This window comes from Danio rerio, chromosome 7, assembly GCF_052040795.2.
Source record: "Danio rerio strain M-AB ecotype USA chromosome 7, GRCz13ab, whole genome shotgun sequence".
NCBI lineage: Eukaryota > Metazoa > Chordata > Actinopteri > Cypriniformes > Danionidae > Danio > Danio rerio.
The window spans coordinates 44,342,173-44,486,351 of record NC_141027.1 but is presented as its reverse complement, the minus strand read 5'-3'; the positions used below and the strand labels follow the sequence as shown (position 1 = coordinate 44,486,351).

The following is a 144,179-nucleotide window of genomic DNA, read 5'->3' as shown; positions in this document are numbered from 1 at the left end:
CATGATTCTAGCATGAATTAGCATGTGACTAGCATGATTCTAGCATGAATTAGCATGTGACTAGCATGATTCTAGCATGAATTAGCATGTTGTTAGCATGATTCTAGCATGAATTAGCATGTTGTTAGCATGATGGATAGATAGATAGATAGATAGATAGATAGATAGATAGATAGATAGATAGATAGATAGATAGATAGATAGATAGATAGATAGATAGAGGTAGATAGATAGGGTAGATAGATAGATAGATAGATAGATAGATAGATAGATAGATAGATAGATAGATAGATAGATAGATAGATAGATAGATAGATAGATAGATAGAGACAGACAGACAGACAGACAGACAGACAGACAGACAGACAGACAGACAGACAGACAGACAGACAGATAGATAGATAGATAGATAGATAGATAGATAGATAGATAGATAGATAGATAGGTAGAGGTAGATAGATAAAGGTAGATAGATAGATAGATAGATAGATAGATAGATAGATAGATAGATAGATAGATAGATAGATAGATAGATAGATAGATAGATAGATAGAGTGCGAGCATGAGTCAAACAAGCCAACCCCCGCCTCTCTACGATGTTCTGATGCTGAGATATAGCTGCTGTTATATCGTTGCTAGGTTAGTCTGTTTTGTTGCTATGGAGTTGATTGACAGCTTAGACTGATGATGTATCAAAGCTTCTTGCCCGTATGAACAGTTAAAAACAACCCCCATGTCTCTATCACACTGCAGCATGACAATATCAGTCTGAACCTCTTTAATGGCAGTCTATGGGACAGTTGCTAGGGTGCAGTATCTGGTTGTTAGGGTGTGGCTAAAAAGTTAAAAGGCCATCGGTGATTGGCTGCTGGCTAGACTGAGTTAAATGAGCTCAATCATTAGTCTGTAGGACAGTCTGATGCAGAGTTATGAGCTCACAAAGTTTGATCCCATGTAAAGTCAATGAGAGTCTTTTGCAATGGAAGTCTATGGGACGGTTTCTAGGGTCCAAAAGTGGTTGCTAGGGCGTGGCCAGAAAGTTTAAAGGTGATCAGTCATTGGCAGTTTGATAGTCTGAGTTAAATGAGCCCAGTTAGAAGTCTGTGTGACATTCTGATGCGGAGTTATTAGGTCACAAAGTTTGATCCAATGTTACGTCTATGGGATTTTTCCGACGGTCCCGGGACGTTTTTCGGGAAACCGAAAGTCGGATCAGTCGGAAAGGATATAGCAACTCGAGTCAGAATAGTTCGGAGGTCTGACCCGAGTTTGATGGTCATAGCTTGAAAGGCCTAGGACGAGATAGAGTTTAATTTTTAGTCTCAGAAGAAGAATAATAAATATAATAATAAGTTTAATAGGATAACAGTAGTCTGGCTTGCTACACAAGCCAGCCTAATAATAATAAGTTTAATAGGATAACAGTAGTCTGGCTTGCTACACAAGCCAGCCTAATAAGTTTAAGTGAGATAACAGTATGTTGGCTTTTCAAGCCACCATAACTAGACAGTAAAGTTCGTCGAGACAAACTTTGAGGCTGGCTTGACAAAGCCTGTTGGTAATAGTTTGTTTAGTTTAAAAACAGTTTGAAAAAGTATAAGTAGCATGTTATTAGCATGATTTTAGCATAGATTAGCAAGTTATTAGCATGAATTAGCATGTTATTAGTACGATTCTAGCATGGATTAGCATGTTATTAGCATGATTCTAGCACGATTTAGCATGTTACTAGCATAATTCTAGCATGAATTAGTGTGTTATTAGCATGATTGTAGTAAAATTATCATGTTACTAGTGTTTTTCTAGCATGAAGTAGCATGTTATTAGCATGATTCTAGTATGAATTAGCATGTCACCAGCATGAGTCTAGTATGAATTATCATGCTACTAGCATGATTCTAGTATAAATTAGCATGTTATTAGCATGATTCTAGCATGAATAAGCATGTTACTAGCATGATTCTAGCATGAATTAGTATGTTACTAGCATGATTCTAATATGAATTAGCAAGATTCTAGTATGAATTAGCATGTTATTAGCATGATTCTAGTATGAGTTAGCATGTTATTAGCATGATTCTAGCATGAGTTAGCATGTTACTAGCATGATTCTAGCATAAGTTAGCATGTTACTAGCATGATTCTAGGAAGAACTAGCATGTTACTAGCATGATTCCAGTATGAATTAGCATGTTATTAGCATGATTCTAGCATGAATTAGCATGTTACTAGCATGATTCCAGTATGAATTAGCATGTTACTAGCATGAGTCTAGTATGAATTAGCATGTCATTAGCATGATTCTAGTATGAATTAGCATGTTATTAGCATGATTCTAGCATGAATTAGCATGTTACTAGCAAGATTCCAGTATGAATTAGCATGTTATTAGCATGATTCTAGCATGAATTAGCATGTTACTAGCATGATTCCAGTATGAATTAGCATGTTACTAGCATGATTCTAGCATAAATTAGCATGTTACTAGCACGATTTTAGCATGAATTAGCATGATTCTAGCATGAAGTTAGCATGTTGTTAGCATGATTCTAGCATGAATTAGCATGTGCTAAGGTGTTGCTAGGTGGTTGCTAAGGTGTTGCTAGACGGTTGCTAGGGTGTCCTAAGTGGTTGTTAGGTGGTTGCTAAGGTGTTGCTAGGCGGTTGCTAGGGTGTTTTGAGTGGTTGCTAGGTGGTTGCTAAGGTGTTGCTAGGTGGTTGCTAAGGTGTCCTAAGTGGTTGCTAGATGGTTGCTAGGGTATTCTGAGTGGTTGCTAAGGCGTTGCTAGGTGGTTGCTATGGTGTCCTGAGTGGTTGCTAGGTGGTTGCTAAGGTGTTGCTAGGTGGTTGCTAGGGTGTCCTGAGTGGTTGCTATGTGGTTGCTAAGGTGTTGCTAGGCAGTTGCTAGGGTGTTATGAGTGGTTGCTAGGTGGTTGCTAAGGTGTTGCTAGGCGGTTGCTAAGGTGTCCCAAGTGGTTGCTAGGTGGTTGCTAAGGTGTTGCTAGGTGGTTGCTAAGGTATTCTGAGTGGTTGCTAAGGCGTTGCTAGGCGGTTGCTAGGGTGTCCTGAGTGGTCGCTAGGCCCTTACTAAGGCATTACTAGGCCGTTGCTAGGTGGTTGCTAGGCGGTTGCTAGGGTAATTTCGATGGTTGCTAGGCAGTTGCTAGGGTACCCTGGGTGGTTACTAGGCAAGCCTCACATACATGCTTGATAAAACATTTATACTTAGTAAGCATGTCTAGCAAGTTACAGTACTTGGCTAGTCAATATTAGCATGTAGCTAATCACTGCTAGCATGTGTAGCATATAGGAAGTTCCGTTTGCTAGCATGAGTCGAACGAGCCAATCTCCAAGTCTCTACGATGTTCTGATGCTGAGATATAGCTGTTGATGAATGGTTGCTAGGGTACTCTGTTTTGTTGCTATGGGCGAGTTTACAGAGTGCACTTGAATGTGGTTGGCCGTCTAAGTCAAATGAACCAACCCCCATGTCTCTATGACACTGCTATGCAAAGATATGCATCTTGGCCTATTTTAATGGAAGTCAATGGAATCAATTTGGGGGCGTGGCTTGTGAGCTTCATTATCATATTGAGATGCTCATTGGTTGTCTGAGTCAGATGAGCCATCCCCCAAGTCAATAGGACACTGCTAAGCAAAGATATGCATGTAGGCCAGTTATTAACATGAGTCTAGTATGAATTAGCATGTTACTAGCATGATTCTTGTACAAATTAGCATGTCATTAGCATGTTTCCAGTATGAGTTAGCATGTCATTAGCATGATTAGCATATGAGTAGCATGTTGCTAGCATGATTGGCATGTCATTAGCATGTTAGAATTATAAGCATTCGATAGCACACCTAATTACATTCTATAGGACAGTTGCTTGGGTGCAGTATGTGGTAGTTAGGGGTGTGGCTAGAAAGTTAAAAGGCCATCAGTCATTGGCTGCTGGCTAGACTGAGTTAAATGAGCTCAGCCATTAGTCTCTATGACAGTCTGATGCAGAGTTATGAGCTCACAAAGTTTGATCCCATGTAAAGTCAATGAGAGTCTTTTGTAATGGAAGTCTACGGGACAGTTGCTAGGGTGCAGTATGTGGTAGTTAGGGGTGTGGCTAGAAAGTTAAAAGCTCATCAGTTATTGGCAGTTTGGTAGTCTGAGTTAAATGAGCTCAGCCATTAGTCTGTAGGACAGTCTGATTCAGAGTTATGAGCTCACAAAGTTTGATCCCATGTTAAGTCAATGAGAGTCTTTTGAATGGAAGTCTATGGGACAGTTTCTAGGGTCCAAAAGTGGTTGCTAGGGCGTGGCTAGAAAGTTTAAAGGTGATCAGTCATTGGCAGTTTGATAGTCTGAGTTAAATGAGCCCAGTTAGAGTTCTGTGCGACAGTCTGACGCAGAGTTACGAGGTCACAAAGTTTGGTCCAATGTTAAGTCTATGGGATTTTTCCGACAGTCCCGGGACGTTTTTCGGAAAACCGAAAGTCCAATCAGTCTGAGGAGATATAGCATACCGAGTCAGAATAGTTTGGAGGTCTGGTGTGAGTTTGGTGGTAATAGTTCGAAAGTTCAAGGAGTAGATAGAGTTTGAATTTTAGTCTCAGAAGAAGAATAATAATAAAACTAGATTCTTAAAGTTTGAGAACAAACTTTGAGGCTGGCTTGTGAAAGCCTGACGGTAATAGTTAATTTAGTTTAAACAGTTTTTAAAAGTATGAAAAGATAGATAGATAGATAGATAGATAGATAGATAGATAGATTACCATGGTATTAGCATGATTCTAACGTGAATTAGCATGTTGTTAGCATGATTCTAGCGTGAATTACCATGTTGTTAGCATGTTTTTAGCATGAATTAGCATGTTGGTAGCATGATTCTAGCATAAATTAGCATGTTGCTAGCATAATTCTAGCATGAATTAGCATGTTACTAGCATGATTTTAGCATGAATTAGAATGTTGTTAGCATGATTTTAGCATGAATTAGCATGTTGTTAGCATGATTCTAGCATGAATTGGCATGTTACTAGCATGATTCTAGCATGAATTAGCATGTTACTAGCACGATTCTAGCATGAATTAGCATGTTGTTAGCACGATTCTAGCATGAATTAGCATGTTGTTAGCACGATTCTAGCATGAATTAGCATGTTGTTAGCACGATTCTAGCATGAATTAGCATGTGACTAGCACGATTCTAGCATGAATTAGCATGTTACTAGCATGATTCTAGCATGATATAGCATGTTGTTAGCACGATTCTAGCATGAATTAGTATGTTACTAGCATGATTCTAGCATGAATTAGCATGTTACTAGCATGATTCTAGCATGAATTAGCATGTTACAAGCATAATTTTAGCATTAATTAGCATGATTCTAGCATGAATTAGCATGTTGTTAGCATGATTCTAGCATGATTTAGCATGTTACTAGCATGATTCTAGCATGAATTAGCATGTTACTAGCATGATTCTAGCATGAATTAGCATGTAACTAGCATGATTCTAGCATAAATTAGCATGGTGTTAGCACGATTCTAGCATGAATTAGCATGTTACTAGCATGATTCTAGCATGAATTAGCATGTTACTAGCACGATTCTATCATGAATTAGCATGTTGTTAGCATGATTCTAGCATGAATTAGCATGTGAATAGCATGATTCTAGCATGAATTAGCATGTTGTTAGCATGATTCTAGCATGAATTAGCATGTGACTAGCATGATTCTAGCATGAATTAGCATGTGACTAGCATGATTCTAGCCTGAATTAGCATGTTGTTAGCATGATTCTAGTATAAATAGCATGTGACTAGCATGATTCTAGCATGAATTAGCATGTGACTAGCATGATTTTAGCATGAATTAGCATGTTACTAGCATGATTCTAGCATAAATTAGCATGTTTTTAGCATGATTCTAGCATGAATTAGCATGCTACTAGCATGATTCTAGCATAAATTAGCATGTTACTAGCATGATTCTAGCACAAATTAGCATGTTACTAGCATGATTCTAGCATGAATTAGCATGTTGTTAGCATGATTCTAGCATGAATTAGCATGTTACTAGCATGATTCTAGCATGAATTAGCATGTTGTTAGCATGATTCTAGCATGAATTAGCATGTTACTAGCATGATTCTAGCATGAATTAGCATGTTGTTAGCATGATTCTAACATCAATTAGCATGTTACTAGCATGATTCTAGCATGAATTAGCATGTGAATAGCATGATTCTAGCATGAATTAGCATGTTGTTAGCATGATTCTAGTATAAATTAGCATGTGACTAGCATGATTCTAGCATGAATTAGCATGTGACTAGCATGATTCTAGCCTGAATTAGCATGTTGTTAGCATGATTCTAGTATAAATTAGCATGTGACTAGCATGATTCTAGCATGAATTAGCATGTAACTAGCATGTTTCTAGCATGAATTAGCATATTGTTAGCATGATAGATAGATAGATAGATAGATAGATAGATAGATAGATAGATAGATAGATAGATAGATAGATAGATAGATAGATAGATAGATAGATAGATAGAGACAGACAGACAGACAGACAGACAGACAGACAGACAGACAGATAGATAGATAGATAGATAGATAGATAGATAGATAGAAAGATGTAGATAGATAGATAGATAGATAGATAGATAGATAGATAGATAGATAGATAGATAGATAGATAGATAGATAGATAGTGTGCGAGCATGAGTCAAACAAGCCAACCCCCGCCTCTCTACGATGTTCTGATGCTGAGATATAGCTGGTGCCATATCGTTGCTAGGTTAGTCTGTTTTGTTGCTATGGAGTTGATTGACAGCTTAGACTGATGATGTATACAAGCTTCTTGCCAGTATGAACAGTTAAAAACAATCCCCATGTCTCTATCACACTGCAGCATGACAATATCAGTCCGAACCTATTTAATGGCAGTCTATGGGACAGTTGCTAGGGTGCAGTATCTGGTTGTTAGGGTGTGGCTAGAAAGTTAAAAGGCCATCAGTGATTGGCTGCTGGCTAGACTGAGTTAAATGAGCTCAGCCATTAGTCTGTAGGACAGTCTGATGCAGAGTTATGAGCTCACAAAGTTTGATCCCATGTAAAGTCAATGAGAGTCTTTTGCAATGGAAGTCTATGGGACGGTTTCTAGGGTCCAAAAGTGGTTGCTAGGGCGTGGCCAGAAAGTTTAAAGGTGGTCAGTCATTGGCAGTTTGATAGTCTGAGTTAAATGAGCCCAGTTAGAAGTCTGTGTGACATTCTGATGCGGAGTTATGAGGTCACAAAGTTTGATCCAATGTTACGTCTATGGGATTTTTCCGACGGTCCCGGGACGTTTTTCGGAAAACCGAAAGTCGGATCAGTCGGAAAAGATATAGCAACTCGAGTCAGAATAGTTCGGAGGTCTGACCCGAGTTTGATGGTCATAGCTTGAAAGGCCTAGGACGAGATAGAGTTTAATTTTTAGTCTCAGAAGAAGAATAATAAAATTAACTAGATTCTTAAAGTTTGAGAACAAACTTTGAGGCTGGCTTGTGAAAGCCTGACGGTAATAGTTTATTTAAACAGTTTTAAAAAGTATGAAAAGATAGATAGATAGATAGATAGATAGATAGATAGATAGATAGATAGATAGATAGATAGATAGATGTTGTTAGCATGATTCTAGCATGAATTAGCATGTTGTTAGCATGATTCTAGCATGAATTAGCATGTTGTTAGCATGATTCTAGCATGAATTAGCATAATGTTAGCATGATTCTAGCATGAATTAGCATGTTGTTAGCATGATTCTAGCATGAATTAGCATGTTGTTAGCATGATTCTAGCATGATTTAGCATGTTGTTAGCATGATTTAGCATGTTGTTAGCATAATTCTAGCATGAATTAGCATGTTACTAGCATGATTCTAGTATGAATTAGCATGTTACTAGCATGATTCTAGCATGATATAGCATGTTACTAGCATGATTCTAGCATGAATTAGCATGTACCTAGCATGATTTTAACATGAATTAGCATGTTACTAGCATGATTTTAGCATAAATTAGCATGATTCTAGCATGAATTAGCAGGTTGTTAGCATGATTCTAGCATGAATTAGCATGTTACTAGCATGATTCTAGCATGAATTATCATGTTGTTACCATGATTCTAGCATGAATTAGTATGTTACTAGCATGATTCTAGCATGAATTAGCATGTTACTGACATGATTCTAGCATAAATTAGCATGTTGTTAGCACGATTTTAGCATGAATTAGCATTTGACTAGCATGATTCTAGCATGAATTAGCGTGTGACTAGCATGATTCTAGCATGAATTAGCATGTTGTTAGCATGATTCTAGCATGAATTAGCATGTTACTAGCATGATTCTAGCATGAATTAGCATGTTGTTAGCATGATTCTAACATGAATTAGCATGCTACTAGCATGATTCTAACATGAATTAGCATGTTGTTAGCATGATTCTAGCATGAATTAGCATGTGACTAGCATGATTCTAGCATGAATTAGCATGTTGTTAGCATGATTCTAGTATGAATTAGCATGTGACTGGCATGATTCTAGCATGAATTAGCATGTGACTAGCATGATTCTAGCATAAATTAGCATGTAACTAGCATGATTCTAGCATGAATTAGCATGTGACTAGCATGATTCTAGCATGAATTAGCATGTAACTAGCATGATTCTAGCATGAATTAGCATGTTGTTAGCATGATGGATAGATAGATAGAGGTAGATAGATAGATAGATAGATAGATAGATAGATAGATAGATAGATAGATAGATAGATAGATAGTTAGAGATAGATAGATAGATAGATAGATAGATAGATAGATAGATAGATAGATAGATAGATAGATAGATAGATAGATAGATAGATAGATAGTTAGAGATAGATAGATAGATAGATAGATAGATAGATAGTTAGAGATAGATAAATAGATAGATAGATAGATAGATAGATAGATAGATAGATAGATAGGTAGAGGTAGATAGATAGATAGATAGATAGATAGATAGATAGATAGATAGATAGATAGATAGATAGATAGATAGATAGATAGATAGATAGATAGATAGATAGATGGTGTGCGAGCCTGATTCAAACAAGCCAACCCCCGCCTCTCTACGATGTTCTGATGCTGAGATATAGCTGCTATTATATCGTTGCTAGGTTAGTCTGTTTTGTTGCTATGGAGTTGACTGACAGCTTAGACTGATGATGTATCAAAGCTTCTTGCCCGTATGAACAGTTAAACACAACCCCCATGTCTCTATCACACTGCAGCATGACAATATCAGTCTGAACCTCTTTAATGGCAGTCTATGGGACAGTTGCTAGGGTGCAGTATCTGGTTGTTAGGGTGTGGCTAGAAAGTTAAAAGGCCATCAGTGATTGGCTGCTGGCTAGACTGAGTTAAATGAGCTCAATCATTAGTCTGTAGGACAGTCTGATGCAGAGTTATGGGTTCACAAAGTTTGATCCCATGTAAAGTCAATGAGAGTATTTTGCAATGGAAGTCTATGGGACGGTTTCTAGGGTCCAAAAGTGGTTGCTAGGGCGTGGCCAGAAAGTTTAAAGGTGGTCAGTCATTGGCAGTTTGATAGTCTGAGTTAAATGAGCCCAGTTAGAAGTCTGTGTGACATTCTGATGCGGAGTTATGAGGTCACAAAGTTTGATCCAATGTTAAGTCAATGGGATTTTTCCGACGGTCCCGGGACGTTTTTCGGAAAACCGAAAGTCGGATCAGTCGGAAAGGATATAGCAACTCGAGTCAGAATAGTTCGGAGGTCTGACCCGAGTTTGATGGTCATAGCTTGAAAGGCCTAGGACGAGATAGAGTTTAATTTTTAGTCTCAGAAGAAGAATAATAATATTAATAATAACTAGATTCTTAAAGTTTGAGAACAAACTTTGAGGCTGGCTTGTGAAAGCCTGACGGTAATAGTTTATTTAGTTTAAACAGTTTTTAAAACTATGAAAAGATAGATAGATAGATAGATAGATAGATAGATAGATAGATAGATAGATAGATAGATAGATAGATGATAGATAGATAGATAGATAGATAGATAGATAGATAGATAGATAGATAGATAGATAGATAGATAGATCGATAGATCGATAGATAGATAGATAGATAGATAGATAGATAGATAGATTAGCATGTTATTAGCATGATTCTAGTGTGAAATAGCTTGTTATTAGCATGATTCTAGCATGAATTAGCATGTTACTAGCATGATTCTAGCATGAATTAGCATGTTGTTAGCACGATTCTAGCATGAATTATCATGTTACTAGCATGATTCTAGCATGAATTAGCATGTTGTTAGCACGATTCTAGCATGAATTAGCATGTTGTTAGCACGATTCTAGCATGAATTAGCATGTTACTAGCATGATTCTAGCATGAATTAGCATGTTACTAGCAAGATTCTAGCATGAATTAGCATGTTACTAGCATGATTCTAGCATAAATTAGCATGTTGTTAGCATGATTCTAGCATGAATTAGCATGTTACAAGCATGTTTCTAGCATGAATTAGCATGTTGTTAGCACGATTCTAGCATGAATTAGCATGTTACTAGCATGATTCTAGCATGAATTAGCATGATTCTAGCATAAATTAGCATGTAACTAGCATGATTCTAGCATGAATTAGCATGTGACTAGCATGATTCTAGCATGAATTAGCATGTAACTAGCATGATTCTAGCATGAATTAGCATGTTAGCATGATGGATAGATAGATAGAGGTAGATAGATAGATAGATAGATAGATAGATAGATAGATAGATAGATAGATAGATAGATAGATAGATAGATAGATAGATAGATAGATAGATATTTAGTGATAGATAGATAGATAGATAGATAGATAGATAGATAGATAGATAGATAGATAGATAGATATTTAGTGATAGATAGATAGATAGATAGATAGATAGATATTTAGTGATAGATAGATAGATAGATAGATAGATAGATAGATAGATAGATAGATAGATAGATAGATTAGATAGATAGATAGAGGATGATAGATAGATAGATAGATAGATAGATAGATAGATAGATAGAGATAGATAGATAGATAGATAGATAGATAGATAGATAGATAGATAGATAGAGGTAGATAGATAGATAGATGGTGTAAGAGCATGAGTCAAACAAGCCAACCCCCGCCTCTCTACGATGTTCTGATGCTGAGATATAGCTGCTGTTATATCGTTGCTAGGTTAGTCTGTTTTGTTGCTATGGAGTTGATTGACAGCTTAGACTGATGATGTATCAAAGCTTCTTGCCAGTATGAACAGTTAAAAACAACCCCCATGTCTCTATCACACTGCATCATGACAATATCAGTCTGAACCTCTTTAATGGCAGTCTATGGGACAGTTGCTAGGGTGCAGTATCTGGTTGTTAGGGTGTGGCTAGAAAGTTAAAAGGCCATCAGTGATTGGCTGCTGGCTAGACTGAGTTAAATGAGCTCAGCCATTAGTCTGTAGGACAGTTTGATGCAGAGTTATGAGCTCACAAAGTTTGATCCCATGTAAAGTCAATGAGAGTCTTTTGCAATGGAAGTCTATGGGACGGTTTCTAGGGTCCAAAAGTGGTTGCTAGGGCGTGGCCTGAAAGTTTAAAGGTGATCAGTCATTGGCAGTTTGATAGTCTGAGTTAAATGAGCCCAGTTAGAAGTCTGTGTGACATTCTGATGCGGAGTTATGAAGTCCCAAAGTTTGATCCAATGTTACGTCTATGGGATTTTTCCGACGGTCCCGGGACGTTTTTCGGGAAACCGAAAGTCGGATCAGTCGGAAAGGATATAGCAACTCGAGTCAGAATAGTTCGGAGGTCTGACCCGAGTTTGATGGTCATAGCTTGAAAGGTCTAGGTGGAGATAGAGTTTAATTTTTAGTCTCAGAAGAAGAATAATAATATAAATAATAATAATAATAATAATAAGTTTAATAGGATAACAGTAGTCTGGCTTGCTACACAAGCCAGCCTAATAATAAGTTTAATAGGATAACAGTAGTCTGGCTTGCTACACAAGCCAGCCTAATAATAAGTTTAATAGGATAACAGTAGTCTGGCTTGCTACACAAGCCAGCCTAATTAATAATAATAAGTTTAAATAGTAGAACAGTAGTCTGGCTTTGACAAGCCAGCCTAATAAGTTTAGAAAGGATAACAGTAGTCTGGCTTTGACAAGCCAGCCTAATAACTTGAATCAAATTAAATGAAATAACCAGGCAGTGGTCGTGACGTGTCAAGATGGCGCTAGGATGTTTGCCGGCTGCTCGGCGTGATGCGTCTTTTTATCTGTTTTACGGTTAGTTTTAAGTTGTTTTTTATTTTTTGTTTTAACGTGTCCAGTTTCCTCTGTACTGGACTATGACCGCCAGACTCTTTTAAACATTCGTTCTGAAGTGACGAATTATATGACCCGCAATCCAGAACTTTCACTCAGCTGTGCCAACCAAACTGACGAGAGTATGCCATCTGGTTGTTTATGTCTTTTAAGTAAACGACGAAGAAAGCATGGGAAGCGGGCAGGACGCTTAGTGAAACTGAAAAAGTTTAGGAAAGGCAATGTTAATAATCTCTTCTATACCTGCGCTGGATAGTGTGGATCTGCTAGCTCTCCTAAATTGCTCCTACCTGACGTCAGCCGGCCGCTTTCACACGGATTTCGGCGAAGACCGGGGTTGGATGATGGCGATTTTCACTCCCAAGCGAGCTGCTCGCATCTGGTGCTAGTCGTCCCGTCTTTCACTGGTTTGGTGCGGCGGCATTCACGGAATGTTCACTCGAAGCGGCAACCGCCGACGCGGTGTCAACCTACAAAACCTACGTCTCTTGGGTAGCGGTAAGCTGCATAAAACTGCCGATTTATCGACTTCATTTTCTGGCTGTGCTCCAATATCAATGGCGTTGATCAATGCAAGATCTCTCTCAAACAAAACCTTTATTTTGAATGACTTCTTCCTCTCACACAACCTGGATTTGGGACCAATTGGCTAAACATTGGTGACATGGCTCCTTTTTCTGAACTTTCTCCACCGGACTGTTCTTCAAGGTCTGTTGATCGTGTTGGGAACCTTGCTGCTGTTTTTAAAAATAAGTTTAAATGCAGATTACTACCTACTGAATCTTATTCCTCCTTTGAGGTTCAGTTATTTATGTTAAATTCTTTTAAGTCTGTTTTATGTGCCCTTATTTACAGACCTCCCTCATATCATAAAGATTTTATTGGTGGTTTTTTCGGACCTTTTATCTTCTATTTTTCCCTGTGCTGACAATATTTTAATTTTGGGAGAATTTAATATTCACAAGCTGTCCGAACAGACCTTTTGTTAAATGATAATTTATTAGACTCTTTCGGTCTATCAATGTATTGTGGGCCCAACACATGAGCATGGTCATACTCTTGACTTAGTGCTAGCTTCTGGTTTCTCTGTCTGTAATTTGCAAATTGCTGACACAGTTTTTTCTGACCACAAGGCTTTTCTATTTAATTCGTATTTTACTTTTAATTGTCAAGCTGTCTGTTGCTGTTGAGACTCGTGTCCTCTCCGCCTCCACTGCTAGTAATTTTACATCTGCTTTAGATATTGGCTCATCAAGATCACTTATTGTGTTTCCGTCTTCTGATATGGGACCTGAGGAGTTAGTTATCCAGTTTAACTCTATATGCTCTAATATTCTGAATTCTGTAGCTCCATTTAAAATTAAGAAAAAGAAAGTTAAGCCCCAGCCTTGGGTGAACAGCAATATTAGGGCCCTTAGGCAGGAGTGTATAAGAGCAGAGCATAAATGGCTTAAAGACAAACTACAAGTTTCATATTAGTCATCGGGAGATTGCTTGACAACATTTCAAAGGGCAGTCAAAGCAGCTAGATAAAATTATTTATCTGACATAATTTAAAAGAACTGTCATATTTCAAAAGTACTGTTCTCGACTATTTATACCATACTTCAGCCTTCAGCCATCAATTTCTTCATCTGTTGACACCTTTGAAAAATTTCTTCATTTTTTTGTTGATAAGATTGTTGGAATTCGTTCACAGATTTCACCTGTAGTCAATGTTTCCGCAATTTCTGTTGCCCCTTAAAAAATCCAGCCAGCTTTATTCCTGTGTCTCTGTCATAACTTAATGACATTGTTGCACATATGAAGCCTTCAGGTTCGTCTTGTGATGTCATTCCTGCCACCTTATTTAAGAAGGCGATGCACTCAATTGGTCCAAGTGTGCTTTCAATTTTAAATATAAGTCTCTCTACTGGTATCGTTCCTATTAGTTTTAAACACGCTGTTATTCAGCCCCTGCTAAAGAAAGCGAATCTTGATGTCTCAGACATGAAGAATTTTCGCCCTATTTCTAAATTGCCTTTTATCTCAAATATTTTAGAGAAGATTGTGTCTGTACAACTGAATGAGTTTCTGGCTAATAATAATATTTTTGATAAGTTTCAGTATGGTTTTAGAGCTTGGCATTGCACAGAGTCCGCTCTATTGAGGCTTTCAAATGATTTTATTGGAGGTTGATTCAGGTAGCCCTGTTGTTCTTCTACTGTTGGATTTAACTGCTGCTTTTGATACAGTGGATCATGACATTCCCTGGTATCCAGGGTCTGGCCTTAGATTGGTTCTCCTCATATCTGAAGGATAAGCACTATATCAGTCAGTTTGGGCAACTCCTCTTCACCTGTCGTTCAATTAATGTGTGAAGTTCTGCAGGGCTCAGCACTGGGTCCTGCTTTGTTCTCCCTTTACTTCCATTTTGAAAATTTTTGGAAAGCATGGCATAAATTACCATCTATATGCTGATGACTCTCAAATTTATTTACCTATAAAATCTACAGATCAATCCTCCCTTCAGGCTTTGCTTAATTGTTTGGCTGATTTAAAGTGTTGGTTAGCAAATAACTTTCTCCAACTGAATGAATACAAGTGCAAATTCATTGTTTTTGTCCAAAAAGGTTCGAATTTTAATGGCAATTTGTCATTGATTCCCGGGAAAATACATTCCTCTTAAAAGAGTCTTGGTATCATCTTTGAGCTAAAATTTAATCGGCAAATTAATGCAGTTGTCAAAAATTGTTTTTTCTATTTTAGATATATTGCCAAGCTGAAGTCTGTCCTCCATTCAGTGATTTTGGAGAAGGTTGTTCATGCTTTGATCTCTTCTCGTCTGGACGATTGTAACGCATTGTTTCTGGGTGTGAGTTAGGCCTCTCTCTCGTGACTGCAGCTAGTCCAGAACGCAGCTGCTAGGCTCTTAACAGGCACAAAAAAATGAGAACAAATTTCACCTGTACTTGTTTCTCTACACTGGCTGCCAATCCAGTTTAGAATTCAGTACAAAGTTCTGTTGTATGTTTATAAATCCCTCCATGGTCTGGCCCCTGAGTATATTTCTAAGCTAACTATTATGCACCAACCAATGAGATCTCTTCGCTCTATGGATTGTTTCTATTTACAAGTTCCTAGATCACACTTAAAATGTTGAGGTGATAGAGCTTTCTTGGTAGCAGCTCTGAGACTTTAGAAGGATCTTCCACTCTCTTTAAGAACAGCTCAAACTTTTAAGTCTTTTCAGAGGTCACTGAAAACACTTATTTTCATTAGCTTTTAATCATGTGATGCGAGTTTATGTATTTTGGTTTTATGAATTTTTACGTGCGTTTTATGTACAGCACTTTGGTAATCATTGTGGTTTGTGAAAGTGCTATAGAAATAAAGTGAGTTGAGTAGGTTCAATAGCATATTCTACCAACCCTTACTTAACAGTCTAATGTTTTTTTTTCAGTCACTAACAAGCGTTTGTCCAACTATAGTTGTCACATTTTCAAAACTCTAAACATAATTAGCACAGCATCAGTCTTTTGTGGCCATACCATTCACAAATGTCATGTTGTTTTCACCCAATATACAGTCAGTAAACACATTTTCACATTGCTTACATTTTTTTAACAGACAAGCTATACCTCCCAACACATACAGTATAAAAACCTCTGCTTCTGCAATCATATCAGTTCAAGAACAATATCAATATCAAAAATAGATCTCAGCTGATAATAAACAAACAATTGAATAGTTGACACATCTATTTATGTTTATGACACCGATACATGTTGGGTAAACTGGGCTAACCACAGCAGATTCTAGTCTGGCTTAGACTACATTTACACTTATACAGTAAAAGGAGGACTTTGAGGGGTGCTGTTGTTGTATTTATTTATTTATTTATTTAATTATTTATTTATTATTATTATTTTATACATGTGGACATACAGTTCCCAACCAAGAAATGTAGTGTTAAAATGGTGGATTGCGTTGACGCCAATAGCCTAGTGGTTAAGTGTACCATGGTGCTCACTGTGATCTGAGTTTGATTCCTGGCTTGAGGTCCATTGCCAACCCTTCCACTCTCTTTGCTCCCAATACTTTCCTGTTTGTAATCTCTAGTGTCCTATCACAATTAAAGGTGAAAAACCCCTAGAAAATGGTGGATTGCATGTTTTCCATGAAAATACCTGTAAAACTGAAACATAAATGTCCCTGCAGTTTTTGTTATGTCAACAATAGCCAGTATTTTGAAATCTGGTGTACGTTGATTGACTGCATGTAGCTTGTGAAGTGAAAACAAGAGCTATACTTTGACAGAATCAGAAATACTGACAGAAACACTTTCAGAGTTCTGGAAAAATTAGCGTGTGCAGTGAAAAATGTGCTCTATTTTGAAATAGTTGGTATATATTAATTCATTAATTTTTTTGTCGGCCTAGTCCCTATATCCAGCACGTTTTTACGCAGCGGATGCCCTTCCAGCCTCAACCCATGTCTAGGAAACATCCACCCACCCACCCACCCACCCACCCACACACACACACACACACACACACACACACACACACACACACACACACTACGGACAATTTAGCCTACCCAATTCACCTGTACCGTATGTCTTTGGACTGTAGGGGAAACTGTAGCACCCGGAGGTGACTCCGACTGCGTCGCCAGTAAATATTCAATCAAATGTATTTTTGAGAAAAAAAAAAAAAAGTAATAATAAATATATATATATATATATATATATATATATATATATATATATATATATATATATATATCCATTTGGCCACTTGTGTTTTGTAATTGTGAGTCTTTGTTAAGAGATTAGAAAAAGTATCTGAAGTATGGGTAAGCACTTGTTAGCGACTGAAAAAATAAGTAATATTTAACTTATTTTGTAATGCTTTTTTAACATTTTTATGGAGTAAATTTGTATTTTTATGACAGCATTAGTAGATTATTACTTTTTACAGTGTATCATATTGAAACAAATTTTACAATATTATCAGAATTTCTTTAAATTTAGATTTAGGTAACACATATTTGCATGCTTACCATGATTAAGTTTGGCTTTGAGAATGTTTCGCTGTAGATGGCAACATGTAACATGATTCTAATTGTAGCAGCACTAACCAGCAGATGAATTTCACAGGTCTTATGTCTTTGGCTCGACGGTGGGTCGTGTCTCTGATCAGATTGATGGATGATTTGGAATGAAGGGGCAATAGGTTGTGACAGCGTGGCTCGATTGAGTGTCCCCCACAGGGTGAGGGGAAACTTTAGTGAAAAAAACAAGGCAACTGAGTGACAGGTATGGCCCAGACGCTGTCTGAGAGGTGACTCTGGGATTGTGCTTGAAAGGAAGTGCAAATCTCATCCACCTTGTTTAAGACAGTGACAGCTGTTAACTCGCTCAGCTCAGACTTGCAGCAAAGAAGGATTTTGTTCAAGAAACTGGAGACATGAAAAAGCAAAACAGAACATATACATATATTATATACATATAAACTTTCACTTTGATTGGAAGTGCTTAAATATTAATGGCAATCTATGGAAAACAAGCATATGTACAGTTGAAGTCAGAATTATTAGCCCCAGTTCTAAACATAATAGTTTTATTAACTCATCTCTAATAACTGATTTATTTTATCTTTGCCATGATGTAAATAATATTTTACAAGATATTTTTCGAGACACTTCTATACAGCTTAAAGTGACAATCAAAGGTTTAACTAGGTTAACTAGGCAGGTTAGGGTAATTAGGCAAGTTAATGTATAACGATGGTTTGTTCTGTAGACTATCGGAAAAATATATAGTTTAAAGGGGCTAATAATTTTGACCTTAAAATGGCTTTTAAAAAAATTTAAAACTGCTTTTATTCTAGCCAAAATAAAACAAATAAGACTTTCTCCAAAAGAAAAAAAAAATCAGACATAATGTGAAAATGTCCTTGCTCTGTTAAACATCATTTAGGAAATGTTTAAAAAAGAAAAAAAAATCAAAGGGGAGGTAATAATTCTGACTTTAACTGTATGTATTTCTTTGGCCTTACTGGGAATTTCCACTTGTTATGGTTTAAAGACCCAGGTACAGTAAAGCTGTAATAAATACTGTCTGTAAAAATGCATGACGTTAGATAGAGTGAAAAAGACAGCAAGAAACAATTAGTGGACGTATTATATCAATATTTCCTAGCCAACTTTATGTGCGGGTCTTTCAGGTTTGACTTTATATGTCTGTAAAATTAGATTCCTGTAAGAATGTTCAGGAACATTGATACGAGAGAAATCCTAAGAATATTCCCACCATATTTGTGAATCTATTCTTTATAAGACCAGATAAAAGTGTTGAACACCAGTATTGTACAAAGAGATCAGTAGCTAAGATTTGATAGAAACTTGGTTAATGTTAAATACAGAACAGAAGATGGTGTCTCAAAAACCTACTGTAGGATCAAAATAGACACGAACCTTTTCCAACAGGGTGTAAAATAGGAAAAAGCTGCAATGCACTTGGTAAAGTTAAAAAAGAAAGACCTTGATTTGTGATGGACAGTGCTGGATAAACTAATTTTTACTAAATGCTTGCCTGGGGCCAAGGCCTAGTTTTCATCAGAGTATAATCAACATCACCTAGAGCTTACAGGAACCAGTTTATTCTTTAAATCATTTCAGGGTTATGTTCATAAGACTCAAATATTTGCTGGAAACAATAAAAGAAGACTATCCAGGGGCTATAAGTCATGTATGTCTGCTGGTTTGTGTCAAAGTCAACGCAATGCCAACTTGATAATTAAAAAAGAAAGAAAGAAAGAAAGAAAGAACAAAAAAAGACTGATGCTATTATGTTTTCCATATTCATATAACCCTAAACCACAACTCTGGAGAATATGCTGATATATCTCCTAGAAATTTCTAATTTGCGAGGGGGGAAAAAAATGAAAGGAAAATATTGAAATAAGAATTAATGATGTTCTTCCGTTTTTGCATTGCCTGGTTGATCCGTTTGTTGGAGCTTGTTATCATTTTCCTTGTATGCCCTCAGAAGTGGTCTCGGGGTATCATGCTTCTTGTGATCTGATTAGTGGGTGACACATGGCCGTGGGGTTGGGGAGACTCCATGGCATCCAGTAGACGAAACCCCATTGGGCTCAATCCTATTTACTGGATATCACCAGAGCAGCAGGAGCCCTCCGTATGGTGGCAAAGATTCCCATTTGAGCTCAGCAGCCTGTTTCCTTTCCATTAGCTGCTGCAGCACAGCCCCATTCAATTATATCCGCTATACCTGCCAATGTCATGCACTCATTGCCAACTGTCCAAAGCAGATCTTACTTTTACTCGTTTACTTTTATTAAAATGCAGGGACTGTACTCAGAACATACAGTAAACAGTCGAGTGGAAGTGCTTAGCTTGACTGGCAAAGTTAAACTAGATTAAAGGGATCAAGCCGTGAATTAAAACGTTGTCATTATTTACTCACACTCATGTCGCTCCAACCTGAATGACTTTCTCTTTTTTTCTGTGGAAAGAAAAGGAAGATGTTTCTAAAGGATTTTTTTTTTTTTTTTACACAAACAGTCATGGCCGGATTAACTCAAGTGCTAGGTGGAGCTGAAGCAGCAGAGTCTGTGAGAGGAGGGAGCATGTGATTGGCTGATTAATTAATTTGCATCATGATGCGGAAAACACCTCTTTATGTTTTTGCATGTTGATAATGTGAAGCATTACTTTTGGCTCGCTGCTGCTCAAAAACAGTGATGCTGCCAAACTATGGCTCGGAGTGGCTGTAGCTCAATCAAGCCTCATTTACACTATGAGCGACTCACAGCAGCAAAGCAACAAGCGATTGTTCATTTCAATGGAGAGTGAGCGACTTGAGAATCAACTTTATGCAAATAAAAAACACCTTTCTTGAGTGACAGCCAATAGAAGCACAGGTAGACCTACGTTTGCAGCAGGTTGCCACCCAGAGCGATAGGCAGCTACAAAGTCAGATTTTTGCTTTTTAACAATTTTAAAATAAAGAAAGCAAAATTGATACAAAAAAAAAAAAAAGAAAAATTAGTGTGGGAGATGACCTAGCAACTTTCTATTTGTGTATGTGAAATTTTGCCAATAAAATAAAGAAATTAACAATATATTCAAGAATTTTGTTGCATTTGTTTTTATAATATTTTTATGTAAAAAAAACTGTACAAAAGCACGCACATCTCTCTTAATTGGGTGCTCAGCCAAAACCGCAAAAAGTGCAAATTAAATGTAAATCAAAGGCGGCAACACCAAGGCTCCAAAAATACAAATTTATTAAATTAAAAAGGCTGACACAGAGCGTGTAAAGTTTCGAGCCGCCGGCTCTTCATCAGACTGATGTAGTCTGATGAAGAGCCGCCGGCTCGAAACGTTACACGTATAATACATGTTTACACGTATAATTTACATATAATATTTTTGTGTAAAATAATAACTATGTTTTGTCATTTTAAAAATAAATTTAGCTAGATCCTTTCAGAAACTGTTTACACCGTTACATTTCAATGGACATACATAACTGAAGCAATGTCTTGGCCGCACAACCTAGTTCTCTCATAGCCTAGAAAGTGTGACCAAATCAAATGGCCTACACAAACTGTTATCAAAACGGCTATCGCTGTGGAGAATCTATCTCAAGAACATACATGGTTTAAGTTTAACTGAAACAGAAAGCAAACTTTCAAATGAGTTAATTTCGCCTTTTTAAAAAAAACGATAAGTAATAATCTGGAGCAATGAAATATTGGTGCTGGATTTCATCAGCATATCTGAGGAAAAAAAAGAAAAGAAAAAAAAACTGAACTGCTAACCTTCATGGGAAATTAGAAGAATGGATATTTTAGAGATTTCTAGATAACCCTATTTAAAGTATTTAATATAAAGCACTCAGGTATTGCAAATGTGTGTTATTTGTTTTTTTTTTTCTGATTTTAGCAGCCTTTTTAACATTTAAAAAATTTAATTTAATTTTGTATACTTGTATGTTTACTTTGGTAAAAAAAATATAAAAAAATGATAAAAATCTGATATAAATCCAGTGGAAAGTTAGATTATATAATAATATAAATTAGCAAATTAACAATATTACTAATAATAATAGCAAAACAAAGCTGCTTTTGTGAGGTGATAAAATAAATTGGGCCTTTGGGTTTGCTATAGCCTCAGGGCCCAAAATGTTCTTGATTCAGCCCTGCATACAGTAAAAGTGAATGGGTTCTTAAACAATGTTCAGTTGGATGCTTTGACTTTCATTGTGTTAGTCTGCTTCTTCTGTTGAGGTTTTAAACATCATAAGGTTGAGTAAGGTCCTGTTTACATCTAATATTAAGAAGAAATTTGTCAATAAAATCACATAGAGGTGTGAATTGGGTCTGAACACTTTGAGCTTGTCAGTTTTGACACTTCCAGCAGCAACTGAAAACACTTCAGACAGCATAACTCATCATGTAAACACTCATGTGCCAAGTAATGTCAAGCTGTTTTTTATTGTTATCACAAATTACATAGTAAAACTGCTACAATTGCACTAGGGTAATATACAGAACAACATATAATAAAAATATCTACAGTGCTCAGCATATACACCCCATTTTGAAAATAAATATTTGTATCCATTTGTCAGTGAATATAACATATACAGATTTATTAAACAGATATACTTAATAAAATAATATTTTTAGTCACATTTACATTTAAATTAATGCAAAATATTGCGAAAAAATACAACATATTAACAAAATTGTATATATTTTTGTTTCACTTGATTTTTGCTATTTTTGAAAAATGTTATTTCACATTTTTTCTGAACATAAATTAGGGATACTGGTTTTTAAAGGATTATTGTAAGTTATTTTATTAGATTAGCTCCAGATTTGGCTTCAGTACTGACTAAGCTAATGTATATGCACAAATAATAATATTGTCAAGCATCCTATAGAAAATATTCATTTTAATGAAGGATTTGTTGGGGATATCCTTCTATATGCTGAGCACAGCAGGGGCCTGTTTCAGAAAGGAGGTTAATTGAAAACTCAGAGTATTTTAACCCTGAAATGAGAGAAACTCTGGGTTTTCCGTTTCAAAATGGCAGGTTTGTTAAACTCCAGAAATCAGGGTAAGTCAAGCCTGTTTCTGAAAGAGAGTTAACTTTAACTCAGAGTCAGTTACTGTGGTAACTTACTCTGTGAATCTAACCTGGTCAGAAGCAGGTTTTATTCTCTAAACTCAGAGTTTCTGTCGGTCTCCTCCCCTTTTTTAAAGATAAAGCGTATTTCTCGCCTTAGCCTTACGTTTCCACACACCTATTTTAATGCTCATTTTGGATACGTGCATAAAAACGATTTATAGAAACGTCATGATGCACATAACTTTTTAAAATATGCATAAAAAACGCACATAACTGAGTAGGATAAACTTTTATTCGATAGAAAATGTGCGCATAAACTACGATGGAAACACTTTTACTGAACAAATTACAGTATGTACATTAAAAAAAAGATCATGATCATATGATAATGAAAATGTGTGTAAATGAACAAACCAGCAGGCTGGGCACACTGTAACACGTCTTAAATATTGTTTTAGTCATTCTAAAATGCCTTAACTGTTTCAGTATTAGTGTATATTAATTACCTCCGAACGTCCGGTGCGTGTCAAGAGTCTCCGCGTCTCATGGCTTCAGACGCCCCCACGTGTTCATTGTGTTTCAGCATTGTCTTCTGACATCGAGGCACAAGTACATTAATTAGGCTAAATAAAGAATTAATTGACGCAGCTTCTTCTACCACAGTAAATTCTGTTTTTACTGTTGATATTTGGTGCCAGTTAAATCAGGAAGTGACAATTTTTTTCTCTTTGACTGGTTGGATGGAATTTTATTCGCATCTTTTATGCAATATTCCAGTTTTCCACATAAATTTATGTAATATATTTGGATGGAAACATAGCTATTGCCTACATTTTAGTCACACACAGAAGAACTGTACTAGAATGGCTTATGCTTTTTTAATAAATAATTAAATTGAATTCACCTTCGATATGCACTGTAACTAGATTAATGGGATTATTATTCTTTCTAAAAATTATTTTTAGTACTGCTTACCTTCTAAATGTTATATTAACCTCTATCACTTGATCAATAAAAAGGCAGACACACAAGTGCACTGTTAAATCATTTAAAACTAATAAATGTATAAAAGAAAGTTTAGAAAAAATATATAAACGTCACAAATTACATTACTTATTTTATTATACTTAAATATTTAAATACTTAAAAAGTTAAATTAGGCATTATCTTGAGCAGCTGTTTTCCCACACTAACTGGTTGATGGCTGCTTCTTTTCAAATATATACGCTCATATTTGCTATAACTTTGCATGAGAACATCAAGTTCAGCTGGAGAAAGAAATGGTGATCTCTTTTATAAGATATTGCCATAGTCACTCGTAATGTCTGCGCTCCACTGATAATGCCTTTTTATAGTCACGGTGCGCGCGCTTAACTCTGAGTTGGTCTACTTGAAGTTGATTGACCCAACTCAGATCAGCTGTTCTGAAACCGAAAACTCTGAGTTTTTAATCTCTCGGTAAATCAACTCAGAGTTCAAGTTTAAACTCTGAGTTGTTTGAACCTCCTTACTGAAACAGGCCCCAGGTATCAAGAGAAATAACAACAAAACAAACTGAATATCAATACAAAGCATAAATATTCCTATAGTTCTAGGACAAAATATGTAGTCTTTGATTATTGGCAGGCAGCCAGTGGTTGGCTCTTGTGATCAGTTTTTCCCTCTAAAGAAATATTAGTGCTTAAAAACAAGTGTTGCGTGATTATTATTATTATTATTATTATTATTATTATTATTACTATTATTTATTGTTATTTTTTATTATTTTTATTATTATTATTATTATAGGCATTTCATGAACCAAATAAACATGCTCTGTTATTTATGTCTTATTTCAGTGAAATCATGTTTGTACAATCATAAAAGACCTTTTATATCTCACAATGTAAGCCTGGTTTAATGAAGTAGATGTGAAACTGCATATAAACTGAACATTTAATAATAAACCCAACAGTGGCTGGGTAGCACTAATAAATAGCACACTATTTGTCATTTGTAAAAATGAGAACAGAGTTGTATTTTTTGTATTTATGTGTGTTGGTCCAGTCCTGTTGTATTGGGGATTCAAATGGCGTGTAGAAAGAAACTATTATAGAATCCGGCTGTGCAGAAACAAATCCATTGTTGCAGGAGAGTAAAGACATGTGTGTGTGCACGAGTGTGTGCATTTGGTCACAATACTTGTTGCTCTGTGGATGCAGTGTGTTGTGAAACTGTCTATGGTAGACTGAAGGAAGACCTTGATGATCTTCTCAGCTGTTCTCACTATTCCCAGAAGAGTCTCAAACAGACTGCCTTTGCCTACTGACCCCATTTTTTTAACATTAAGGGATATGTTACTGAATCTTGCAAGCCAGAAAGGATTTTAACTTTGCTAGCTGAAATTGTAAGTTTTGTTTAAAAAGTGAAAAAGCACAGTGTTCTCTTATGGGTCACAAGACCACACTGTTTGGTGTACTTTTGAGTTAATCAAAGCAGAAAATAAAGCTGCTCTCAATATTACTTTCCGAATTCCTGTTCTCTGTGGTAATTTGTAAATTGTATAAGCTTACTTTGCAATATAACAATGAGAGATCAGAAACGATCCCATGCATACACTTACTCCCTCTTTTCAGAAATCAAAAGTGAAAATAACATTATACAGGAGGTATAAATAGAAACTTGTCTCCCTATGTTTCAATTGACCAAAACATTGGTTTGAAACAGTGGTTCCTCGCTATAGTGGTTCACTTTTTGTGGCCTTGCAGTTTTGCTGATTATTTTTTTGCATTTTTTTTTTTCAAAATAATTTTCTACGTCCTGATTAGTGCATTGTGTTCTGTATCCTGATTTGCTGTAGACCAGTATCAATAAATCCCCTCTATGCTGTGTCTCCCATACAGTATAGAATGCGTTCAGCCAAATGTACATATATCTTCGAACACTAGCAGTGTGACATGAAGTGTTGTACTGTGTTTGCAAGTTTTGTCCCCACAATGTCAACTAAACCTTCTGCACCAACAAAAGCATCTGCGGTCTCACCCAAAAGGCATAAGAAGATGCTAACCATCGCACAAAAAGTTGAACTTCTGAACATGCTAAAGGAAGGTAGTTTTCCAGCTGTAGGGCGACATTATAGAGTATATAAATGAAGATCAAATGGTTTTGATCTTTGGTTTCATTCTATAATACTGAATGATTTTTTTTTTTTTCTTTGAAGGTTTGAACTTTGAGAGTGTTTAAACGAGAGAAAGGTGTGAAAGTGTTAATGCCTGTCTGAGAAAAGTGTATAAAGTGCATAGTGAGGGGTTTTACAGCCTTAAAACATCTATCACAATTATAAAAAATAAAGCTAACAACTTCGCAGATTGTATTGCTGGTTATTTTTAGAATGTAACTCCTGCGGATAATGAGGGACTACTGTATTTTATTTGTCCTAGATGTCTATAATACGACAGGCAAACTACTTTTGGCTTAAAAGTATTCCATATTCAAAATTTGCCACAGGTTTCTTCTGAGTTTAGGGGTAGGGTTAGGTGACATAATAAGCGTTTTTAAACTTTAAAATACAGTATGCCAATAGAGAGTCCTCATAAACCACCCAAACAAATATACAGTTGGAGTCAGAATTATTAGCCTATTTTCTTTTTCAAATATTTCCCAAATGATTTTTAGCAGAGCAAGAAATTTTTCACAGTATGTCTGATAATATTTTTTTCTTTCAGAGAAGGTCTTATTTGTTTTATTTTGGCTAGAATAAAAGCAACTTTATTTTTTTAGAAACCATTTTAAGGTCAATGTTATACTTTTAGATTATACTTTTTACTCTACAGAACAAACCATCCTTATATAATAACTTGCCTAATTACCCTCACCTGTTTAGTTAACCTAATTAACCTACTTAAACCTTTAATCGTCACTTTAAGCTGTATAGAAGTGTCTTGAAAAATATCTAGTAAAATATAATTTACCACATCATGGCAAAGATAAAATAAATCGGTTCTTAGAAATGAGTTATTAAAACTATTATGTTTAAAAATGTGTTGAAAAAAATCGTCTCTCAGTTAAAAAGGAATTGGGGAAAAAATAAACAGTGGGAGCTGTTAATTCTGACTTCAACTGTATATGTGTTTTGGTGTATGCTGTCATTTGAGAGACAAAGGCAGTTCTTTGTGTTCTTTCATAGAATTCTCCATTGCTTAAATGACACCGCTGAAATGGTTCCTTATTAGCATATATGCCTGAGAGTGAAACTGTCATCCAGCAGCACCAGCAATTAGCCAGTTTCATCATAAAGACCCGTATCAGCAGAAAAAAGTAATCATTTGCAGTAATGTGAAAGGCTTTCCTCATGATTTCCTCATTAAATTATTCATAGGCCTTCCTCTTGCTTGTATATTTTCCATTTAGAATGACAAGGTTCATTATGAAGATGAAACTCTTGGCATTTTTTTAGGGTAACACTTCTTACAGGGGACTTTTTTTAGATTTTCTGGAACAAAAATGACGCACTCTAGTCATGGACCACAAGTGAGAAAAAGTGAGTATCATAGATGGAGGAACTTTCTTAAAAAAAAAAAAAAAGCACGATTAAGAGGCAAGAGTGAGAAAAACAAGACTGTTTGTTTGCTTTGTTCACAGTGGATCCGTGACTCGTCTGATGTGACATGACCTGATAAAGAGCAAGGACCCTGTGTTTCCAGAATCACCTAAAGTAGAAAGGCGGCACCCCACTCGCAAGCATATCTGTGGAGAATCTCTTAAAGAAAATAAAGCAAGTTCTCTCTGATGAGCACCTCCAGCTGATAAGGTGTCAGATGTACCACTCCATTACTGTGACTGAGGTTGTTCTGTTTTTCTTTCATTTGAACTCCCGCCGCAAAAGAGTGAGTAATCAGCGCCTCTCCGTGCTCTGAGCCGAGACCCCTGCCAGGTCTCTGATCCACCAACAGATATCAGTGTCTCGTAATGGATTAAAATAGGGTTAGACAAAATGGATATTATATCAAAGAGCGCATGTGTCTGGCTGCTTCCTCTGTTTCTGCAACGAATACATGATCAAAACAACAGACACCGAGTAATAATAGTTCTGAAGTGTGTCGAAATCCAAAGCCTGGTGGAACGTGTTTGAATCGGCTGCGCATTGGCATGGGTGTCTGGTTTTGTTTACCCAACTGTGCCCTTGTAAGACCATGCAATTGATATTGGCAGTCATTTGTTTGCTGCGAATGAATGGCGAAACAACAAAAGACATGTTCGTCTTTGGCTTTTTAGCATATTAAATGGTGGCTTCAGTCTAGCAGTTTCTAATGTGTTGCTACTGTCGTATAATCTCCGGCGGAAAGTTAATAAGACAAACTGTATAAATCCTGCCATGGAATCCTTCCAAGAAGCCTCGACAGGCTCTCTTTAGATGTAAAAATTTGAGTTGATACTTGCAATACAGAAAGGCAAAGAAAGACGTTTTCCTTATGTGACGGCTAATTTGTGCCTCCAAGAAAGCTGATTAAAAACTGACATGGATCTGATTGCTCTGCCATCCTGAGGTATCACTGCCAACGCCATCGTTCTCCTTCTTTTGCTTTTTTCTTCTTTTTTTCATTCACACCCCCACCCCCTCATTCGTTACATCTCTCTCTCTCGCTCGCACACTCTTCTTTAAACCAGCCTTGGCTGAAGCCACCGTGTGAGCAGTGAATCCATTACCCAAGCGACAGCTCAATTCAATTATTAGACGGGCTAATAATCTGACTGAATTGATTGTTCACTATATCCCCAGCCAAACGGCTGATGGAGAGAGGATCATGTTTGAGATTTCTTGCCGTAAAGACAGGAGTAGATAGAGTGCATGCAGAATATGACCAGGAGCTGCTTTTAATGAACACAATCTACACTTCCTCAATCTGAGAGTGTGGAACACCAATTCATAAATATGCCTAAGGAAATCAATTTTTTTTTGCGAACAATCAGTATTGTCTTCCTTTATTATAACGCTGCTGCAAAAAAACAACATCGAACAGAGGCAAGGAAATTATTTTCATCTCATTAAACTCTCAATCTAAACTGAGTGTTTTGCATCTCTCTTGATAGATTTCAAATGGGATTCTGAACAGTGATATTAACATGGTTTTATTTTCTTTTTGCATGATCCAAACTCATAGGAAAATAAACTTTTCTGTTTCAACCCCAAGTCATAAATGGAAAAGAAGTGGGTCAAACTGCAGTTTTGGTAGACTACCAATTTCAATCAACAAAGCACAATGGTAAGAATAGACATTCCAATTAGCAGGACAGTAATGGATACCATAATTATAGACCTAACCTACAATTAGGCTCTGACATGATGACCAGAGTAATGGTCTTACAGCATAATGACCTATTTCCAAAATGAGCTTTGTTGAGGGTTGCGCTGTTCTGCATTGTGATTTGTTTCTGTGCAACACCACAGTCACTATTGAAAAATGGCATATTGCTTTGAAACTGGAGAGGGCTGCAGAAAGGGTAAGAAATTAGGTTTTTCATTAAGGAGTAATATTTGCCCCCTGGTACTGAATTACACAGATGTGTTTTTTCTTCCTGTGTGTAAGGTCAAGTTCTTAAATCCAAAATTACCTCAATCAATTAGAATGCTTAAAACTTTTTAATATTGAATAATTAAAATAATTTTTACCCTGATTTTTTTTTTAACTCAGGGTTTCAAAATAATGACATTATATTTCCTTATTATTATTATTATTGCTATTATGTTTAAAAAATATTCATGTTGAATATATAAATTTGTATGTGCATGTGAAATTAAATTAAATTAAATTAAATAAATCATACAATGTAGAAAAGAAATGTTATGCAAAATGCCTGAACATAAATGCAATGCTGCAAATTTTAAATTTCATTTTTGTTTTTGTATTTCATATTACTCTTATCTTATACGTTTTGTGGCACAAATTTGCACATTTTCCACAACTTTCAGGAAAGAAAGAAAGAAAGAAAGAAAGAAAGAAAGAAAGAAAGAAAGAAAGAAAGAAAGAAAGAAAGAAAGAAAGAAAGAAAGAAAGATTGTTTGTTCATGCAAATGGTTAATAACTGTCTGCATTATTGACCTGTATAACAAACAAACAAATAAAAAAACAGACAAACAAACAAATAATCAAACAAATACATAAACAAACAAACAAACAAACAAATGAATAAACAAATTAATGGTTATTTAATTTAAATGAATGAATGAATAAATAAATTATTATTATTATTATTTATTTATTTATTTGTTTTATTAAAGTCAATGACATGATTATGGTTCACTGCTGGAAACCTGCTGCCAGTATTTTACCGTTAAATCACGAGAGAAAAAAATTACAGTATTGTTAATAAAATTTATGAACACAATAAATTAATCTATCATTGTTTAAAAATAATAAAATAATAACATAATATAATAACATAATCACAATAACATACAGTTTTTGAAGTTATCATAAAACAGAGTAGATATTATATCAGGTCTGTAGGGGATGGGGGGTGCTTCGAAAGACTCACCCCTCACCGACAAAGGTCCAAAATTGGTCACCTATATGAGCTCATTTATTCCATGTTTGACTTCTGTGCTATCATAAATTTTGAAACTTCTGACTTAAATGAAACTAAATGTACTGGCCATGTTGTAATTTGCATATAGGCTTCAGTTTTTAATTTAAAACAAGTTTTAACAGATCCTTAAAAAATAATTTAATGATAAATGGTAATAAAATTATATTTAAAAATATGTATTCTTTCATATTTATTTTCTATTTTTTTATTTACAATCCTAATCTCAATATTATTTATAAAACTGTAATATAAAAATTACAATTTAAACGCACATTTGTAAATAAACACCTAAAATAGTAAAATAGCATATTTGCCAAATTTGTAGGAAATATTATGATACATCAAGCAAATCCCGAAATAAAGTGCTTAAAATGTCACTAAAATGCAGTATTTAAATCTCATAATTAAATAGAAAATGAGGCAAATAACAAAAGGTCCAAAACTATTTTAATAAGCTGGCTACAGGTCTGTTTACGAAAACAAAATTATATAATATATACTACGTTACAGACGATATTAGAGCACTTCCCAGTTTTCACAAGTGCAGCTAGATACAACAAAGTTCAGATGGGAGAACGAGATTAAAATTAATGTTATAGATTCTTTTAAAGTACCTCATTCGCTTTAAAGCTGAATTTCTGTGTGATAACTTTGTTGCTTTTTATTTCTATACTATTTTCTTTGATTGAGACGAGTGTTTTTCATTCCCCAGCGGGGGCTCAGCTTTCATCCGCCTGTTTTGATTGGAGGAGGATTTTAGAGGCCGGTTTAACAGTTGCGTTGGCCGCTCGCTTCAGATGGGACCGCACGACAGGACAGATGAGAAACTGCTTCCATCTGGAAAGGCAGGGATAGAAGGAGGGTTGACTCGACACAGTCACCGGCGGTAAGACACACACACGCGCGCACACACATCCAGCTTGCGTTACAACGCACCGGGCATCATCATTCCCGCTGCTGGAGAAGCGGAGCGAACGTGCGCGCAAAAGCAGCAGCTGCACCTGACTGATCGTGGACATACCTCAGTTTTATATCATCAGTCTCCATTTAACAGTTGCCTTCGCTTCTTACTTAAACGAGGAATAGAGAGAAAATAATTTCAGTGGGCTTTTTCTATTTCCTTCAATTTTCGGAAAGGACTTTGGCAAGGAGCACCGTGCGTCTGGAGTGCTAATACACTGACTGCTCTTGTTGGATGTTGATTGTTGGTCAGAAAGAAGAAGTGGCTGCCTTTTAGCCGCCTTTGGGACCATCACTGGACAGCCGGTGTCGTGTCTGAAAGTGACCAAAGGTAGGAAGTGATGATGCTGTTTACGACTCAAATGCGCATTATATATGAAGGATGAAATGCAAAGAGCTGTCTTCAGATGAATGAAAGGACAGGTCAGCCGTTCTCACCTAAGCTTTTATTCATTTCTCAGCAGACAGATCATTTGCAGTGGATGCACACCTATTGGGAGGTACGCAATTTTTTTAGTCTGTGGTAAATTTGAGCGCTATTCGGTTGGCATTAAGAGGAGCGATTTGCTTTCGTGGACAGTTTGCTGGACCGTTGAGCTCTTGCTCATGGCTCAGTGAGTAGCTCAACTTTTAGTTTGGAGCTGCTCTCTTCACGATTATGAGCACGACGTTGTGGAGATGCAATGAGTCTGAGAAAAAAAAATGTTATGAAATATATTTTGTAGTGCATATCGCAGTGAAGAAATACCATCATTTTTAATTTTTTTTTAACGTTATTAGTTTTCTACTGGATTACGTGGCTTGTTTTTTTTTTTTTTTTTTTTTTTAGAATATTTTGGTCGATTATTGAGATTGTTGGGCACAACTTTGCATTCAGCTGCAATAGCCTAAAATCCATAATAACGATTCCATCTGGTGCACTGTGCAGGCATTGGGTCTCTTGTTTGTTTACATATGTCTTAATATATTAACGTGATTTTTAAAGTACCATTTTACCACAAGTAATGGAGCTTTTTCTTCCATCACGAGTTTTGGAGTGAATAGGGGAATGCGCGTCGCCTGTCGCTGAAATGTATCCACAAACGCTTCAGCATTCACGGTGGGGAATGGAGGAGTCGTGCGGGTGGTGAGAGAGCACAACCCCGGGCATAAAAACAGTCATATACCCCCCACTGTGAGATTCACACCGTGAATCATTACACAAACCCTTTATGAACAATATCAGCTCCGTGTTTCCTCTGTAGGATTTGAAGAACTAGTCAAGACAGAGAGTGATTTAGTAATGAGATGATGAGTGTGTTTGGGTTAAACTGTTGACGTTGGACATTTTGTGGCTTCTACAAAATGATCATAAATGAATTCATATTTTGCTAAGCATTGCAAATTTGACAATAATTGTACTTAGTATGTGCTGTTTATCAGACTTTATGATCATTGATGACTTTGACTTTGTGGCAGTTTTTAGATATAGGCCTAGCAACAACTATTAATCAATTTATAAATTAAGTGTTCCTTATCTCAACAACCATATGTTAATGCATAAAAAAGGTTTAATAAATAAATATACAAGCTAATAATAATAATAATAATAATAATAATAATAATGATAATAAGAGAACAGTGTACCATCGCATGCGTTCAATAGAGGGTGCTGTTGTTCTTTTCAGCCCTGGCCCAGTTTGCTTACCACAGTTTTGTCTCCGAGGGCCACTCAAAAAGATTGAGCGCCACCGTCTGTGTTGCTCATGCTCCCCAGGGATGCAGAATTCAATCTAGCAGAGGCTCTGGCTAATGCTGTGGCACTTTGTCAGGATTAACATCTTTCTAGTCAGTGGCTTCTGTTACCTTTGGTGTCACATTACCACCTTGGAGTTGTGTGCAGGGAGAAAAAATGAAGCCCCGGTATCTTGCTCTCGCATTGTGTTGGGTGCCGCGCTGCTCCAGTCCCACATCACTGCGGGTCGATAGAGGAAGAGACTCAGTCATTTTCAACAAATAAAATCATTTGTTATGGTGACTGGTGAAGCTTTTCAGGGAGCCTTTTTTTCAGCACCAGCCACATCTAAACAAGGCAGCATGATGTCTGTGCTGAGTTTAATGTTCAACTAAAGGAAAAGAACAGATTGTGTAAGGTCATCTGATTAGTCCATATTATGCGAGGGAGCATTTCAGTTCAGGTGTCATTAAAGCAAGTGTTTGGAATGCAAAATTAAGTTGTGATCATACAAACAGAGCTTTGATTTAGTTGGAATATAGCTAAATTAATCATCAAAACTGGATATATTCAGTCACGTTAATCCATGAAAAAATGTCTTTCTAAATTCTGCTGGCAGCCACCTCGGTATTATGGTCTCATTGAGATGGTTTCTACTCAGGCGCAGAATAATGATGATTATACCGGTACTTGGACAGGGCCAAGTTGTTCGTGCCAACTGTTTCCAGTGCAGGAATTTTGTGCCATCTGTTAGTGACCTTGCAACACATTAATAACATTTTCCAACTGGTGGCGCTAAATGAGAACCCTAGACTATTCTAGTGATTAGATTGGGAATCCCTCATGCAGATTGATAAAAATGCTTCATTTGATTTGTCTTTTAACATTTAGTCATTTGGCAGATGCTTTTTGTGAGTTTTTTGATAGTTGTGGACTCATAAGGGACACATCTTCCACTGTAAAGTGGCTTTTTCAGAGAGTTATGAAGAGAGTGCAATTAAAATATGGCAACAGGAGGATAAATTGGATGCATTCGTTTTTAAAAATTCCCCTCAAAGAATTATTAATAGAGTATTTGACACAGAGCAGAATTATAGCTTCATTTATACAAAGCAGCCTTCATGCTGAACGTGGTTGTACTAATCACTGCGTGGGTGCGTGGAATACATCCATTCACCCTTATGAGGAGCAATTAGCAAAGCATAAAATCATACACCCTTTTATATGCTAACTTTTAGAGCAGGGGGTGATTCTCTTTTATTCCTTCTTGTAATGCCACGCTTTACAAGGCGGTGCAGTGACAAACACCACTCATCTTTCCAAATCTCAGGAAAGATGTCTAATGAATGATAGCTACCTGAGAGGATCATAGAGATATATGAGGATGAACTGATATGCGTAAGATGATCAACCACAATGTGTCAGTTGCAGTTTGGTGTTTGATGGGATTTGGCATGATATGTGATCTCACGTTAAATATTGGTCAGTTAAAAGTGATGCTCTGCAAAATGAATTGGACTATGAATGAAAACACTGGAATATTTTGTGAATTTGCCTGTCAAGAGTATGGCATGCTGGTTTTTACTAGGCTTCACTGTTAATATTCCTTATTTGCTCTGTATGGCCTGGAGTGTGACAGGCCAAGTAGATTTATGTCAAAGTAGTTTGGAAATCCTTTTTTTTCCTGATGTCAGGACCACTCTTTGATCTAGCACTATATCATCATACTCCTTAAAAAACTTTAGCCTTTGAAGACCATGATGTAACTTATCCTTTTTTGACGGTTGTACTCTGTATTCTTTTATGAATGACTTTACATAGATAATGTACACCACATATTTGCAAATGATTCAACTGCATTGGTGCAGTCCAGCTAGCTTTTTTTTGGGTGAAATTTTGTAGAAAAAAGGAATTATATATATTTTTTTATTGTTTCTGTTGTCTCTTTTACTTTTCATTAAATATTTGCATTGCGTAATGTGATATATTACACTCAAAAAACCTTTTTTTTTCTTGTTCATACTACTTATTTATAATAAGCTGAAATAACAGTTCTTGAGATTTCATTGGGACAACATATTTTTTTATGTTTAATCCACATGAATTTGTTAAAATTGTTAAAAGTTAATTGATTTATGTTGGAAAAACATGAATGAGTTATGTGGAACCCTGTAGTTTTTACAGTGTAACCAAACTTCTCTGAGTGTGAAATGCCTTGCATACTAATGAACCATTTTTTGCAGAAGTAGATTAAGCTGATAGAAATGCAAAGGTCTAATAGTCTAAAACTTCCTGTGAGCAGAGATGGGTTGAAACTGAACACAGAATATTTGCAGTTGAGAAGTCTAATGCTTTTAATGTTGTGCAGAGAATTTATAGAAAAAGAGGAAGTATGTATGGGTGCGACTGAATGAGGACTGGAGAATGATTGACAAGTGACAAATTCCACTTAACTCCACCTGTTTATATCAGTTGTGGATAAATGCTGGAGTCAGGAAATTTAAATTGTTACACACCTCCTGATTGCATTGAGTATACCTGAATTCTGTTTATCGAATCATTCATTTGTATATAATAAATTACTAACATTTTTAAAATTGAAGAAACCCACTCCCGACCTTTTTTTATTGAATTTGAATTATATTGGATTCATTAAATATTACAACACTTTATTAAATGAATTATTTTAAATACAAAGAGATAATTTCTTCATAAATTTGTCTATTGCATTTAGAACTGGTATTACCTGTCAGGTATGAATATTCATATATATTCATAATTAGCTCTGTTTTTGTTATACAACCAAGTTTTATATAGGAATTCTATGTATATGTATATATCCTTTCTTTTTACATTCTTTTGCATTTTTCCGCTAAAATTAATCCAATAGCTGTGTTTTCATAGAGCTGACCTTTAGAAAGAAAGCACTGCTCATAAGTGATATGGCTAAGGTGTATGGCCAGTAATGGGCCTGATTCTTCTCTCAGGCTTGCTCAGCCGCAAAACAGCAGATAGCATTATGCTGAACCCATTTCCACACAGCACAATTAGACATGAGACATGTAACCTTTTCTTTTATAATATATCCTGTGACAGAAGTGCTTCAGTACTTCCTCCCTCTCTCTCGCTCTCTTTTTTTAATCCTCTCAATTTGAATTCCAGACGTAATACCACTGATAATACAGATGTGATGGGTCAGATATACCGGAAGCACAGGAATCTCATATTCCCCACGTACCTCACACATGGATGAAAACATGAATATGGTTTTTATGCATTAGTTGTTCCTGTCGCTCCATGAATTCCTGTAAGGAAACAAGCACGTTATTTGTGAGCCCAGATACCATCCACCTGGTTAGTGTTGCTATGCACAGGTTTGCAACTTTTCCTTTTGGAGTGGGAAAGGGGTGGGAGGATGAACTGATCTGCAATGACACGCTCCATTACTCCTTCTTTGCATCTGCAATAAAGCTAATTGTTGGGTTCCCTCTGTTTAAGCCCAGCGTAGTCACAATGCACACTAATATTCGAGGCAGTGAAGAAAACGAGCGCGAGATGAGTTCCTCGCAGACCAATCAGAAAGAGCACACTGGCACAAATGGATCACAAATACCCCCTCCTGCTCCTTCTGAAAGTGAACTAACATCTTTTAATTTACAGATCACCCATAGCCCGCAATCAGAGCGTTAAGTGCTCTGGGTTCATTATCTGGTGGCATATGGTGATGCATTTGCATAATACACTAATACTAACTCCAACTCTCTCTCTCTCTTTTCTCCTTCACTGTGCTATTGGCAATGCACAATTTGATGCAATTAAACTTTTCCCTGCTATGTATACTCATTGTTCTTTTGTCTAATTAAGTCTCGGAATGTAATGAAATGATAGCGAACACACCTTGACTCTCAAGAATCTGATCGTTGCAATTTCGCTCAACATGTAATAGGGTTGTCACAGAAATTCTGTTTTTAAATATGCATTTGTCGCCTCACTATCCCAGAACAATTGGAAAAGAACATAGAATGTCACTCATGATGACAATGGCTAATACCTGGTATTTGTATCCGGAGCTACTTGTCTCTTATGCTTTGCAATCGCTACCCTATCACACTAGTTTTGGTAGCACCGTTCAAGTGGCTTATTGTTTCCTACTTAATGGTAATGAATATGGCTGCAGATTGTTGATACGCAGAAACAAAAAATAGTGAAAGGAAATCTCTTAAAATTAGCTCACTTTAAGACATGAGGCATGAAATTGGATTTTAAGTTTGCTGTAGAGAGGGAAAGAGAGAGAGGGAAAGTGCATTGCTGTTCTCACAGTTCAATGCATCTCTTATTGCTCGCTGTCCTTTTGGTCTGTTGTATTTCCTTAGAGCTGCTGCCTCACCTATTCTCAATATTTAATGTGGTGGAGGGTCTTTTGGGCTTGTAATGAAGTGGAGGTCAAGAGCTTCCTCCAGCTTCTTTCCTTCAAACCGGCCCTGTAAATGTCAGACGAGCTGTGTGAGAAAAGAGACTGAACTTTCCCCCGTCTATCTCAGTCAGTCATCTCTTATTTCTCTTCATCACTGCCCACTCTTTTGCTCCCTCTATCTCCGCCAGAATTCATCTCAGAGCCTTGGCCTCTACTCATCCATAGCCTGAGCTTTTTCCATGTTATATTACCACCTCATCAGCCTTTTTTCTGTCACTCAACCCCTCCTCCTGTTGCTTTTTTTTTTTCTTCTTATCTGATGAAAGACACCGAAAATCTTTCAAAACAAAATGAATCTGACACGTGTGATGTGTATGGTTTTGGATGGCCGCACAGGATGTTTTTCTTTCAGCAGAGCTTTTTGTTTGCTTTGTAATTCTTTTTGTTCCTTTCTTGGCCTCAAAGGACATGGTCATTTCTTTTGGCAGATATGAAGAGAGACATAACTCATCACCTTCTGGACTTAGCGCTTGGGTTTTGTGAGATCCTGGCCATTTTGGTGGCCTCGCTTAAATATTCATCCCTTTAATCCCTAAGCTGACACAATGATGTGTGAAGAATCAGGCTATGTTCCATCCCACTGACCATCTGATGGGCAGCCTTCTCTAAAGACCTGGCCACAATGCTAGCGTTTGGCTGGTTCACTCAGAGAAAACAAGGGGGTCCAAATCTAGCAGCACTGGGGCTTTGTCAACAGTGAATAACAAGCAGGCCAATTACAACTCAGTTACCAAAAGAGCACGGGGGAAAGGCTGCAACTCCCAAATGGTGAAAGAAAACTAGGTTTATGGAGCAGATGATGTGGAAGATAAAAGAATTTGTTGAATAACCTGGTGGGCCAACATTTCAGATGAGAGATACGGATAAAGGCTTCCAATTTTTGTGTTTATACGTAATAAGTAGAATAAATTGAGCTTGCACTGTCGGGACTTTAACAAGTACGCCACTGATAACCTTCTGCGGTCCTTGGCATTCGTAGCCATGTATCCGTGATCTTCAAGGTCTCATATTAACTTTTGGATGGCAATCTGTCTCGAATGAATTATGCTGCAAAAATAATCCCACGGGTTTGTAATCAGTAATTTTGTTTACTTTAAGCCAATCGCAGAGCTCCAGATTCAGGCTGTGATGCGGCCTTTTCTCTGCCAGCATCTGAGGTCTTGAAAAGATATGTAAATGATATTATTCTCTCTATTATACCTCTTGGTTTTTCAGGGAATTATAATAGGACAAGATGGATGATTGATTACATGCATTTATCTAAATTTAACTATCTGAAGAGCTCGTTTCCTCCAAGGGAAATTGCAACTAAATCAATAAGGATGGATAATTATTATTATTATTTATTATTTTAATAGAAGAAAGAAAGAAAGAAAGAAAGAAAGAAAGAAAGAAAGAAAGAAAGAAAGAAAGAAAGAAAGAAAGAAAAAAAGAAAGAAAGAAAGAAAGAAAGAAAGAAATAAAGAAAGAAAGAAAGAAAGAAAATATGTATGAATTCAAATGGATTGGAACATCTGGTGCTCTGTACAGTATAATGCATAATCTCTGATATGCTAATCAAATTTTTAAGGCTTATAAAGGGAAAAGCGCTCAATAGTAGTGGGACAGTCTCAGCATATGTTCCCGGATGCTGATTTTTTTCCTTTCCTTTTCACATTTTTAAAGAGAAAGGCATTCAGTCGGTCCATCTTACTAAACGTTATTTGTGTCATTTTCTTTTTTAACCCTGAGATCAACAAAAATAGCATGGAACGAGTGAATAATTTATTTAGTTCTGCTTCTAGTGGCTGGGTTAATGGGAAGCGGTTTGGTCACAAAGGCATAGATTTGTAAATGAGGCAGATAAACCTTTGGGTAGACAAGGAGCGTTTTGTTTGACACAGGAATTCTGTTGTTGGCTGTTTTGGTTGTCAAGTACTCTGGGAAGGCAGGATGTGTACTGGGCCTACAATGGGCCTTTCAGCTAAGCATCTCAGATGCACGGCGATGCTGTCCCGCCTCCTTTCACAGTGCCCTAATCTCTTTATCAGGCAGCCACAATGGCGGATTCAGTCTCAGGCTTGCCGGCAAGATCTTAGAGACCAGCAGGCAGACGCTTCTTACTGACCAGCGTCTAACCTCAACCAGCTTCAAAGCACAAAGTTTTAACAAGTGGTCAAAGTTTATAGACATGTTTATAAAAAGATTTCCAAAGATATATTGATTTATTTGATTTAATTAAAGCATAGAAATGTGCTTCTGCAGCAGTTACATTTTAACTTGTTTCGGTCTATTTTGAAATTAATATAAATACATACTAAATTTATGAAAACAACTGGTTTCTGGTATTTTAGAAGTAAATTTTCTTTGAGTAAATTTTATACAATGTATCCTTTATCCCTTTAACTTTCCCACCAAGAAGAAAAAAAAAATATTGCATTTCTTAACTCCTAATGTCACTATTTAACGCACTTAATGCATAACACACTCAACATCACATCCCATTATTTCTAAAATATCAACCTCTACCAAATGGTTGATATGTTGGTTTATGGAAATAAAAATATATATATATAACATGTTTTCTTTTTTTTTTCTTTACAATAAAACCAAAATCAAACCAATGTGTAGTAGTCCAACAGGATTATGTTTGCTTGATTTTTCGTAAACAGACAATACTGTGTTTATACCATTATTTAAATGTAGTGCAGGCACTCAAAGAGTTAAATATGGTTCTGTTTAAGTTTATATATAATTTAGAAAATATTTAGACCAGGGATGTCCAAACTCAGTCCTGGAGGGCCGGTGTCCTGCATAGTTTAGCTCCAACTTGCTTCAACACACCTGCCAGGAAGTTTCTAGCATACCTAGCAAGAGCTTTATTATCTGGTTCTGGTGTTTTTGATTAGGGTAGGAGCTAAACTCTTTAGGATACCCAGCTCTCCTGGACCAAATATACCAAGAATTTGACTGGCATTTGTTTGGGTAACACTTCATCTGTTTATTTCTGGTTAATTTATTTACAAATATCAGTTATCAATGAGCAATATGTTTGTTGTTCTAAAATGATTTAGCAATGTTCATTACTCATTATGATTTGGTGATGTTCATTCGCATTACACTTAACTAAACTAAACTAAACTGAACTTTGACAATTGAACCGAAGCAGTTTTAAATGACTAGAACTTCATCTATGTTTAGCTGCTTTGACACAATCTATATTGTAATAATTGCTAAAGTAATAAAGATGAAATTGAATTTACTGAACTCCATTAAATGACATCAAGTATTAGATACAGTATAGCTAGGCTCACATGGAATCTGTGCACAGAAATCAACCGATCATTGCAGATTTTTAGCCCATCATTAAGTGTATGTATTTACATGTCTAAATGGGTATTAATTTATGTTTATGCAGTTTTTTAATAAATTTTGCTAAATTTATTGGTGATTTAATTATAGTATTATTAAATGTATAATAACAATTAAATTATTAAGTATTAAATGTTCATATGATTCATTTACAATACAGTTTGTAAAGTAATATGTCCTGTCTTTTAGTAGAGATATTATATGAGAGACTTACTTTGTTTACCAATTAAGTGGATATAATTGGATTTGCATTGTAAACACTAATTAAATGTTAAAAATGTATGTTATTTTTTATTTCATATGTTAAGTTTTTAGTTACGACACTCCCAAAATGATCCTGCATAAATGCACGGAATTTTTACAATTTTTTCCGCAGAAATACAAAAAATGTCTTCAGATTCTGTCTTGCCCTAGATATAGCTGATAAAACAGAAACAAAAAGATTTTTAATAATGCATTAGTAAATGCTGGAATTAACATTAACTAAAAATAATACATGCCTCACAATTCCATGTATTCATTTGGTTGGTTGTTAGTTTGCAATGACTGATATTGAAATAATGCTAACAAATTGAATCATGCTGTAAAGTGTTACTATTAATAGCATTATTTCTGTGAAAACTGTGTAAATATATAGTAAATATTTTAGATGATAAATATTGTAGGGGTGGCGCAGTGGGTAGCACGTTCGCCCCACAGCAGGAAGGTCGCTGGTTCGTGCCTCGGCTCAGTTGGCGTTTCTGTGTGGAGTTTGTATGTTCTCCCTGCTTTCCCGTGGGTTTCCTCCGGGTGCTCCGGTTTCCCCCACAGTCCAAAGACAAGCGGTACAGGTGAATTGAGTAGGCTAAACTGTCCGTAGTGTATGAGTGTGTGTGTGTGAATGAGTGTATGTGAATGTTTCCCAGAGATGGGTTGCGCTGGAAGGGGATCCGCTGTGTAAAAACTTGCTGGATAAGTTGGCGGTTCATTCCGCTGTGGCGACCCCAGATTAATAAAGGGACTAGGCCGACAAGAAAATGAAGGAAATTAAATGATAAATACTGTAATAAAAACAATAGATGGAAAGAAATGCATGAAAAACTTGAGTGTTTGTCTCTCCATCTAGTAGGACGTTTTAGTTTAGTGCTTGTCAATGTAAGTTTGCTTCAGTAAACTCATTCACACCCCTATATCCAGCAGCCTCAGCAATCTGCAGCGTTGCAGTGCTACCTCTAAAGCACAGATATTGTCATACCAGTGTTAGGCCTGTTTGTCTTTAAAGCAGCATCTCTCCATTGCCGTATAACCTCTCCGTATTAGTCCTCACTCACACATTGTGCATTAGGAAAACACATTAAGGTGTTTTAGGTGTGCCTGGATCACTGCAATGCCTAAATCGCAGTTAATTTCACACCTCTGTAAATTCCGTTATGTCAGGAAGGCTCTTTTTAGACCTCTTTCTGTCACGGACAAGCTCTGTAGTAAATAGTTCGGGACCTCAGGGACTCATCCAGCCTGAGGTTTTAATTGTTATAATTTAACGCAGGGGTGTCCGCATCCTGTTGACCCCTGTTTGCCGGGCTTTGTAGGTTACAGTAAGGCAGAAATTATTTCCAGCTGCCTGACATTGTGGGTGGCCCATGGGTGGACAGTCCTTAAAGAAAAGCCTCCGCTTCCCTTTCTAATTAGGCTGTTAAACATTAGCACTACAACTGTTGGAGGAGAAGAGATGTAATGGCCTTTTCAGTGAGAACGGTAAAGGGCTGTGCACTGCTTGTCACTTCCACAAGGACACAGGGCTCGTGAAGGCCAGCAAGGCGTTCATTAACATGACAGTTAGCCTGGCGTCGTAAAACCAAACCGGCTTGTAATGGAGGAGCCCGGCCCCTGCTGAGCAACCCGGACAGTGTGCTGTACAGGGGGCCCTAAGACCACCCTCCATACAAATCAGCCCACCACTCACAAGAAGAGCAAACACGCTGTACTTCCTTCAACTGTCATGTAAAACACTCCCTTTCAGTTTATGCTGGGAAGACCTGTTCCCATGTGCACAATCCCTTTTTTCTTCGCCCATTCACCTTCCGTGTGCTCCTCTTACCCCAGAGCAAACCATCTTTTCTTTGATGCCCACTCGCGTGATTGTTGACCTGACAGATGTCTGTTTGAATGGCTCAGGAAGGAGTGTATGGAAGTGATAAAGCACTGACTGAGCTGCCTACAGAGTGTAAAAACCATTGCTTATGAATTGCATCATTCTTTCCTTCACGTTATGCGACTTGTTACATACCGTGCATATATGTACTGAAGTAATTTGACTCTGAGTTACTTTATTTCATGCGCTCTTTCTCAAATCTCTGGCAAATAGTTTGTTTTGCTTAAAGTGTTTATTACAGACAATTCCGGCTGGCTGAGTGTGATTTTGCAAAGTAAGATGCAATTCTGGATTAACATCTACTGTACATTGATCCTGGAACACCATTGCTGTTTATGAAAATGTAATCCATACCTAATCCCTACCCCTAAACCCAACCCTAATTGTAAATTATTCCTCAAATCAGAGGAGATTAATAGTTGCAGACGCACATACCGTAAGCCCAACCTTAACATAAACTGTAAACTTATCCCTTAAATCTAAATGGCTGATTGAAATGTTGTTCCAGGATCAACGTAATGTAGATGTTTATCCAGGAACATGTCCTTCTTTGTGAAATCATGCAGAGTAAGCCAATGTGCATTGTTTCTGAGAAGTGTCTTAATGCAGAATAGAGGCATGTGCGTCACTACTTGCACACTAATAGAGGATTTCAAAAGCCCTGCTTCGAAATGGGAGATTTTAAATGGCGTGAAAGCTGCCATTTCTATAACTTCTTAACTCTTGCGGTGTTTCTCTGCTTTTGAGGGCTATATTTGGGGCACAGTGTACTGTCAGTGGAAGTGGGGGATGGAAGAGAAGGCAGTAACTCTTGGTTGCAGACGTCTGGCATGATTTTAAGGTCAAGTCAAGCATTATGTTTGCAGCATTTTCCACATTGTGTGGGCTTTCAAAGCAGCTTGACTGGAAAAAAAAGGGTTGTAGCTGGAATTAAGATCAGTCTGAAATGATCAGAAGTGGTGATGTGTAAATGATGAACGATGTCCGAAACATTGTGTGATCCGATCACTCTGTTCAGAGGTGCATGTGACCACATGCTATTTGTAATGTAAATGCTAATCTGTCCTGATGCGAGCAGATGGTAAAACACTAAAAGAAGGGTTTTAAATGCTGCCATGTTTATCATGTATCTTAAAATGTCTTATTTTTAGGATGTGCTTAATTCTCTTGTTTATTATTGATCATTTTTATTTGTTCTCTTGGTAAGTGCTTGTAGAAGTACACTTTAATGATGCAATAATAATGATAATAATAATAATAATAATAATAATAATACAAAATTATATATATATATATATATATATATATATATATATATATATATATATATATATATATATATATATATATATATATATATATATATATATATATATACATACACATACATACTTATTTATTTATTTATTTTTCTAGTAATTGCTGGTCTTTTTATCTTTCCATTCATCAACTACTACTATGAAATGAGTTAACATTATGCATTTAAGTTAACATTAACTTTTTTTTTTTTTTCTGGAGTAGTAAATCCTTATATTAGAATGATTTCTAAATGTTCATGTGACAACAGAACAAGTAATCAAAAAGGAATAATTTGCATCAGAAATATGTTTTAAAATATATTTAAAAAAATCACAATTACACAATAATAATTTTACTGCATTTCCTAACCAAATATATTTTGCCTTACTGAGCTTAAGAAGTCTTCCCCTTTTCAAAATATCATCAATGAGCTTTTTTTCCGGTCTATTGTGGGAAATGGACATCACTTTCTAGCTTTTTCATCATACATCATTGTGTCCACAGCTTTATAGAAGAATGGGCTGAGGCAATACTCAAACAAGCAGTTTTTTTTATTCTTATGGTTCATTTGAATAAATGAATCACTTATCAAAAAACTGATTAATTTCAACTTTAGTCACTTCGTATTTTAGTAAAATATTTAGTTATAGGTGCATTTGTGTCATTGAGGTGTAAATTGTAATATTAGAATGTTTTCTGAATGATCCCAGCTGGCACACAACATCATAAAACTTTTTAATATTAGGTTGGATTAAGGTCATGACGTCAAGTGACCAAAATTCAACGTCCAGCCAGCGTCTAAGGATGTTATTTTTGTCGTCCAACAATGACATAAAATTACGTTAATATTTGGTTGATTATAAGTTGTCTTGGAAAGTGACCCAAATCCAACATCTGATAGATGTCACAGTGATAACGTCCACACAACATCTACGTGTAACATAATTAGATAATGATATTTGGTTGATTTTAGGTTGGACATTGAACATGAGCCTGACGTTTGGGTTCTGACGTAAACCCGATCTTTGTTTCCAAACAAAATCCAACATCTCCATGACATTGGGGTACACTGTCAATATGGCATCCTGTGCCTGCAGGGCGTGACAAGAGAATAAGTAATCAAAAAGGAATAAACTGCATTAGAAATATGTTTTAAAGTATAAAACAATCACAGTTTCACAATAATACTTTTACTGCTTTTCTTAATCAAATAAATTCAGCCTTACTGAGTTTAAGAAATCTTGCTAACATATACAGATAGTGCAGCATACTCTCAAAAGCAAGTGTTTGTCATGCAAGCGATTGCAATTTAAAGTTAAGTTCATAATTAAAAGTACAATCTATCTGTCTCAGCCTACTGTTTGTAACCGGGTCACCCAAACCTCTATACAAAAACATAATTGTAATTACCCCCATTTCATTTTATTAGATTTTTTTTTTCCCCATATGCAGTGTGCACAGCACACCCACCCTCTTCCCATTGAGCACCTTTATAAAGAATATCTAAATGCAGGTGGTGAAGAAGGCAGGCAGATGCTACCATTTATCACAACCCTCTGTATGCAAGCAAAGCAAATCCTTAGGCTAAGAACAGAGAAAGAGGAACAAAAAAAAAGAGATTTCCATGCCCGTTGAGGCCACGCTGACAGAAATAGTTGCCTCTGAGATTAAATCAAATTCACAATGAACACATCTGATACTAACACAAAGCTCAGCGAGAGATTCGTTATTAACACTGTTATTCATGCCGCCATTCAGTTATCCCACCTCCCGTCCGGCCTGAACAGAAAACATTATTGCGTGGATGGAGGGAGTCCGGTGGGTCATTATGGGTCAGTGCAGGTGTCCCTGGAAATCCTGTTGAGTGGCTATTCACACTGAGGTGGTAAAACCCAGTCGGACCATTTTCCCCCTCAGTCTCTGTCGTCTGTATGCAGCAAACACAGTCGCTCAGTCCCTCCGTTGGAGGTGGCTTTTCAATTACTGAGTGAGGCTGCGGGGGAAAGGCGCTTGACAAAAGCCATGACATAAACCATTTATAGTGCGGCTCCATCATGGCCCCAATGCCAAACCAGGCTGGACGGTTCATTTAAAAAAGAAATTAATCACAGTAGTCTTATAATACACACAGTGTCAAGATGATTTATTGCCTTATGTCAATAATTTATGAGTATGTTTTGGACGGTATGGTAATAATTTATGGTATGGTTTGTCCAATGTGTTTCATGAATGTAAGACTGGTGACCAATGACAGGCAGCTTTCCCCAGGTCACAGACTTAGGGTCCCTGCTTAGTGGTAGAATTTATGACGGTTTGTCCCAAATTGACAGTTGAACCAAGTGTCGGGCTGATTTTGGCAAAGATTTACAGTATAGTTAGATTTGTGGCAATGTGTATGGTTTGTCATTTTTACAACCTATGCCGCTCTTCTGGCATTCCTGCTCCTTCCAATCTGTGAGTGTAAGCAGTGGGGTTTCAGGTTGGGGGTGTAATGGGTAAGCAAATTTAGAATGAAAAAATGGCAGTAAATAGTTTTTTGTAATTTGGTCCATACACATGCAAAGCTGGCTATCCGGTGTGTTTGCGATGTTTTTACATTTTTTTTTTTCATTTCCTAAAAAGTCGTTTGACTTTTTTTTTTTTGTTTTGTTTAACCATGATTCTCAAGCCTCTGTCCTATCTGTGGCCATTTTCTGTGGGGGAGAAGAAAAGGTGTCATGTTTTGTGTGCCCTTCTCAGAACATCAGCATGTGTTTATCTCAGTACTATCAGTACAACACGATCTAGAGGCTAATGTAAAAACTAAAACATTAAGCAGAAACAAAAAGTATTCAAACAAGTATTTCCATTGTTGCCTTGTCCAACCTCAGTGTGTTTGAGCCACATTTTTGTAGATGTACATCAAGACCTTTTAACCAATTCTTTGAGTTCACATATACATTTAGCATGTCAATGTACTGAAAGTATGTTGTGTTTACATTTTTATTTATTTTTTTGCTGTTTAACAAATGTTTTGGGTATCTGCTTTAGGAGTCAGATTTAATATGCTTGTTCCAAAACTGACAGTTGAACCGGGTCTCAGTCGGATTTGGGCTAGATAAACTTCTAGTTAGAATTGTGGCAATGTATGGTTTGATGTTGCATCTCATTCTTTTTTTTATGACGGTGCTCCTTTCCTGACTATCTGGATTCTTCCAGTCTGTGAGTGTAAGCAATAGGGATGCTGGTTGGGGGTGTAATGGGTAAGCAAATTTGTAATGAAAGAATGCCAGTAAATAGTTTTTTGTTTCTTTTTTTTTTTTTTGTAAACAGGCCTATACACATGCAAAGCCGGCTATCCAGCGTGTCTGCAATATTCTTAATTTTTTTCTTAAAAAAAGATAGTTTGATTTTAAAACATTTAGGGTTAAACGCTGTTACCCAGGGCCTCATCTATCCTATCTGCCATCCTACTGTGCCTGGATGGTGACTATGAGTCCAAATTCTGTGGGAGAGAAGAAAAAGTGTCATGTTTTGTGTGTTTTTTCTCAAAACCTTCAGCAGTTTTTATCCCTGTACTATCAGTACAACACACAATAGAGGCTATGTATAAACAAGAAAACGACAACAATAACAACAAAAACAACAACAAAAAAAAGTCAAAAGTATTCAAACAAGTATATCGCTCTTACATATATTGTCTTTTTACATGGGGATCATGTGAAATTAGCAGTGTGGTAGTATTAATGATTTTTACGATGGCAATTTTGTGTATATGTGCATCAACACTTTATTACCAATACTTTGAGTTAACATACAACGTAGAGCAAACTGAACTACTAAAAACAAGTTGTGTGTACATTTGTGTTATTGTTTAACAAATGCTTTCATTCTGATCTGGCCCCACAGATAGTTCGTAAATTAAAAAAAGGAACAAACATAAACCGCATTTCGCTATGTCAGAATATAAATATAAAAGGAAACTGTGATTTTTAAGCATACCTCAACATATCGCACGTCACTATATTAAGGTGCTTTTGTCAATCCGCTTCAAAAAAACTGTTTTACTTTAGATTGTTGTTCAAAACGAAATTCAGCACCATTTTCTTCAAGTGCTTTTCTCACTTCAGTAGAAACATCATGCCCAGTTTTTATGACAAACTTTAATTTCAGGAAAAAATCTATTAATTTATTACTGAACATTTTCTTCAAAAATGTGTTAAAAATGCTTTATGCGTCACGATCAACTGAACTGTAGGTAATTGGTACAACAGTGTTAGGTTTTTTCACCTACTTCTGTATGCGTAAATATTTGGGCTAAAAACCTCACATGGGATTTTACATGCCTACAAATATATGCCACACCCATGTTCTATACACACTTAAACCCATATCTAACGGCGATATTCTTGTCCACAAAACACTGATGTAAATTGTAAAGATGTGTAATTTACAGTAAAAATCTTTTTGTATTCATTTGAAAATACTTTTGTAAAATCTTAATTTTAGAAACTATGTTTACAGCACTAGATTAATTCTAGATTTGTATCAAGATCATGGACAACACTGTGCACATTTTGTTTGACAGTGTTTTTAGGTGAAGACTCGTTTCTGATAGCTGTCAGCATTGTATTTACAGAAAAGATACAAGAATAATTTCAATATATTTATGAAAAATTAACAAGTTTTATCATGAAAATTTTTTTTTTTTTTTTTTTTTTTAAACATGTATGAACGGAATGCTTATTTTAGAGTAACATGTTTCAAATTATTTACTTGCATTTTTGTTTTAGAATTAAACAGGTATAGCTCATGCGACCACGGCACAATCATGGTGTACTATTACATTTCTGAGGGTACACTCAGAACATCAAAGTTTTGTTTGAGGAATTTTGAAAAAAATTGTTCACACCAAAACATAGAAAAGAACAGCTGTAAGATATGTCTGTTTCGAACAGTGAGCACACTTCAACATACGCTATACAAAACCTTTAATCAAGAACTAATCTTTTCAACATCTACCATAAAGTGAAAGAGCTGATAAAAGACGTTTTATCTTTACTACCAAATTCTAGAGTGAACGACCACAAAACATTTTTTTTTTTCCCAATTGAACGCAGCACAAATAAATGTGTTACATTTTTAATGTCTTACCACCTCTAACTAGTATTGTTTGTGATGCGAAAATCCATGTGTGGTTTTTTAAACTGCAAACAAATTTATGCTATGCCTTAGTAAAACATTTTCATTCTAAAATCTCCCATGTTATGTATAAAACATACATATCTAACTAAAATAAAGTCATGCACAAAATCACTTATGTAAATTAGAAAAATGTGCAATTTACTATGAAAAAAAAACCCCCCAAAAAACATTTGTAATTATTTTACAATGTGCTGATTTGTAAATGATGTTTTCTTCTCTTAAGATACAATCTTGATATCCATCAAGATCATGGACAACATTGCACACATGGTTTTGTTGGGCGATATGTTCGTAGGTGAGGACAATGAAACGAAACGAAACACAACTAAATTCTAAATCCAACTAAATTTAGAATGTTTTCATTATCGAAAAAACTTTTCAATGTGTAACATTATTCTTTAGAGTAACATGTTTCAATAATTTACCTGCAGGGACTACATTTTGTTTTATACGTAAGCAACAGGTGTACACACGACTACGACTATAGTACGACGCTATGATACGATTATTGTGTTTCTAAGGGATCACTCAGAAAACAAAACATTTGTTTTAGGAATCCGGATACGCCAAACATGCATCTATCATGCTAAACAAGAAAGAAATACATAAATGTATGTGAATATTCACAGAACAAACTGATTATACTTTAAAATGTATTATAAAAAATCATTAACCAGCATATAATTTTTCAACAACTAGCACAAATTAAAAGAGCCGGGGGATGACTCAACTACTTTTCTGCAAACATCTACACTGTAAGAAATGCAGGGTTCCACACAATTCATACATGTTGTCCCAACAAAAATTGATTAAGTTAACTTAACACTCTCAACAAAATTTATGTGCGTTGAACATAAAAAATTAAGGTTGTCCCAATGAAATCTCAAGAATTGTTTTTGAGTGTAAAGTGAAAGTCCAACAAACAGTTAACAGATTTTAGCATATGAAAGGGGTAGTGCTAAAAAAAAATAAAAAATGTTTATCTCTTACCATCTTGTTAGCAGTGTTAAAGCACACCATTACAATACAAGCAGATTCAACAACTATGATGTTAGAAGGGCTTGCAAAAGTGTGCACAAAACCGTGTGAAACTCAGGAGGCCGAATCTGAGATTCTAAAACAGGAAAAATAAAGTAATGTTTAGGATGCAAGTACAGGTCCTAAATGGTCTAGTGTTTGACTCCCGGTATGGGAAGCCCACCCCTTATTGCCCTCCTGAACAATAACTTGGTAGGACAAGACACTATTAATCCTAAAATAAAAAAATTAAAAAAAACAAACAAACATTTTTCACCACTAGAATAGTTATCTGCATCAGAGAATAATTCACAGTTGTTATTGTTTGGCTTCATATGTTTTTAACAGTGTTGACATTGTCAACAAAACCATGTTAAAACCAAAAGTGTACAATGAACACCTTTAAGAAATTCAACTTTAGACTTTTTTTAAAAACATGTATTTCAAATCATTCAGCATCAGGTGTTTAACAAAATTTTCTTTCTTTTTTTTCACCCTCAAATCCATATTCTCCATCTCAAATAAAGCAAAAGCTCTGGTGCACATAAGGTTCTACAACTCGTGTCAAAGTCTTTTTTACCACTGTCAGTGTGATTATGTTATACTACTGATGCAAACACGTTTGGAAAAACTACATGGGTCAATGCTTTTTTAAAGCAAAAATGTTAACAATTATGCATGAGTAAGTAGTAAAAAAAAAAAGTTATTTCACAAAGATGTATTTTTTAATAAAGGTGTGTGCTGTGTATTAGAAAAGAATATAATTAACATGTCTTTTTTGAAAATCCACTCTTCTGAACTGTAATGGTAGGTTGGATTGCAAAACACCATGTTTGGTGAACGGTATTGCAGTCAAACAAGAAGTGTGTGTTCAAAGAAATTTCTACAAATTAAAACCCACCTAGATAAGATTCTTTAAAACTAAAAGTTTCATTTTTCTTTTTTTTCTTTTTAGTTTATCTTTTTGGCCCGTCTACTCTATGGTTACAAGACATAGGATGAAAAGTAGTCAACATGAAAAGTAAATCTCACTGTTTCTCATGCATAACATAAACTTTTACACTTAAACCATATCTATATACTACACTTACAGCTACACATTTATGTCTTAGTCAAAAAATGTCATACATTTATTTTTCTATAGTAAAAAAGCAGTCAATTAATTGAAAAAGTATATATTTTCATCCAGACCCAACACATTAAAACATAATAAAGACATCGTTCTGACCTACATGTCTGATCCAGGAAAAGGGTATAACCGCTCGCTGTAGTGCTTTTGTCTACTTGAATAAAATAAAAATCATGTAGTCGATCATTTTAAGGCATGTAGTTAACAGAACAATAACATGTTGTAACATATCTACATTGTTCTACTTTTTATTTTGCATAAATATTGGTTTTACCAAGTTGTCATACAGCAATGTGCTTTAAAGAAGTGTGATTTTTTTTTTTTTTTTGACATTTCACCATGATTAAAGGACATTTGACTATGCCTAAAAGAGGTAACACATTAGAAAAAGCTATTAGAATTCTCTTAGATGGTCTATGCCATATGCTATAATCTATATACCAAACAATATTGGTTACTGTTTATCACAGTGAGCACACACCATTGTGGATGTATGTATAAAGCATTTCATAGTTGCAGATTTGATCCTTTGCTCTTCTTTTGCACAGCAGTGTTTTAATATTTCTGTAATTTTGGTCACACTGTTCTGACACGGCATACCCCATTTACTTTTTTATCTTTACTTTTTCAGAAAATATCTCAGACGTACGACAGTATTCCTTTAAATGTACTCGTTTTAACTACGTATTCAATTAAATATTTTAGGTAATACATGTCAAAACATAACGCAGCAAATGGATCTTCGAAATATTTAGTACCGTTTAGACATTGACGTATGTGATGGTATCATCAGTTTTATAGGTAGTTGTGCTTTAAAAAATACAATTAATAAATAAATAAAACATAAAAAAAGAACAGTAAGCACTTGTTAGTTTTACCTATCTCTGTAATTAATTTTGTTCTTAGATTAGATTTGCTTTTAATTTTGTTTTGAACCATTTATCACAAAAGAATAATGTGTGTTTAAAAGTTTTATTTTAAAACACAAATATTGTAGAATGTACATTTATACATTAAAATAGTGAAGAAAAAATGGATTACATCAGAACGATAATCATAATTTTTTATGTCAAACACATATTTGAATACACATTGAAATAATGACTAAAAGATGAAAAAGAAAATAATCGCAAATTAACAGCATTCCATTAATAATGATATAACAGTCTAAAGAATATAAAAACTATACACAAAACAATGATTATATGTTCTGATGTAATCCATTTTTTCTTCACTATTTTAATGTATAAATGTACATTCTACAATATTTGTGTTTTAAAATAAAACTTTTAAACACACATTATTCTTTTGTGATAAATGGTTCAAAACAAAATTAAAAGCAAATCTAATCTAAGAACAAAATTAATTACAGAGATAGGTAAAACTAACAAGTGCTTACTGTTCTTTTTTTATGTTTTATTTATTTATTAATTGTATTTTTTAAAGCACAACTACCTATAAAACTGATGATACCATCACATACGTCAATGTCTAAACGGTACTAAATATTTCGAAGATCCATTTGCTGCGTTATGTTTTGACATGTATTACCTAAAATATTTAATTGAATACGTAGTTAAAACGAGTACATTTAAAGGAATACTGTCGTACGTCTGAGATATTTTCTGAAAAAGTAAAGATAAAAAAGTAAATGGGGTATGCCGTGTCAGAACAGTGTGACCAAAATTACAGAAATATTAAAACACTGCTGTGCAAAAGAAGAGCAAAGGATCAAATCTGCAACTATGAAATGCTTTATACATACATCCACAATGGTGTGTGCTCACTGTGATAAACAGTAACCAATATTGTTTGGTATATAGATTATAGCATATGGCATAGACCATCTAAGAGAATTCTAATAGCTTTTTCTAATGTGTTACCTCTTTTAGGCATAGTCAAATGTCCTTTAATCATGGTGAAATGTCAAAAAAAAAAAAAAAATCACACTTCTTTAAAGCACATTGCTGTATGACAACTTGGTAAAACCAATATTTATGCAAAATAAAAAGTAGAACAATGTAGATATGTTACAACATGTTATTGTTCTGTTAACTACATGCCTTAAAATGATCGACTACATGATTTTTATTTTATTCAAGTAGACAAAAGCACTACAGCGAGCGGTTATACCCTTTTCCTGGATCAGACATGTAGGTCAGAACGATGTCTTTATTATGTTTTAATGTGTTGGGTCTGGATGAAAATATATACTTTTTCAATTAATTGACTGCTTTTTTACTATAGAAAAATAAATGTATGACATTTTTTGACTAAGACATAAATGTGTAGCTGTAAGTGTAGTATATAGATATGGTTTAAGTGTAAAAGTTTATGTTATGCATGAGAAACAGTGAGATTTACTTTTCATGTTGACTACTTTTCATCCTATGTCTTGTAACCATAGAGTAGACGGGCCAAAAAGATAAACTAAAAAGAAAAAAAAGAAAAATGAAACTTTTAGTTTTAAAGAATCTTATCTAGGTGGGTTTTAATTTGTAGAAATTTCTTTGAACACACACTTCTTGTTTGACTGCAATACCGTTCACCAAACATGGTGTTTTGCAATCCAACCTACCATTACAGTTCAGAAGAGTGGATTTTCAAAAAAGACATGTTAATTATATTCTTTTCTAATACACAGCACACACCTTTATTAAAAAATACATCTTTGTGAAATAACTTTTTTTTTTTACTACTTACTCATGCATAATTGTTAACATTTTTGCTTTAAAAAAGCATTGACCCATGTAGTTTTTCCAAACGTGTTTGCATCAGTAGTATAACATAATCACACTGACAGTGGTAAAAAAGACTTTGACACGAGTTGTAGAACCTTATGTGCACCAGAGCTTTTGCTTTATTTGAGATGGAGAATATGGATTTGAGGGTGAAAAAAAAGAAAGAAAATTTTGTTAAACACCTGATGCTGAATGATTTGAAATACATGTTTTTAAAAAAAGTCTAAAGTTGAATTTCTTAAAGGTGTTCATTGTACACTTTTGGTTTTAACATGGTTTTGTTGACAATGTCAACACTGTTAAAAACATATGAAGCCAAACAATAACAACTGTGAATTATTCTCTGATGCAGATAACTATTCTAGTGGTGAAAAATGTTTGTTTGTTTTTTTTAATTTTTTTATTTTAGGATTAATAGTGTCTTGTCCTACCAAGTTATTGTTCAGGAGGGCAATAAGGGGTGGGCTTCCCATACCGGGAGTCAAACACTAGACCATTTAGGACCTGTACTTGCATCCTAAACATTACTTTATTTTTCCTGTTTTAGAATCTCAGATTCGGCCTCCTGAGTTTCACACGGTTTTGTGCACACTTTTGCAAGCCCTTCTAACATCATAGTTGTTGAATCTGCTTGTATTGTAATGGTGTGCTTTAACACTGCTAACAAGATGGTAAGAGATAAACATTTTTTATTTTTTTTTAGCACTACCCCTTTCATATGCTAAAATCTGTTAACTGTTTGTTGGACTTTCACTTTACACTCAAAAACAATTCTTGAGATTTCATTGGGACAACCTTAATTTTTTATGTTCAACGCACATAAATTTTGTTGAGAGTGTTAAGTTAACTTAATCAATTTTTGTTGGGACAACATGTATGAATTGTGTGGAACCCTGCATTTCTTACAGTGTAGATGTTTGCAGAAAAGTAGTTGAGTCATCCCCCGGCTCTTTTAATTTGTGCTAGTTGTTGAAAAATTATATGCTGGTTAATGATTTTTTATAATACATTTTAAAGTATAATCAGTTTGTTCTGTGAATATTCACATACATTTATGTATTTCTTTCTTGTTTAGCATGATAGATGCATGTTTGGCGTATCCGGATTCCTAAAACAAATGTTTTGTTTTCTGAGTGATCCCTTAGAAACACAATAATCGTATCATAGCGTCGTACTATAGTCGTAGTCGTGTGTACACCTGTTGCTTACGTATAAAACAAAATGTAGTCCCTGCAGGTAAATTATTGAAACATGTTACTCTAAAGAATAATGTTACACATTGAAAAGTTTTTTCGATAATGAAAACATTCTAAATTTAGTTGGATTTAGAATTTAGTTGTGTTTCGTTTCGTTTCATTGTCCTCACCTACGAACATATCGCCCAACAAAACCATGTGTGCAATGTTGTCCATGATCTTGATGGATATCAAGATTGTATCTTAAGAGAAGAAAACATCATTTACAAATCAGCACATTGTAAAATAATTACAAATGTTTTTTGGGGGTTTTTTTTTTCATAGTAAATTGCACATTTTTCTAATTTACATAAGTGATTTTGTGCATGACTTTATTTTAGTTAGATATGTATGTTTTATACATAACATGGGAGATTTTAGAATGAAAATGTTTTACTAAGGCATAGCATAAATTTGTTTGCAGTTTAAAAAACCACACATGGATTTTCGCATCACAAACAATACTAGTTAGAGGTGGTAAGACATTAAAAATGTAACACATTTATTTGTGCTGCGTTCAATTGGGAAAAAAAAAAATGTTTTGTGGTCGTTCACTCTAGAATTTGGTAGTAAAGATAAAACGTCTTTTATCAGCTCTTTCACTTTATGGTAGATGTTGAAAAGATTAGTTCTTGATTAAAGGTTTTGTATAGCGTATGTTGAAGTGTGCTCACTGTTCGAAACAGACATATCTTACAGCTGTTCTTTTCTATGTTTTGGTGTGAACAATTTTTTTCAAAATTCCTCAAACAAAACTTTGATGTTCTGAGTGTACCCTCAGAAATGTAATAGTACACCATGATTGTGCCGTGGTCGCATGAGCTATACCTGTTTAATTCTAAAACAAAAATGCAAGTAAATAATTTGAAACATGTTACTCTAAAATAAGCATTCCGTTCATACATGTTTAAAAAAAAAAAAAAAAAAAAAAATTTTCATGATAAAACTTGTTAATTTTTCATAAATATATTGAAATTATTCTTGTATCTTTTCTGTAAATACAATGCTGACAGCTATCAGAAACGAGTCTTCACCTAAAAACACTGTCAAACAAAATGTGCACAGTGTTGTCCATGATCTTGATACAAATCTAGAATTAATCTAGTGCTGTAAACATAGTTTCTAAAATTAAGATTTTACAAAAGTATTTTCAAATGAATACAAAAAGATTTTTACTGTAAATTACACATCTTTACAATTTACATCAGTGTTTTGTGGACAAGAATATCGCCGTTAGATATGGGTTTAAGTGTGTATAGAACATGGGTGTGGCATATATTTGTAGGCATGTAAAATCCCATGTGAGGTTTTTAGCCCAAATATTTACGCATACAGAAGTAGGTGAAAAAACCTAACACTGTTGTACCAATTACCTACAGTTCAGTTGATCGTGACGCATAAAGCATTTTTAACACATTTTTGAAGAAAATGTTCAGTAATAAATTAATAGATTTTTTCCTGAAATTAAAGTTTGTCATAAAAACTGGGCATGATGTTTCTACTGAAGTGAGAAAAGCACTTGAAGAAAATGGTGCTGAATTTCGTTTTGAACAACAATCTAAAGTAAAACAGTTTTTTTGAAGCGGATTGACAAAAGCACCTTAATATAGTGACGTGCGATATGTTGAGGTATGCTTAAAAATCACAGTTTCCTTTTATATTTATATTCTGACATAGCGAAATGCGGTTTATGTTTGTTCCTTTTTTTAATTTACGAACTATCTGTGGGGCCAGATCAGAATGAAAGCATTTGTTAAACAATAACACAAATGTACACACAACTTGTTTTTAGTAGTTCAGTTTGCTCTACGTTGTATGTTAACTCAAAGTATTGGTAATAAAGTGTTGATGCACATATACACAAAATTGCCATCGTAAAAATCATTAATACTACCACACTGCTAATTTCACATGATCCCCATGTAAAAAGACAATATATGTAAGAGCGATATACTTGTTTGAATACTTTTGACTTTTTTTTGTTGTTGTTTTTGTTGTTATTGTTGTCGTTTTCTTGTTTATACATAGCCTCTATTGTGTGTTGTACTGATAGTACAGGGATAAAAACTGCTGAAGGTTTTGAGAAAAAACACACAAAACATGACACTTTTTCTTCTCTCCCACAGAATTTGGACTCATAGTCACCATCCAGGCACAGTAGGATGGCAGATAGGATAGATGAGGCCCTGGGTAACAGCGTTTAACCCTAAATGTTTTAAAATCAAACTATCTTTTTTTAAGAAAAAAATTAAGAATATTGCAGACACGCTGGATAGCCGGCTTTGCATGTGTATAGGCCTGTTTACAAAAAAAAAAAAAAGAAACAAAAAACTATTTACTGGCATTCTTTCATTACAAATTTGCTTACCCATTACACCCCCAACCAGCATCCCTATTGCTTACACTCACAGACTGGAAGAATCCAGATAGTCAGGAAAGGAGCACCGTCATAAAAAAAAGAATGAGATGCAACATCAAACCATACATTGCCACAATTCTAACTAGAAGTTTATCTAGCCCAAATCCGACTGAGACCCGGTTCAACTGTCAGTTTTGGAACAAGCATATTAAATCTGACTCCTAAAGCAGATACCCAAAACATTTGTTAAACAGCAAAAAAATAAATAAAAATGTAAACACAACATACTTTCAGTACATTGACATGCTAAATGTATATGTGAACTCAAAGAATTGGTTAAAAGGTCTTGATGTACATCTACAAAAATGTGGCTCAAACACACTGAGGTTGGACAAGGCAACAATGGAAATACTTGTTTGAATACTTTTTGTTTCTGCTTAATGTTTTAGTTTTTACATTAGCCTCTAGATCGTGTTGTACTGATAGTACTGAGATAAACACATGCTGATGTTCTGAGAAGGGCACACAAAACATGACACCTTTTCTTCTCCCCCACAGAAAATGGCCACAGATAGGACAGAGGCTTGAGAATCATGGTTAAACAAAACAAAAAAAAAAAAGTCAAACGACTTTTTAGGAAATGAAAAAAAAAAATGTAAAAACATCGCAAACACACCGGATAGCCAGCTTTGCATGTGTATGGACCAAATTACAAAAAACTATTTACTGCCATTTTTTCATTCTAAATTTGCTTACCCATTACACCCCCAACCTGAAACCCCACTGCTTACACTCACAGATTGGAAGGAGCAGGAATGCCAGAAGAGCGGCATAGGTTGTAAAAATGACAAACCATACACATTGCCACAAATCTAACTATACTGTAAATCTTTGCCAAAATCAGCCCGACACTTGGTTCAACTGTCAATTTGGGACAAACCGTCATAAATTCTACCACTAAGCAGGGACCCTAAGTCTGTGACCTGGGGAAAGCTGCCTGTCATTGGTCACCAGTCTTACATTCATGAAACACATTGGACAAACCATACCATAAATTATTACCATACCGTCCAAAACATACTCATAAATTATTGACATAAGGCAATAAATCATCTTGACACTGTGTGTATTATAAGACTACTAATCACACATGGTTTCAGGCACACAATAACAGATTATGACTGGCTAGTGGCACCTCAGTGAGTCGAGGGATAAAAATTTAAAAAAGACACTTAAATCTGTGGAGAAATGCATGAGATTTGCACACCCCCAAATCATTTATAAAGCAAAGAAAAAAGAAGAACAGATGTATGATTTAAGCTTATTTCAGAGTTGATTGTGAACACATACTTCATCAGAATGAGGGAGAAAGGGGATAAAACTGCACAAATGCATATTCAGTGACACTACACAAGCTAAGTAATGTGACAGTCCCTTAGCTCTTTTCAAAACACTATCAATGAGCTTTTTTTCCAGTTTAGTGTGGGAAATGGACATCACTTTCTTGCTTTTTCATCATATCTCATTGTGTCCACAGCTTTATAGAAGAATGGGCTGAGGCAATACTCAAACAAGCTCTGTCCTTTATTTTTTATGGTTCATTTAAACGGATCACTTACCCCAAAAAAAAAAAAACTGATTTATTTTATCTTCAGTCTTTGCTTATTTAAATAAAATATTTTTAGTTACAGATGTATTTCTGTCGGTTTTTGAATAGTTATGTTAAAATAATGTAATATATAGTAAATAAACATATTTGTTTACTGTTTATTTTAGTTCATTGCTGTCGCTATAATGGAATAGTTATAAGTATTAATATAAAGAACATTCAATTATTTTCCTTTGACTTGGCCTCTTGGTCTCCGTAGCCGGCAGCTAGCTCTCTGTAACTCTAACATGGTTGCCCACTGAAGCTAAGCAGGGCTGTGCCTGGTCACTATCTGGATGGGAGACCTCTTGGGAAAGCTTGGTTGCTGCTGGAAGTGGTGTTAGTGAGGCTAGCAGGGGGTGCTCAACCTGCTGTCTGTGTGGGTCCTAATGCCCCAGTATATTAATGATCTTTCGGATGATCTGTTAAACAGGGGTTGTTAAAAATTCCAGGATGTCCTACAAAAAAGTGTTTTTTGCCCACTGGTCCATCATGGTCTCCTCCCCAGCTCCATATCATAATTGGCTTCATCACTCTGTCTCCTATCCACCAATCAGCTGTGTGGTGTGCAGTCTGGCACAATATGGCTGCCATCACGTTATCTCTGTGGATGCTGCACACTGGTGGTGGATGAGGAGATTCCTTCCAAAAAATGTGTAAAGTGCTTTGAGTGTCCAGGAATTTGCTAATAAATGTAAGGAATTATTATTATTATTATTTCAGAGGTTGCCACATCGAATAAACCACCAACTATTCCGGCACATGTTTTACGCAGTGGATGCCCTTCCAGCTGCAATCCAGTACTGGGAAACACCCATTCACATTCACACTCATAAACTATGGACAATTAAGCTTATTTAATTTACCTATAGCGCATGTGTTTGAACTGTAGGGGAAATGTGTATATATTATAGATGTCTTTGTCTGGTTTCCAACATCCTTATTTTGTGTTCAACTAATAAATGAAATCCATTTGGCACAAGTGGATAAACGATGACTGTTCCTTTAAACACTAACACATCCTTTTTTTTAACGTTTTATCTCGTTTAAAAACACATAACATTTATTCTTCTAATATAGTCTGACACACATGTGTTGGGAATTATAAATATTTTGCAATGGTTTAAGTTTAGCTTAATACAATTAGAAACTGAGTTCACTTCGGTTAAGTACAAAGAGTGAGTTTCAGTGAAATTAACTCTTTTGATTTAATTACTGTACTTTAAGCTGTTCAGTTTTAGATTGGTCCTTTGAACATCATTAATGTAGCTTTTTTGTTAGTAAATTAAAGCCTTTTCAAATGAAAATGGTTGAGTCTCTCTACTAATTATAGCTGTTCAGTCTACATGTTCAAAGTAGCTTCCCCAATAGTGTGTTATATTTTAAGTTACACACAAGGAGTGTTCAGTGTAATATATTCTGTCATTATTACCCGTTTCTTACTGTAACTAAGGAAGATTACTGTGTCTATACAGTCAGCGAGTCTCTGCTCGCTTTCATTAAACCACTAGAATAATTAATTTTCATGAATTATTCCATATTGTAGTCTGCTTAATAATTGGGCAAATGATTGTGGAAAGAAAGAGACGTGAGGAAAGAATGTCAGCGAGAGCCATTAAAAGACCAAACTAAATATGAGAGAGGGAGTGAGAGAAAGAATGAAAGATGCTGGGCAAAGACGCCATTGAACCTTGCATACCACATCTAATCAAGCATGATAAAGATTGTACGCATAAATAACAGAAACCTTTATATCTGTGAAAGTGACAGATTTAGTCATTAGCCACAGTATGAAGCCCACATCGGGAGTTACGTCTGCATCTCCCCCGTGAGTGAGGGGTGTGAGTGGGATTTGAAAGCCCCTGCCTTGATGAATGAGGCTCAACCACAGCCGATTAACAGGGCATCCATGAGTGGCTAAAATACAGCAAGCAGATCGTCCTCTAAAACTCTCCCTCACATCAGCCACGTTCAGTGACTCTTTATGCTTTAAAACGCCGTTTATTGATAATTCAAGAGTATTGATTTCTATCTCGTGTTTTTGTTTTCACACTAACAGAAGGTTGAGCAGGGATGCCATCCTGCTAAGGCCGTCCGGGTGAATGAATCAGACTCACATTAGGCATTCTAGGAAACGTTTAGTATTCACGAACACAGGCCAAAGCCTCTTTTAATTTGGCGGGCGACAGTGGGTGTATGTCAGCGCCACTACCTCACCTTTGGCTACTGCGTCCCGAGGTAATGGCTGTTTAAAAGGAGGCAGCGATTATAATGGAAGGGTTTTTTTATCCCCTCCGGAATGGCTGCAGACTCTGGCTCACGTCACTTGATATTCATTGGAGGCTGTCACAACGCATGCAGCTCAGGGCCTACTCTTATCAAGATAACCATTCAGCTGCTCACAGCTTTTGAGCGCTGCAAGAAATAGAGCGAAATAAATAAATAAGTCTGCAAATAAATAAAAAAAGTGCATTCTGTAGGTCACTTTCCAATGACAATGGCCAAGGAATAAAGAAAAACGGTACGCTTTTATCATGAGGAAAGGTGTCTTATTTATGAGAGATGACATTTCTGTTCAATTTAGCTCTTGGCATCTGTAATGCACCATAAGTTCAAGTGCTAATTAATCACACTTTTTTATTGACTACTAAATTGTCAACCCGAAAAGTGTGGGAATTCAAAACGTTGTGGTCTACCTTCAGGCTTATCTCAGTACTAATTCTTGAAGATCGTTTTTCAAGCGTCCTTTACTTATCTTTCTGCCTATCTAAATATTGGCTTATCTCTCGTGTATCATCGGGCTTGTTGCACAGCCGTCTTTTTTTTTTTTTTTTCTATTAATGATGATTTTATCAGAACGCACCTCAGCTATGCAAACAGGGCATCAATGACGTACAGGCACAAAGCCCCATTTAATAGCAATTTACGATATTCACAGCTTGTTCTCCAGCTCTCTTCATTTCTAAAGATTTCTGTAAATAGATTACTACAATCAAATATGCTGCTGCACAAATCCTATTAGAAAGCACCAGAGTGGAGAAAATCATTTGCAGTTTGATGTGGAGAACTATAGACAAATAATAAAAACCTAATGATTTACAAAATTAGGGTCAGATAGGTGGAACTGCAATAATTCGATGAGCATACTGGGAGAAACATTGGCTTTTTTTTATCAGATAAACACAATAGCAAATCTGACACCAGTCCCGCAGAGGCTAAATGCATGTTGAAAGCATATTGAATTCCCCTCAATTGCGGGTTTTCGTGCAGGTAATACGATGCACTAGTAGCCTCTTCTTCAAAATAAATGACAGTCAAGGAGGAAAAGTGGAGTGATTTAATTTGGCTTTGAGTCAGGTGATCTCCCGCAACGGAAGGTCACTGACCTTTTTTTTTTTTTTCTGAGAAAATAAAGGACAGTCATTCTGAGGCACATCTCATAATCTGTGGAATACATATTCAAGAGCTTATCCATAAACATCACCCTCGAGAGAGAAGTGGTGCCAGGAATATCAGCGTTCCATTGACCCGTGCTTTCCTTAAGCTTCTGAGGCTCTCCACTTTTACATATATTACCAATGCAATCGCAGTTTCTGACCTCATGTTGTTGCTCTCGCACACACACACACACAGACGTATAAATCCTAACTCGCATGCTTGTGCCATCCTGTAATCGCCTCCTCGCCGAGAGGAAAATGACGGGTGGTTTTGATGCTGCTTGTGAAGATGCTTCGTATTGGAGGCATCAGGGACAAAGTCATTACTTGGACTGCACCTTCACTTGAGGTTCCTCTTGGGGATGGGAAAAAATGGCCTGGAAAAGAAATGAAAAACCAGAATAGATGACTAGCTGTGAAAACAGGATAGACATTCATCAGCCAGTCATCTCACACCATTGTTGTCTTCCATTCCAAAAGCAGAAAAGCCGACTGTCTAGAATGTGGCTTGACTTTGAACACGTCTGCTTATCAACGGCTCATTGAATATGTATAGTTAGAGGTGAGTCAGATGGTTAGACAAGGTGACCTTGCTGTCTGATATTTCTTTTTTCTCGCTCTTTCTCTGCTGTTTTACTTTCTGAGGAAATAACTGTGTATTGGGGTAGACTTTTTGTGTTTTTTTTTGTAAAGTGAAGACAATTCCTGGCATAATTCTAGCAGGGAAGTACGCATTTTCAAACTTTGGACATAATATGTTATTATTTGCACAGATATGTCAAAAATGTAAAGTGTTGCTGTTCTCATTACATTCAGATAGAAATTACATAGATCATGTAAATGATCCAAAGAGTTTCCATTATTTTAAAGTACTGTTGGCTTTAATGTAAAACAATTAAACAATACAGTAAAGGTTCCAGAAGAGAGTTGTTTTGTTGAAGAATCTTTCAATCAATGTGTGTGTAGAAATGATTTATATCATGTATATCTATTAGGTTTGTATTCAGTGAGCAAATCTGTAATGTATTGAGGTCCTAGGCCATTTAGTGATTTATAGACAAGTAATACTTTAAAATCTATTCTGAAAGGACTTGTCTGGTGTGCTCTGATTTTCTGGTTCTGGTCAGAATCCTGGACGCAGCATTCTGGATGAGCTGCAACTGTCTGACTATCTCTTTGGAAAGTCCAGTGAGGAGGCTGTTACAGTAATCCACCCTACTGCTGATGAAAGCTTGAACGAGTTTCTCTAATTTTATCTTAAATAACACTATATGGTCTTCATTGTATTAATAATTCAGTAAAATTATTCTTCATTAATGTCACAAATGTTGTACTTTGTCGTGCCTGGATGCTTTAAACACTCTTGAAAAGCCTTTAAAACACATGTAAATTATAAAGTTTCACTCTGTTTTAGTTATACTTTGCATTGAATCTAACTATAATCCTAACTCAACATTTCATATCTTGTGATGTGACTAGTCTAGTTCTAGTTATGACTAGACTGGGTCTAGTTATGTCTCTTATTTGAGATTTTAAATAAAATAATATGTTTGATTAGTAATTGAAATGAGTTGTGTCCAGCTAAAAAGAGTTAAGCAGTCTGCATATTTTTGTTCCCTCTTTTCCCCTCACAATTGCATGTAAACAGCCAATCAGAAGTGCCTGCCATGCTTGTGTCTAAGAAGCTTTTGATTGTTCTTCACGGCTGCGGGAGATTGGATGGCGGTTATTGGTTTTTGTGCTCAGAGTTGGATGCCATGCATGGTGTTTGAGGATGCTTATTTATGCAGTTTGTTCCCTCTGTCTGGTTTGAAGTGCTGGAAATCAAGCCCAGACGGTGCTGTTAGGATGCATAGATTTAGACGAGTGCTCTGTCTCTTGACAAATCCTTTAAGGTTGCTTTTTTTATTGCAGCACTTTGATCGCAATTTTATTTTCTCATACGCTGCCATACACGATGTCCACTTGTTGTGTTTTTAGTCCCAGTGAGATTTCTGGTCATTGCTATTCAGAACAGACAGTTTTCAAACGGTTGTAATTAGACAGCAATAATAAATTATGAAACAAAAAAAAACATGTATAATTCACAAAGACCGAGAAAATTCAAAGCGAGAAGAGGGAGGGTGATTAACAAGGGGTCTATCTCGAATCTATTCAACATTTCCTCATGATTCCTGAAAACACACAGCTTTAAGCATGAGTCATTTAGTTCCGTCTGACACCGTTGCCACAGAAAAAGAAAAAAAAAAAAACAGTAGTGTCTGCCAGGAGACTTTGTCATGTGTTATACAAAGATGAAGACTGTGGCACCAGCTCCACACAGCTGTGACCTGCATATTTACCCCGTAAACAAGTCTAATCTGTCTACCGGTGAAGCATGTTTGCCCAAACCCAATTTCATCCTTTGTCCTGATTCGCTGAAGTTGGATTGCACCATGCAAGATATTTTACAGAAAATGCAGCACGTTCATACAGGACACAACAGATACAAACACATACACAATGTCTGTAGTTAAAGAGGTAATTTTACTTGAAATGTGGACCGCAGTTATTCTTTGGCAGATCTTCATGTTTATTTGAAGGAGAGCTGGAGAATTTTTTTTTTTTTTTTTTTTTTCAAGCTGACGGCTGATCGGAGGTCCTATTCGCTGTAATTACGAGGATAACTTGCTCTGCCAGGCTTCACGACTAGGCTGTTAATTACCCTTCTCATGCCTTAAGATTTGCAGTCTTGCAGCTGGGGAACAGCAAAACTCAATGGGCTGTGATTGGATATATGTGCTGGCAGATTACTTTCTACTTTTGCAAGTCTAGACAAACATCTTTATCAAAGCTTTGGAGACATGAGTCCAATTTTAACTTGATTTAATTTATTTTAATTATTTATTTGTTTTTAATTAAATTCCAAAGCATGTTTAAGTACTTTGAGCTGGACATGTGGTCACGTGAAGACATTTTAAATCACGAATAATAGTTTAGTGTGGGACTGTGTGATTTCCAGTGGGTAATTTCCAGAGATGGGTTGCAGCTGGAAGGGCGTCCGCTGCATAAAACATATGCTGGATACAAGGGCGTAGATTTGCCTTTGATATTGGTGGGGACCTAATTTGACACAAATCCCCCAAATGTAAAATTTAAATGGAGCTTCACATTTAAAATGTAAACTTAAAAGAATGTCTGACAAAAAAAGTTAGTTTTAAGAGTTCCCACTTAGATATGCTTAGCATTAATAGCAGGTTTGGCATGTTGTCCCCGGAGAGCACCCTGAGTGATAAATAAATAAATAATAAATAAATAAAGTTCAATTAGTAATAAAAACAACATTAAATCAAGCATGTTTTATGGTGCAAAAAGGTTTTACTTTGATAAAAGCCAAGTAAAAGTAATAGGGGAGACATTCGACACAATAACCATTTTATTTCGGTGGTTGTTGTTTTTTCATAATCGTCATGGAGGACAAAATCGAATAAAATTTTTAATTAATTGCACATCCATGGTTACTATTATGGTAGACTTGTAACGAACTTGACTTCAGGTGACTGACACTGAAATATAGCTTCTTAAGTCTCACCTGAGTCTTGCACAGCCGGTCCTGAATGGACATTTTTAACAAAGCATTATTTTAGATGTGATTCAATTATTGGTGGGGACATTTTAATAATCTGTGGATATTGGTGGAGACTCATCCTCCGTCCATGGTAATTCTACACCCCTGGCTGGATAAGTTCATTCCACTGTTGCAAACCCTTGATTAATAAAGGGACTAAGCTAGAATAAAAATGAATGAATAAATAAATGAATGAATGGTTTAGGGAAATTGTCACATTGTTAAGGAAGATATTAAACTAAATACATTATTGTGTCACCAATTTCAGAATGAAATGTGATATATAATCACTTGGGAGAAAATAACATTGATTTTACATTAATTTTCTATTAGGTAATGTTTGTTAGTGCATTTACTAGGCATGGGACAATAACCGGTTTCAGGGTTTATTGTGGTTTGGAAAAGTCAAGGTTTTAAAACCGCAAACATTTTCTGTTATAGCGTTCCTAATGTATATGTAAGTGTTTTTTAAATGTTATTTTATGTATTGTAACTAAATCTGTGTTGTTGAAACTATTGAAGACAGCAGAAGTGATTTGAGTTATTTAACCTGACATGTTTACTGTTCCAAAATAGCATAAAAGTTTCCTGAAATTAAACATATTGTGTTCAATGAGGAAAAATGTTGTTGTTATTTACACAGACATAAAAAAGTAATCACAATACTGTCATACCCTGATATTTTAATTCAAGGTTATCATACCGTCAGAGATTTATACCAGCCCATGCCTAGTATTTACTAACTTGAACAATGCATTTATTACAGCATTTATTTTAATGATGCATTAGGAGATAATAAACTATAGTTAATGAACACTGGACAAGACTTGTTGATTCTTAGTTCATTTCAGTAAATACATTAACTAATAAACCTTGCTGTAAAGTGTGTCCCATGAAAATGCCTGAAATGTCATGGACAAAATGATTATTGCAGCTGAATTTAGTGCATGCATATAATTTATTTCTGTGCATTTGAATAAGCTTCCCTTTCAGATGCAGTTTGTGTCGATTTCATTTGTTCTGGTTTGCATGCTGTGTTGGCCATTGTAGAAATAAGCTGCTGTCTGTTTGCTTATTTTACCTATCGTCAGTAAATAAATTGCAAAAATTATCAGCAAACTACAAATCAAGATAAATAAATCAATACCATTAATAATAATAATAATAATAATAATAATAATAATAATAATAATAATAATCATAAAAATAATATTAATATATATTATATTATTATTATTTTTATTATTATTATTATTATTATTATTATTATTATTATTATTATTATTATTATTATTACTATTATTATTGTTGTTGTGTGGAGGAGTATTTGTATTATTAATTTGTTAATACATTTTATTTATTTATTTATTTATTTATTTATTTATTTGTGTATTTTGACAGAATTGTGCTTGCATGTGATCTAAATGGCTTGTTATTTATTCTCCTAACTTTTCCTAATAGTCGTCTAATTCTTCAACCACTGTCCATACAATTTCAGACAGCATGTCAATTATATACATCTAACACTTAATAACACATTCAGTCTGCCACACTCCATCTAGCTGTTTTTAAATGCATCTTATGTAAAAGAAAAGAATTTCAGTGCCAAGCAAACATGAAATCAGACTAATTATATAGTCAATTAGTCATATAGTCAATCATGCACTGTTGCACATCCCCAGCTTCAATTTGATTCTACAGACCACGCATCTGCTTGCAGAACAGCTATACAAGTCATAGTTCTTGACAATTGCTGATATGTCTGTTAATTCAAGCTCCCTTGTGCCCTTCCTCCAAGACTTGCCACTGAGAGACACTTTCTCATGCTCTCTCATTACTGTACAGAATCAGCGGCCATCATTGATATTCAGCGAGTTCAGTGAAGTGACTGTGAGTCTGCCTTCTGGTTCCAAAAGTTGATTTGATGCTAGCGTAGCACTAAATGAAATTCAATATGTCACCAGAAGTCATTTGCAGGCCCAGAGCATACAGCATTTAATAGTTTAACCTTTTTCCGTCTTCAGATGCCGTTCTAGCATGTAAGGATGAAGGCTATAGCGAGTTTCTCTCAGAGCTTCTCTGTCTCTAATTGGCTGAAAGACTGAGGTTTCCGCACTTTGTCATAACAAGCACTTAGCTTGTGATGTATTTGTCAGAATGGTTTTCTTGAACACATTTCAGTATAATAGTAGCTCTAGCACCTGAATGCACAGCTCTAGTGAGAGTGATATAAATAAATAAATAAATAAATAAATAAATAAATAAATAAATAAATAAATAAATAAATAAAAAACACAAGGTTGTAAAAAACACGACCTTACAATTGGTAAGAGTCTGAACGTGACAGGAAATATCTTAACATGAGACCACAGGAATACGATCCCGCATGACACATATTTAGCATCATGGCCCGACCATAATAATCCCTCTTGCCCTGTAAGACACTGCACTTAACGTATGGACGACTTCCATCTTTATAGGCTTGAAGGCAAACCCGTCCATTTAACTAAATAATTTTTCCACTTGAGTTTGCAGGATATATATATATATATATATATATATATATATATATATATATATATATATTTATTCTCCACAGCATGACCTTTGTGAATCAAGCATCCTCTGTGGAACTCTTTACCAAAAAAAAAAAAAAAGGGTTTGCCAAAAGGATTCACACAAATTCATGGGAGAACTGCTGCCATTACGTGACTGACATTTTTCTCAGTCTGGTCTCGCTCTCATATTGTGTTCTTTTCATAGACTGGATTTTTTTTTTTTAATGGCATTTTGTGAGTGTGAAGATGACTAATCTAACTTGGGGAATAAGCAAAGAAGAATTGCATGCTTTGGTTGGCTTTGGATGCTTTTTCTACATGGCTTTACATTGCATGGCTTTTAATGTATTTATGTACTTATTTAAGATTAGGTATAAATGGAACTGACTTTTACATTTACATACATATACATATATAATCATTTGGCAGACGCTTTTATTCAAAATGACTTAAAGATTGTGCAACAGAGGTAATCAAAAAAAAAAAAAAAAGCTGAAGAATAACATTTGAACATGTATTTTATAGAAAATAGAAGACAAATTGTAGTTTTACATTTGGAAACAGAATATAAAGTTAGACTTCTTATCTATGTGTTTATATATGTGGGACATTCTACCAGAAATGTGCATTTTCACTTATAAAAAAATGTGACAGGGCCTGACTTAAGCTTGTCGGCCTAAAAAAAACATACAAAAACAAGCATAAAATCATACAATTCAATGAAAGAACGCATCCTTGAACACTGTCAGCTTCTTCTCCATCAAATGATGTCACTTCTGAGTCATAGATTTAAATGAGTATTGCACACATTGGATGTTAAATTTAGTGCAAATGTGACAGGACCGACTGAAACATGGGGACAGTTGTACATTTATTTGTATTATACATTTGTAGTATTTAGTTATAAAAATATATAATCACACTTTATTCTTATGGTTCATTTGCTGAATTTAAGTTACATTGCATCTACATGCCAACTAATTTTCCTTAGATTATTAGTAGACTGGTAGGTTGGGGTTAGGGTTAGTGTCAGTGGACATGTACTTACAAAGTTTCTTATAGTCAGTTAAGTGTCAGTTGAAGGAACAGTATTAACAGATGTTAAGCAGACTGTCTACTAATACTAAATGGACCATCAAAATAAAGTGTTACCAAAATTATTTCCAATTTCATGTTTTTAAATCAATTGATGTGAACGATAACATCTTCAACTTTCTATTTCTGAAGTATTTTCTTTGTAAATAACAGTTTTAGCGTGACAAAACTATTTAGGCTGTAGGTTTAATTGGGCTGTGGACAAGGACAATGACAGGCAGGTGCAGACTGTGATTTTTTTTTTTTTTTTTCTGTAGAATTTAATTTAATTTTTTTAAAATAAACTCCATGTTAAATGTATATTTTTAGTGGAAGCTTTATCTTCTTAATGTAAAATCAAATACAACAAATTCACAAGTAAAAAAAGTTCACAAACTAACTATATGTACAGTAAAAGCCATATTTATGATTTTAATATTTGCATGTTCAGTACATGAGGAACATTCCATTAATTATGTTGGCCGCCGGTTTTGAAAAGAAGTAACAACATTAAAATCTTAACAGTTACAGACAGATTTTACAACAATTTTACAGTTTTTAAATGAACTATATGATTAATTTAGGCAATTCTTGACATTGGTCGGGGCCCCCTAATTTCCCAGGGCTCTCAGTGTATACTCACCTTGCTTATTGGTTAAGCTCTCCACTGATGACAGGGTTTTTAAATTTATAATTTATATATATATATATATATATATATATATATATATATATATATATATATATATATATATATATATATATATATATATATATCAAGAATCTGAGAACCAAATAAACTCATTTCATTTGAGTGAGTGAGTGAGTGAGTGAGTGAGTGAGTGAGTGAGTGAGTGAGTGAGTGAGTGAGTGAGTGAGTGAGTGAGTGAGTAAGTAAACATTCATTCACTTTCCTTTAGCTTTGTCCCTTTATTAATCAGGGGTCACCACAGTGCAATGGACTACCAACTTATTGTTTGTAAAAGCTTAGCCAGCATATGTTTTACACAGCAGATGCCCTTTCAGCTGCAACCCAGTCACACTCATTCACACTCATACAGTACAGACAATTTAGTTTATTAAATGTAACTATACCGCATGTGTTTGGACTGTGGGGGAAACCGCAGCACCCGGAGGAAACCCCCACAGAAATGCCAACTGACTCGGCCGTTATTCGAACCAGTGACCTTCTTGCTTTGAGACGACAGTGCTAACCACCGAGCCACCGTGCCATCCGCATAAATGAATAATTAAATCTAATAACAAAGCTAATTATATTGACCATAAAAATAAATTTGAAGAAATTAATCTCAAATTGAAAACGAGACAAACAAAACAACAGGAAATACTGAGAAAAATGTCCTTGCTCTGATAAACACAATTGTAAGTATGTTTATGTATGTATGCATGCATGCATGTATTTATGTATGTATGTATAAGCCAGATTAGATTGAAAAAAAAGCCACACAACAACATATTGCCAGGCGTTTGATGTCAGCACGGCCTACATTTCGCTTCAGTTTTCCCCATGCATCTTGTAGTAGCTGTTGATTGAATTATTTGGACTGATTGATGTGTGATGCATGTAAATGTCAGGTGGTTAAAGAATGCACGTCCTCCGACAAGCCTTCAGAAAACGACTCCTGTGGGTAAGCAAGCGTTCGCCTCCCATTATTTCATTGCGTCAAGACATGACAGCTCTCATCACAGTTGAGATATGCACGCTCACAAAGCAAGCAACATGTGCGCCGACTTGCTAAAACCGCACTTTCTTTATATATATGAAATGCATTTTGCTAGAGCATGAACTAGGAATAATTTGTGGTGTGATTTTGATCGTCGCTTGTAACCTAGCTTTGCCATATGTCATGATTGTCAGCAGACACTAATCCTGCCCCGTCTACAATGTGAGAAAAAAGAGAAAAGTGAGATGCCAGATTTAAGCAAATGCCCTGGGAGTTGGATGCTAATGTCAACATTTGCAGCAGTTAGCCTCCCCCTGAGCCTTAACCTCTAACCCCGGCCTCGGTGTCGGATAAATCAGTGTGCCAGTGACATTTATGGAGGAGTGTGTCTCTTCATGTGCAGACGATAATGATTCTGTTGTCTTTAACCATTGACCGCAGGATTAGGCGTTAGACTGACACACATAGTAGGCACTGGAACAAAACACTTAGCCTTCTGGATTTTTAAAGAGGGATTGTAAGTTTAATTCTAGCCGGGCAGGTTAAACGACTGGATTGTCTTGTTGCCATGACGGAAGATACTTTATTCCTATAAATAGATAAGCAGACCCGTCAAATTCAAATCTTTGAGCCTCCCCTCCCTTGAAAGATTTTCTTGGATTCTTGCTGTGCCACGAGGGGTTTTCAGACTCACTGGAACTATTGATTGCAAGCAGGCGTTTTGATTAAACTGAGATACAAAAAAATGACAAATCAATAGGAGTGCTGCAGTTCAACGTAATTGCTGATATTTTTGCCACTTTGATCAAATTTGTACACTTACATTTGAAATGTAATAGTTAGCTTACAAGCACTAGATCGCCCTGACAGCATGTAGTCTATAATGTTCACTTCGGCACTTATTGAAAAGCGGATCAATCATTTTATAAAAAACAAACAAACAAACAAACAACAACAAAAAATGAACCAGTACAAGCCTTAAAGTAGCCTAAAGGTTGTTTACATGCCACAATTTAGATTCATTTAAGAACTAAGTCTTATGTCTCATTCACACTAGCAACAACTCTGTAGCTGACTGTCACTCTGGGTGGTGATCTACTGCAAACGTAGTAGCTCTACAGCAAGGAGAATACAACTGGCCTCAGAGCGAGCAGAGAGATCATGTGAGCTCTGCTGGTGCTCCTATTGGCTGTCACTCAAGAAAGTCGCTCTTTATTTGCATAAAGTTGAAGGATTCTCAACTTGGTCGCATCGCTCTACACACCCAGGTCAAGTCTAGATTGGATACACGGCCAGCCGGAAGTGCCATATACACATCAATATAGCAGCATTTTTTATGACACTATATAACAATAATTAATGTTTTTAGAGTAATATGACGGTTGGGTTTAGGGTTGGTAGGCGTCAAAAAATACAATTTGTTGAGTAATTTGATAGATAGCATGAATAATAATCGGTACAACTACTGTATTTACATTACTGTAATGGTTTGTTTTAGGGTTGGTGCGGGGTAGGTGTTAAAAATACAATTTAATGGGTAATTTGATAGATAGCATAAATAATAATACTCGGTACAGCTACTGTTTTTATGTTACTGTGATGCTTGTGTTTGGTGTTGGGGTGGGGGTAGACATTAATAAAATACAATAAATGGGAAATTTAATAAATTATATAAATAATTCTTGTTAACTTCCAGATGCAAATGTATCTGATCTAGCAATAACCACACGTCCACACCAACAGTAGTCGCTAACGGTCGTCGCTCACATAGACGGAGATCGCCGGAATAGCTCGTTCTTATTTGAAATGAATGGTCACTTGTCACTTTGCCTCTGCAAGTCACTCGAATGAGTTTTTCAGTTTATGATGTATAGTATTTCTTAGTATTTGAGTAGTTAGACACGTTCTAATAAATAGAAATAAATGTTAGTATAAGATCATAGTCATAAAAATTAGCTACTGATTTGAAAAAATGTTTATTATTATTATGATTATTATTATTTGTAGTAATAGTTAGCTAGTACTAAATCTTCACAATATTTTATATTGTTTTTTCTATTATTATAATTAATTTCTTTTTTTATATCTGCTCATAGGATTCAATTGTTTCATCCTGCCGTAAAGATCTCTTTCATTTAAAGTAGCAACATTATAATATATGGAATATTATTGTCTTTTAGCACAAACATTGGTTATTATTAGCTTTATATTTATCATTGTTGGTGTAAAATGAGAGTTTTTAAAAAAAGATGAGTTCAGTCCACTTTGGAATTATAAACTTCTTTTCGCACCCTGAGTAGTTTTGAGGGGATATTAAAGATTTATTGCATTATACACTGTAAATGTAAATCTTTAAATTAACAGTTTTTTGTATTTTGAATTGCATTATGCAACTTTGAGCTTTCTTCCAACGATTTCTAACCTTGAAAAGTGACTTTTATGAACATTTTTATTAAAAATTTAAAGTGATATATTATATTGGGTTGGTGTTGTATATTATGGTGCAACTCACAACCATAAAACAATCGATTATGGATACTGTTAATTAACAAATATTCTTACAGTGTATGTAGCAAAACGGCACTCCTAAAATGTACTCTGTATGAACAAAAGGTTATGAAATAGCACAAACTAAAGTTACCAACATTAACAAAGATGAAAAATCATCACCTTAGAATTACAAGGTTCTATCAGACATTTTTGTTAAAATTGAGTGATTCACATATTCTTATTAATTGTAAATTGTAAATTGTAAGAAATTAATTATAACTTATTTACAGTATGCAATGTTTTTATAAGTTGTTTACATTGTAAGACTTTTTATTTATTTAAAAAACAAACAAAAAAGGTTTGAGAGCCAATCAGCATTTCAAATGCATGCACGAGGACCAATCAGGATCAGCTTTTTTTGTCATTCCACCGTCCTGCTCTCTTGTTAAAATTGTAATATATTAAATGTAATATTGCTTTTATAGTAAACTTGTTCATTGTCTGTTTTCTTTCAAAGTCTTTAAGTTTGATAATAAGACAAATAAATTAATTCGTGGAATCTTAATTACAACAATAAATAGTATCACATTAATTACATAAAATTGACTTCTGCACTGGATAAAATATAAAGCACAACCTTGTATGCTTAATTTGTACAAGAAAACATATTTATCCTGAAAAATAAAATAAATGTTAAAGAAAACTAAAATTTAACTTTCTTAAGCATCAACATATTGCTACAACACCATTTTTTTATTAAATTAAGAAGCAGACTAATTGTATTTCTGGAAAAGTAATGCTTTAAATAATGATCTGCCAGAAAGAACCTTATAATTCCAAGCAGAAAATGACTTTTGAGAACTCGAAAAAAAAGAAGAAAAAAGAAAAATAAATTTTTGATCATTTACATTTAGAGTACATTTAGGGTCTCTTTCATGTTAATGTGTGAAAGAGAAATGTTACACGCATATTGTTTGTTATATGGAATTCAAGAACTTTGAAGTACAAAATCTCAAAATTATTTAGAACACAGAGAGGAGCTTATAATTCAAAGGCAACAAAATGTTTACAAATGCATATTTATGATTGTTTGTTAATTTTAGCTAATACATTTACTAATGTAAAAAAAAAAACCTGTATGACATGAACTAAACTAGATGATAAATACAAGACCCAGATAAATACATGCAGTAGAACTCCCTTGTCACAGGCTTATAATCCCAGAGGAATCAAATATAGAGACACAGAAAAAGAATGCAATCCCCAGCAGATTAACAATCTCATTTTCTAACTTGCTGGAATAAAGAGAGGATTGTCCTGCTTCCTTTGATACCTGGCAAAGGACTATCTTCTTAATTTGGCGAGCTGCGCAGTAAAGCGTGACGGTGAGCACTGGGGTCTGGGAGCTCCGGTCAGACTCAAGCAGGCAGACGAGCCGCTCTTTTGTGCCGCTCTTCAAATGCTGGATTGTGTCAACTGCCATTGAAAGCCCCGTGAGGCACATTCACGTGCGCGCCTGGATGTGTGTGCGAGTGTGTGAAAAGGTCATTATGTAAAGGTGAAAAAGCACTGGGTGAGATTTACAGGCAGTAATGCTCAATTCAGTGAAGGATTGGTTGAGGAAGATACTTCTCCTCTGAAGAGACCTGATGATAAGGTGATGTCCCCTGCCTTGCAGTGAACCAAAGATTATTCTGCTAGTACAGCGGATATATCACATGAATTATGCTTGATGTGGATATCATATTGTTGTGACTGTGTTAGGATTGATTATATAGTGATATCACTCAACAGTCTTTCTTTTGCATTTCCATCACAATACTTACAAATGTTTATATCTTTTACTTCATAGTACTAACAATAAGCTGTCAAATCACAGATACAGTGAATTGTCTGTGAGTATACACACACTTATATATACACTCACCGGCCACTTTATTAGGTACACCTTATTAGTACCGGGTTGGACCCCCTTTTGCGTCCTCTCCTCTGACCTCTGGCATCAACAAGGCATTTGCACCCACAGAACTGCCTCTCGCTTAATATTTCCCTTTTTTTAGACCATTCTCTGTAAATCCTAGAGATGGTTGTGTGGGAAAATGCCAGTAGATCAGCAGTTTCTGAAATACTCAGACTAGCCCGTCTGGCCCAACAACCATGCCACCTTTAAAGTTACCCAAATCACCTTTCTTCCACATTCTGATGCTCAGTTTGAACTGCAGCAGATCGTCTTGACCATGTCTACATGCTTAAATGCTTTGAGTTGCTGCCATGTAATTGGCTGATTAGGAATTTATAGTTAATGAGCATTTGGACAGGTGTACCTAATAAAGTGGCCGGTGAGTGTATATACATTTAATGATTTCATCTTTATGTTTAATAAGGATTTAAATTACTGAAACTATTTTACATATTCACACATTTTGATTTGAGATGGCTTTTAAAGCATGTCTCCAGTTTATTTCAAATTATAAATACACCACAGTTCCTAATATTAAATACCTTTGAGAATTTCTGCAAAAAGCTATGAAGTGACAGAGAAGCAAATCGTTGCCAGGGCAGCAGAGCCACAGTTTAAAGATCTAATTAGTTTTGTAATTAATTTTTAAGATTTCTACATAATTATATGAGAATAGGTTTATGATTCATCACTGAACCGGTCAGTACCAGAGCATTTTAATTTAGAAAAATAATAATTTCTTTTTACGTTTAAGTTCAGAGTTATTTAACCCCTAGACAAGTATTTATAGTCTACTAAAACATTCAAAACTGTCACATCATCCTCCTTGAAGAAAGTTTCGGTGGTGGGACTCAATAAATTAAACTAATTACAAAGTGCCTTGGTAGTGATGATGGCTAATTTCTTGAATGGTGGCCCTGACAGACAGACAGACGCACTGGAATATGAATCATTAACCCAAAGATATGCAGTTTCAGAAATGTGAGAGGACATTATTCAATAATAGACAATCAGTTGCAGTTGGTAATGTTAGTGCTCATAAATAACAAGCCGATTTCAGCTGTAAATGCCCTGAGAAGATTGATAGCGATTAAGAGTGTGTTCCCCTGACTACATTTTCCTTTGTTTACTCCCAGCTGATCTAAAGGTCCAAGGTTTGTGTTATTATATCACTGCCTTTACCCATTTTAAATCATTTACACCTAATCTGTGGCTTGAGGTCGTCTCAAAGGAGCCCTGCTGGTAGGTAGTTGTCACCAGATGTTTTAAGGGAGACAGAGTATCTTTGTTGAGTCAGCGGTGCGTGACAGGGCCGGATTGGGTCTGAGGATTGAGGACAGGCATCTCCTTGTTTTAACCACCTCTCAAGGTCTCTAAGCCATTGTAAGAGGGAAGCTTGAGCTTCAAATTGCTTGTGTTGAGAGACAGATGTATCCTCTCTAATGGCCTTAGAAATGGTACGAAAGCAGCTCTTTTTTATTTATTTATTATTGTATTTATTTATTTATTTCAAGGAGAAAATTCTGACTCTGCAGTTTCTGCTGTCGAATGGTTCTTTAGTTGTTGATTGCTTGTTTTGTTTTTCCTTGAATGTCAGGACTTTAAATATATGTAAGCTAAAATGTAAATAGTGTACCCACTATTTATTCCAAACTTTTATCAATAAAAATTGTTATTGGTTGGTTGGTTGGTTGGTTGGTTGGTTGGTTGGTTGGTTGGTTGGTTGGTTGGTTGGTTGGTTGGTTGGTTGGTTGGTTGGTTGGTTGGTTGGGTGGTTGGTTGGTTGGTTGGTTGGCTGGCTGGTTGTCTGGCTGGCAAGCTGGTATTTTTATTTATTTATTTTATTTATTTTTTTTTAGTTGGTTGGTTGATTCATTCATTCATTCATTGAGGACAAAAGAAGATCATTTAAAGGACATTTAAATGTTCCTTCTAAAAAAATTATAATAATAAAATAAAAAAATACCATCCAATTGGTAAGTGTGGCATCACACATCACAGTTTCAGGGTTTCAATTATTTATCAGATGCCTAAAGTGAACAACGGATAGCAAATAATGAACAGCACTATTACAGTGTACACTAATACTATTAGAAATCATGTAAATGAAAATCATGTTTATATCCATGTCTAAACTTAGATGGTCATCAGTGATTTATCTCCTCTTAATCAGTAAAGTATTGGTGTCTGGGATGTAGCAGAGACTGTAGTTTACATCATGAATTTGATTTAAAGTGTGATATGACTTAACAGAGAAGATTTCTGAATAATAATACAAAAAAGAAGAATGACTTTGACTGATAAACAGTATTCCAAATGTTGTAGCTTAAGCAGATGGCAATTGTTTTTTTAACATTCTTCACAATATCTTATTTTGTATTCAACAGAATAAAGAAACTAGGTGGTGAACATTGAGGAAGGCTTTGAGCTAAAAGTCTATGTCGTTGTCTTGTGATGAATGTAAAATAAAATAGAAAGTTAAAATGAGAATAGTCGTATAAGTGTGGATCACCACTTTTTTAATAAATTATGACAAAAACAATTGTTCTGTTTGAATTTTCTTAACCCTTTAACTGCCCCACCAAGAAAACATGGCCAACAACTCTAAAATATCCACCTCTAGCAAATGGTTGATATGTCGGTTTATGGTAAAGTACTTGAATTAATACAAATAATATGAAGTGTAAGACCAGTTTATTTAAAAAACATAATCAAAATAAATCATTTTTGAATACTAAATCGTCTTTATTTTTTGAACTGTGCTATAAAATATTTTAGATGATCATTTACCATGTTTTCTTGTTTGTTTATTTTTTTTACCATAAAACCAAAATCTAACCAAAGTGTAATAGTGCAACAGGATTGTGTTTGTTTGATTTTTTTTTTGTAAACCAACAATGCTGTGTGTGTAAAACATTATTTAAAACAGTCAAAATATGGTCAACAATTTGATAGAGCAGGCAGTTAAAGAGTTAAGCTCATTGCACATTTGGCACTGTAGAGTTTTGTTAAATATAAAATGTTAGTTAAACATTACTGATACATTAAATTGTGTAAAATTAATGCTTGATCTGGAAACAGACAGAAGATTTTTTTTTCTTTTTTTAAGTCACAGTGCCCTACAATGCACCTCTGTGTTGGGGGATTAGGGATATAGGTTCAATGTCACAGCCTTCGGTTCAAATGAGTCTAAGTCTTCATCACTGATAAGAGGAAATTGGATGCAGTGAAGTGCTCTCTGACAGTGCTTTTTATTCTCTGCTTTTGATTTTCCTTTGCTGCCGTTGTTTACCCTCATCCCTCTCTTCCTCTTTGCATCATCTTGCTCATCACCTTGACGTTGTCTGTTTGTTTAACAACCATACAGACAGTTTCAGTTCTGCTGTCCGCATCCATGAATGAGACCTGTTCACTGGCTATGAAATTGTGAGCTTAGCATGTTGTTTTCTATCTTTTCTGTATTGGATGTGATTCATATTGATTCCTGAAGTCACAATTCTTCATTTGAAATCAACTTTTAGTTCTGTGTATGTCTAATTTGATCCATGTTTCCTTGTTTTGATTTGTTTGAGCCTCTTTTACTTGTGCTTTCTGTTTGACTGCAATAAGCAGAATGGAAAAGTCTGTAAAAATACCGCAACAAACCTTGAAATTTAATAATTTTTTTTTCTAGTTTAGTAAATCAATTACTATAAAACAAATGGCAATTATGATAAATTGAACTATGAAAACAAATGACAATCTTATATAATTAAGGCAACTATAATTTGTACAAAATTAAAATCCCCTAATGCAACAATAAAACTAAATTGTAAAGATGAAATAATGAACATCTTCTGTTGATGAATATCAGGCTTGTATACAAAAAGAAAAAAAGAAAATGAATGAATTTTTCAACCACATAATTTAAGTTTATGTAGATACATTCTTGCATAAATAAGTAAGTAAATATTAGGTAAGACTTTAGTTTAGGTCACAATTCATGCTATGAACTACTGGCTTATTACCTGCCTGTTATTAAGATATTAACTAGTATGCTGTATTCTGTATAATCCTACCCAATCCCTAAACCAAACTTGAACAGCTAATTGGTAGATGATTGATTGATTGATTTTATTTGACAATTTTAGAAAAAAAAAAATGTACAAACAAGTCTAGTTAGATTAATTCATACATATTTTAAAAACTGTTGAGGATAAAATACACAAAAAAGCCACAGGCTTATTTCCATTGTGGTCCTCGATATTCTTAAAAAATGAACGAGTAAATCATAAATGGAGTTCAAACATCATCAGCTCAGCAACTCGGCAGAACAAAATACTCAACTTCAACTGTAAAACAACCACTTTTTCACCCTAACTCCTAACCCTAACCCTTTCCCTTTTAAAAACACTCTTAATTTGAATATCTTTAAAAATTCCAAGCAGAAGAGCTAGCACACAAAAAAAGAATTTCTACCTGATTCCCTCCTCAATGTATATAGGTAAATATCCCTGCTACGCTCTGTTGTAGAATGACAGTGTACCTCACCAACTTAAACATAATAATTAAGAAAATAGTTTGGGACCATTTTCTTTAAAATCTTTAAAAAAAACATGACTAATTTAAAAAATTGTACCCTTTTCTCAACTTTTAAAAAATTACTTTGACTATAATGGTCATTATTTAAATGTGTCAGTGGAGGTACTTTCATAACAATTCTACTTGGGCTAATCTTATCCTGGGCCGTCTGCAATTTACTTTTATTTTTTATTTTATTTTTTTTCGCTGTACCAAAAAGCTGCAGCATAAGTATGGCTGCACTAATGCACAAGCTAAAATCTTTAAAGTTTGGGTATCTGGGAGCTCTGCCTGTCTTGCTAAAAACTTAATTTTAGAAAAAAAATTTGAACGAACTATAACAGCCATCTTTTCGCCTTTCAAATCACTATTTAAAATGCAACCTAAATATTTCACTTCCTGTTTTGGGGTAATAATTTGTTCCCCTACTTTTATCTCTGACCCTACACATTTTCTTAGTTTCGCAGCTGAACCAAATAAAACAAATTCAGTTTTGACCAAATGTAAGGACAACTTATTAGGGCAAAACCATTAAGAGACTTCCTCAATTTGTTTATTAAGCTAGTAGTGTTAGTTAATGGCTTGTCAGTACAGTAAAATGTGACCTAAAGTGCTACCAAATATTTTTTATAGTACATTCTGTGACACAACAACTGTAATATTTTAGTATTTACAAAATTATAATAGATTTGATCCACTGCCATGAAAATCACTGTGAGAAATGCTGCAAGTGGAGCGATACAAATGGTGAAATGGTTCCTGTGGTGATGCTGGTAGTATATGGCACAGCTGGAAAGACCAGATAGTTTTTTTTTTAACCTAGCATTTTAGTTTTTGACTTAATGTGACACACATGCCTCAATTCCTTTCTCAGTTTTATACAGTTGTGTGCCAGAGCAGCTGGATAATCATTTTCAGTCTCTCTCCTTTTCACTCGCGCACACTATTGAAATGGCTCTGAGGTTTAATTTCTCTGTTTACCAATTCAATGAATTAACCTCTCCTCAGAGGAGATGCTTGGTGAATAGGTATTAAAAATCGAGTGATGTTTATCAATGCACCATTTGCTTTTCAATCATCTCTGAAGAAGTCAAACAATAAAGCTGTCAGTCAAGTAGCTTCAGCATTGGAAATGTTAGAGGTTTTGAAAGACGAAATAAATAAATAAACAGAAACTCTGAAGAAAAAGCGGTATTGAAATAGGCCTCAAATATCGAAGAGGCGAAAGATCCGTTAAGTTGTCTGGGCTCCGGCACTTAAAATGGCTCTGTCGAAATAGCATAATAGTCTCATTTCTCACTCTCTCCAGTGTCTCCCCACAAAGCGCTGGTAGGATCCATGACTTTTTGCCTGCTGTCCCCCAAACCTCAGGAATCCCAAGTATTTTATTTTCCTTTTGCCTCAAATCAATTCCAGACACCGCAGTTTCCTGCTCCCCGGATCCTCCGGGACGGGGCTGTCTGAAAACCCTGACTAGTCCTCTATTTTCCAGGAAATGAAAAGGTTCGGGAATGAGAGGCTTTGGCAGGGCCTCTCCATTCACCTCTTTGTAAAAGGGAAAATTCAAGCACATCTTCTACAGTGACAGAAATATTCCGCAGCCTTCTGCATCAGACAAAAGAGAAGACACGGGGTCTTTATTAGTCTTGTACGTTTTAATAATGGATGAAGTGTCTTGCGGGTGATTGAAGCTCTGAGGAGATGCAGCTGTCTTTAGTCAGTGTTTTTATAACCTTGTCATTAGTATTCTTGAATATACAGTCAAGCTATGAAGTGCTTATTGGAACAGCGTAATAACCCAAGCCATAATTAGGATGTTATTGATGTGTAAAGGGGGGGGGGGGGGAATAAAGGAACAATTATCTTAAATAATTAGAAACCATGTTAAATGACATCCAAGAAGTCAAGTGAGAGGCTATAGAAGTCGGGAATCATCATTCACGCTGGATATTTTAAAGTCAGCCATGCGCGAGGTTTTTTCCATAGACTTCAGTGATTCCATTTAATGCTGTCATGTACGTCTCCCTGAACTGATTAGCTGTCATCTTTTTGTTTATTTGTTCTCTCCTCTTTTTTTTTTCTTCTTGATAATTGCTCAAATGTGAATCCAGCATTGCTTTCAGCCTCTGTGTAATCATCTACAATATATGCAGCAGGAAATGAATCATTTTCCGGTATATTTAAACACGTATTAATGAAAATCAAGTCTTATTGCTGATTTTATTTATTTATTTATACATTTCTGTTGTAGTCGGGGGGTGTCAGGAAAGGCACAGACTGGCTGGGAGGATTTACAGATTGTTATTAATATGCTCATATTTGCGCTTGCATGAATAAACAGGAGGATAATGCGTTAGTGGAGATGAATAATGAGAGGAATTATCATTACCAGGCATGTGCAAAATCTGATTCTTGCAGTTAATAATTATGGCGAACGCTGTAATGGGTTTTAATAGACGCACGTCTGCACCAAATGTCCTTGTCCACCTGCGTATGTGTACAAAGCTGTGACACTCACACTGAAAACATTTTCAGGGATTATTAGCAGGACATTCTGCTGGGTTTCGTCCGTCTGACGGAAGTTGATGTTCTATCAGAAATGAATACGCCTGGACGAGTGGATAATCGAGGCATGTGGGGAATACAAGGTGCACACTGTTGCCTTTAGGCGTCTAACCTTCATGTTGTTCTAGGTAATATAAGGAGAGTGCTGAGCCTTGTTTGCCCTAGTAAGGTGATACTCGGTTCTCTTCTCCAAGGGCACGTGCTGCAGAACAGACAGTGGCCGAGCCTTGGGCGCTTCTGAAATAACATCACGAGAAAGTGTTAGGGCGTTTATCTCTGAAGACTCCAGCGGTTGTAAGCAACTGTGGATTTTTCGAGCAACATCAACGACAACAGCAGCAGCAGCATCAACGTTTCAATTCGTTCGGGCGCCTTCGCTCACCTCCACGACCAAGAACCTAGACCACGATTGTTAGCATATTCATAACCCGTAGCTCTCAGAGGAAGTGCGGGAGGCAGGAAAGGAGAAAGAAGCCACGAGCATTAGTCACCTTTTTAGAATACAAATCAGCTCTTTAGCCGTGCACTGCAGTGAGCCAGGCTGAGGGATTTTTGTTTGCGAAACACCTCCACCGATTAGTCTCTGTAATTGAACGGCAATTAAGAGTCAGGTTTCGCCCTGTGAGCACAATCGCTGACCAGGGGAAGTACTGCTGGGTAATGAGAAACCAAAAAGCTCTTTTCTCCGTGACAGCATCGGGAAAGGCTTTGATGGCAGAACTTTGAAGTGAATAGATACGCATCTCAATTCCCAGGTCCATCACAAGCACGTGTAGTGTTTAGAGGTTATGACTTCCTGTTACATTGCCACTTTTTAAAAGCCTGCTCGTATCTGTGCCTCAAATAGCAATTAGCCAAGTGGAAAAAAAAGAAAATCTTAGGATTTTGATGGAAATCTTTTGGCTTTTGTCACTTTTTTGATTAGTGTGAATACGCTATTGTGATAAAGGATGATTGAATGACATTTAGAGATTTTTAAAACTGTGTGTTGCTGGTTTGTTTTTATATTATCGTTTTTTTAAGATGTGATGGCTTTCTGTCTTGAGAGTAGATCTCTGAGTGCCTGAGGTGAAAGTAAAGATTGAGTAGATGAATCAGAGAGAAGAACCTTCATGAAAGTTCAAACCTCACATTGGCTTTGAAAACGCAAAGCTAGAAGACAACTCTCACTGTCTGTGGTGAAGCACACCTACTTAAAGATGAAGCGTGTTTATACAATATTATTTTCGTTCATTGACAGCTAGTATTCAGAGACAGCTTTAAAGGTGCAGTCACATTAGCATTTTTGTGAGTAAAAAATAGGGTCTCTAGAGTGATGTTTGAAGCACACATAAAAGTTATTTTCAAACAACACTGCTTTTTATTGGTCAATGCATTCAGTTTTTAGAGACTAGCCTAAAATAGTTTTGAAATCTGTGTGGAGAAACTTTTCACAATAATACATTATTTGATTTAAAATTAATTTCATTCAATAACTGAATGAATGAACGCATGAATGAATTATTAACCTTGTTAAATTTTAATTACAGTCACTAAATTAAATACAGTGCTCAACATAACTGAGTACACCCCATTTTGAAATAGAATTTTTATTCTTTTATTCTTTATTTTTTTATCCATTTCAGTGTGAATATACTGTAGGTAATATATTTTGGTTCATTTGACCAAAACAGATTCATTAAAATAATATTTTAGTCACATAACACTGAATATCTTTAGAAACAGAAATATTATTCATGCAAAATATTGGAAAAAAAAATACAAACTACAAAATTTTATACATTTTTTATAATTTTTTTTGTTTCTCTTGAATTTTGGTCTTTATATATATTTTTTTTTATTTAATAATTTTCCCTTAAAATATAAATGTATGTGTACTTACTTTGGACTGTTATCATAGGTTATTTATTAATTTGAACATTATATTACAATATAATGTTGTAAAGCTTTCTATAGAAAATATTACTTTAAATGAGAGATTTGTGAGGGGTGTACTCATTTATGTTGAGCAATGTGTATATCAAATATATCTCAGATATTTAACAGAGCAATGAAATTTGTACAGTATTTCCTATTATAGATATTTTCTGGAGAAATCTTCTTATTATTGTCTCTATTATTTTAGTTTGAATGGAATAAATTAAGCTTTAAAATAGCTATATAAATTAAATAGCAACAAACAAAATGAAAAATAATTAAATGACAATAAAAATAATTAAAAATACTAAGAAAATAACAATAAAAATAATAAATAATAAATTATCACAATTTAAGTTTTGTATTAATAGTATTTATATAAACATATTACTATAATATTTATAATATCATTTTAGATTACTTTTTATTTAGGTTTTACTTTTTTTTCCCAAAAACTAACACTATGAACTGTCATCAAGGCAAAGAAAAAAATAAATAAATCTGATCCTTAAAATTGTCTCTTCATTAAACACACTCATACACAGTCTGTAGTGTATGAGTGTAATATTTGAAAAATCACAGCAGGGCAAATAATTTTGCCTGACGCACACACTTGTGTGTTTCTATATGTGTGCATGCATGTATCCATTGGGGCACTTGGATGATGATATAGAAAAAAAAAAATGTGCTGCTTTTTGTAGATGCTGTTGAAATGTCTCCTCTTAATATACATCAGGGTGTCAGGCACCAAAGTCTCTTCAGCGCATATAACAGCTTCAAAGCCACCCACCAAACAGGCAAGCAGTGCTTGAGATCTTATTCAGGAAGCTCTTGGAAATATAGATAGGGAGGATATGCTCAAATGTATAGTCAAACATGCCATAAAAATCCTTGCACATCACTGAAAGGCAGTGACAAAAAATTAGATTGTGTAGTTCCTACAAATGCATTGCTGCAGATGATTTGCATCCAACAAAACATTTAGTTTAGTTAGTTAACCTCCAAATAGCTACTGACTGTAAATAGTGAACAGTTTATGTTATTAGAAGTAATGTGTTTTCAAAACATAACTACAAAATTAATTGTAAGCTCTACAAATCAGTAAGGTTTAAAAGTTAAAATATATCTATTTGATAATCTAACTCGCATACTTGACAGAAAAAAATCGCTACACAGCATATTGGTCATCTTTATTTCACTTTGCCAGCTAAATCGCTATCCTCTATGCAGGTAATGGTAAAACAACACCTCACGGAAATGCCATGGAAAGGAAATCCATGAATGTTTAGCTCAAAAGTCACTTTAGTTTGATATCTAAAGTGTAAGTGTGCACACACAGATACAAATACAATCTCGCAGACTCATATGAAAACACTGAGTATACAGTAGCTGCTGAGGATCGCCTACTGTATATTAAATATAAACTGAGATGAATCATCTTTATTGCTTAACAGCACTTCTACCCAGGTGTGCTTTTTCTCTAGTCCTGCAACCGTGGACGTTAATGAAAGTTAAAGAAAAAAATAAAACGCAAGACAGATAGATGAGTGAAAAATTGAGTATGGCTGACCACACCATTTTCACATTAGTGTTTGCTCTCAAGCCACTTTTCATTAGATACTAACTTTGTGCTTGAAGATCCAGAGAAGCGGAGTGTGCTCGAAGCTGAATTGCTGTAATTTTCTGCTTTCGTTTAGTGATAGCTTCTAAAATTCAGAAACCAACAGGGTAAGTGGTTGTTAACTGAAAATACTGGGCAAAGAACAGAATAACTCAGGTCTCAGTCTTCCACAGAAATAACTTCACTTCTGTTTGATTTTGTGTGTCATTCTGTAACCCTTCCTCCATTTCTCTCTCTCTCTGTTTCCTTTTCTCCGTCTTTCCGCTCTCAGAAAATATGATAGGAAATTAGATTCTTCTCAGACTTCTGAATGCTTGCAATAGGTCACGACGGAGCTTCTGGATCTGGTTCGGGATTTATCCTGAGGATTGTGAAATCTGTTCATCCGTCCGTTCAGCTGTTTATTTATTTGTTTTATATCTTTATACTTGTTTGAGATCAGTTCTTAAGTTGCTTTGTTTCATCCCAAGGCCCTTGCAGTGGCAACCGAGTCTATAACTCCGCATTATGATTAAGGTCTTGGCATTTTCTAGAGCAAAATTAAATATTTAGTTCAAGGCATGCGTAATGTATTCCACTGAATACATCCCACTAAACTAGTAATTATAGGCTGTGAGGCAGGGTGATCATTTGTGGTTGCAAAACACTGAGGCATTTTCTTCCCTTGCCCTCCATTAAGCGTAACAGTACACGCTTGCAGTTCCTTAGTCTTCTAGAGACAAACTAAAATTGCTGCTCTTAAAATACAATAGCTGCATTTTATTTCCTTCATCAAATATGTTTTTGAATGCTAGAGCTGAAATTCTCTCAGCGGAGACGTGCTTAGATGTCTGACCGATACAAGTATTTGATAAATAACAGTATCACTTTTACAGATGTTGCAGGGTTGGTGAATCACTTACCGTCATTGAGTGACTCCGCAATTGTTTCGTTATACAAATGTTTCAGTCAGAACTTGAATGACCGCCTCTGTGGTTAGACCATTTACTGAAATTTCTCAATGTTTTTATAAATCATCAAGTGCTTTGGTGTTTTTGCTCTGAGAAGAGGGTTGGAGGTTGGAGGACATGCAGCAGAGAAAGACAAGGCTGGGAAATCGTGTTGTATTGCATTATGCTTACTTTGCAAAGGCATTCAAAAGTCCACAAATATGCTTAGAATATATAGTCAACATAGGCGTCATGGTGGCTTAGTGGTTAGCACTGTCGCCTCACATCAAGAAGGTCACTGGTTCAAGTCCCGGCTAGCCCAGAGGAGTTAGCAATGTGGAGTTAGCATGTTTTCTCCCTTTTGCGTGAGTTTCCTCCAGGTGATTCAGTTTCCCACACAGTCCAAAGACATGCGCTATAGGTGAATTGGATAAACTAAATTGGCTGTAGTGTATGAGTGTGTGTGTGTGAATAGGTGTGTATCGGTCTTTCCCAGAACTGGGTCGTGGCTGAAAGAGCGTCTGCTGTGAAACGAAAAAAAAAAAAAGTGCTGGAATAGTTGGCGGCCCAGCCTCACCCAGACTTTGCCTCCTGCAGCCCCCAGGTAAATTGAGTTTGAGACCCCTGATCTAATGTAAGGATGTCAGTCAAACTTTTGAGTTGAGGAAGATCTTGATGTTGATTTGTTTTGAACTTTATATTCAAAATTGTAAAACATTTCCTAAGAAACTTTCTTTAGAATCACGTGACATTGAAGCCTGAAGTTATGGCTGACATGTCATTTCATTTTATTATTAATAGCATGCATTTACTTTAATACTGTATATTGAAATGTAAATGTAAAATGTTTTGCTATTGTTAACACTAAACACTTTTTAAAAGAGTCACTATAAGCTAAAGAAGTCTACACTGACAATGGTAATTAGAAGTAAATTCATCTTTGGATGTTATAACATTATAATAAAATGTTGTTAATCATATGTTAAAATTACCCATGATATTTAAATGTGTAAAGTAGTACAGACAAAAATGAACAATAATAATTGACCTGACTACATATGATTTATGATTAAATGATAAATGCAAGCAAGCAAACAGCACCTACTGTAACTGATTATTCACTTGTTAAAGTTTATAATTTAAATACGAGAAAAATACCAACAAAATCTGTTATCGTTTTTTTTTTTTATTATTAATTATTACATCTGAGATAAAGTTTAAAAAATAAAAATAATAATAAAAAAAACATTTGCAAAGCCACCTTTTGCAGTAAAAACTGTGGGAAATGACAAATGAAAATGATTTTACATGCAAAGTTTGTTTGTGCTTGAAATTGTTTATTTGTTTGTTAATGGTATCCACTAATTCAGTGAGCAAATGGCAATGCCAGTGTTAAGACATACAGGGTTAAATACAGGCATTGTGTAGGTGCATTTGACCTGCTGGCACTTGTAGGTATAAATACCTATTTTAAAATTTTATTTATCTATTTTTTATGGTTTTACCTAAACATTTTTAACACTGTGTAAAATTACCCCATGGCAATATTTGCATACTTTGATCTAATTAATGCAGAAAATTAATACAAAGGGACATCTTTAAAAAAGCCAGTCAGTACTCTTTAAAATCAAATCACTGTTCTTCTCTGAGAGAACCAAGGCATTGCAGACAGAGGGGGGGCATATGTTTAGCACAATCACTCATATATTTGATCATTAATGCACTGGGGGCGACGCGGTGGTAGGTAGTGCTGTCGCCTCACAGCAAGAAGGTCGCTGATTCCAGGCTCAGCTGGGTCAGTTGGCGTTTCTGTATCGAGTTTGCATGCTCTCTCTGTGTTTGCGTGGGTTGCCTCCGGGTGCTCTGGTTTTCCTCATGTCCCAAGACATGTGCTATGGGTGAATTGGGTAAGCTAAAATGTCCGTAGTGTATGAGTGTGTATGAATGTTTCCCAGGGATGGGTTGCAGCTGGAAGGTCATCCGCAGGGTAAAACATATGCTGGATAAGTTGGCGGTTCGTTCCACTGTGGCGACCCTAGGTTAATAAAGGGACTGGATTAATGAATGAATGAATGAATGCACTGGTCACTTGTCAATGTAAGCATTTGTTAAATTATTTAATTTTATCAAATGTTGCATCTGAAATGTAAATCATTATAAAATAAAAAAAGCTTGCAATGATTGCCCTTCCTATGAGTTTTACTACTTTGCAACTGACATAGGTGAGCACTTGAGTGTAAAAGTGGGTGACTAAAAATCTCATGTGTTTTTAAATGCTGCATTGCAGCATTTAAAGAAAAATCGCATGCACTTAAATTGAGCAGATTACATGTTTATAATTAAAAACAATAGAAAAATAGCACATTGGTATAAAAAAAGGGCGACACGGTGGCTCAGTGGTTAGCACTCACAGCAAGAGGACCACTGGTTCGAGTTCCAGCCGGATCAGTTGGCATTTTTGTGTTGAGTTTGCATGCTCTCCCCTTGTTGGCGTGGGTTTCCTTCAGGTGCTTCAGTTTCCCCCACAGTCTAAAAATGTGGTCTAGTTGAATTTAATAAACTAAATTGGCTGTGGTGTATGTGTGTGAATGAGACTGTATAGATGTTTCCCATACTGGGATACAGCTGGAAGGGCATCCGCTATGTAAAACATATGCTGGATAAGTTGGCGATTCATTCTGCTGTGGTGACTCCTGATGAATAAATGGACTAAGCCAAAGGAAAATTAATGAATAAATGGTATAAAAAACATGTCTTGCATGAATGAACCCTTTTGGCAGTAAAAAGAGGCTTTCAGCTCTGTCACTGCATAACCAGTGAGATTTTGAATGACAGGAGGTGAATCAACACAAAAGCAATATATCGCCTTAATATTTTCAAAGGCATACTCTGATAATTATTTCAACAGTACTCAGAATCATTACATATTTATTTCAGAAATTAAAACTAAACAAAATAAGACAAAAATACATTTTAAAACTGCACCACTGACAAAATTTGGAACGGTGTAAATGCTCTGGACTCCTAAGGTTCAAAAGATGCACCTATGAGTGGGAGTAGAAATAGGCTGTAAAACCACTCCAACTAACAGAACATCCAGAAATTTTGGTGGCCGGTCAATAATGAAAGGAGCAGATAGAATGTCTTCCTTCTCTTGCGCTGCTGCCAATTTACAGCCAAGACTGAGGAGAGCAAGAAACGATATAATGTAGTCGTTATAGGGCCTGACAGTTCAGTGGACTGCCTGAGTTAGGGGACCCGCTTTCCTTGTTCTGCGCTGTATGCACTTTATTTGAGAAATATTTACAGGCTTTGCTTTGCACACCGGCAATCGGTAGGTTTAGTTTTCTGTCTCGCTTATCCACCCCACTGGTGGCTTTCATACTCTCGCAAACCCTTCCTCTGTGTGTGTATGAAGTGAGGATTTGACTTGCTGTGATTAGGGTAAGGATGGGGGAACGTGTGTGTGTGTGTGTTTGTGTGTTTGTAGGTGGGTGGATGCAGCGGGCCACCATGGCTGTTGTTGTCAAAGCTGAAGGTTGTTAGCAGCTCAGTGGATGAGAAAATACCCAGCGGGGCTCACTCCCATACCACATGCAGTACTAGAGAGCCATGAATGCAGTTTATGGGATTTCACCCATCCCCTCAAGTGGTTACTTTGGGATATGTATGGTGTTTACAATGAATACAGATCTGGCAAGGAATTATCAGTTTATTATCTTAAACCTTTTTTAGAATTAGTGTGATCAGTCTAATGTGCCCATGTTGATGCATGTTTCATCTCTTACATTTTTGTAAAACATGAAATGTATGAAATACAGACCTGGTTTTAATAAAAATGGACAGTTAAGATTGTTGAAATGTCAATAATTAAAGGGTAAATAAAATTTTTAAAAGTCCTCCAATATATATTTAAAAAAATTACTGTAAAATCAAAGGCAAGCATTTTGCCAAGTAAGGTTCTAAATTTTAAGTTGATACCGTTTTACAAAAAGAAAATAATGTTTCTTTACTTTAAATGTTTTTTATTAAGAAAAAAAAAAAAGTTTAAAAAAAAAAAAAAATTCTTGTTTACAAACCTTAATCATAAATCAGAGCCTAAAAATTGAACCACGTTTTTCAAGTATTTTTTGACAAATGCGATTTGTCACATTTAGATAACCCAAAACAAAACAACAAAAACACAAAATTGTATGCACTGTAAAAAAAAATCAGTAATTTTCCTCTTTTTTTTTTTCTGGCAGCTGAAATAACGGCCATTAAATTACAGAAATTTAACATAAAATAATGGACGTTAAATTACAGAAATGTATTTTACAGTAAATTTCTGTAATTTAAGGTCTGTTATTGCACAGTAAATTTCTGTCATTTAAAATCTGTTGTTTTACAGTAAATTTCTGTCATTTAATATCTGTTATTTTATAGTAAATCGGTACCTAAATTGTCTGTAGTGTGTGTGTGGATGTTTCCCAGAGACGGGTTGCAGCTGGAAGGGCATCCGCTGTGTAAAATCTTGCTGGATAAGTTGGCGGTTCATTCCGCTGTGGTGACCCCAGATTAATAAAGAGGCTAAACCGACAAGAAAATGAATGAATGAATTTCTGTCATTTAACGACTGTTATTTCATGGTAGCTGTTATTTAATTTTTTTTTTTCCCCAACATCCCAGCTTTTTTTTTCAAAGTAAAGATTTTTTTTACAGTTTAGCATTTTCATATCAAGTATCATAAAAACGTTCTAATCCCAAATCATTCATTGTTTTTATTAGCATCAGTTTCAATTTTAGTTTATTCATCCTTTAAGATATTTGATTTTCACAGGTGTCACATATTACATTTACACCATCTCACAAATAATTATTCAAAGACGAAAAAAAAAAAAAAATATATATATATATATATATATATATATATATATATATATATATATATATAAATATAAATATAAAGCTGATATGCTGGAATCATACAGAAAGTTCTCTCACATGCAATTTCAAATAAGGGTCATGAGACCTGCTAGAACCTTGGGGTTCGTATTCTGCAACATAGAGAATGGGTTACTGCAACAATGGTTTGCTGTTAGACCACTGACTGTGTAATGTCTAATTGAATTAATTGAATAGGCACAAATGGGCTTATAACCTCTGATGTTTAATTAGTTTGGAGTACACTGTTACAAAATGAATTAATACATTTTACCACACTCAATTTAATGTGATTCCAGTGTGGTCTGGCAAAAAATTGTCTTGTTTGTGTATATCCAAGCAGTGCTAAGTGCTGTCTGAACATGACATTTTTTCAGCCTCGATGTAGCCTCAACCTTTTATACACAAACACACACATACACATGCACACAATGGGGAGCAAAATAGTTCACACCACCATATGTTTAATTTAATTGATTTCTTTCATTACAAAATATACATTTTAAACATAACACTTTGAGCAAAAATGTGAACTTCAGAATGTTTTTGTATTTCATTAGTCCCAGTTTTGCATTAATTGAGTTTTACTCCGTATTCAGTTATATAAACTCCATAAGGTTGGTGATCATGTTTTTCTTAAACGTGGGTTGATCCTAAGCAGATCACTGAAACTTTACCTTTACAGTCTGACCTTTACAAAAGATTTTATATGATCAGCGACACACAATTTATTATTTTACTAATAGTCAAGAGCAGTTGTCCTCCACCACCGATCGGCAGACTGGTACCGCTCCGTAGATCAATTGGTTCTAGACCGCACACAAAATCATTAATTATTTACGGTTTATATATTATCTTAGTTCAAGCAATCTTTTATAAAAATAAATAAATAAATAAATGACTATACTCTTTCGCTTACATCTTGGTAATTTGAGCACCAAAGTTTAACCCACAAGCAGCAAAATGAGCAAGAAACAGAAGTCTTTTTAAAGTTTCTTTGCTATAGGCAAAAAGACCCAGTAAAGGACCCGTGAACTGCCAAGAAATAGATCCAAAACCCATTTTTTAAAAGATCAGGTGAATCCACCATGTCTGTGCAAGAAGATCAACTGCTGGAGATCGCAAATGACAGCAGCCTTTTAGGGGCCATTGGCATTATCATTTGTTGCTTTTTTAGAGTTTGCGCAAGTTCATTTTTTCCAATGGAGGTGCTCGCACCTTCTAGACGGACCCAGCTGAATGAATGCCATGAGCGTGACAAAAACTAACCAATCAGCTTCATACTTTGTATGGAATATACACATTTTGGTAGACAAATTATCTCAGATAAACACAAAGCACCCAAACATTGCAGTGCTTTGTAATTTTCTGCATAAATAAATAAAACTTGCATCAGAGTGACAGCATGGTTTTGGTAGTGTGTTATCCGATTAATGGTTATTCAGCAACCTATAAATCACAACCCCCCTTTCCCATCCTTCACCCCCTACCCATCAAGCGTTGACCAGTCCGTGGTGATAAAAAGGTTGGGGACCACTGGTTTAGAAGAAGTGAAGTACGGTTTACATCAAAATGTCATTTTACACCTGAGGTGGGGAAAGTTGATCCAAGAGGGCCACTGCACTGTAAAGATTATCTCCAAACGTGTGAAAAGAATAAGTAAAAGACATAATCCTTATCTTGATTAACTCATTCAGGTGTGTTTGATTAGAGTGGAAGCTCAAACAGGCACACCGGCTCTTCGATATCAATGTTCCCCAACCCTGATTTACATCTTTGGACCCTACCTATACTCCCTCACCTGATCAATCATGTCTTTTTGTTTGTTTGTTTCAGAATCAGAGAGGGAGAAAGAGAAGAAAAGAATGACTTTGTGATGAATCTAAACGTGGGAAATCAAATCCAGTGAGGTCTCATCTTGTCCCCATTGACCTCTTTAGAGACCGAACCATTCAGAGGACGCCCTTTGAAGGATTCCTCCTGGACCTTGATACTCACCGGAGGGGTGTGAACAGGAAGGTCCAGAGGAAGTGGACAGTTTGGCAGGATGTGGGAGGGACTGAGATTGCAGGTGTTCTTCTTGTGTTTGGGGGCTGCACTATGGAGTGCTGCAGCGGCAGCAACACACAGAGGCTCAGGTCCACGGGAGCGTGGCCACCGGCGACATCTTTCTTTGCACAGACACAGAGAGAGAGGCAAAGAGGGCCAGGTGCTTCACCGCTCCAAAAGAGGATGGGTCTGGAACCAGTTCTTTGTCATTGAGGAGTACACAGGCCCAGATCCCGTCTTAGTAGGTCGAGTAAGTAGAATCAAGCTGCTTTTCTCCATCCGTTTCTTGTTGTCCCAGCTCCTTGTTCTCCATTTCCCTCCCTCTATTTTTTTACTCTTAAGGTTATGCTGTGAATGAAAGTCATTGGGGTTTTCATTACAGACAGAGTCCTTGCGATATCCTCCATTTGTTCCACAAAAGCAATCAGTGGCCCACTTGATTAAAGGTTATAAATTGGATTTCCTTTTTAATAACGGTGCGGTCCCCTATGGTTCTTGCATAGGGGAAATGGACGATTTATGGGCCTGCCGGATACTTACATGGCGAACCTGCAAGCACGTTGGCCTTTAAATTCCCACCTGAACCTAACTGGAGGTTTAGACTTATTGAGTGGGGATATTCCGTGTCATGAGTTTAATTTCATTTTAACCAGCATAATCAACATCCCTTAATTCACATCAGCCTTATACAGTATTTGTGTGACATATAAACATTCATACATAGTGAACATGGAGTTTGTTCTTATATTAATATAAAATGTTGAAGTTAATTCAAAAGCAATGCAGGGCTGCACAATTGCTGTGGGAACATATTTTATCAGGGGGGTGTTGATGGGTGGGTATTCCCATTTGAATATTCCCATTTTAGCAGAGTCACGTCACTTCCCCCAGATTAATGTTGAAAATTAGAAAAAAAATAGTTAAAAAATAAAAATTTAGGCATATCATCTTAAATGCCGTAGATATAGGCAGCACCCACAGTTCTCACAGCTATGGCCTGCACTTATGAGAGAGATCTTACATTGCTGAATTGGCTGTCAAAGCAGCCAAGCATCAAAGTGCCTATTACTGTAAGATATTAGTGTGCTAATGTGATACTTTTGAGAAGATTCTATCATCGGTCGCTCAAGACCAGCCAAAAAGCTTTCTGTGTCGAGTCAGCATTTCTGTTTGACCTGCTTGCTGTTGTTGGAAACCTCTCACTCACACTCTCTTTCTCTCCCTTCAGCTTCATTCGGATGTGGATTCAGGAGATGGAAACATTAAATACATCCTTTCAGGGGAAGGAGCAGGTACTATATTTGTCATCGATGACAAAACAGGCAACATTCATGCCACAAAGACTCTGGACAGAGAAGAGCAGGCACAGTACACGCTGACCGCCCAGGCTGTGGCTCGAGACACCAACAAACCCCTAGAGCCTCCCTCAGAGTTCATTGTCAAGGTGCAGGACATCAACGACAATCCTCCAGAGTTCCTTCACGGCCCTTACTATGCGCGAGTGGCTGAGATGTCCAATGTTGGTGAGTTGCGAACCTCTGGAAAAGCATATTTGTCAGCCTCTTCTCTTTCTCTATGAGCCCACGCTTGACAGCTTGTTCCTCATGCATTATTCAAAAGAGCTGAAATCTGACTCTCAGAAAGTGAGTCTGTACTCTTGTTGCAACTGTTGTTTTGCGACTGCTGACTTGTCTGGGTGTGTGTGTGTGTGTGTGTGTGTGTGTGCATGCGTGCCTGCATTTGTTTGTGTGCATATGTTTGTGTTTACTGCCTTTTCACTGGGCCATACATCATCAGTAATGCTCTCCTGTCACAGGGTAACGATCTGTTACCCCGATACCCCACATTTGCAGCTCGCCTAATTCTACTGGGAACCTCGAAAGGGTAGTTTTGTCTGAGTCAATTCCTTATACTTTTAGACAGGTTGGTAAACATGCTGAGTAAATTGATTTTAGTGTGTAAACAGAATCAAATTTCATGGAAATTAGTCTGGCTTGAAGGCAAAGCTTTGCATGTACAAACAAGGCAATAGCTTGTATCGTCTAGCTTTAGACTTTGAAATACTCTTGTTGCCTTTAAAAAAAAATAAAAAATCTTTCAAGCTCAACTTTAAAGTCTGAGAAATAGCCAAGTTGCAGAATCTCTTTTATCCGTGCTGCCTCAATGGGAGTTGTATATCAGACCAAGATATCTGGGCACATCCAGATGTGCTGGTTCTTTCTCATGGCTGATGGGTGGTGTTCTTCCTTTTTAAGGTACTTCAGTGATAAAGGTCACAGCTACAGACGCAGATGACCCCACATATGGTAACAGCGCCAGACTGGTCTACAGCATCCTGCAGGGCCAGCCTTATTTTTCTGTGGAGCCGCAAACAGGTACAGTCGCCAGTAATGATATTTTCACTGCTTCAGTGTTAGTTCAGTGGAGTTAGCCATGCATTCAAAAATGCATCATGTGCAATTTCAAGTCATGTTTAGCTTCAATTCAATTACTACGGAACGAGAATTGGGAACGAAGAGGGTAGTCCTTTCACGCTTCAGAAGAGCACCTTGCTTTCTCAGAGCTAAATTAACCCATGGCCACATAATCCTACAATGTCCCAGTGGCTGTGGAAACCCCTTACAGCAATCAGAAAAGATGGAGCAGATGCTGCTAATAAACATCTGTGTGGTACTAACAAAGCATTAACACAGTTATTTCATGGATATTCCAAAGACATATAATCAGTGAATGCTCTGGATATTCAAGAGGTTTTACAGAGTGAGCTTAAGAAATTTATAAAAATAAACATTACTATAAATGTGCTTTTTGTTTGATCTATAACATAAGACTTGAATTATACAATTTGGTGAATTTTTGAATGTAGCTTCTTGCAAATAGTTTATTTGCCAAATAGACTGTAATTTTTTAGCAAATGTGTGCCAATTACGGAGGAATTCAGCAGAGTGGATCCACAGCAACTTTGGTGCCAGCTCTCTGTTGCTCTCGGTGACTCATGATAGTTGCATGTTCTCTTTGGTTTGTTATCCTGTGGGTGATTTCATGTGGATGGAAAGATGTTCACAAATTATTCTGCCAAATGGTTTAAAAAGGAAAAAAAGTCTATTCTTGGAAACAGCTATGCATTTAGATCAACTCCTACCATAGTGTTTCTTATTTGTGGTCTTAGATTTAGGAAATATAGGATACATAAAATGTCACTGCTTAGTGCTTACCACTGATATATTTACTTTAGGGAGAAATGTTACAGTTGTGTTGCATGATTCATGAACTTCAATAACAAGCAAGTATTCACAAATTGTATGATCTAAACGTTAACTAGAAGTGTAACACATCAATTGAAATCATTGAAATTGTATTGTGCAGCATTTTTCTTAAGTGTAAATCCAAGGTCAGTTGTCATGCTTTATAAAAGCTCAGAGTACACAGTGTGTGCATAATAGAGGTAAATCCCTGTATACATTTGCTCTTAACTAGGACCAGACAGAATCTGCTGACATTTTTTGCTATTTCTGTGGAGAATTTTAGTAAAAATCTGTGGATTTCTGCGGAATTATTTCGGGAGTATCATAACTGAAACATTAATATATGAAATAAAAATAATATATTTTTAACTTTTATATATTGTTTAAAATGCAAATCCAATTAGATTCACTTTATTTGGTAAACAAAGTAAGTCTCATATAATATATCTACTACAAGACAGAAAATATTACTTTACAAACTGCATTGTACATAAATCAGATGAACATTTTATATTAGTCAATAATAATAATACTGTAATTATTTAAAAAAAACTGAATAAACTTAAACCTAAACAGAATTAATGATGGGCTAAAAATCTGCGGAATTCTGTGCGCGCAGATTCTGTGTGGGCCTACTCTTAACTTACGCCCACCCTAACTGGAATAGGGAAATCTACCTTAACTGACTTAAACTTTGTAATCTGCTACTGTAAAAATACCAATAACTTTCAAAAAATAATAACAGAATATTTCTTAGTGACATTGTCGAAACATCAAGTCAATCTACTGAGTTAAGATTATATAATTCCATTTTACTCTATGCATGTATTTCTGGTGTCGTTTAAACAGGAATAATTCGGACAGCTCTTCCCAACATGGACAGGGAGGCCAGGCAGGAATACGATGTCGTCATCCAGGCCAAGGACATGGGTGGACACATGGGCGGGCTGTCAGGAACAACTCAGGTTAAAATAACCCTGACTGATGTCAATGACAACCCTCCAAAGTTCGCTCAGGGTGAGAAAATGTATTCTTCCAGCTGTGAATGCTCCCTCTTTCTCCGTTTTTCTTTCTTTCCCTGTCTCCATCTCTCCTTCATCCATCATGTCTGTCCCCCTCTATCCTTGTCAGCTTTTATTATAGTCACCGTGGCCATGCCTTGCTCTTTGGCTGGCTACACACAACATTACTCTGACCTCTGCTATGCATGCACCAAGGGAGAAGAGTTTGCTTTTAGCCAGTGTACAGCTCTTTCTTCTCCACACTTCAATCCTCAAACCACATATTAACATTGACAAGCCCTCGGGGACCAAGTCGAAATCTGCTAATATGAGCTACAGATGTTAACATGAAAATATCACAACTTAATTATTCAAATGTTTTTTTTAAACGTTTAGCACAAGCGCGATGACATCAAGCCACTCAAGCGTGAAAGACTGTATGAAATATTTACCATGTTTGCGTATACCAAAGAGAGCGGGAACTGGCTTGTGGGAGCTAGAGCTCATGCGTTGCCGATGTGACATTAAACTGCACACTAAGCACATAGATTTTATCTGTCTTTTGTTCCAGAAATCGGCCCTATAAATCTCCTCCAAGCATTCTCTTTTTTGTGCACTCTGAGCCTCGGGCTCGGTAGCAAAGGGCCTTCAAGCTTTTCCCTGACTTAAGCAGAATGCAGCATGGTCCCAGTGCTCCAGCTCTTTCACAAGCCCTGTTTTTTGGTGCTGCTAGGAACTGTTATTCATGGACCAAAATAAACTGTACATTGCAAGGTTATTGCCCACAATGAGTAGCTTAGACCAGCAGATCCTTAAATCTACCTCACCGATAGTCTTGAGTCGGCTGCATGATGGAACATTTCACGAGCGAGAAAGATTTTTTAATGTAGACAGCAGTTTGGCTCGGAGCACAGTTGAGAATTCGAGCTTCAGATATTGAATGTGGTTCCGCTTGCTCCAAAAATGCTGCTTGGACAGTCTCTTTTAGACTCTGTATCGATTCCCAGAGTTGTTTGCCCTATCCAAAACAGTCTTTGACACACGATTTGCTGCAAACTTAACTCCTAGAAAACGTGTTGATGAGAAAATGCTCGGTTTCTTTTTTGCTCTGTCGAGGGTCTGATTGAAAGTACAGACCTCTTTGCACACTCTGGCCTTTCTTTGCAAGGACTTCCTCCCCATGTGGGAGTTATTTTTGTAAATGCAGCTGAAGCCTTTGGCTTTCAGCAGACAGGGAGTGGGGCCATATGGTCCTTCTGTGAGCTCCAGCCTCAGGCAGGTGTCTGTTTTAGTCTTCATACACCCGCCCACATACACATATAGGCTCACTCGAGCGCACAAATATAAATTTCACACATGCACTCCTTTTCTCACCAGCTTAGTGCACACAGGTGCCAGGCGGCTAGCTGAAGGTAGCACCGGTATCACACAGCGAACTGGCTTCATATTCCCTGGTGGGCAGTGTGATCATGATTTTTCTTGCCTGTGACTCAAAGATATTACAAACCATATTACCTCTTGCACCCCCCCCCCTTTCCAAAAAGCTCCCAGGACTCACTCTCCTCCTTCACAGGTGTTTACGCCATGGCGGTCTCTGAGGACAAGGTTCCCGGTGAGGAGGTGGGCAGACTGAAGGCTAGAGATCCCGATCTGGCGGAGAACGGACTGGTGGATTATCGCATCTTAGAGGGAGACGGCATGAACTACTTTGAAATCACCAAGGACTCAGAGACCCAGGAGGCAGTCATCAAACTAAAGAAGGTAAAGTGTGTGAATGCAAAATGAACAAGAGAAAGCGATGTCTTGTTATGTGTTATGTAACTGTGATTGTGAACAGAATTGTATGTGTGTTGTATGTGTATGTTGTGAGCAAAATGGAGGGTGTTCTTGTCAGGTAGAATTATTGTGACTCTCTCTGTCAAGTCTCTCGAGTGCTCTTCTTAAGGAATCGTTTGCATTTAGCTTATTTGCTTATCCATTTGTCTTTCGATTTGCATAGCCGCTCGAATATGCGAGATCGTGAGGGCAGGTGTAGGACTACTGGGAAGCCGGGGTGATTTTTCACCATTTTCCCCCTGTAATTGCAATGACATTGCCCATCCCTTGCCTATTATATGTGAGATGAGCATTGACTTTCATGGCTGCTTCTTTCTATCCGTATGAGGGGAGCTCATCTGGGCCATGCTGCCCGGGTTATTCCTTCCCTGCTCTGAGGCCCTGGATTATGCAGACAATTACACAGTCACTCGGGTTAGACTGCCGCCCGTCTGTACCATCACTTCCTGCAGCCAAGAGAAATTCTTACATTGCCCCGAGGAGCCTGCTTGCCACCAACCAGCTTTAGCCTGAGAGCCAAAGAGACCCAGTATGCAGCCGTAACACTGCCACCTGCTGGTGATCTTCTACTCTTCACCCCAAGGCTCAAGATTTCAAATGATCTTCCACAAATAAAGAAAGAGAAAAAAATGTATTGAAGAAAGGAAAAGATATGCAATCAGGAATTGTTGCTGTTTGAGCTGTGTAATCTGCACTGCTATATTGTGGTTGCAAAGGGGGATTTGTTGGCCTTGCTCTCTTTTTTTTTTTTTTTACACTGCTACAGCAGTGCTTTTGCAGATTGTTGAGAAGCGTAAGGAGGGGATGAATCAGGCAGAAGGGTGAGAGAACAGACAATACGGAATGCCAACAACAATCAGCTTGATGCAATGCTGCTTCACTCAATAACACAATGCCTCGCTGATACACCTCTTGGGAAATCATCACCTTTTGCTCTTCAAAGCATGTTGAAAATTAAAGTCGAAATTACTGACGGAATTGCCAGGGTTTTAATCAAGTATTCTGTTTCAACTGCGGGCAGGCAACGCAGCCTGAATATTAAGATGAGATGTAGCATTATTGTGAATATTATCTGCTTCTGATTAGGTTCAGTCGGGAGTTATTAGGTGCCAAATAAAGGATTGTATTAGGGGAAAGGGAGAGAGAGGGAGAAAGAGAGCGGGGACTGCTGTTGTCAGGATAAACAGAGAATAGTTTCCAACCTGTTGGAGAAAAGAACTGGGTCATACTTGTTTCCAGCGTTGGCAGCTCCATTAAAGAGATCCAAAGAAAAGGGGATAGAAGAAGCAAGAAAAACAACTTTCAACCAATCAACACACAGCTAACAGGCATGTGTACGTGTGATTGTGTGTTTGGGATGATATGTACCCTTTATGTGTAATTCTCACTTGGTAATTTGTGACCGAGAGGTGTGACGGGTGAGACAGGCTAATCAGAAAACAAGCGGACGTGTGAAAACTAGCGAGCAGGAGGACACAGGCAGGATACATTTGGACACAAGTTGTTTTTTTAAATCTTGTTTCATGTGCTTGCACCTAAATGGCATGAGAACTGAGCCATTTGAGAATTGGGAGAAAGTGCAGTGTGTAACTGAAATGCGTCTGCAAAGACTTTGATATTTGTATGCATTTTCATTTGAGTTTCTTTGTGGATTTATTTCTTCTCTCTAAATGTATAACAACAGTGCCCTCTAGTCTGTTTCTTTTATACTTTTCCCTGTTTCATTTTTTTTTTTTTTTTTGGTTTGGTGTATTCTAGGGTTTTGGGGGGTTTCGATTTAATTTCTATTGATTTATTGGTAATCATTTAATGATCATTTCATTGCTCAGTCTTATCTACCTGATAATTAAGCCTGATAATTAAAATTTATTTATTTATTTATTTATTTATTTATTTATTTATTTATTTATTTATTTATTTATTTATTTATTTATTTATTTATCTATCTATTTATTTATTTATTTATTTATTTATTTATTTATTAGTTTGTTTGTTTGTTTATGTATTTACTTATTTATTTATTTATATTTATTATTATTTATTTTTATAATAACTCATTAAATTAAATAACCAAAATGTTCACTGACTTTATTTATTTATTAATTAATTTATTTATTTATTAATTTATTTATTTATTTATTTATTTAATTATTTATATGGATGTATGTGTGTGTGTGTTTGTGTATTTGTATAAATTAATTTATATTTATTTATTTATAATAACTTATTAAATTAAATAATCAAAATGTTCACTGACTTTATTAATTTATTTATTTTTTTATTTATTTATTTATTTATATGTATGTATCTGTGTGTGTGTTTGTGTATAAATTAATTTATATTTATTAATTTATAACAACTCATTAAATTTAATAACCAAAATGTGACTTCTTATTTTCAGCCTGTGGACTTTGAGACTAAGCGATCGTACACACTCAAAGTAGAAGCCACCAACACACACGTGGACCCACGTTTCATCGCCTGGGGTCCGTACAAAGACACAACCATTGTGAAAATATCAGTAGAAGATGCAGACGAGCCCCCGACCTTTATGGCTCCCAGCTACAACTTCGAGGTGGAGGAAAACGCCCCAGCAGGCACTCTGGTCGGCCGTGTGCATGCCAAAGACACCGACATGATGAACAACCCTATCAGGTAGAGTCTGCTTCCTCCAAAAATCATCAGATCTCATTTGCATGGGCTGTTTTGTTTTGTCTTGTCAGTCCAGCAGTGTTAAAATGCTTTGAGTCAAATAGCAATCAGTAAAATGTTTGGTCACACTTTATTTTGATGGTCCGTTTGATGTATTTAAGTTACATTGCATTTACAGGCCAGCTAATTGTCATTAGATTATAAGTAGACGGTTAGGGTTGGGGTTAGGGTTAAAGTAAGTTGACATGTACTTATGAAGTTTCTTAAAGTCAGTTAGATTTCTGTTGAAGAAGCAGATAGTCCAACAAAAGTTTACCAAGTGTATTACTCTTGAAGAAATCTTGCTTTATCTGACCATAAAACAGCAGTCCAAAAGAAAGTCAAAAGAGAATATCCCCAAAAGAAAGTTTTCATACTTGAATATTTATATTTTTTTTCTCTTTTACATCAGATATATGATCCCACACTACACAGACTTGGAAGAGTTTTTCACCATTAATCCTGAGGACGGCATAATTAAGACCACAAGGCCTTTAGATCGGGAAGCACAGGCTTGGCACAACATTTCTGTCAGCGCTACAGAGATTGGTAGGTCACTCATCTCTTTTCTGGGCTTTTAAATAACAGAGTAGCCTGGCGTGTTTCTCATTTTTTCCCTAACCGAGCTCTCCAGCTCTCCCTCCACCCTGCTCTTATGTGGTTGTTGTGTCGCCAGACCCACTGCATGATTCCAGAAGAGACAGCCGCAGATTACCTCTTCAAACTTCAAATCATACCCTCAGTTCAGTGAACAGTGTGTAATTGGCCCTAAAATGTTATATATTTATTTTTGAGAGCATGTGATTTCCTTGAGGTGCAGTTAGTGTTTGTTTCTGATTGAATTCAAGGTTTCTGTCTCGTACATTTTCCTTTTCATGCCACTGTCTTTGATAATTTCAACCATCACAAATTCACGTCTAAAGACAGAAAATGCATTGAAGATATTCTTTTGTTATGGGGAAGATGCTTGTGTCTGGAAGCATAATATCAAGGCACTCGGTAAACCTGAACATTTCATTGTGTGCGAAGCGCATTTGCAGTCACTTACTTGTCACTTACATCTATTCCCTTGAAATGTATACAACACTGACTACAGAAATATCTCTACTTTTTCTCTCCTTTTTATTTCTTTCTAGGTGGCCATCATCAAGATGCAAAAGTACGAGTCAATATCAAAGTCAAAGATGTGAATGATAACGCTCCAGAATTTGCCACTCAAAATGAAGTGCTGGTCTGTGAGAATGTCAACCCTGGAAAGGTAAGTCAGCTAAATGTATGTTCAAGAGCCAATTAAATCTTTTAGATCTAATTAAATCAGTAACACTCAGTAAATGTATTAAAATTAGGTAATGCCTTAGGAGTCATGAACTAACAATGAATAATGTTTTTTTTTTTTTTTTAATCATTTAAGTTTGCTCACTTATACTGTAAATATAGGTCTAATATATTTTTCATTTATTCATGTAATACATTAGTGTTGCTGCTAATTAATTTTGTATAATTTTCAATTATATGCATAGATTGTCATTAATGTATTATGTAAATGAACAATGAGCATTACTTTAATTACAAATTGCATTGATAGGAAATGCATATAAAAGTGTGTGCTAACATATACTGTACAGTATATGCAGTCATTCATGTACAGTATGCATGCATTTATTCAACGAAAGAAACAGAAACAAAAACCATTCATAATTGAATGTTACAAGCTATTTCTGTTACAGATAAATTGCTATTTGAATTTTTGCATTCATCAAAGAATACCAAAGAAAAAAATATTACACAAACCAGTATATTAAACTGATTGAAGGCACATGTTCAACTAAAGAGTGACTTAGTGACAGCTGAAAATGTTGATTGCAAAATTACTGAACGTTAAATTGCAAAACAGTAGAAACCCTTTTTTTATTGCTTAAAATACATCACATAATTACCATTTCATTAGTTTTTACTGTATTAAAACAGTATTTAATAATAACCTTATTAGCAGATAATATACACTCACTGGCCACTTTAATATGTATACATGTCCAAATGCTCAATAACGCAAATTTATTATCAGTCAGTCACATGGCAGCAACTCAATGCATTTAGGCATGTAGACATAGTCAAGACGATCTGTTGCAGTTCTGCAAAACTGAGCATCAGAGGGATTTAAGTGACTTTGAACGTGGCATGGTTGTTGGTGCCAGATGGGCTGGTCTGAATATTTCAGAAACTGCTGATCTACTGGGATTTTAATGCACCATCATCTCTAGGGTTTACAGAGAATGGCCCGAAAAAGAGAAAATATCTAGTGACTGGATCAAGCTGATAGAAAGGCAACAGTAATAACCACTTGTTACAACCAAGGTATGCAGAAAAGCATCTCTGAATGCACATCACATCCAACTTTGAAGAAGATAGGCTACAGCAGAAGAAGACCACACCGGGTGCTACTCCTGTCAGCTAAGAACAAGAAACTGAGGCACAAGCTCAATTCACACAAGCTCACCAAAATTGGACAATACTTCTAATGGGTCTAGATTTCTGCTGCAGCATTCGGATGGTAGGGTCAGAATTTGGCGTCAACAACATGAAAGCATGGATCCATTCTGCCTTGTATCAATGGTTCAGACTGATGGTGGTGTAATGGTGTGGAGGATATTTTTTTGGCACACTTTGGGCCCATTAGTACTAATACCCGTTACAGTACAGTATACCCGAGTATTGTTGCTGACCATGTCAATCCCTTTATGACCACAGTGTACCCATCTTCTGATGGCTGCTTTCAGCAGGACAACGCACCATGCCATAAACTGTGAATCATCTCAGGCTGGTTTCTTGAACATGACAATGAGTTCACTGTACTCAAATGGCCTCCACAGTCACCAGATCTCAATCCAATAGAGCACCATTGGGATGTGGAGGAACGGGAGATTCGCATCTTGGATGTGCAGCCGACAAATCTGCAGCAACATGCTACCTTGTTGAATCCATGCCACGAAGGATTAAGGCAAAAGGTGGAACTAGTGTGGTGTACCAAATAAAGTGGCTGATGAGTGTATATATATATATATATATATATATATATATATATATATATATATATATATATATATATATATTATGCTTAAGTTTAGTAAGGTAATGTCACTAATGTGACTTGCCTTTGAAATAAAAGCTTTTAAATAGGTTCAGGAAACTATTAATGAGTTAGCTAACTTATAAAGAGGTCACAACTTTAATCAAAAGTTTTGAAATGAACATTATGAAAGATTATATTGATGTCTAAATTTAATCAATGCAGTGTTCACTTTCCCTTTGTCAGTCAGTTGGAAGTTTGAGTGAGTGACAAAGAGAAAAAGACAGAGGGAGAGAATGAAAGAGAGATAAAAGAGGCATACATTTATTTAAAGGCATGCCCTGGTGATTTTAACCAATTTAACATGGCCTGATTTGAACTCTCTGCTCCACAGCTCATTGAGACGGTTAGCGCCACGGATAAGGACGAAATGGCCCACCGCCAGCACTTCCACTTCAGCCTGGCCCCCGAGGTCGCCAACAACCACAGTTTCTCCCTCAAGGACAACAGAGGTGCGTGACACACAAAGCACCTCATAATAGGATCATTTCCACAGAAGGATGGCTTCTTTCAAGCCAAGTAAACTGCCTCAGGAAATACGCCAATTGAAAACACAAAATATTTGAGTCTCTTTCCAAACCAAATGAGTTTACCCGTGTGTAGGAGTGAGTGTCGCCCAGCCAAACTCGCGTTGGTAATTAGGTCATGATGAGGTGGGCAAACTCAAGTCAACTTCCTCTCTTATTAATTATGAAGGGTGTCGCTCTCGTTCGAGCTTCTCCATCTGTGATTTGGAAACGTGGGTGAAGCCCAGCTGGTAGGCAGTCTTGTTTCTATCTGTTTCTCAGGCATCCTGCTTGGCATACCCAAAAAACAACCCTTCAGCACCACTCCTTAGTCTAATAGTTTGAAGGTCTGAGAACCCACCTACTGTGATATGTGAAACTCTATAGTTGGGAAATAAGAAGCTTTAAGATCGAGCATACTGAGAAGTGCCATCGTGACTGGGTGGTGATCAGTTTAAGGGGAATTTACGGCTTTTATATGAACTCATTATGTGATGGCTCTTGGTAGAATTACAAGCTAAAATATGTATGCTTCAAAGAAACCAAGTGTGTTTACTTTGCTTACAACGAGCTTTGGTGTTGTTTCAGAACTCTCAGTATGACTGCTATGATATGATAATGAACTGTAGTCCATATGCTAACAAACTTAACCGTTGCCCACCTATAGAGCTGTTCAGTTTGTAGTCGGAAAACCTGGAAGAGAAGTATCATTTTCAAGCAATGGGTTCAGAAGTTTCTAATAGTTTCATTAAAATCACTCCAGATGTTCCCATTTGGTTTACATAAATTGCATCCAGTCATACAGTACCCCAAGTGGTGGAGGCTGCTGTTTTTCATTGCTAAATAACGGCTTAGAACTACTTTTTTTTCTCTCTCTCTCTGAGTTAAGACAAAGTTTGAGTGGGAGACATTTATTAAGGTTCACTAGATATGCAAGAAAGATTCATCTTTGTCCAGTGTCTGTAAATGTTATGATAGATATGAATGTGTTTGTTTTTGTTACACACAGAGAGAAATTTGGACTACTTTTAATCTCCTCACACATGTACACTTTAGCACATGCCTCACATGTTTGTAATGCTTCCTTCATGTGTAATCTGAAATTTCTTACTACTTTTGAAGTGGTGATTAGGAGCTAATTGTATTGTAGTACTTTGTTTTTAGAAAAAAATAAATAAATAAAAAAGTCCATAAGTAAAATAGTTAAAGCACACCCTTGAGGTTAAACCTTTTAAACACGCAATATGCTAGAAATTAGGCAATTTTGGAATTTTAGTCAAATATCTGCTAATTGTACTGCTTATAAAGCATAAAATATGCTTAAAACAATTGTTCAGAAATATAAATATGCACTAATTTAACAACAAGCCAGGCAATGCAGCTGATAAACCTATTAAAAAATTGCGGTCACAGAAAAAATCATTCTTATCTCTATGATGATAAAAAAGTTTATTGCTAGCACATCTGAGATATTGAAATTATCCCAGAGTTTTGGAAACATAAATAAAACAAGTCTGTTGGACATGACTTGAACATGTCATTATTTTATTTCATCCCTCTTACTTTGCTGACAGTGAAACAAAAATCCTAGGATGCATTTCCCAAACAATGACATAACTTGCGGCTAGACTACCACAGTATGATGCATCATTCGGGAAATGAACAATGTAATGACAAGTGTTTCCCAAAACCATAGTTGCTCTGTCACAGAAGTGACAAATTTTAGTTTTTTTTTTTTTTTTTAAACCAATGACCTTTTTGCTGTGAGGCGATCATGCAACCTACTGTACCACCGTGACACCCCCCATTAAGCATATAATTCAGATATATGGTCAAACAATGATGTAAAAACGACTTTATTTATTTGTTGCCATAATTACATTCAGGTTCAGAAATATATATATATATATATATATATATATATATATATATATATATATATATATATATATATATATATATATATATATATATTATATATATATATAATATGTATGTATTTTGTTTTCACAAACTTTGGAGATGTTACAGATTCAAAATGGCACAAAATATTTCGGAGTGCACTATGAAGGGGAGTACAATATTGTTGATTTGAAGTGTGGTAAAACTGAACTTCGCAAGCAAATTATACATGAGAGAAATAACTTTCAGCTTTTTTATTAATAATCGTTCAACGTAGATGTTGGAACGTTCACAAGGAATAGGGCTTAAGGGGATACTAGGAATAGAACACAAGCAGGAATGCTTTGGAACGCCGGATTCGGGAAATGCCAAATCGCTGAACTATTAATGTGATGATGTATCTTGCGACCTTGGTCAGCTAATGATAGTTTCAGAAACGTGGTCCAGTTCAGCGTTAACATCTTGTGGAGAAAAAAGTTGTGCACAAATTCAGAGCACTTATGCTCTAGATTTTGATGATGCAATTCATGTCGCTTGCACTGTACATGGATCCTGACATAGACGTAAACACTGAAGTACATTTTGAATTCAACTCTAGTTTCATGTAATGCATGTTAAACCACAAACCTCATTTTACTCAAAAATCGAAACCTTTTCTATTCTAAACACCCCAAGAGACCCAATAGCGAAACAGCCTTTTAGGTTGACCTACAAATTGATGTCATGACTAAACTACTCGGTTCCACTGGCTAATTTCTGATTGTACTGTATTTCTTTTTGACCGCCAATAGATTGGAAATATCCAATAAAGGCATCCATGGCTGATTCCAGTAACTCCATGTAATTGTTGTCTGACTGAGTGGAACACGGCTTAATTGTATTTAGAGTGTAAATGTTTACAATCACAGATCTGTTTACACTTTTTTCTTGGTTAATAGAGCGAATCAGTGTGAACAGAGAAGTTGATGGAGTGAAAGACAGGGAGAAAATGACTGTCTCTCCCATTTGGTCTGTTTTAATGAGAGAGGAGATGAACACTTTTTAGAAGGCCATTTCAAAAGCCAACAATATTACAGAGACAGATTAGGCTACTCAGATTGACTGGCTTTATCAGGATCCGGAGCTTTCAAATGGATACAGTTTTCAGCAGCTTTGCCCACCCATTTATCTGAAGCTCCATTATGCTCCTCTCTCTGCACAGAGGCTGTGACACTGCTCCTCTTATCAGACGGACATAATGAAGGCCTGCCGATTATATATGTGTTCATGAACTCTACATATTACGAGTACGGAATATCATCTTTGCTGTAATAAAAAAAGTGGAAATGCATCAGATCTGGTTATGAAGGTGTGCCTTGTAGAGGTTGCAAGATTTTGAGAATGCCAGTTGCATTTATATGTGGGACTCAGAGATGGGAACGAAGTACAAATACTGTACCACTATTTTTTACAACTTTTTACTTTTACAAATTTCTGTACTTTTTACTCCCTACATTTTTTAAATCAGGCTTGTTAGTTTAGTTTTCATGTGTTTAGTGTCGCGATTTATTAATTCTTGTCATTGTGTAATTTGAGCACTTTTAGATGCAGTCAGTCTATTTTCGTCATTGCATGCTGCAGTGCGCGGCTTCTCAAACAAGGCTATCACACACATTGTGTAGGCTAGTTTATGAAGATTACTATGACAAAGGCAAGGATGACTACTCAGAAAAGACAGAGGGACATGGCGAATTAAACATGACTGGTGTTGTCCTATTTATACAGTAATAAGACATTTTGTTTGATCAGATCGCTGGTAAACAAGAAACATTCCAGTTCAAAAATATGCCATAGAAATGCTTAAGGTAAACAGTCTTTAGTCCTGCAAGGGTTTTCTCTGGTCTTTCAACCTTATACTGCAAAAAAAAAAAAAAAAAAAAAAAAAAGTGTTTGTACGTTTAGTACTAAAACAATCAAATACTTCATAATAATTTTGTGCATTGAGATTTATTCCCTTTTTTCGATGAGTACATATTTCCTAAAACAGAATTTATGCTGTTTAACAGTTTTTATCGATTGTTATTTTTTTTACTATATTTTACACACAATATAGGTATATTAATCTTCAATTATTTTTAACAAATGTTTTACAAAAACAAAAGTAGCTATACTGGCTAATTTATGAATAAAAACATATTGCAAAAGATCCTGAATTTATCACGTAAATAAAATATAATGTTTTGTAGGCTGTATTCATGTCTGTGTATGTAGAATAAGCATTCTATTACCATAAAATAAATGTATTTGACAGAATTAATGGTAGTACATTAAATAAAATATCCACAGTTAGGCATGGGCCAGTACAAGTTTCTGATGGTATGATAACCGTGAATAAAAATATCACTGTTTCATGGTATTGTGTTTACTGCTGTAAAAATAGTTTGTTTTTAGATGTCTTAGTAAAAAACAACAACTTTTTCCCCCAATAAACACAATATATTACATTTTAGGAAACATTTATAGTGTTTTGGAACAGTAAACAGGCTACAAATTTAAAATAAACTATTGACTTCTGCTCCATTCATTAGCTTCAAAAACACAGATTTCCTTACAAGACATAAAAATAAAATAAAATTAAAAAAAACTTTAAAAAATTGTACATATACTTTAGAAATGTTATAACAAAACATTTTTGTGGTTTTATGCCTTGACTTTTCACAACCACGGTCAAACTTGAACCAGTTATTGCCCCATGCCTATCCAGAATACCCTGGAAAAAAGCACTAAAATAACAGGTTATGTATGAGAGCTGCTAAAGCAAAAACAAAAAATAATAATAATAAATAAATAAATAAATAAATAAATAAATAAATAAATAAATAAATAAATAAAGATAATAGTTTGCAGTCAAATATGATAAGTATTTATTTTATCAAAAGAAAATATATTTTCAATATATTCAATAAAATATATTCAATAATAAAATAAAAAAATCTATATATTTTGGACAGAATTCAGTGTAAAATGTAAGACATTATTTATAAAGATATACAGCCCTACATGATTATTTTTAGAGTGTATGAACATGAATGGCACATCTTATTCCTGATCTTACAGTCGCAAAATGCGGTGATTTTGCATCAGGATGTTGATACATGGAGGAAAACCGGATATTTACTTACCTGGTAAAACTAAAACATGTAGTAGTAATGGGTACTTTTTACTTATGTAAATTTTTGAAGCTGTACTTTTTTTTTTTACTTTTGCTTGAGGACAAAAGTGAAATCAGTACTTCAACTTTTACCAGAGTGGTTTTAAACATGAGTATCTGTACTTTTACTTGAGTAAAGGTTGTGTGTACTTTTGCCATCTCTTTTGTGTTATTAATGTTCCTTAAACAGTCTCTTATGCTAACCAAGGCTGCATATATCAAAAATGTTATAAGGCTGTAATAATGGGTCAAAAGACTCACATTTCAGTCACATATTGTGTATTTGTTGCCAATTCCTCTCACACAATTATTCTCCATACCTGGCACGAGGGATCCTTTCATGCGAGTTCTCGGTGTAGAGCATTTCCAATAAATGTGGCCCAAAATCAAAACATCGTAAACAAAGACCCAGAGGAGCTCTCGCAGGTTCAAATGCAGCAAATTGATACTTCACACGGCTCGCGGTAATCACACTGACAGCATATGATATAGAATTATAATGGATAACATTAGATTGATCGAGCCTGTCCGCGGCGTCATGCTATATGAGCTTTGTAGCCATATCATTAGCGGCCTTCCCTGACAGAGCCACTGAAGGTTGAAGAAAGTGGTGCCAGAGGGAGTGAAAATGACTAAACCCCAGGCCCCCTAAATGAACTCACTCCATCTACGCCTCCAGCGTGACCTTGCACTGAGTCAGGGAAATGCGCTGGCACTGATCCATCCCTCCCAGTTGCAAATAAAACCAATACTGCTCCCTCCGCTCTAACTTTGATTACACTTCCAAAAGCTGATAAATGTTCACAATATTAAACATGAATTTAATATTGGAGGATTCACACCTCATTGACTCTCACCGGTAGCTGTGGGTAGTTCTCCTGACACCTAAACTCAAGGGAGGAGAAAGTTTTGTAATTCTGTTCAGCATATTTGCAACTCTGTCGCGATTTTACTGGATCCTTGTTACCTGCTTATCAGCTGAACGGTACAGTCTGTCCGTAGGTTTGTTTACATGAACATCAGTAATCTAATCATTCACATTATTCTGTACAAGACAAGGTTATACTGACATTTACATCAGTTGATTTTAGGATATTTCTTTCATCTTCCTATTTTGCATGGTACAATGTAGTTCATAATGCTAAGGTTATTTTCTTATGTGCGTATGTGTATACAGGTATATGTATGGGTGGTAGTAGTTTTGCCAAGGATCTGATCCTGGATTAACATCTGTGTTGATCCTAGAACGTCATCCCTGTTTTTAAAATATAATCCATATCTAATCCCTCCCCTACACCTAACTGTAATTTATTCCTAAAATCAGAGGAGATTAATAGTTGGATAACAATAATGTAGAAACACATAACTCCAACTGTAAGCCTAAACTTAACATAAGCTGTAAACATATCCCTTGAATCTGATTGGCTCATTGGATTGTTGTTACAGGATCAACATAGACGTCCTTATACCCTAATAGATGTATTCAACAACATGTTGTGTGTGCATGTGACTCGGTTCCATAGCTCATTCTGGACATGCATTAGAGCTTGACTTAAAATGAATCTAGAACAGGGTTGCCCAAATTTTTTTCCTAAAAAGGGCAAAAAAAAAGACTTGATTGAGAACTGTGGGCAGATTTGCCAATTTTGCCAAGGGGAATTTTCTCATTTATTTAATCATTTTTAAAAACAAAATCAAGAAAATGTTTATTATCTAATGCAGTATCAGTTTAAAAAAAAAAAATTATGAACTTATTATTGTAAAAACATAAACAATTCTATTGATAACACAATGAAGTTCAATGCTGAAAACACTAGTCAAGCTGCACCTGCCTTTACCTTGATATGCTCGTAGATGTCAGATTTACAGTAAATCACATGACAGTATTTACATTTTAAAAGTCTGATTCATTTACAAAATTTAATCATTTAATTTCACTTGCATTTTTTGTAGCTCAGCAACAAAACTAAGAAACAAAAGATTACGTTAAATTCAACATACAAAATTACACCAACATTCTGCCTTTCTTTTCAGATGGGATGGTGAGCCAAATCAAAAGTTACCATGGGCCAACTTTGCCCTACTTTGGGCATTTCTGATCTAGAACATGGATTGCCATAAAATATAGTCATATGCCATTATGTCCCCGTGCTATGTCATCTCATGTTCCCTCCAGAATTTCATATATCAACATCTCTTTGTTCTCATATACGATGTTGGAATTTTATGAAAGCTGAAAGTGCCAAGCTCTTTTATTCATTTCAAAATGTTGACCAATGCCTTTAATTTATCCTGACGCAAAATGTGGCAAAAGGCTGCACTTTGATAATGCTGCTAACATACAGATGTGGCTACTAAGAATGCATGAGTGAATGAATGTGACCACACGCAGTGCTGCAGTACTGCGCAGCACAGCACAAAATGGTCTAACACAAGAAAGACATGACCAGCAGGGGGCAGTTTTGTTACATAGTGAACATACTGAACTGATATACTGTGGCAGCCAGAGCATGTGAGTGGAGCTGAGTGGGTTTTTTTTCTTCTAGTATAGTTTTTAAATAATATTTTAATAGACCTAAGTGATCAACTATGTGTTTTATAGCCTATTTATTTAGGCAGCTGTGTGTGTTGTCTTATGCTATAGTTTAACTAACTGTTAGCCTATTTTGAACTATGGAGCTCTGAACATAATTAAAATTACAAATCCTCTTCCACGACCATGTCTTATTAATGCATATCCTTTTTTTTAATTAAAGTTATACTTTAATAATTATTTATGAAATTGAATAATTCGTTCCTCGATTCATCAAATTAAATCTATAAAACGAAATAAGTAACTTTCAAATTAATTCATGGCATTTAAGCCTGAACTAAAGGACACATACAGGTACAAAATTCAAATTGAATAGATTCTAAAATTAATTTGTAATTGAAGTCATAATACAGTATTTATGTATGTATGTCTTGCCCATGCTTATGTCTGCATGTTATCAGGGCTCTGTCACAGAGCATGTGTAAAGGCTGTTTTATACTTCTGCGTCAAGCGCACGCTTAAGCAGGTCCCACACCAGAAGCGCCGCCCAGCGCCATGTAATTTAGAATTCTAAACATAGGTTTCTATCAGGATATACACACCGGCGCCGCAAGTCGGCGGCTGTCAGCGGCGCCCGGCGACGGCTCAGGACGCAGTTCATTTTTCAGCCGCGCCACAGAGCGCCATCTGATTAGTTTCATGTTAAATATCATTCGAATGTGCGCGTCTGGTGTGTGATACTTTAAACTGTCATGTACGCGCCGTGTCGCGGCGCCGAGCGGCGCTTCTGGTGTGCGACCTGCTTTATGCTACGGCGCAGCCTACGTGTGGACGCATAGCCCTCGCCGTGGCTGTTGGTGTCGCTGTCGGGCACCTCTCAAAAAATTTAACTACACGGCCGATGAAGCGAATGTTTACAAGTGTGCAGTGAAGGAGCTCCGGATGGAAAGTTTTGTTTTGTGTTTACCTCATGTTTAAAGTTGTTGCACGTCCGACGGTTCCTGCCTCAAAATGAGCGAGTTTGAGCCACTTGTACGTCAAAGAAGCGTTCAAAAAAAAAAAAAACAACAGCGAAGAAACTCAACACAGAGGAACATTACCACCTCACTGCCAACTAGCGTTTCGGAAGTGTTATTGCAGAGCAACAAAAGTGTCAGCGCGCAGAAGTATGAATGCACAGCTACGCGCGTTGCATGCGATGTGGGTCACACCGATCACTTGACTCAGAAGTATAAACCAGGCTTTAGGCTGGGGAAGGCTATGGAATGTGCCATTAAAAAGAGTGTATGTATTCATTAACTTGGCATATCTCATATTATATGATACCCAGCCACCTACGGCATCAATAGAGCTCTGTCTCTCACTTACAAATACATGCATCTAAACATGCACTTTTCATGCAAAAAAAAAAAAAAACAGTTTAGTAAAAAAAATACTGGCTGCTGTGTCTATAATGTGGTGTAAATATTATTATGCGCTATTGAAACTTCATGGAGGATGCTTGCACAGGCCCGATAATGGACAGGTGGTTGTTCCGTGGGTCACCTGGTGGATATTGAGTAAAGCATAATTTTTTTTTTATTTGTGAAAAGTCGACCTTTACTGCTACAGTGTGTGACTGCGCGTGACAAATTGCAGCAGTGCACGTGAAGAAATGCGTGTTCTCATAGGCCATATCTGTAGGAATACGCCACATGTCTTAATTCAGATTTACTCAATTTACTTTGAGATTGACTTTAGCAACATTAGGGTCATCAGAAATCTCTGCATACATGGTAGATTTTTAATCAGAGAACTGTATGGATATTGGAATATTATAAACGTACTGAATGTTCTTCTGTTGCTTTCACAGACAGCACTGCTAGCATCTTTGTGATCCGGAAGGGCTTCAGCAGAATGACCCAGGATATCTACCACCTTCCCATTGAGATCAATGACAACGGCGTACCCCCGATGAGCAGCACCAATACCCTCATAATCCGCGTGTGTAGCTGCGACAGTAAAGACACCATCCTCTCCTGCAACGTGGAGCCTTTCATCTTGACGGCTGGGCTTAGCACCGGAGCTCTGATTGCCATCTTGGCTTGCATTGTTATTCTACTGGGTGAGCCTAATTATATTTGTATAAGAATATACAAGCAGCCATGTGTAAATAATAGGGGTCTAGCTCGGTTGGTTTAAACATCCTATAGGGAGCCAAAGCATGTCAATATTTGCATTTCACTCCAGACCAGAGGGAAGTTATTTTACACTTGTACAACTTCAGAAGCTTAAAGTATTTATTAAGCAGATACTTTTACAGAGAGGTGATGTTAGTTCACTACTAAAACATTTATTTGTCTTGCTTGTTTCTAAAAATGACTTGTGGCTTAATTTCCCGAAAGTATTGTGAGCCAAAGTACGTTGTAAACAGGACTGTTAACTAAAGTAATATTTAAAATTGTGTAGGACAAATGATTCAGGGTAATTCCAAAGTGTTAAATGAATTATTATAATGTATATTTATGCAGTCACATGTTGAAAAACTGCAAAATTACACCTAAATCCTTAATGTTTATTCATTGCAGAATTGAACTTTAGTAAAATCAAGTTACTTTTTGTCTAATAATACTGTAATTTAAATCAGTGAATTAAAATAGGACCGATACACTATATATAATTCATAAATAATTGATTTATCTGAAAATAATAACAATTAAAAAAAAAGAAATAAGCGTTTTAAGAAAACTAAATCAAATAAATTGATTTGGTGAGTAAAACAATTATTAAATGGATTGTATAAATACATGTACAGAACAGTGCTCAACATAAATAAATACACCCTATTGCTTAGTGAAAATAGGAAATAAATTTGGTGTATTTGTACAAATTAGATTTATTAAACGGATATATTTATCAAAACAAAACTGTGATCACCAAAAAATTTTAAAAATAGAAACATAAAACATATAAATTCATGTAAAATATTGGAAATTTGGGTGTACTAACTTTGAACCATTATTATAAGCAATTTTTTTAGATTCGCTCCAGATTTGACTTCAGTAATGACTAATCTATATATAATGTATATGCACAAGTATAATATCATAAAGCTTCTGATACAAAATATTAAAGGGCACCTATTTTACTTCTTTCACAAGATGTAAGATAAGACTTTGGTGTCTCCAGAATGTGCCTGTAAAGTTTCAGCTCAAAATGCCCATCAGATTATTTATTAGATAATTTTGTTATTTTTATTAATTTAATTTTATTATATATTTTTCCTCGCCCACCGCTCCGGCGTGCATGTCTGCTTTTCCTGCATAATATCAGATAAACAGCAGTCAGTGATGATGTGAAATGAGGTCATTAGTCAAAAATACCAAGTAAGTTTATTTGATGTAAATGTAGAGCCTATTCTGGCCTTTCTGAAATGATGAGTCACACACAAATGCTGTTTCCAGCACACACACACACTCTCACAAACACACACACATGCGAGTTTACTGACACCATGCAGCCGTATTGATTATAGCGGTTAAGAATTACACACCAATTTTACTGTCTTTATTTCAAACATGCTCTGTTTTAAAAAAAAAAAAAAAAAACATTTTAAACTTATAAAATTAATTATTGAGGTGCAGCTGATCACAGAGAGTTTAATTTGTTTTATTCCCAGTTTCTTTGCAAACAAACTGTTGTGACTATCTTAAATCACAAATCCATTTTAGACACATCTCGGGTCTGCTGAGGGGCTTAGATGCTTCCTTAGTTACAGTACATGGAATAACAATTTTTTTTTTGTTGCTGTTTACTGTAAAGTTAATTTACAGATAGTTTGAACACAAACTGATATCAAATAATGTGCTTTGGACATGTGTATATAAGTTATTATGGAGACTTGACACCTGTCAATCATATAAGTGGGCGGGGAAAACCGCACTCCTACTTCACATTGTGGTGGGCCTCAAAATAACTGGGTCCTATTTTAACCTCAGGAAACTTGAAAAAAAAAAGAGACGTGTTGTGTTTCTATCACTCCAATATGACTCTGGACACACTATACTTGCACACAGTTCTGTTCAAACAGCTTACAAAAGTTGATTCCACTCATAGGTGTACTTTAATTTAAATTAGAGATTTGTGAGGGTTGTACTGTTATATTATGAGCACTGTATATATGAAATTAAGGTGAACATATAGCTATGGGGGAAAGACCAATTAAAATAATGTGATTTTCTATGGATTTTAAAATGTTGAAGTTTGGTGTTTAAGTTAAACATACTTTTTCTTTTATTCAGTAAACTACCAATGACTTTTTTTTTTTTTTTTTACACATTTAGACTACACAAACATTAATATTTGATGGAATAATCCTGATCTATCAATCTATTTACAGTGCTCAGCATAACTGAGTACACCCCATTTTGAAAATGAATATTTGCATCCATTTTTCAGTAATTATAGGTAAAATATTACGGTGCATTTGATCAAAACAGATTTATTAAACAGATATATTTATTAAAATAATATTTTAGTCACAGAACATCTTTAGAAATGGAAAGATAATAAAAATAAATTCATGTAAAATATTGCAAAAAAATCTACAAACTCCAAAAAAAATTAAATATTTTTTGTTTCTCTTGATTTTTGGTATTTTTAAAAATGCTATTTAATATTTTTCCCTAACATATAATTTTGGTCTACTTTATTTTGAACCACTATTGTATTGTATTTTGTCAGGTTCGCTCCAGATTTGGCTTCAGTACTGACTAAACAAATTTGTATGCACAAATATAATATTGTAAAAGCATCTATCTATCTATCTATCTACCATCAGCTTGATATCATGATAGAGACAGTGACTTTTGAGTAGCACTCAAATCCACATTTTACAAAATGTTATATGTGCAAGATTTAACTTTATAGCAAGTCAAGTTATATTGAAGAGCTGTAATGTTACCCTTCATCATATCGCAAAATGTATTAGCTGTCTCAAGCAGTAACATTAAAGCATTGCATCTAACATGAACGTTTTATCTTCCTAGTCAAATGTTTCCAGCAAGAACATTTAAGAAAACACTTTCTGACGTCTTTACTGTTATACAGAATCATGATAGCAATTTTAGTGAGACTCAGAGATGCTATTACCCTTGGCTTTACATTTGTTTGCATGTCTACAGCGATCGTGGTGCTGTTCGTGGCCCTGCGGCGGCAGAAGAAGGAGCCTTTGATTGTATTTGAGGAGGAAGACATTCGGGAGAACATCATCACGTATGATGACGAAGGAGGCGGAGAGGAGGACACTGAGGCGTTTGACATCGCCACCTTACAGAATCCAGACGGTGCCAATGGCTTTCTGCCTCGTAAGGACATGAAGCCCGAGCTGCAGTACGGAATGCGGCCCGGCCTGAGGCCCATCGGCAATAGTGTGGATGTAGATGATTTCATCAAAACACGCATTTCCGATGCGGACAATGACCCCACAGCGCCCCCTTATGACTCCATTCAGATCTACGGTTACGAAGGTAGAGGCTCCATCGCCGGATCTCTCAGTTCCTTGGAGTCAGTGACCACAGATTCAGACCTGGACTATGATTACCTCCAAAGTTGGGGGCCACGCTTCAAGAAACTAGCCGATCTTTACGGCACCAAAGACTCCGTCGATGACAACTCTTAACGTTCGCTCAAATAAGTCCTTTTTTTTTCATCTCCCTCCCACTAACTGTGTGTTTTGTGAAGTTTACTATAAGTATTCCATGAATTTATCACTTTATAGTAAACTTTAGGTTGTTTGTAAGTATACGCGTGGTATACTAGATGGCTGGGAGAGTCAATAGGTGCGATCACAATGTGCTACAGGGGAGCCAGAGGGGTAGAAATAAAAATTTTACAAAAAATAAATAAAGAAATAAATAAAAAGAAAGATGAAAGGGACAAATAGGCACCTCTCTGGTGGACGTGTCTCTGTGGTGTGTATGAAATGAAGAAATACGTGACCATGTTGTTGTTTAAGAACTGAAGAACATTACGTTTCACTTTTGATGTTTGTAGGTTCCTGCAGATTTGAGGTTGTGGATGTGTATCACAGAGAGACATGGAGTTGTTGATACTGTGAACGAGCTCATGAAGAAATAATAATAAAAAAACAAAAACAGTTGCCTTATTAAGTAATCTGGAGCGATCGTCAGCAAATTGAGACTTGTGTAACTTCTGTAGCGCCTCCATATTGTCTTTGGAGATATCGTCCAAACAGGTCCTCTTGATTTTGTTTTATTTTTTTTTACGTTTTCTGTTTGTTTTTTATATATATATATAAATATATATCTGGAAGCCGATGGATCGAGCAAAAATAGACTCTTCTAGTGTTTCTGTCATCTAGAAAAAAAAAACGAGAAAAAAAAATCACAAACCTTCTGCCCAATTCCATCTTGAACAATCACAAAGACAGACCTGTGAGCTCAAAAAACGCCTTAACTAATGGACACTCTTGCAACGCAGTGCATTTTTTTTGTAACTTGAAAGCTATATCCTAAAGCAAGCTAAAGTCCTTATAACGTATGTACAGTACAATGTGCAAAATATGTCTCTTGAGGATCAATCTTACACCGATCAGTTTATGTAAATCTCCCTCTCGCTCTCTTTTTTTTTTTTTTTCATTATGATGATATCATTATGATTATTATTATTTTTTCCTTCAGTTCTCTTCATTTCTCATTCTCTTTAATGGCTTATGTTATTCTCCTTGGAGAGAAATAGCAGTCTGTCCTGTCGCAGTGAGAAATGGCTAATTTCTATGTCGATTTTATGGTAACTATTTGTACAATTTTAAAAGTTCTTATTTTAGTATACATACGAATATCAGTATTTCAACATGTAAGGAAAATATTACAGCATCACACTTATATTTTATGAACATTGTACTGTTGCTTTATTATGTGCTTCAATCTAAGAAGCAAAAAACTTTGAAATAAATGCTCTTTTTATAAAAATGATTGATGGCGGTGATGCATTTGTGTCTTTCGGGGCGCATAATCGCTGTGGTACATGTTACGGAGAAATGCGAAGGTTGAATGCGAATGCATTGGCTTCGAGCTATGCTTCGCATGAACTGCTTTCACACTCGCAGAGACGTGCAGAGCTTTTCACCGGCGGATTCAGCTCTTTCCAGTGGTAGGTCTCTATTGTCTCCGCCGGAAAGGCTTGCATTCTTTCCTCTCCCAGGGTAGCTGCGCACCAAAAGGTCAATGTGCACTTTGTTAAAAAAAGAATGAAAAGAAAAATAGCGTTACATAAAACCCAACTTCAGCCCACCTGAATGAGATTGGACACCAATTTCCCTCAAGGAGCTTGGAAGTAAACAGAAGAGCACTACTGCAGGCTCTTCTCCACTATCTGTGCATGAAGTGAAGCACGGGAAACAGCATCTGATGACAAACCATGCCCTGTGGATGCGCAGCCCTTAGCTATCCTGTGGGATCCTGTCGGTTGTCTTCTTAACAAGCAGCTAAAACACGTGCCCTTTAAAAATACTGGTTTTGGTTTATTCCGCTGGTTGAAGGATATATGGCTATATTCAGTCTGTGAGCGGGGAAGATTGACACTTTGGACGCACAGCAGCCCTGCATGAGTTTTTCTTGTCATGGCGCTAGACGTGTTCTGTCAGAGAACTAGACTGTATGCAAGTCATCAGAGGTGCAGTAGCAGTGGGAGGCATCTCCGCTTGGTTGCTGATTAGTGATTTCAAACCAGTGCTCTACTGTATGTCAGTGCAAATGGCCAGATATCCACTGACATGACTGATTGTTTCGGAATGTGATTTACTGTTATTGTAAAATGCCATGTGTGGATTTTATGAAATGTGGCGTCTTTTTGGAAATTTGGAATTGTGTTGAAGAATTCAGGAAGAACGATGTAGTTAAAGATAAATGCTGCATTTTAACAGTGTTCTTACTCTAAACCAAAGGTCTCAAACTCGATTCCTTGAGTGCGCAGATCCAACTAATCAAGGTGTTCAAGACTGTTCAATTCAATTTGTTTATTTCTATAGCGCTTTTATAAAATCTTTTGATTTTTTAATGCCGATTTTACAATGTTGAAAAATCGTGTCAAAAGCAGCTTAACATAAAAGATTATAGTAAATTGAAGATGTGTCAGTCCAGCCTGATCTCAAGCGGAAACGAATGTATTTTACGCTTTGTCTGTTTAGTGGCTAATTTGGATGAATTCGTACTAGTTCAGTCGTACGAAAATGTATGATTTTAAAAAGGAGTCGTGGCACCCAACCCCACCTTTAACCTAAACCGTCATTGGGTGATGAGCAAATTGTACGAATTAGATCGTACAAATTTAGACGAATTAGCCACTAAATCACTAAAAAGTTACAAATTGCTGTGAGATTGCGTTGGTCAGTCCAGTTATCAGAGTTGAAGTTCAGTTGAGTGTAGTTTAAATTTCATTGCTGAAAGTGCAAATATGTAAGAGCAAATTATGTAAGTGCAGCTCCATTAGTCCCAAAAAAATCAAGCTAGTGTCAACAGTTGCGAGGAACAAAACTTTACCAATTGACAAATGTGAAGAATAAAAAACCTCAAGAGAAACCAGGCTTCAACCAATTTTTGGCCAAACTTCTTGTGCAGAGCTGCACGCCTAGGCCCCGGAGGCTGGAGAACACCGGGCGTCCATTGTGAAGACTATTAAGCAGGTGTTAATTGGAGGTGGCTGGAGCTAAACTGCAGAGCTGTGGCCCTCATGGAATTGAGTTTCAGACCATTGCTTTAAACTCTTCAAATGTTAATGCTTGACCAGGACCACGCATCAAATGATTATCAAGGGATGTCACTTTCTAAGGTTGGTCTGACTTCACCAAGTACACTGTGAAAATATTTATGTTTATTACCAGTTTCTGCATTTTGTGTTTTCCATTTATTTACGGTTGTGAATTGCATTATGGGACTGTTATCTCTGATCTGTCGACTTTTGATGTTGAAAATTCAGCTCTACAGTTTAACAAAGTGACTTTTATTGACATTTTAGTCATTTGAAATAATATAATGTATAAGTATAAACAGCGAAGAATGTGTAGAGAAGTAAATCTGAAAAAAAAATGCACTGGCAGCTTATTACAAGGTTTTTGGATCATAATATAAAACACTAACACAGACAAAATATCACAAACAACACAAACTTTAAACTACTAAAAATGTTAGCAAAAGTTAATTTGTAAGGTTAAAATTTAAAGTTAAATAAAATTCAAAAGTGTAAATAAACGGTGAAAAATTAAAACAAAAATACCAAAATACAGAAAACTGCTAGTTTACATATTTTATTATTATTTTTTTTTACATTGTAGGAGATGTTTTTATTACGGCGAAGCAGTGGCACAGTAGGTAGTGCTGTTGTTTCACAGCAAGAAGGTTGCTGGGTTGCTGGTTCGAGCCTCAGCTCAGTTGGTGTTTCTGTGTGAAGTTTGCATGTTCTCCCTGCGTTCGCGTGGTTTTTTTTTGGGTGCTCCGGTTTTCCCCACAGTCCAAACACATGTGGTACAGGTGAATTGGGTAGGCTGAATTGTCTGTAGTGTATGAGTGTGTGTGAATGTGTTTGTGGATGTTTCCCAGGGATGGGTTGCGGCTGGAAGGGCATCTGCTGCATAAAAACTTTCTGGATAAGTTGGTGGTTCATTCCGCTGTGGCGACCCTGGATTAATAAAGGGACTAAGCCGACAAGAAAATGAATGAATGAATGAGATGAGATGTTTTTTATCATTATTTTTAGGGGTTTTACACCTTTTGTTGAGATAAGATAGTCAAGGACATACAGGAAAGTATTGGGAGCAGAGAGAGGGGAAAGATCAGAATAGAACCTCAAGCTGGGACTCAAACTCAGGTTAAATCAAACCATGGTGCTATATGTCAGCGGACTTAACCACTGGGCTATTGGCACCAACTTGTAGGAGATGTTCAACAGCTATCTTGATGCTGAAACTCATTCCAATTAGCTAATCAGATTTAGGGGAGGGCGACGCAATGACGCAGTATGTAGTGCTGTCACCTCACAGCAAGAAAATCGCTGGTTTGAGCCTCGGTTGGGTCATTTCTATGTGGAGTTTTGCATTTTTTCCCTGGGCTCGTGTGGGTTTCCTCCGGGTGCTCTGGTTTCCCCCCACAGTAAAAAAAAAAAAATGTGGTACAGGTGAATTGGGTTAGCTAAATTGTTCGTAGTGTATGTGTGTGAATAAATGAGTGTGTGTGTGGATGTTTCCCAGAGATGGGTTGCGGCTGGAAGGGCATCCGCTGCGTAAAAACGTGCAAGATAAGTTGGCAGTTCATTTCAAAGTGGCGACCCCGGATTAATAAAGGTTTTTTTAGAAGATTATTTTTAATTTAGGCTCACAGTGACAGTGATGTGCTTCTACATCATTGCTATCCAATTATTAGTCCTGTCAAACTTTGGGAAGACTTTATTGTTAGGGTTAGGTTCAGAGATTAGTTATACGTTTTATTTTCAAACAGGAAAGGTGTTTCATGATCAAGACAGCACAGATGTTAATACAGAATTGCATCCTACTAGACAAAATCACATTCACCCCCTTTTTTTAATGAACTGGGTACCCTATTGACATCGATGTACTCTTTTAATGTCAATAAAAAATGTACTTTGCAATCAGTTTACGGAAGTGAACGGCACAGCACTCATAATCACTAAAATACACTGTATGCTAAATATTGGACAAAATTGTCTTGGAAATGTTGTATTTTTAACAATTCATCCAGCTGCAACAATTTCGTTTGTTACTTTAGTTACAATACAGTTACAATATTTAGAACTTCTTAAGCATCTAGCCTACACACTACCCCTAAAATGATATTGTCAAAGTTGTACTTAATTGCACATATTTAACTAATTTAAAAAGTTGTGATGTTTGAAATGTGTCCTCATGCATACAGACTGTTAGACACACTCAGGAACATTTGCAGAGTATTTAATTTGAATGTATTTATGTTTTAATACTTGTTCAGTTTAAATAATTTTCCTTAATGCATACATAGATTTTAAGCTAACAAAATTAAAAAACCAGCAGATAAACCAATTAGTTTATATTAACTACAGTCACAGTAAAACATTACAAGCATTCAAAAACTTCTGAGGTTAAATCATTGATGATTATAAGGAATAGACACAACAGTGGGCACCATTTCTAGCCATAATGTTCATATCTCATATACATTTAAACCTGCTTCCTGAAGATGCTTCAGTTTGAATGTGATAGACAGTTTGATAACATTGACTGTCTTGTATTCTCTGATCGAGTGCATGAGATGCACAACATTTTTTATGATTAAAGTTTCAAATTAAAATGGTTCTGCTCAGACTGGTGATGTATGACATCAATGTACAGCAAAATACAGCAAAAATGACGATATATGAAAAGGTGTTTGCCCCTTAATGATTTCTTTTTATTTATTTTTTTTGCATTTTTGTTACACTTTAGTGTTTTAGATCTGACAAATTGAAATTATAGTCAAAGAATACACAAGTAAAGTAAATGCCGTATTTAAATGAAGTTTTTTTATTATTAAGCAGGCCAATAGCCAGGGTGGGTCTGGGTGTTTCAAAGGCCCACTTCTCAATGACAAAAGTTCGGAATTCATCCCTTACATAGTTTGTCCTATTTTGAGGGCTATGACATAACAAATTGTAAAAAAAAAAAAAAAATTCCTATGAAAATAACCCATGAAACAAGGATTTAAGACCAAAGGGAATCCTGTGTTGGCTGTTGCTTCGGTCTGACTTCCTGTTCTGAAGTACGAAATTTGGCACCTCAAATTCTGACAAATTCTGGAAAGTTGAATGTGCTGGCCAGTTTGTTATTTGCCTAATAAATGACAAAGGGCCAGTTTTTAATTTAAAACTTTAACAGATTCCTTTTTTAATTTTTTTCTAGTAATATATGATGTAATAATTTTGCATTTCAAAATAAGCATTGTTTTCATATTCATATTCTTTATTCTAAACCTTTAGGAAATGTTTTTGATACATCAAAAAATGTGGTTATGATGACCACCCGGCAAGCTAATCCAGTAAAAGAAAGTGCTTAAATGTCACTAAAATGAAGCATTTAAACCTAAATAAACAAAAATAAGGCTGATAACAGCAAAAATGTCCACTCTTTGAGAAAGTGTGAAAACAAAATGTAAAATTGCATAGCCCTGATTGAAATGTTTGCCCTAGCTTATCTCAGCTGAGTTCAGTTTCTCTAGGCACACCCAGGCCTGATTACTGCCACACCTGTTTATAATCAATAAATACTTAAATGGAACCTGCCTGATAAAATGAAGTAGACCAAAAGATCTAGACATTGTACTTAAATCCAAAGAGATTTTAAAACACTGTTTGGAAAATGTCATAAAGCAACTTCTGTAGCTTTCTAAGAGCAAATAACCACAGTGAGAGCCATTTTATAGCATAGAAAAGTGGAAAACCTTCACTGGAGTGGCAACCTGACCAAAATAACCCCAAGAGCACAGCGACAACTCACCCAAGAGTTCACAAAAGACCCCACAACAAAATCCAAAGAACTGCAGGCCTCACTTGCCTCAGTTAACGTGACTGTTCATGACCCAGAACACAAAGAGGCTGGGCAAAAATGGTGTGCATGGCAGAGTTCCAAGACAAAAACCATGCTGAGCAAAAAGAACATAAAAGCTCTTCTCAGGTAAGCCAAGAAAACATCTTGATAATCCTCAAGACTTTTGGGAAAAAAAACTCTGTGGATTAAAAATACAAATATTGAACTTTTTGGAAGTTTGTGTTCTGTTATGTGTTGTGTAAACGTAACACTGGATTTCAGAAAAGAACATCATGCCAACATTTAAATGTGATGGTGGTCGTGTGATGGTCTGGGGCTGTTTTGCTACTTCAGGTCCTGGACAATTTGCTGTGATAAATGGAGTTTGCTGTCTGTTAGTGACCTGAAGCTGATGCAAACTTTGATTCTGTGGCAGGAGATAATCCAGAGCTCCCTAGCAAGTCTACTTCTAAATCTCTGAAGAAAACTTTGGAGTGGCCTAGTCAAAGTCCTGACCGGAATCCACTTGAGATGCTATGACATAAAAAGTTTGTTTCATGGCCAAATATGCTTTAGTGTGGGTGAATTACAACAATTATGCCAAGATGCGCTGGCCTATATTCTTCCATAACAGACAGGTATTAAGTTTAAGGGACTATGTAGTTTTGTATGTTGTTTCCCTTAAAATACATATTTAGTAAGGGGCAAAGACTTTTTTACAACACTGCATATATGTACAGTTTTGTAAAAAATTGTTTGCCCCTTAATGATTTATAGTTCTTAACTCAACCTGCTACCCAACAGATCATTATCTACATTACAAAAATGAGCTGCTCAGCATTCAAATACTCAGTCAGTGTTTGCTCTTGGACTTTGAGAATGTAATCAGTCAGAATCTGGAACATGTATTTGTATGAGCGGAGTGCATGTATGGAGTTGTGGTTCGTTAACACTTGTGAGTGTTATCCAGCAATCTATGGTGTTTTAGATCGCTGGTGATCGTGACTAAGATATTTAATAGAACGTGGACATTTTCACAGTATTTGTCATACTTTTTTTCATTTGGAGAAAATTTTGTTTAGGCTGTAATTTTATCTATTTATTTGAACAATTTAAGGTCAATATTATTACCCCCTACAGAACAAATCACTGTTGTCCATTGACTTGCTTAATTAATCTCGCCTACTTAACTTAAATAACCTATTAAGCCTCATCACAAATAATCAATCATCACAAATACTGCAGAAGACCTATTGGAACCCACATGGTCCCAAGATTCTCACATAATTAGTCAAATTTGGTGAAGGAAAAATCATGGTTTGAGTTTACATTCAGTATGGGGGAGATCTGCAGAGTGGATGGCAACAACAATACACCTGTGCGGCCCATTACATTACAAACCACAGGAGAGGGCAAGTTCTTCAGCAGGATAGCACTCCTTTTTATACAGTACTTCAACCTCCACATCAAAGTTCCTGAAAGCAAAGAAGATCAAGGTGCTCCAGGATTGGCCAGCCCAGTCACCAGACATGAACATTATTGAGCGTGTCTGTGGTAAGACGGAGGAGGCATTAAAGATTCATCCGAAGAAGCTTGATAAATTAGCATAACATAATTAGCGTAATCTAGATGCCCTTGCCTTTCGTAAAAGCTACTTTCGATACCAAATGATCAACTAGAAGTCAAGTTATCATTTGTTGTTCCAAAAACTTTTGTCCGGTATTGTGCTAGTAGTTCACAAAATTATTAGAAAAATATGATTTGCTGATATCATGGCAAAGATATAAGAAATTAGTATTATGGTTAAAAGGAAAAAAATTGTTTCTATATTATAAACAGCACTAACAGCACATAAATCAACTCGTACAAATTGTCCTTTGTATTTTTACGCATACAGTACAGTCTATGTGTGCTTGTGTGTGTATTGTCTCTCTCTTTATCTTTCTCTCTCTGTGCCCCCTATTTCAATTGGATGATGGTTGGTATAATAGGCCTTTCAGTTCTTTCTATTTTCTGGCTAACCTGTTCTTACAGCCAAACCCTCTTGCCATTATCCTGCCACCGTCTGGGCCCTCCGGGTCCTACTAACAGGGCCTGTGTGATTTCTATAACCTCTGCCTCTCCTCGGTGTCTGGGGAGCGGATGGGGAGGGCCAAGCTGCAGCACTGACTCGTATCTCAAGGATCTATACAAAAAGTGTCAGATTCTTCCCTGGGAACTATGAATCAATAGTTCTCTTCCTGACACTGGCGCTGCAAGCATTAAGTGTGGTTGGGTGCACTGCGATGTACCTGAGATAGAGAACAGGGTGGAGGAGGCGGATTCAGAGGGTAGAGACTTACACAAAATACAATCTTTGCATAAGACAGACAAGATCAAAACAGAGGTGAACTTTTTCTGTAAAACTCGGAAACACTACAGCTAATCAGAGACAACAACAACAATGCATTCTTATCAAAATCAATTCTAGTGTCAATGAGGGTTCAAGATCAAAACGATTTTGAAAGAGGGTCACATTGACTCATAGCTGAGGGGCGGTTAGCAACAAACAGTTTCTCTGAGTGTTTGTGTATGTGGGTGTTTGGGTGTGAAGAACATCACACCTCCACTCTATCTCCTTTATACGGCTTATAAACTGTTCTAAAATAAATGATTTATGGCCAGTTGTGGCCTAATGATTAGTGAATTGGATTTATTATTAAAAGGTTGCAGGATTCATTTAATTTTAAGTATTATTACCACAACATACACACTACCAGCAACAGCAACATCTGTTATTTTAATGGGCCACTTTATTAGCTACACTTGTCCAACTGCTTGTTAACGCAAACTTTTAATCAGGCAATCACATGGCAGCAACCCTATAAATTTAAACATGTAGACAGGGCTGCGTCCGAAACGGCATACTTCCATACTATATATTACGGTAAAATCAGTATGCGAGCCGAGCAGTATTCGAAAATCAGTAGGCAAGAAGTAACCGGATGACTTACTACTTCCGGCGAGATTCTGAAGTGCGCATCCCATGCACGCTGCGCTATCCCATAATGCCCCGTGAGAGAATTCATGAATGGAAGTGAGGCAACGCAACTGACGCAGGTAGGTCACGTGACCATGACGAAATGGGGGATGTAGTACGTTCAAATTCCATTCATACTTTTCACATTCATACTGAATAGAGCATACTTTTTTAACGGCCGAGTAGTACGTTTAAATTCAAATGCAGTACCTACTGAGTAGTAGGCGGTTTCGGACGCAGCCATGGTCAAGAATGGGGAAGGAAGGTGATTAAAGCGACTTTGAATGTGGCATGGCTATTGGTGCCAGACGGGCTACTCTGGGTAGTTCAGAAACTGCTGATCTACTGGGGTTTTCATGCACAACCATCTCTAGGGTTTACAAAGAATGGACCGAAAAAGAGAAAATATCCAGTGAGCGGTGTTCTCTGGGCGCAAATGCATTGTTGATGCCAGAGGTCAGAGTAGAATGGCCAGACTGGTTTGAGCTGATAGAGAGGCAACATTAACTCAAATAACCACTCGTTACAACCACTTGTTATTTTTGTTACAACCGAGGTATGCAGAAGAGCATCTCTGAATGCACATGGCAGATGGGCTACAGCAGCAGAAGGCGGCACCAGGTGCCATTCCTGTCAGCTAAGAACAGGAAACTGAGTCTATTCACACAGGCTCACCAAAATTGGACATGATAATATATATGATAATATATATGTTGCATATATGCCACATGCAAGTAAAATTGAGGTGCATATATTTGCATATACAGGCTGTATAGGTCTTCTGTATTGCTTCTTTATATCCACATATACGCCCTATATGTACATACAAGAACTAATTAAAAAATGCAAAAAACGTATGTGTGAACACTTATTACCATGTATCACATGTAGTTGTTATGTATTTCCATGTCATAGTATTTAACTGTGGCAAATAAGTGAGAGGAGATGGAAAGCTATGATGTCTACACGTTCTTGAAACATGTACAAGGTCAATTCTTTATTGTATTAGGATGGCGGAAAAGAAGGAAATAACAAAATGGTTTGTTGTTTTTTTTTCTGTTCATTTTTTTTGCGTTATTTTTGTTTTTATTCTATATATATTTTTTCTTATACTAGTGGATTGTTTAGAAATAAATAAATCAAGTAAGTTTATTTTATTTATGTTGTCTAGCAGTTATGGATTTGAATAATTTGAATAATATTTAGTTAAACATACTGGTGAACATGCATGTATACATGCATATGTACCTATATAGTATATAATACGTGTCACATATATTAAAAACCCATATTAAAACATACGTAGGTTCTTTTCATGTGTAATGGTTTGGGGGATAGTTTCTTGGCACACTTTGGGCCCGTTAGTACCAACTATACATCGTGTCAATGCCACAGCCTATTGCTAATCATGTCCATTCTTTGGCCACAGTATACCCATCTTCTGATGACTACTTCCAGCAGGATAACACATCATGTCATAAGGCCTGAATCATCTCAGACTGGTTTCTCGGACATGACAATGAGTTCACTGTACTCAAATGGATTAAAATATTTCATTTTCATTAAAATATTGATTTTACAATCTAGAATTTTTAAATATAATTGGTACATTTTTAACAAAAAAAAATAATGATAATAATAATTGGCAGCTTCATGTGTGTTTCTAAAATATGATTTTCTGGTGTTAATGTGCTCTGCTTTTTAAGTGAACAAATTCAGCTTATTTTTCCATCAATCACTGGCATAAGGCATCATTCCCTTTGTGCTGTCATTCAGAATTAAGCCCTCAATTATGAAGAGTAACTGATCTGACTGCTTTTGTCTTGTTAGCTTTAGAGGATTACTTTTAACATGAAAAACAAGAAGATTTACTGTTAATTCATACATGCAGATATTAATCTGGTAGACCACAGACACTATTAAAAGGAAAGCATACACCTCAGATGTTTGTGAAGAAGGAGAGAAAAGGATGGTGGCTAAACATCTGGTGCAGGGGTCACCAAACTTGTTCCTGGAGGTCTGGTGTCCTGCAGATTTTACCTCCAACCCTAATCAAACACACCTGAACAAGCTAATCAAGGTCTTGCTAGATATACTTGAAACATCCAGGCAGGTGTGTTGAGGCAAGTTGGAGCTAAACCCTGCAGGGACACCGGCCTTCCAGGACCGAGATTGGTGACCCCTGATCTAGTGTTTGACCTTGTGCAAGTTGGACTAAAGTCTTCTGGATTGTCCATGATGACTTTTGCACAGATGGCGTGTGGAAGTAGTTTTTTCGTCTTCCGTCGTAGCTGCAGGAGGGCAAAAACGAAGCTGCAGAAAATAAATAAAAAAGTTCAAACCTGTTCTATGATTTATGGTGTGTCATAGGAAACTAGCAATAGCTTAGCTTCCATAACTCACCGCAGGATCCTTGCAAAGCTTCAGGGCCGTATTGCTTTTCTGCTCTGTGTCCCTCACCCACAGGGATGCAGGGATAAATTTATCTTTGTGCTCCAACAATATTGCACACAATATGCCTGTTCTTGTTGTACTTCACAAAATACATACAGAACACCTGGGACAGTCACATGAGACCAACATTTACTTCAAAGCATGGAGAATTCAGGATCAGCTGTTTTTCTTCTACTTTTTTAAGCACATCTGACTTGTGAGAGTCATGTCTCAAGCTCATAATTTGATCAATATTTTATTTTTTTATAATTTTTTGTTTGTTTGTTAGTTTTTTTTTTGTTTGTTTAATTTTATTCATTCATTTATTTATTTTCTTTTCGGCTCAGTCCCTTTATTAATCCAGGGTCGCCACAACAGAATGAATCGCCAACTTATCCAGCAAGTTGTTTTATGCAATGGATGCCCTTCCAGCCACAACCCATCTCTGGGAAACATTCACACACACACTCATTCACACTCATACTCTACGGACAATTTAGCCAACCCAATTCACCTGCACCGCATGTCTTTGGGGGAAACCAGAGCATCTGAAGGAAACCTACGCGAACTCAGGGACAACATGCAAACTCCACACAGAAACGCCAACTGATCCAGTTGAGGCTCAAACCAGCGATCTTCTTGCTGTGAGGCGACAGCACTACCTACTGTGCCACTGCGTCACCTAATTTTATTTAATTATAATTAATTAAATTTTTTTACATTTCTTTTCTTTTTTGTTTTATTTTATTATTTTTTAAATTTCATTTTTGATTGTATTAATATATATATATATATATATATATATATATATATATATATATATATATATATATATATATATATATATGTGTGTGTATATATATGTGTATATATATATATATATATATATATATATATATATATAATTTTATTTCAATTTAATTTAATTAAATTTATTTTAATTTATTTTTTTTATTTTATCTTATTAATTTTATTTAGTTGTATTTTATTTTATGTTTTATATTAATTTATTTTTTTTATTTTATTTCTTCAGTTTTCTTTTATTTTTATTTTTATTTAATTTAATTTGATTTAATATTTAATTTAATTTAATTTAATTTAATTTAATTTAATTTAATTTAATTTAATTTAATTTAATTTAATTTAATTTAATTTAATTTGTGTCAAATATTGTTAATATGGTGTCAAATTGGTGTTAAATAGTGTGGCTTTACACTTCTGACAAATTTAAATGCCTACAATTATGTTTCAGATGTTTTCTTGTCTGTTTAATTATTCATTCTTAATTGTTTATGAGTTACATCTTTGCAGTTTTGACAATATCTTTTTACATCCTAATATATTTTAGTGCCTTTCTCCCCAAAAATTATATTTATTTTAAATATGAAACATGTACTTTCAGAAATGCACGTAATGTATATAAAGTACATACACATGTAGAAACATACACAATAGAATGTGTTGTCAGTCCAGTAGATACATTTGTTAAAGCATTTGCACAACTAACAAAAGGATGCCGTATGAAAGGCATTGGCGTACAACAATTACATTTAAAGACCCTTGCAAATAAGATTTTGCTTAGTATTCATTTAGAATGGGATTGATACTTTTAACATTTTTAATAAAGCATTATTACCGAATGATAATCATAGCAGCTTCTTTGTGACTTTTCTGCAGCTTTCCACTTTGTTCCAGTTTTTCAGTATGAAATGTCCTGACATTTTTCTGTGTTCCCATATCTGAACAGGTAGTGCTTCGTGTGACAGCAGCCATTGTGACATGGGAGTTTGCATATTTAGGGCAGCGTATGCTGGATCGGGGAAAAGCTTCAGAGAATTATTTCTGGACTCACAGAGGACCAGCGGTGTGAAAACAATTAAGAATTTTTTGTGACTTTAATTAACATTTTAGTTAATATAATTGTCTCTCAGGTCTTAATCGCTAGAGGTATGGCTAATTAAAACATATATCCTTCAAACTCTTAATAAGTAGACACTCACTCTGCATACTGATGGGCTGGATCAAATCTGGCATGTATTGCTACGCTCCTTCAAAATCAGCTCTTCTGGAAATGTTCTGGCTTGTCAAATGGGGTTGTTCTGGTCCCTTGTCAACCCCCAAAACAAGACATGACCTAATATCTGATATCAGGGACGAAAATGATCAGCGGAAAGATGGGATAATCAAGTATATAAAGTAGCCAATACAAGCTGGAATCTCATTTGTATCTAATTATGCTAATTATTAACCTAATTCCAGTTTGGGCATTTCAAATGTATTATTATAAAGTAGGTCAATTAAACCAGTTCTCAAAACTGAAGTCATTTATAACTGGACATGTTCGCCAAACCATAAAACGAACATGAATTAGAGCTTTTGATAACAGTTAAAATAAAAAATTTTAAACATATGTATTAAAAAAAGTAATGAAATTTATTTGTTTTCGATATTTATTTAAAAACTCAAGCTGTTTATTTGTCTTTATATACAAATATAAGATGCTGACAATAAATAATAATAATAATATAGCATGTGTAAACTGTGTAAACTTCTGATTGCAGCTGTATCCCTTTAAGCAACAACTACAGGAGAGATCTGAGCTTCTGGATTTATCTTAAGTTTATTCATAATCTTCTTTAGAAATACATAAAGGTAAGCAACTTTTTTTATCTGGGAGAGGAATAGAGAAAATATTCTAGTAAAATAAACATTAAATATGTTACGTGAATAAAGCACATCGTCCAGTTAAATTGAAAAATATATATTGATTGATTGAATTATTGATCTCCATAGACATCCACGTGTGTTTTGCAAACATTAAATGGTTTGTTTAACTTGTAGTTATGTGTATTTGAATGTCTGAAACCTAAAATAAATGTTTTTGGTTTGAAAGCACAAATAAATTGTGATTTATAACAAGTGCTGCGGTTCTCTGTGCCTCAGCACATGCTCTCAGATTTAATATTTAGCAGTTGATGACATGCGCTCTGAATGTTCTGATCACACCAGTGTGATTGCATGCTTTAGGTACCAGCCAAGGATGATCACACATGTGTGATTATACGCATAGAACAAATCCAGATACACTTAAGAGTCAGAAAGATAGTTCTTCCACACCAACATGAGGCTAAGTTAAAATAATAATAATAATAATAATAATAATAATAATAATAATAATAATAATAATAATAATAATAATAATAATTCCACTTATATAAAGAGCGGCATTTTTTAAAAAGAAATGCATCTAATTACATAACACAGAAGAAAGACATTTTAACAATAAATGTAGTCTCAGAGAGACATTTTCTTTGCAGAATGGGACAGGTAAAATGTGGAGGGAAAAAAAGAGGCAAATATAAACATGTTCATCATGTGAAAGAAATCACACCTCAGCCTGAGCATTTCTGAGTGTGGATGATATGAAGGTGAGAAGAGAATTAAAACTGAAATGAGGAGGTGAACCTCTCCTGTCAGTCTCTGCGGGGACATAAATGTGGTAAGCAAAAATAAGCAGGAAAGATCTGTCCCAAAAGGTGCAGCAGACCAGCTAGACAGGGCAAATTCCTCTTCTACCTATACTCATTGGCATTAAAGCACACCCCAAGGACACAATGAGATCAAGACCGGCTTCTAGTGCTACTTTCATTCTCCCACATTGCAAATGACCACTTACACTTTAATAATCAGACAACAGGAGATTGAAGTTCATGTATTTGTATGTCATACTGATGTACATCTGAAAATCTAGAATGTCTGATTATGCTACTTGGCAACAAACAGTATCCTTGACTTGCTTTTGTGCAGTGAGCTATAAAACACTATTTTAACTGAATGCACATACAGATCTGTAAGTAATGCATTTACTTACTGTATAGGTGCAAACCTTGGCAGTGTATTATAGCATATTTATTAATGCATGCTTTTGTATGCTCTTTAAAGTAAGAATCATCTTTTCCATGCATCTCATATGCACAGTTTGCCCATCGACTTTATTTGCTTAACACCAGCAGGTTTAAAAGTTAAATAAATATATATATATATATATATATATATATATATATATATATATATATATATATATATATATATATATATATATATATATATATATATATATATATGTTGTTTGTATTTAAAGTAAGTAAGAAATATGATGATTTCCATTGATTTGTTTTGTTTGTTTATTTGGTTTGTAAGTAGAGGAAAATATTTGGCTGAGATTTTTACAATTTGTTTTTACAAATCTGGAATCTGAAGGCTAAAAAAAAGTTTAAGAAAAGTTAAAGAAAATTGCCTTTAAAGTTGTCTAACGTAATTCTTATTGATGCATATTATTAATAAAAAAATCTGTTTTGAAAAAAAAAAAGTCTTCACATAACAGTTTCTTTACTTACAATTTTCATTATTATGATCATGATAGAAAAAAAGACCATTTTGGCTTATGGAACATATCAACAAGCTGTTCAAATCTACCAATTATTTATTTATTTATTTATTTATTTATTTATTTATTATTATTATTTTTTTTTTTTTTGTGGTCCAGGGTCTAATATTATCAACAATTTACATGTACAGTAGGTGGTCCAAAAACATGAGATAGAACTCATGTCAAAATTTCTAAAGAGATTATCTAAATCAAGAAAAAGAATAGCAATCCACACTTCAATCAACATTAAGACAAGCTAAAAAAAAAAAAAAAAATAGAAAAAACAATAAAAATAAATAAATAATTAAACAGGGGCCCTGTTTACAGCTTATAACAGCTCATACAATTGATTGATCTGATCACAAGCAGATCTAAAAATCGCAAAATGCTAATAATCTAAAACATGTTGAGCTTGCTTCCAGAGATATTTGCAAAAAACATTTGTTCGGATTTGTGGCTTAGATGCTCATATACTGTATGTAGAGACCACAGTAACAAACAAATAGCGTAAAACTGAGATTGTCTTGGTTAATATCAAAGAGACTATATAGATTATGTTTTCCTAATAAAATATACCAAGCAAACCAGATCATCATGATCACTGCATACTTAATATGTAGTTTATTAAACTGCAGTTGATTGAACTCTTTTGCGCTTGCTCCTGCCACTGAAACAAATGATTCAAAAATTATTTCTTGGATTTACTTTTTTTTTTTTTTTTTTGCTAGGTATTTGCAAACAATGTATATGGGTTGAATTTAAACTAAAAAATTAAGTTAAACATTAATAAATTTAATTTGTTCAAAAACAATTTGGCAATAATTTTGCAGATATTGTTTTTCATATCGTTGACAGAACAACTGATAATTCTGTATTGATTTTAAGCAATTATAATAATATTTTGAAGTAAATTGTATATTAGGTGATACGGTGGTGCAGTGGGTAGCACGTTCACCTCACAGCAAGAAGGTCGCTGATTCGAGCATCAGCTAGGTCAGTTGGCATTTCTGTGTGGAGTTTGCATGTTTTCCCTGTGTTGGTTTCCTCTGGGTGCTCTGGTTTCCCCCACAAGTCTACAGGTGAGTTGTAGAAAATTGACTCTTACCATTCCATCTTAAATATTTAAATCCAAAAATGTTTTTGAACTCCAAAAGTTCAAAATAATACTTAAAAATAACACCAGAGTATACCACCAGGTATAAACATTGGGCTTTTTTTTTTTTTTTTTTCAAACAGCCACATACTTGCGTTTTTGATTGTGTGTTTTTCCTGTACTCTGTAATAAAGGGCAAGTCATGATGCCTAATATCACAAACTAGCATTTCCTGCACATGTGTTTATTATATCCTAATACAATAAAACACTTTTTTTTTTGCTAAATATCTCACATATTAAACTAGCTGTCCAGTCAGCTTCGCTTCACTTCAGCAAAAATATATTTGCGAGTGCTGGAAATTTCCAGGCATGTTTTCAGGTAAAGAACATGGTTGTCACTTTCATAAATTCAGTATGTATGCGACCATATCAGACACAAAAACAAGACTGACAACCATATTATAAAGCTTTGTGAACATAGCCTAAACCAGCTCAGTGTTTTCTTATATGCACATTGCAAAAGAAAAAAAAATCTTTTATATCTACACATTTAAGCAAAGTCCTTATGGCACAACCATGGGAGATGGTTGGTCTCAGCATGATGAGTGTGGCTTTGGGTCTGAGAACGCCTTCAGACAGCCAAGATGGAGGACAAACTGTTTTTACTTGTGCCAAGCTGTCATGGCAATGAAACAAGTCATTACTAAACTGGCTTTACAATCGACTCCCTGGGCACCAACAACCAATCCACCTCAGATGTTTATCCAACAGAGCCTAAATGTGTAACTGGATTACACTGCTCACCAAATTACAATCTTTTCAAGTGACGACTGCCATCTTTGTTTCTCCAAGGCTTTCTTGCTCACAGGTTTACAAAAAGATATGGTTCATTCAGAGAATATAAAAAATTTATTGGTCACACTTTATTTTAAGGTACAATTCACACTATTAACAAAAAATTGACCAAGAGTTTTAGCTTAATTGAAGCATTAATTATTAGTAAGGTCAATGTTGAGTATTATGTATTGAGTAGGATTATATATGTAGAATGAGAGCATACACACTCAGTATAAGGGGCTGATCACACCGAACGTGCCTATGTTCCAAAAACGCAAGACGCACCACACTATCTTTTTGTTGACAAGGCAATGTCACTAGGCAATGACTGAATCACCTGCTTATTGTGCGCGAGTATTGCTGTTGATATTGGTACAATTTTAAAATGTAATAATACTGTGAAGTTCAAGATTTGTCATTCAGCAGCGGATAACTCAAAACAGAAACTACAAGTCTCTGGAGTCACCTCAACGGAAACATCTGCTTTTATTTGATTGAAGAATGAAAAAGACGCAACTGAACACACTTTTCTGCTCAAAGTTGACTTTTTTTCATCTGCGAGTGCACAGCACGCAACGGAAAAAATGTGAGGTGCAGTAGATGGTTAAATGTGAGGCGTACAGGGCACATAAGTAGCACATAAGCAGTGTGCAAAACGCTCGCGAACGTTAGTAAACCATTCAAAAAAGGCATCTCTCAAAGCAAAAAGTGCATTCGGTGTGATCGACCCAGTGGCGTAGCGCAAAATGCAGAGGCCCCCCTGCAGGGATCGCTAACGGGGCCCCCTGATGAAGGGAGGGGGGGGGGGGGATACGTCATACGTCAATTTGCATATCACTGGCGTCATCACGTTCTACCGTTTCTGTTTGTTTAACAGCCTATGGTTAATAAAGGCGTATTTATAATTGCACTACACTTTATTTAAGCATGTTTATTTAACTAAATTTATTGCTGTTTGAATACAGTATGTCATTATAGATATGTAGTGAATGTGCAGTAATCTCTCATATGTAATAAACTCAGACAAGTTCAGAAACTGTCACTAAAATATCTGTGATTGTGAACAAGAAAAGAATAAACGGTCCATTTAAATTGTTAAAATAAAGTAGAAGTACATTGGTTTGACTGTACAAGGGAAATACCTTCACACTGCCTGTGCTAAATCATTTGTCGTCGGTACGCAAAGGGGTGATCTGCTCTCGGGCTGCAGGTGGGAGAGGCTGCTGTACGAGGACTGACTGGGTCGCCTGTCAGTGCTGTGAGGCGGGGGAGGGGCCGGCGGCATCACACGCAGCTCGTTGAGAAGAGTAGGGACGGTACAGTTATGGACAAATGACAGTCTAAAAAAAATCTCCAATAACACACAAAAAAGTCTCTAGATTTGTCGCTAAGGGGGTCTGAAAAGTCGCTAAATCTAGTGACAAAGTCGCTAAGTTGGCAACATTGGCGGCAAGCAATCAGAATGAAGTAGTCCACCGCTTGAGAGGTGTTCAAAGAACACAGACGTGTGAACTTTGGTTCCGACCACAGTTGTTCCCAAGAGTTTGATTATTGCGTTCGCCGGTGGATTTTTAATTATTGAAAATCACGACGACGCAGGGCCCCCTAATCACGCGGGGCCCCCCCGCGGTGCGTGCCCTGCGGGCCCGTCCGCTACACCACTGGATCGACCCCTATAACTGCAAAGAAACAGTCAATATCTTAATAACAAGCAGGTAATAAACCCAGGCTCATTCTGAAAATTTACCACTACATACATTTCTGGAGAGCGGCAAATACATCCCAGGAGCTACTTTTTTTATTTTTTTTAACAGTTTCTGTTTTCATGAATGCACCAGAGGCCGATGTGTATTCTTTTTAAGATCTCAATTTTAAAATCAATAATGCACAGCAAGCCGTTGATTACTGTCACAATTCCCAGTGATCTAACCATTGTAGATCGCTGGTAAATATGCAGAGCACCATTAAAATACAAATACACCATTATATGGACTACAAAACCAGTCATGCTCCGCTCATACACACACAGCCGGAGGATTGTCGAGGACTGAATACATCAGGGGTGTCCAAACTTGATCCTGAAGGGCTGGTGTCCTGCAAAGTTTAGTTCCAACCTCAATCAGACAAACCTGGGCTAGCTAATCAAGCTTTTACTAGACATTCTAGAAGCATCCTTGCAGGTGTGTTGAGGCAAGTTGTAGCTAAAATCTGCAGGACACCGGCCCTCCAGAACCAAGATTGGACAACCCTGGATAACATGGACTTTAAAAACAGCACAGACACACACGGATCAGTGCTGAGTCTTGTTTATCTGTGAGCATTGCAACGTGTTTTTCCTTGATTAGCCTAGCCTTTTGTTTTGACTCTTTGCTTTGTCTGATTATTTTGATTTGTTGCTGCCTGTACCAACGATTCGTTTGTTCTTTGACCACGACTTTGGATTGCTCTCCATGTACCTGTTTGACCCTGTTATTCATTGCCTGCCTGAACTAATAAACCCTGCATTTGGATCGGCACCTCCCTTGTTTGCATCCCATCCCATCACAATGCAATTACCTCACTTATTCCATGATCATTTGTTAGTTATAGACAATTTAAGACTAGTTTTGGTCTTTGCAGTGCAATATTTGACCAAATTTTCAATTTGGTCAGTTATGACATGTTAAATCACACATAATTTCTCAAGTTTGCGCTCTCTGCCTGCACTGCTCATTCAATGTGGGTACATTGAATCAGCAGTGCAGGCAGAGAGCACAAACTTGAGATACCATGTGTGTAACTACATCATTTGTCGACTTTTGACCACTTTTCAGCCACTCTGATGAGGGAGGTTCTGAGGGCTGGTATTGGCTTTATCTGGTGTTTTCAATGTAATACTGCAAAAGCTAGCAAAATTTTGAATAGGCTACTTTAATGTTTCAAACGCAGTGCTATATACATTTTTAGAGAGCACCAAATACATCCCAGGATACGTTTATTTTGCCGTTTTTGTTTTCATGAATCCACCAAAGGCAGTTGTGTAGGCTTTTTGAGATCTCAAATATCTCCAGGGAGTGCCATTCACGACTGCATTTCCCCGTAGCTGTGGTCAACTCCTCTCTGCGTCTCAAGTCTGCCATCATACATGGCGAGCTACTGGACAAACTAGTAATGGCAGGAAAGCCATGCATATTGAGGTAAGCGGTCAGCTGGTAAGCGTGAAAAGGAATGACGTCATACCGCCCCGTAGTGTTTGATTTAAAGACAAAATGCAGCCATCGTACCTATGGCTACATAATTCACAATGTTCAGGAATTTATATAGGGCTACGTTTTCAGAATGAGCCTATTTTGAAGTTAATAGTTAATAGTTAAATGTGGAATGAATTGATACTTAAACTAAAGTATTAAAATCTTCACAAAAAAAGGTAAAATCTTACAAATAAGGGAAGTACCTAGTAAAGATTCATTTGTGAAACATCACTGACAAACTTGTGAAAGAATGAATAGTAATAATTGATTTTTAGAAGTGTATTTGTGATTTAGAAATATTCAAAAAAAAGTGCTAGGTAAAAAATAAATTGTTCAAACTAACACATACAACTAACAGTTTTTCTTCCCAAAATATTGTACAAAATCAATAGTATTGTAATTTTATCTGCTTGTTTGAGCCATTTTTTTTAAATCAAACATATTTCCTAATGACAGACAAAACAATATGATATTTTACGCTCACACACATTAAAAAAACGTGTACAACAGAGAGCAGCTTGAAATCCACATCAAACACTGAATGCATTTCAGGAATTTAGATCCATTTCTCTGTTTAAAAGTGTTGACCTTCTCAGTAAATCCCACAATTCCCTGTTTAATCAGATGTGTTTCCCATGTAAACGCAAGATCAGACTGTAGCCTTCATGAGCATATTAGATAAGCAAATGGCCACTTATTTTAAAGAGTTGTAACCTGAAGCAGCTGTGTATCTTAAAGCCAAGATGAAGAAATATTTTATCTGGGATATGGGATAGTCTTTGTCCTTTTCGCTCTGTCAAATGTTTCCTTTGTTCCAGTTTATCCCATCATTTTGCTAAGCCTTCTCTTACAGATAAGACTAAAGCTTTTCGATTCAGAGGGACCGGGACTTTAGAGATGTGACGATCGCTGTGGACACGGGCTTTGCTGAAATCTCTGACTATTTGCCCAAATCAAACACTGGTGTAAGAGACATGACACAAAACTCAAGAGATCTCGAGGACATTAGTTCTGCTTCATAAAAAATCACAGCAAGTGTGTTAGGCACGTGCGTGGGCTTGAGTCAGGTAGCCATACGGTGACTTTTTTTTTTTTTTTTTTAATGGTCACTTGATTGATTTTTCAACCACAAATGAAAATGCATTATTTACTCCCCCTAATGATGTTCAAGTGCTGTATGACCTTCTTTTATGTTCAGACCACACATGATAAAAGATGTCCTGCACAAGCTCATCTATTAATAGCAACTAACATTAAGCTGAAAAAAAAGCTAAATTACCACAGAATGGTCCCATGGTTTAATATATTCACATGGTCACATGTAAATATATTTCAAGTGCCACTGGGGTAGCCAGTAGGGTTTAGTGAAAAAAGACAATTTTCAAAATGAACTATAATAAAGTTATAGTTAACCTTAGGCCATACTCACACTATGTACAGTTGTCTTGAACCGTGTCAAAGCACGCTTGTCCCCCCTCCCGTCTCCCCCAACGGCCCGCACTCACATTACAATCGGGCCTGGGCACGCTTACGTCATCGATGCTGCGCTGTTCAGTGAGTGCTCACGCTCAGCACAGTGGAGATTTCTCTAGTTATATCTCTTTATTCGTTAGGGATGCGGTGACACGCAGTCAGATATTTCGCCGAACAGATCAGCCACTTTGACGCTCATAAACAATCATAAAGCCCTCGTGCTGCAGGAATTAGGAGGTTTGCTGAAAGTGCGCAGCTGTCATGCAGTGATGTGTTTGCGTAATTAACAAACTTCAGCATTTTGCGTTCACTGAACAGTAAGAATGATTAATAAATCCAAA

The 144,179-nt window shown here is 35.9% G+C and overlaps 1 protein-coding gene and 1 long non-coding RNA gene across 5 annotated transcripts in view; both read left to right on the top strand.

The window, feature by feature from the left end:
- LOC148679677 (uncharacterized) overlaps positions 1-10,005 on the top strand; it is an 11,294-nt gene extending 1,289 nt beyond the window's left edge. Inside the window, exons 2-4 of the long non-coding RNA XR_015944716.1 lie at positions 1-465; positions 498-1,352; positions 9,926-10,005. The exon at positions 1-465 is cut by the window's left edge and continues 320 nt beyond it. This is a non-coding gene — a long non-coding RNA (uncharacterized LOC148679677). The remainder of the gene's footprint in view (positions 466-497; positions 1,353-9,925) is intronic.
- Positions 10,006-30,922: 20,917 nt separating this feature from the next.
- On the top strand, positions 30,923-121,749 carry cdh11 (cadherin 11, type 2, OB-cadherin (osteoblast)). 4 transcript variants are annotated; one of them, XM_087258789.1, is made up of 13 exons: positions 30,923-31,418; positions 31,549-31,587; positions 94,532-94,994; positions 95,973-96,267; positions 97,000-97,119; positions 98,839-99,006; positions 100,564-100,751; positions 103,228-103,481; positions 103,930-104,066; positions 104,654-104,775; positions 106,979-107,096; positions 116,628-116,879; positions 119,938-121,749. In XM_087258789.1, the coding sequence occupies exons 3-13, from the start codon at positions 94,743-94,745 to the stop codon at positions 120,432-120,434; spliced, it is 2,403 nt and encodes an 800-aa protein (XP_087114915.1). In that variant the 5' UTR covers positions 30,923-31,418; positions 31,549-31,587; positions 94,532-94,742; the 3' UTR covers positions 120,435-121,749.
- The last annotated feature ends 22,430 nt before the right edge of the window (positions 121,750-144,179 follow it).

Excerpts from the sequence above, each read along its gene's own strand:
- cdh11 (XM_087258790.1), top strand. The coding sequence starts at position 94,743 with ATGTGGGAGGGACTGAGATTGCAGGTGTTCTTCTTGTGTTTGGGGGCT. Across the intron at positions 97,120-98,838 it reads TTCTGTGGAGCCGCAAACAG|GAATAATTCGGACAGCTCTT; the intron begins GTACAGTCGCCA and ends TCGTTTAAACAG. Across the intron at positions 99,007-100,563 it reads CCCTCCAAAGTTCGCTCAGG|GTGTTTACGCCATGGCGGTC; the intron begins GTGAGAAAATGT and ends CCTCCTTCACAG.